At 48.6% G+C, this 121,896-nt stretch overlaps 3 protein-coding genes across 3 annotated transcripts; 2 read left to right on the top strand and 1 right to left on the bottom strand.

Annotated features, from left to right (window-relative positions):
* The first annotated feature begins 2,277 nt into the window (after window positions 1-2,277).
* Window positions 2,278-22,476, top strand: LOC130491220 (claudin-3-like). Its single transcript, XM_056864928.1, has 2 exons — window positions 2,278-2,363; window positions 21,827-22,476. The coding sequence occupies exon 2, from the start codon at window positions 21,829-21,831 to the stop codon at window positions 22,474-22,476; it is 648 nt and encodes a 215-aa protein (XP_056720906.1). The 5' UTR covers window positions 2,278-2,363; window positions 21,827-21,828.
* On the top strand, window positions 11,256-11,956 carry CLDN4 (claudin 4). Its single transcript, XM_056864929.1, has one exon. It carries the CDS (start codon window positions 11,256-11,258, stop codon window positions 11,883-11,885), a length of 630 nt encoding a protein of 209 aa, XP_056720907.1. The 3' UTR covers window positions 11,886-11,956.
* Window positions 22,477-29,765: 7,289 nt separating the features above from the next.
* METTL27 (methyltransferase like 27) lies at window positions 29,766-38,219 on the bottom strand. Its single transcript, XM_056865355.1, has 5 exons — window positions 38,097-38,219; window positions 35,025-35,153; window positions 33,278-33,408; window positions 33,052-33,149; window positions 29,766-29,995 (listed from the first exon to the last, which is right to left on the bottom strand). The coding sequence occupies exons 1-5, from the start codon at window positions 38,217-38,219 to the stop codon at window positions 29,766-29,768; spliced, it is 711 nt and encodes a 236-aa protein (XP_056721333.1).
* Between the last annotated feature and the right edge of the window lie 83,677 nt (window positions 38,220-121,896).

Raw genomic sequence — 121,896 nt, 5'->3', positions numbered from 1 at the left:
GGAGCTTGTCATTTTATTCTCCATACGTGGATCAGGTTTTCCGATCCTACCCAGAGCTTTTTTAGCTCAGCTGGTTTCCCGGTTTCCGGGTGGTGTATGCAAGATCTTCTCAGCACACACCAAACGCTTTGAGGATATACAAGAGTCCATTATGTTATTGGAAACTACGATTGTCTCATTGATCATTCCTTGCTCTTCAGTTTTCACCACTGCGCATGCTCGGTGCAGCGCACTTTTCAACTACTGTGCATGCTTGGAACAGCGTTACTTGGGGACACGCTCCATTCCACCCCGTTTGGAGGATCTTTTCTAGTGTTTAGAGGCATTTTATGGTTCTTGTATACTAACTGTTATGTTTGTAATATCCATGTATGAGTGACAGTGACGGTCACTATAATGACTGAACAATTTCTTGTATGAGTTTTAATACATGCTACAACATCGATAGTACTTGTTTGTTTGTATCACTATTGTGATCTGTGTGCTTGTTATACATTTTCTCAGTTTGCTCAGCTCAATAACAGCGCACGTCTTATTATTAATCCCAGAAAGTAGACAGAAGGGCAGAGCAGGAAATGAAGGCAGCATCTCTCAGAGAAAGTCACTGTCAAGGCGGGGAAAGGGGTATTCATGGAGGAAAGGGGTATTCATGGCTATTAGTTAAAATGGATACTAGTCATGCAGCATACCTATTCTCTCTAATATCAGAGGAGCATGCCTATTATATTAGATACTGTGGAACACAGGCAGGACGGTGCTGCTGCAGTTGTCTTGTTTGTGGCTTCCTAGAGGCACTTGGTTGGCCACTGTGTGAAAAGACTGCTGGTCTTGATGGGCCTGGGTCTGATCCAGCAGGGCCTTTCATATGTTCCTATGTAAACGGAGGGGCCCCACCTGCTTCCCTGAGAAGTCCTCCCTGAGAGCGCCGCAATAAGCAGAAAAAGCTAATCAGGATGATCCCGTCTGCCCTCTTCTGCTCTGGTCAGCATTACGGTTGTACACGTAACTCCTGATGCAGGACGTTTCTCTCCCTTTGCTGCCCAAGCCCTTCCTTCCTGCTTCCTAGAAATGTAACCAGACTTTGAGGCACCGTAGCTGTGATCAAATCAGAAGGGTTCTGGCCGCTCCCAAAAGTCTGGGATGGGGAGCACGGCCAGCGTTTTCCATTCTTTCCAACAGATCATGACTAGTAAACGTCCAACTGTACATCCCTAATCAGTAGGACACCCCCCCTTCTGGCAATAGCTACTAGCCCTAATGCAACCTCCAAAGGGAGGGGCATACCTAGGGTTGCCAACCTCCAGGTACTGCAATGACAAAAACAAAGTATGTGCTGTACTATAGATAATGAGAAGAAAATCACAGCACTGTGGCCATCAAATAACGATGCACTTAATACAGGATGCCAGTCATTTATAGTGCAAAAACATGCTGCTATACTACAAAACTACCCTTAGCAATATCTAAAACATACAGAGTTACAAAAGCTTCGACTCACGGTCCCGGCTGGGACGACTGTCAGCAACTTTGTAATTTTGTGCATCACTTTCGTGCCAGTTGCACATTATGTCCAGTCTTTTGTATGTTTATTGTGGTTTTGTCTATATCTTTTGTAACTCTGTATGTTTTAGATATTGTTAAGGGTAGTTTTGTAGTATAGCAGCATGTTTTTGCACTATAAATTATTGGCATCGTATATTAAGTGCATCGTTATTCCATGGCCACAGTGCTGTGATTTTCTTCTCAACCTCCAGGTACTAGCTGGAGATCTCCTGCTGTTACAACTAATCCTCAGCCAATAGAGATCAGTCCACCTGGAGAAAATGGCCGCTTTGGCAATTGGACTCTATGGCAGTCCACCATGCCCACAGATTTCCACTCAGCTTGCTGCCACAATTGCCTCTCTGCAATGCCTCGGCCGTCTCCTGAAGTCCAAGAGAAAGTCACCGTATTCTTTGCAACAGACATTAAGGGAATTCCTATACACCCAAGCGCACACATACACACTGCAACCCAGAACAGGTGGGGGACACACAGGAGGAGGAGAGGTTGTCCAAAACTATGCACATTCTTCCTTGCACAGTACTGCTGTGTCTTCCGAGACAAAGGCCTGTCGGCTCGCTCCGTCTGGGCACACGCTCCCGCACACCCTCCCGCCACCCTGCCTTGAGCCTTGTGGCTCTCTGCCACGGCTCCCCCGCCTACCCTGGCGACCTGCCTGGCCCAGCCTTCCCTGTCGAGGAACTTGTCCTGCAGCTCCGCTGGGTGCCCAGGGACCCTCGCAGCCAAGGAAGCGGCCCCCTCCCTTTCCCACTGTCTGGGATCGCGCCCCCGCTCTCTGGCAACCACCGAAATCTCAGCAGGTGAGTAAACCTCTCCTCTGTTTGTTTGTCCCCACGGCGTAAACCCCGTCTGCACATCTCCCAGGCCCGGCAAAGAGAGACCCCCAACATTGGCCCAGCTTCAGCTCTCTGACTTGTGTTCGCCACCAGACACTTCTCGGGTTTTGTGCCTATGAATAAGGGAAGCTGGAAACACCAGGATCGGATTCTGCCTTGGAGGGGGAGGCTGGGATTCCTCCAGGAACTGGCTTGTACCCATCGATGTCTAGGATGGTCTCGCTGGTCCCCATCTTGCTGGTTGGGGTCACTCCTAGGGTTGCCAGGTCCCTCTTCGCCACTGGCGGGAGGTTTTTTGGGGCAGAGCCTGAGGAGGGCGGGGTTTGGGGAAGGGAGGGACTTCAATGCCATAGAGTCCAATTGCCAAAGCGGCCATTTTCTCCAGGCGAACTGATCTCTATTGGCTGGAGATAAGTTGTAATAGCGTGAGATCTCCTGCTACTACCTGGAGGTTGGCAACCCTAGGTTGCCAGCTTTAGGTTGGGAAATACCTGGAGATTTGGTGGGTGGAGCCTGGGGAGGGCTGGGTTTGGGGAGGGGAGGGACTTTAATGGGGAATAATGCCATAGAGTCCACCTTCGAAAGTGGCCATTTTCTCCAGGGTAGTGTCGCTAGGAGATCAATTGTAATCCCAGGAGATCTCCAGTGTCCACCTGGAGGCTGGCAACCCTATTTCATTTGTAAAGTGAACGCATGTTGGCTCTTTGTTACAATCAGATGTACATGCAGGGTGTACGTGGGTAGGGCTGCCAACCTCTGGGTAGTGGCTGGAGATCTCCTGGGATTACAACTGATCTCCAGGCAACAGAGATCAGTTCACCTGGAGAAAATGGCTGCTTTGGAAGGTGGATTCTATGACATTACACCCCATTGAAGTCCCTCCCCTCCCCAAATCCCACCCTCCTTAGGCTCCATCACCAAAACCTTCAGGTATTTCCCAACCCGTGGCTGGCAACCTTATACGTGGGTTCACTGTAACACATGATCAGTGTTGACAGTGAGGTTATAGGGTTTAAGGACTGGTGATTAATTGAGAGTTCTTAGGCCTGGTGTCATCAGCTTCCTTAGGTGTGGTAAAAGGACCATCATGGGAAACTCTTAAGCTCCTATCTCCCTTTCTACACCTTGATCTCTCCGTTTTAGGTCAGTTTCACTTTCACTGACCTTTCATCAACCATTTGTCTTGTAAATAAGACAAGCTGCCTTTGAATTGGGTTAACTAGACCCAAATAGTGGGGTGAACCGCTTTGCCCTCATATATTAAATCCGTGGCGCAGAGTGTTAAGCTGCAGTCCTGCAGTCCAAGCTCTCCTCATGACCTGAGTTCGATCCCGACGGAAGTTGGTTTCAGGTAGCCGGCTCAAGGTTGACTCAGCCTTCCATCCTTCCGAGGTTGGTAAATGAGTACCCAGCTTGCTGGGGGTAAAGGGAAGATGAGTGGGGAAGGCACTGGCAAACCACCCCATAAACAAAGTCTGCATAGGAAATGTCGGGATGTGATGTCACCCCATGGGTCAGGAATGACCCGCTGCTTGCACAGGGGACCTTTACCTTAATGAACAAGCAGAGCTGTTTGCAAGACACTTTTTCCATTGGATCGAAAGCAGACTGTTCCTCAAGCTGAGCTAGGGTTGCCAACCTCCAGGTAATCAGCAGCAATCAAAGGAACCGCCAATACTGTACAGTATAAGTCAGCAAAAATACCAGTACTAGGCTCTATAAATTTGATATCTCCTGCTATTACAACTAATCTCCAGCCAATATAGATCAGTTCACCTGGAGAAAATGGCCACTTTGGCAATTGGACTCTATGGCATTGAAGTCCCTCCCCAAACCCTGCCCTCCCTAGGCTCTCCCCCAGACTTCCCACCAGTGGTGAAGAGGGACCTGGCAACCCTAAGATGAGCTATTGGAAAGCCAGCGTGGTGTAGTGGTTAAGAGTGGTGGTTTGGAGCAGTGGAGTCTGATCTGGAGAACCGGGTTTGATTTCCAACTCCTCCACAGCTGAGGGCCGGCGGGCACTGCGGGCATGCGCGCAGACGTGGTGCGCACGTCACTTTTGGGTAAACCCGAAAGTGACAGAGACTCTCTAGCATCCTCAGCTAAAACTCTATGGAAACTCTATGGAAACCATAGAGTTTTGGCCAGGATCGCTAGAGCGTCCCCCTCACTTTCGGGTTAAACCGGAAGTGATGTAGGCACATCATGTGCTAACGCCACAGCCCCACAACGCTCCCACTGATGGAGCTGCGGGGCCTGGCAAGCCTCGTTGCAGTATTGTAGTCAAAACTGCTCACAACCTGAGTTCGATCCTGACAGAAGTCGGTTTCAGGTAGCCGGCTCAAGGTTGACTCAGCCTTCCATCCTTCGAGGTCGGTCAAATGAGTACCCAGCTTGCTGGAGGTAAAGTGTAGACGACTGGGGAAGGCAATGGCAAACCACTCCCCAGACATAGTCTGCCTAGTAAATGTTGGGATGTGACGTCACCCCATGGGCCAGTAATGACCAGGTTGTTGCACCTTTATCTTTACCTTCTGGCTCTTAGTATGATATTGTAACCACTACATGGTTCTGGCTGTCTGCACAAGTGGTGGCGACTATTAGAGTCCCACGTGCCTGGCCTGCTGTCAGGGGAATTCCAGCCTCCTTCATCGAAACATCAATGATGTTTTCTTTAAAATAAAAAGGATCAACCTTTCCCCACTTGAACATGTGGAGGATCGGTGTCTAGGGTTGCCAGGTCCCTCTTTGCAACTGGTGAGAGAAGCAAAAGCACGTTCCCTCCCTTTGTAGGCTTTTCTAGGAAAACTGTGAGTCTCAGATTGGGAGGGGCAGTGGCTCATTGGCAGAGCATCTGCTTGGCATGCAGAAGGTCCCAGGTTCAATCCCAGGCATCTCCAGCTGAGGTAGGTGATGTGAAAGACCTCCAGCTGAGATGCTGGAGAGACTCTGCCCTTTTGAGTAGACAATTCTGACCTCGAAGAACCAATGGTCTGATTCAGTATAAGGCAGCTTCATGACGAGATGGGTCTGAAATGCTAGCTTTTCCTTTGTCGTGGATGATCCCGGCCTGTGTCACTACCCTCTCGAGTAAGCAAATGAATGAGTTAGGCCGTGACTCAACATGCATGTAAACACAACGAAATTGTAATGTCTGTATGCAAAAGGTGCATAAATTGCATAGAATAGTGTGATCGAGAGTGGGATGGGGGGGGGATGGCTGCCTTGCGGGCCGGATAAGAGCTCTCAAGGGGTGGGATCCAGCTCGCAGGCCTTATGTTTGACCCTCATGGTCTCAACAGTGTCTTACTAACACAGTTCTTTATATCTTTGAAAATGGAATTAATTTATGATTACAAAATGCATGCGGAAATGTGAAAGAAAACATTCACATTCGTTTCTATAGCGCCAGCCATGTACGTAACCACAACGCCTCGGGCATTTTGTAAAAGCGGGATGGTGATTCTGTTTTTTAAACCTCCCAAATGTAATAAGCAAAGTGTCTTGTAGCGCCTTAAGGACGGACACGTTGGTTGTGGCAGATGTTTTCAGGAGCCTGCCTTATCATCATAGGTATTTAATATTTTTAAATCATGCTTTTTAGCTGAAAGTGGCTCCCTGGGAGGTTCAGAGGAATAAGAAACCCATCAAAGGACACTCAAGTCCAATGCAGATGTTCTCTCTCTGTGTGTGATTATCTGGAGTTGGAACCTGGTGTGATGTGAAGGTTCCTGTCTGTTGCCTATGCCTCCTTCAATGATAGGGTTGCCAGGTCTGGGCTGGGAAATAGCTGGAGATTTTGGGGGTGGAGCCTGAGGAGAGCAGGGTTTGGAGGGGGAGGGACTTCAGTGCCATAGAGTCCAATTGCCAAAGTAGCCATTTTCTCCAGGGGAACTGATCTCTGTCACCCGAAGATCAGTTGTAATAGCGGGAGATCTCCAGCCTCCACCTGGAGATTGGCAACCCTATTCGATGGTCCGAATGGTTGTTGGAAGCTGGAGGGATGTGAAACCTTACATTAAGTTGTGGGATGTATGTGTATATGTGTGTGTTTGCGCACGCACACACACAAACACACAATACAGAAGGAGAGTGGGTGGGAAGTTATTAGCAAATGAGGGCAGAACACCCAGCATTCCAGGGCAGAGGTGTGCTCCATTATTATGCAGAATGGAAATGAAAACCGGATCCTAGCAAGAGAGCAAATGATCCCATCAGAGAGGGTGTGGAGCACTCTTACCTGGTGCTGAGCTGGCAAAGTCAGGTGCCTTTATTTCCGTATATGCTTTTCTCCCCAATGGGGACCCCAAATGGCTTCCAACATTGTTCTTCCTTCCTCCAGCTGATCCTCACAACGACACCCCTGTGAGGTAGGTTAGGCAGAAGGAAAAAGAGACGGGGGCTGGCTCAAAGTCACCTAGCTAGCTTCCATTGCAGAGTGGGAATTTGAACCTAGCCCCCCGCCCCGGTCTTAGTCTGATACGCTGACCACTACATCAGGCTTCCATTTAAATAATAATAGAATCATAGAGTTGTAAGGGACCACTAGGGTCATCTAGTCCAACCCCCTGCACAATGCATGAAATTCACAACCTCCCCCCATACTCCCAGCGACCCCCTACTCCATGCCTGGAAGATGATGCCCTCCCTCTCATGATCTGCCTAAGGTGGCAACCCCACTCCCTTTAAAATTATTAAGTGGGGAAAATCAGCACTCTAGAAATGGGAGGTACCCTCTGGTCCCACTAGGGTTGCCAACCTCCAGGAACTAGCAGGAGATCTCCTGCTATTACAACTGGTCTCCAACCAATGGAGATCACCTGGAGCTCACCTGGAGAAAATGGCTGCTTTGGCAATTGGACTCTATTGCCTCCCCTCCCCAAACCCCACCCTCCTCAGGCTCTGCCCCCGAAATCTCCTGCTGGTGGCGAAGAGGGATCTGGCAGCCCTAGGCCTCACCTAGGCTCTGAAAAGAAGGACCAACTGCCACAGAGGTCAGCAATCTCCTGTAAACTTGGAAAACAGGATGAGTGAAATGGAGGAGCAAATTTTCAAGTTCTGAAAAAAAAACCAGATGGCAATCTTGTGCTTGTCAGTCAGCAAGGACTTGATTGAGATCTCTGGATACCAGCTGGCTGTGCGAATCCTTATCTGGAGCTCGGCCAGGGGCGTTAAAGGGCTTGCTTTCTCAACCCCAAAGTTACTGGGCCTGCTCTTCACATTCCTGCCCAGGAGTATGATACCTGACAGTATGATACCTGTAAGGCACACTGCAAATATTTTGTGATTTCTACACTCCCTCCAAAGAGGATAGAGCATCTGCTATTACAGATAAATGTCCCAACAGAGGAACCCATTTAGGAGTTGTTTTTGTGAACTTTTTTTCTTTATGGCAGGTCATTTGATTCACAAAATGTTGCAAAATTCAGCCAGGTGGGCAACCAGAATTCAGAACTGACATTAGAAGCATGCATGATTTTGAATGAGGAGCTGGGTGCGTGAGGCCTTGGAACTGGCACCGAAGACTTTGCTGTGCTTTTGAATGGAGGATGAAAAGCATTCCAAAGATATCTGTGATTTAGAACAGGGAACTTTGCACAATTAAGTCATGCCTGCGATTCTGAACAGGGAAACATGCACAGTTAAATCATGCCTGTGATTCTGAACAGGGAACCTTGTACAATTATGTCGTGCCTGCGATTCTGAACAAGGAACCATGCACAGTTAAATCATGCCTGTGATTCTGAACAGGGAACCTTGTACAATTACGTTGTGCCTGCAATTCTGAACAAGGAACCATGCACAGTTAAATCATTCCTGCAATTCTGAACAGAAAATCTTGCACAATTATGTCATGCCTGCGATTCTGAACAGGGAACCATGCACAGTTAAATCATGCCTGTGATTCTGTACAAGGAACCTTGCACAATTATGTCGTGCCTGTGATTCTGAACAGGGAACCTTGCACAATTACGTCGTGCCTGCGATTCTGAACAGGAAACCATGCACAATTAAGTCGTGCCTGCGATTCTGAACAGGGAACCATGCACAATTAAGTCGTGCCTGCGATTCTGAACAGACAACCATGCACAATTATGTTGTGCCTGCGATTCTGAACAAGGAACCATGCACAGTTAAATCATGCCTGTGATTCTGAACAGGGAATCTTGCACAATTACGTCATGCCTGCGATTCTGGAACCATGCACAGTTAAATAATTCCTACGATTCTGAACAGAAAATCTTGCACAATTATGTCGTGCCTGCGATTCTGATCAGAGAACCATGCACAATTAAGTTGTGCCTGCGATTTTGAACAGGGAACCTTGCACAATAACGTCGGGCCTGCGATTCTGAACAAGGAACCATGCACTGTTAAATCATGCCTGTAATTCTGAACAGGGAACCTTGCACAATTAACTCATCTTTTAGGGGAAGTGTGACTCAAACCATGTCATGTTTTAGGGGAAGTGTGACTCAAACCCAACATGGCCTGGACTAACATATTTGTCTCATGAGACTGCCACTCAGTGTATGTTCACGGTGCACCAGGTTCTTCAGCTTGCCACCCTCTGGGTGTTCCTTCCCTAAAGGTTGCCTGCCCAGCATCAACTAGGGCCTGTGCTTTTTCTGTGGTTGCTCCCAATTATTGGAATAGACTCCCCAAGGAAATGAGGGTAGATTGCACTGGAAACTTTCCAGAGGCTATTTTATTTCCTGCATTGTGCAGGGGGTTGGACTAGATGACCCTGGAGGTCCCTTCCAACTCTATGATTCTAGGATTCAGTCATTTGCCAGAGATTTTTTAAAAAGCATAAAAAAGCATAAGCTGCAGGCATTTTATTCAGTTGGGAGTGAACTGGCATTTTATTGTTACTGGAAGTTTTAAATTATGTATTGTAAATTATGTATTGTAATTTGCCTTGAGCCATGGGGACAGGCTGGGTATAAATGTTTTAATAAATAAACAAATGCACATTCTCAGGAAGAATGGAAATCCCTTAAAGTTTTCCCATGCCCATGAAAGTACCCAGTCTTCTGTGACGGGTACGGTTGCCAATTTTTTTGTCTTTTATAGATTATGATAGCCTGTAGTAAGCGTAAATTTACCTGAACCCTTTAAAGAAAGGGGAAAGCTATCTTTCAGCTAATCTCACCAGTGATTAAAATTACGATGTTATATAATCACAATATTTTCATTGATTCTTGTTATAAAATTACAGATTCATACTGTGGGTTTTTCTCTCTCTCATTCTCTCTGGTACATTTTTGAACCTGGAAAGTCAGTGTGGTGTAGTGGGTAAGAGCGGTGGTTAGGAGCAGTGGACTCTAATCTGGAGAACCGGGTTTGATCCCCCACTCCTCCACATGAGTGGCGGACTCTAATCTGCTGAACCAGATTGGGTTCCCCACACCTCCACATGAAGCCAGCTGGGCAACCTTGGGCTAGTCACAGTTTTCTTAGGGCTCTCTCAGCCCCACCTACCTCACAGGGTGTCTGTTGTGGGGGGGGGGGGGAAGGGAAGGTGATTGTAAGCCGATTTAATTCTTCCTTAAGTGGTAGAGAAAGTCGGCATATAAAAACTTCCTCCTCCTCCTCCTCCTCCTCCTTCTTCTTCTTCTTCTTCATTTTTTTTAAAGACACTTCTCAGCATCTCTGGGCTTTTAGTCCTGGGACTTTAAAGAGGAAATCAGCCAATAGAGAGGGGAAGAAAGAAGGATTCTGTGTGCACCAGGAAACATCTGGGCCTTCCCTCCCACTGTTTTCTTCCTTGGCTGTTTGTGGCACCCGGATTTCTTCTTGTGAGGCAACTATCGCTGCTCTGACTGGTTCGGTGCTCTCGATGGCGAGGGATGGGTGTGGTTGGACATCCCATCTTTAGAGGATGAGGTGATTCACTCATGGATGCTGTCAACGGGCTGTGTGGAAATGGAACATCCTGAAGCATCCAGACTGGATCACAAGCGAGAGTGTGGGAAGGGAAACTTTCATGGCACAACAGGACTGTGGAACTCCCTGCCCCAGGATGTGGTGATGGCTGCCAACTTGGAAGGCTTTAGGAGGGGAGTGGACATGTTCATGGAGGAGAGGGCTGTCCATGGCTACTAGTCAAAATGAATACCAGTCATGATGCATACCTATTCTCTCCAGGATCCGAGGAGCATGCTGAATACATTAGGTGCTGTGGAACACAGGCAGGATGCTGCTGCAGTCGTCTTGTTTGGGGGCTTCCTAGAGGCCCCTGGTTGGCCACTGTGTGAACAGACTACTGGATTTGATGGGCCTTGGTCTGACCCAGCATGGCTTTTCTTATGTTCTTAATATCCGTTGTTGGAGACAAGAGCAGTTGCTTTCCGATCCTGATCATGAAATATTTGGCTGTCCACAGTTGGAAGCAGAATGCTGGACTAGACAGATCTTTGGGCTGCCCCAGTAAGTGGATTCATACATTCCTGTCTTCAGATCAGTTTTACCAAACAGCAGAACGGGGCAAAGTTTCACACACCCTTTGCGTGTCTCATCCTAACTCATTCCCTTTTTTTTTGGTCCCGGCTGAGATTTAATTTTACCCAGTTGGGAAAAAGGGAAAAACCAGTCCTCCCAGTCCAGTAGACAGCTTGATCCTTGAAAAGCAAAGATCCCGGCCTGCGATGACAAGGAGGAATCCAGGCGAACTGGTTTGAGCCTCAGCGTCTGTTCAGACTGGATGGGGCTCGGGAGACTCCACCCACCGCCGAGACATATAATTTCCCCAAATTTACCACCCGCAGCTCACTAGCACAGCAGCATCCACAGTCGCTGCAGCTTTCCCGTTTCGGTTCAGCGGCAGGTGCAGGGAGCCGGGAGCGGGGCGCCATGGCGACCATGGGGATACAAGTCTTGGGCATCACCCTCTCGGTCATTGGCTGGCTGGGCAGCATCCTCTGCTGCGGTCTCCCAATGTGGCGGGTGACGGCCTTCATCGGCAACAACATTGTGGTGGCCCAAATCATCTGGGACGGCCTGTGGATGAGCTGCGTGGTCCAGAGCACCGGGCAGATGCAGTGCAAAATCTATGAGTCCATGCTGGCGCTGGCTCAGGACATGCAGGCCGCCCGCGCCCTGGTGGTCATCGCGATCGTCCTGGCGGTGGTGGGGATCTTTTTCGCCATCCTCGGGGGGAAGTGCACCAGCTGCGTGGAGGATGAGGCCACCAAGGCCAAGATCGTCGTCCTGTCCGGCGTCATCTTCATCTTGTCCAGCCTCATGCTCCTCATCCCCCTCTGCTGGACTGCCAACATGATCATCCGGGACTTCTACAACCCCATGGTCACCGACAGCCAGAAGCGGGAGATGGGCGCCTCGTTGTACATCGGCTGGGCCTCCGCCGGCCTGCTCCTCCTCGGAGGGGTGTTACTCTGCTGCAACTGCCCCCCGAAAAATGAGAAACCCTACTCAGCAAAGTATACGGCAACCCGGTCCATGCCGACCAGTAACTACGTCTAAAAATTAGCCCGATTCCCTGCTGTGCGGGTTTGGCGTGGGACTTTCTGCCACCCCCCCAACGGGGGACATCTAAGACTGTGTTTCTTCTATGTTGGACAGACCCGTAACTTAAAAACTTTTTTGCTGTGACCAGAGCTCCTCACCCTGATTCTGAAAGCAGATGTCATTCTCCTGTGTTTGGTCTTTTGAGGAAACATCTCAGGTGCTGAGCGTGAGAAGGAGAATGTGATCGGCTGGCTGGGGTGCCTGCCTCTGTCACCCGCTGGAAGCCCATGGAGGACCAGCTTCTGAGGTGGCTCCTTTGGATGATGGCCAAAAGGTTATCTTCAAGGTCATCCACTGGATTTCAGCTTGCAAAGCTGGACTGGGGAGGCTGAAGGGCTTTCCTCTGTGCTTTTCCGTCAGCATGCCGCCGGAATGGAATGGACAGCAACAATTGTAGAGTGTGGGGTTTGTGTATCGGAGTCTCCAGGGCCACCTCTGGTTGCCTAGCACTTGAAGACTAATCCACGCTGGTATTGCATTGGACTGCGGACTGGGAACCCGAAGACAGAATCAAGAATATTGGTCTGATCTTGTTATTTTGGACCCTGGGGTAGGGTTGCCAGCTCTGGTTTGGGAAATACCTGGAGATTTGGGGGTTGGAGCCTGAGGAGGGTGGGGTTTGGGGAGGGGAGGGAATTCAATGGGGTATAGTGCCATAGAGTCCACCTTCCAAAGCGGCCATTTTCTCCAGGCGAATTGGTCTCTATCGCCTGGAGATCAGTTGAAATAGCAGGAGATCTCCAGCCACCGCCTGGAGGCTGGCAACCCCACCCTGGGATGAGGGCTGGCAAACGGCCGTGAAGGACCGACAAGGTCAAATGGGGGACTGGCTAGTGGGTAGCACATTGCTTGCGGGTTTTTGGTAAGTGTTTAAATGAACAGAGCAATGAAAACTGCGTGTAAGCCTTCCCTCCCTTCCGAAACCCCGAAAGGCGAGAGCCACACCCCGTCTTTGGGCGGGCCGACTCATCCCTGCAAGATTTCACAGTATAATGGGCTTCCTGAGGTCTAAGTTGTTCATCAGAGGCAAACATTCAGGCTGACTTTTCTGATTTTAGAAGGTGAGCTAAAATTTAAATAGGGAAGCACGGTGGTAGCGCCAAAGAGAAGGGCAAGCCTCAGAATCTTAGCAGAACTTAATGCGGAACCGGCCTTAGCTTGGAACCTGCTTCCGTTGCCAAGGCCCTTCTTGTGATGCATGAAAGCAGCTTTTTGTCAGTGCAGTTTGGCCGCAGGGGATCGTGCTCTGACCACGTGCAGAGTGCCTCGCTTACACCACTGAGTCATTGTAACTTAAATTCTCCATTCTGGGATGCGGAAAGAGAACTTCCAGTCCGAAACAAGCGGCTTTGAGGAACTCTTTGAACATCGCAACCTCCTGTTTTAGAAAGTATAGTTTTCATCCACTCTTCCCCACGGCGCCCGCTCTGTACATTTGGAAGTCACGATCCATCAGGAGGGTTCTTGAAAGCTCAGCCTATTTTGAATATCAGGGCCTGGGCCTGTGGCTGATGAAATAGCAAACGATGTGCCTCTGAGCAGGTGCAAAGTGTCTTTCTTACAGTACTGAATAACCTAGGGATGCATCAGGATTGGCCTTTGATGCCAATCCTATTTGCATGGCCAGGGTGGTGTTGTGAGAATGTCCCCCTCTTTCTTGCAGGGTTGGGTATTCTGGTCTGCTCATATCAGGGATCATCAGAACAGAGAAGCTGACTCTTTCGCCGCTCTGTCATCATATATTCCCTCCCCCTCTGTATTTTATTTTATGTCATAATTTTAAATGATGTTTTATCTGAACCATGTTAAAGTTTATGGGAAAGCAGCCTGTAAATGGTTTTGAATACACTGTGTTAAATAAATGTGTGTATATATGAGGAATCAAGGGCTTCTTGCTGGTTTCTCTCGCTGCAGTCTGCCTGCTTAAGCTCTTTGATCACTAAAGCGAAAACGCTTTTCTTTAGAGAAGTGGTGTGGCACAGAGCTGAGAGTCCCCCGTTCGAATCTCACCTGTGGCATGAGCACATTTAGCGGTCTCATGCAAACGGCTCTGTCTCAGCCTCCACGTCTGTAGCATGGGGGTAATTCACCTCCACTAACAGGCAGGGTTGTTATAAGGAGTATGAGGAAATGGCTTGGAAAGCTGGAAAGGTTCTGTTATTTGGTTAGTGACAGTAAAACCGTTGATGACCCCAGTTTTCATGCGTTAAATTTCAGTGTTTTTCGGAGGTTATCTGTGAACAGTTTATCTCAAAGAAGGATTATAGCGTGAAGCAGAACTTTTACTTCGATGTAACCAGCAATATATATGCATATCTTGTTGAAATAAATTATTGAGATGTTATAATTAGTCAGTGCCCTACAGCCGCGTACTTTATACTCAGTGGCCATTCATGCCTGGCTCTTTCCTCACGGTCCCTCCGCCAACGACTACAGGGCTTTGCTTTCATTATGCTTGCATTTTCCAACCGCCAGAGGTTGACTTGCTCTCCCCACATGTCGCCACGCATTTCCCCCACGCTTTCTGGACGCCGGCTAAACACGGATCCAGAAAATGCCGGCAAAACGTGCGGAGACGGTCGGGGAGAGGGAGGCGACCTCCGACGGTCAGAAAACGCAAGCATAACCAGAGCAAAGCCTCGAAGTAACCGGTGGGGGGACCGTGAGGAAACGGCCATGCATAAATGGCCTATCATTTGTATCCGCTTTCGGTGTGGCTTTGCTACTGTGTTTTTGTCAGGCTTTAACCACTACACGACTAGGGTTGCCAGGTCCCTCTTCACCTCCAGTGGGAGGTTTTTGGGGCGGAGCCTGAGGAGGGCAGGGTTTGGGGAGGGGAGGGACTTCGATGCCATAGAGTCCAATGGCCAAAGCGGCCATCTCCAGGCGAACTGATCTCTATCAGCCGGAGATCAGTTGTAATAGCAGGAGATCTCCAGCTAGTACCTGGAGGTTGGCAACCCTATACACCACAGTGGCTCTCTCAACAGTCTCTGGACCCTGGGAAATGCCGGTGATACCTTTTCAGCTTGTGTTCTGTAATGCTCGTCCCCAGCCCCACAGGTAACGTATTCCAGTGACGGGTTGAGAGGCAGGGTAAGGGGCAATTTGGGCTTCCCGTATGGGGTTAGTGATTCCCCCTCCCTCCTCAGGCTCCACCCCCAAAATCTCCAGGTATTTCCCAATCCAGAGCCAGCAACCCTAGTCCTCGTCGGCCTTTTATGCATGGCTGTTTCCCTCGCCGTCACCCTTCCAGCGTCTTTGGGTTTTGATTATGCATGCTGTTTCCGGCTGTCAGAGGTCGCCTCCCTCTCCATCTGGGTTTTGCCCCTGTTTTCAGAGACCTGTTTTATCTCGAATTTGAAAATGCAGGCAAGACATGGAGAAATGCAGGGGGAGAGCGAAGCTATCTCTGATGGTCGGAAACAGCATAGTCAATCAAAACAGAGCCCCAAAGTTGTCGGAGGGGTGACCGCGAAGGAAACAGCCATGCATAAAAGACCATAGATAAGGAAACCATCTCTACCTCCTTTGCAGGTAGGGTTGCCAGGTCCCTCTTCACCACTGGCGGGAGATTTCGTGGGGGAGCCTGAGGAGGGCAGGGTTTGGGGAAGGGAGGGATTTCAACGCCATAAAGTCCAATTGCCAAAGCGGCCACTTTCTCCAGGGGAACTGATCTCTATTGGCTGGAAATCAGTTGTAATAGCAGGAGATCTCCAGCTAGGACCTGGAGGTTCTAACAAAAGCAAATTCACCTATGCTGTACTCAGTAGATGCACTAAAAACAATAGCACTCTGGCTCAAAATAGTAACTTGTAAACTGTTTATACTATACTAAACAAAGTGTTACTAAACAACCAAACTATCAACTATACACCAGTGAAAGAACATATATAACAATCATGCAAACCATATGTACAAAGAAGTCCATCAGTCAAATTTTTCTCTATATACACTATCAAGTCCAACTTGAAAAATATGAGTCCGGCGGACTTGATAGCATATATATAGAAAAATTTGACTGATGGACTTCTTTGTACATACGGTTTGCATGATTGTTATATATGTTTTTTCACTGGTGTATAGTTGATAGTTTGTTTGTTTAGTATCACTTTGTTTAGTGATCTATCAAGTCCAACTTGAAAAATATGAGTCCGGTGGACTTGATAGCATATATATAGAAAAAAATATATATAGAAAAATATATTTCTATATATATATATATATATAGAAAAATATATGCTTGATAGCATATATATATATAGAGAGAGAGGAATTTGACTGATGGACTTCTTTGTACATACGGTTTGCATGATTGTTATATATGTTTCACTGGGTGTATAGTTGATAGTTTGGTTGTAAGATTCGTGTCTTTGTTCACACCCCGTTTGAAGATTGTGTAATGTCCATCACTTTGTTTAGTAGAGTATAAACAGTTTATGTGTTACTATTTTGAGCCAGAGTGCTGCTGTTCTTAGTGCAGGACCTGGAGGTTGACAACCCTATTTGCAGGTGGTGCGCATGCCGGACGTAGTGGCGGCACCGTTGGCTCACAAAAATCTCCATGCTTCAAAAGCTGGGATTGACGGGGGGTGGGGTGGGGTGGGGGCCCGGCTGTGCATGCAGAACATTCTGCTGAGCCAAACACCGTCGCCCCATCCTGGCTGGCGCAGCTGCTGGAAAAACAGGCTCTGGAACCGCCTGCTTGGGTTTGACCATCTTGCAGCCGGATCCTCTGCACGCCCAATGGTAAACTGCACCCACAGCCAGCCAAGCAAACTACGTGCCTTGCCTATCTTGCTTTGGCAGCGCAGCCAAGCAGGGGGAAACGGGAGAGGCGCTTTGCTGAGTCCTGAGTGCCCTCACTGTATGGATTTTGCATTAGAGGAGCTCAATCCGGGATAGGGTTGCCAACCTCCAGGTACTAGCTGGAGATCTCCTGCTATTACTTAAATTTTCATTTTCTATATGCAAAGCTACTTGTTCTCTTAATTGCTCCAAACCAAATTATTGTATTCTCTTGTAATCTGGCTGGTTGTTGGTCATAATAAGCTACATAGTGAAACCATTCACATATTAAGGTAGGGTCTGGATATACCGGGGTGGGGGGTGTTTCTCCAAGTATGCAGGAAAATGCAGCTTTGTAAATTAACCAGAAGAGAGGGTTTGTAAATTAACCAGAAGATCAGAAATAGTCTGAGGACTGAATATATTCTGGGAATAGGGTTGCCAGGTCCCTCTTCACCACCAGCAGGAGGTTTTGGGGAGGGCGGGGTTTGGGGAGGGAAGGGACTTCAATGCCATAGAGCCCTATTGCCAAAGCGGCCATTTTCTGCAGGGGAACTGATCTCTATTGGCTGGAGATTAGTTGTAATAGCAGGAGCTCTCCAGCTAGTACCTGGAGGTTGGCAACCCTATCTGGGAAGCCTAATGGAGAGCAGCTGGGCGTCTCCTGATATTACAACTGATCTCCAGCTGATAGAGATCTGTTCACCTGGAGAAAATGGCCGCTTTGGCAACTGGACACTATGGCACTGAAGTCCTTCCACTCCCCAAACCCCGCCCTCCTCAGAGTCTGCCCCAAAAACCTCCTGCCAGTGGCAAAGAGGGACCTGGCAACCCTAATTCTGGAGCAGATGGCTTTGCAGGCAGATACAGGTTCCATTCCTGACATCTCCAGCTCAAGGGCCGAAGGTGTTGGGAAATACCGCTGAGACCCTGGAGAGCTACAAGGAGACAATACTGGGCTTGGTAAATCGAGAGTCTGAGTCCGTTTTTGTCCCCCCCATAGGGTTGCCAACCTCCAGGTACTAGCTGGAGATCTCCTGCTATTACAACTGATCTCCAGCTGATAGAGATCAGATCATCTGGAGAAAATGGCTGCTTTAGCAGTTGGACTCTATGGCCACTTTTCCATGGTAATTAGCAGCGCATTCCAGGCTGAATTGCCCTGCAGATTTTTTTGAATTTTTCACGCTGAACCGTCATTCCGGAAGTGACTGCAAAGCCGGTGCAGACCTACTTCGCATTACAAAAGAGCCCACTTAACGCTACCTTTTGTGTTAGCTCCGCCACTGCTGCGAAGAATAACCAGAGGGAACCATGCAAAACAACAGCGGCTCGTTATCGATGCACATGCTAATAGTTATGCAAACAAATGAAGAATCAGGCGAGTGGGGGGTGGGGGGAATTTCTCCTTTTGCATCGGGACCGTGAATAGGCATTTTTAAAGTCACATTTTAAAAAAGAGCTTTGAACGAGCATCAAAATTGACCATGCATAAATGGCCTAAGACATTGAAGTCCCTCCCCTCCCCAAACCCTGCCCTCCTCAGGCTCCACCCCAAAAACCTCCCGCCTGTGGCGAAGAGGGACCTGGCAACCCTCCCCCCTCCCCTTGCGCACACTGTTCATAGGATACAGGAGAGTCTACAAGTTGCAAATGCCCCCAGGACAATATCAGCCCTTAATAGATTATGCCTCCCCTGCATTATGTGTCATCTGTGGATCAGAAGCAAGGCTTGCAAAATCGATTTGGGGTGTGGAAACTGATGCATAGGCATCATTGGAATTAGTTTCCGGTTGCAAAATCCACCTGAGCTGTGTTTCTGGGCGCTTATGGCAGCACCGCTTGGCTCATGGCAGCTTCTATAGACCACAACGAAGGCCAGAGGTGCCAACTCTTCAGATACGAGATTCCTACTTCTAGGGCATTTGGCTCTGTCCTCTCTTCCCTTTCTTTGGGTCCGCCTCACCTTCTCAAAGGGGTTCTAAACCTTGCAGTTGGCGCCCAAGGTTTCACAACAACACCTGTTCAGTCAAAGCAAAACACATGATGCAAGGCTGCTTCTCCTCCCCAGCAACGCCCCAACTGCACACTCCTTCCATGGCCTGTGCAGCGTTGTTTGGTCTTTTATGCATGGCTTTTTCATTTGCCGTCACCCCTCCGACGACTTCGGGTCTTTGTGTTGATTTATGCATGCAGTTTCCTACCAGGTCGCCTTGCTCTCCCCTGCCTTTCCCCGGGTTTTGGCCACGTTTTCAAATCTGAGATAAGACAGCTCTTTGAAAATGCAGGCAAAACATGGGGAAAGGCAAGCGGGAGAGCGAGGCAACCTCTGATGGTTGGAAAAGGCATGCATAATCGACACAAAGAAGAAGAAGAAGAAGAAGAAGAAGAGTTCGTTTTTATATGCCGACTTTCTCTGCCACTTAAGTAGGGTTGCCAGGTCCCTCTTCGCCACTGGTGGGAGATTTTTGGGGTAGAGCCTCAGAAGGGCGGGGTTTCGGGAGGGGAGGGGCTTCAATGCCATAGATTCCAATTGCCAAAACAGCCATTTTTCTCCAGGTAATCTGATCTCTATCGGCTGGAGATCAGTTGTATTAGCAGGAGATCTCCTGCTACTACCTGGCAGTTGGCAACCCTACACTTAAGGGAGAATCAAACCGGCTTACAATCACCTTCCCTTCCCCTCCCCACACCAGACACCCTGTGAGGTAGGTGGGGCTGAGAGAGCTCTAAGAGCTGTGACTAGCCCAAGGTCACCCAGCTGGCTTCGTGTGTAGGAGTGGGGAAATCAACCCAGTTCACCAGATTAGCCTCCGCCACTCATGTTGGAGGAGTGGGGAATCAAACCCGGTTCTCCAGATCAGACTCCACCGCTCCAAACCACCGTTCTTAACCACTACACCATGCTGGCTCTCAAAGATACAAATGCTTGCAATCCCTTATTTATTTAGTCTATTTTTTTTAATTCCACCATTTCTCCAAGCAGCTCCGGGCAGCACACGCTGGACTCCCCTCTTTCATTTTACCTGCACAACACCCCTGCGAGGAAGTTTAGGCTGAGGGAGAGTGACTGGTCCAAGGTGGCCCAGCAAGCTTCCCTGGCAGAGTGGGGATTCAAACCCGGGTCTCTCCGATCCCAGTCTATCACTTCAATCACGACACCAGCAGGCTGTTGTTATAAACATTTTTTTTAAAGCCCTTATTTATACATAAAAGAGTTTTTAAAAAGAATCAACACAATAAAGTGCTCTCATGTTGTTTGTCTGTTTATACAAAATATACATGACAAATGGACGAATGAGTAAACTGCATATAGGGTTGCCAGCCTCCAGGTACTAGCTGGAGATCTCCTGCTGTTACAACTGATCTCCAGCCGATAGAGATCAGTTCCCCTGGAGAAAATGGCTAGGGTTGCCAACCTCCAGGTACTAATTATCACAAAAACCCACCTCTGGAGCTGGTATAATTATTGAAAGATAATACAGCATTCTTGCTCAGTTCTATTCTAATAATTTTTTTTTTAAAAAACACAAATTTTGTCTGTAATTTTTCAATATATTCAAAATATAACAGTGTTAATTTCACACTATCAATATTATATACATGTAGATCAAACAAAGCAAAACATAACACAAAATCAAAACTTTTTAGGTTACTGTTCCAATCTGTCCGTTTGATAGTTGAAGTTCCCGTCTGGGAATTCCGCAGTGATAATAGCTTGTCAGTTTCATTCGCTCACAAATTGCAAGCAGCGCGTGTCGATTTCCTTTGTGGATTGCGAACAGTGTACCAGTGCTGATTGCGCTTTATATTCCCAAAGCAAAGGGGATGTAACAGAGTTGCTAACTCTCAGCTGGTTACTCCAAACGATAAATAATAGAAATAAACCTTATCCCGAGGGATACCAGGTGCGATAAGGACGTGTCTTCCGGATATCAAACACGTTTCATTTTGCTTTCCTCAGCTTATTACCCGGTAGTAGAATTCTATTAATATAAATTATAACAATTATAGGACAGAGTTCCTTTTTATTCATTGTATCATTTATACAGAAAAGTATAAACCTAATAATTATTTTAGCCCATACCTTATTTTTAAGGGACCTGGCAACCCTAACTGCATGCCAGGAACCATTCAGGCACGTATTTCACACGGGCTACTTACAGCCTCGCTCCTCTGCTGTTAGGATCCATGTGAGAAAAGCAGGAATGCAGTTTTTAAACGCGTTTGCACCAGGCTTTTACAGAGATTGCAAATCCACCTTCCTCCATAGACATTAATCAACCTCCTTGCATTGGGGTTGTTGGTTTTTTTGCCACCCATATTCCAATGTTTTCCTTTCAAAGAGTTGCAGTCAATCACTCAATCAGTCATTACATTATCTCGATTCTTGGGGTGCAAGGGGGAAACTGAGTACTGCTTTTCACTTTGCAGCTAAAGCTACTCTCGTTTTTTAAAAATATCACAGGGTTGTTTAGGGAGGCCAGGTCCCTCTTTGCCTCTGGCGGGAGGTTTTGGGGCGGAGCCTGAGGAGGACGGGGTTTGGGGAGGGGAGGGACTTCAATGCCATAGAGTCCAATTGCCAAAGCAGCCATTTTCTCCAGGGGAACTGATCTCTGTCACCTGGAGATCACTTGTAATAGCAGGAGATCTCCAGCCACCACCTGGAGGTTGGCAACCCTAGGGTTGTTGTGAGGATAAAATGGAAGAGAGGAGAATGACATAAGCCTCATTCAGTCCTCAATGTGAGGAAAACTGGGGTATACGTGAAGTAAAATTAAAATAAATTATCATTTCGAGGGTGGGGAGCAGAGTATTCACACCCCTGCCCATTGCCTTTGGCAGCCCTATTTGTTTGGGGAGGGGCCGTGGCTCAGTGGTAGAGCCTCTGCTTTGCATGCAGGAGGTCCCAGGTTCAATTCCCGGCATCTCCAGTTCAAGGGACCAGGCAAGTAGGTGATGCGAAAGACCTCTGCCCGAGACCCTGAAGAGCCGCTGCCGGTCTGAGTAGACAATACTGACTTTGATGGACCCAGGGTCTGATTCAGTAGAAGGCAGCTTCATGTGTTCGTGTGTTCCTCCTAACCAACCCCTGTGCTCTTTTCCAGCCATGGCGGCCCTGGCCTTGCAGTTGGCGGGGCTGGCCCTGTCGGTCCTGGGCTGCCTGGGGGCCATCTTGGCCTGCGCCCTTCCCATGTGGAAGATGACGGCCTTCATCGGCTCGAACATCATCGTGGCGCAGGTCTTCTGGGAGGGCCTGTGGATGAGCTGCGTCTACGAGAGCACCGGCCAGATGCAGTGCAAGATCTACGACTCCTTGCTGGACCTCCCGTCCGACCTGCAGGCCGCCCGCGCGCTCGTGGTGGTCTCCATCGCCATGGCCTTCCTGGCCCTCCTCGTCGCCATTGCCGGAGCCGAGTGCACGCGCTGCGTGGAGGACCGGAGCGCCAAGGCCAAAATCTCAGCGGTGGCCGGCACCGTCTTCGTCCTGGCCGGGATGGCGCTTCTCGTCCCGGTCTCTTGGTTGGCCAGCACCATCGTCAGCAATTTCTACAACCCCCTGGTGCCTGAAGCCCTGAAACGAGAACTGGGCGTCGCGCTCTACGTGGGCTGGGCAGCCGGAGCCCTCTTGGTGTTCGGGGGCTCCACCCTCTGCTGCCTCTTCCCTCAAAACAAGGCCCAGAAACCCCACCTGGTGAGATATTGTGCGACAAAACACTCCAACCTGGGCAGCTACGCCCGGAAGGACTATGTGTAACGTCACACATGAACACACATGAAGCTGCCTTATACTGAATCAGACCCTCGGTCCATCAAAGTCAGTATTGTCCACTCGGACCGGCAGCGGCTCTCCAGGGTCTCAGGCAGGGGTCTTTCACATCACCTACTTGCCTAGTCCCTTTAACTGGAGATGCCAGGAATTGAACCTGGGACCTTCTGCATGCCAAGCAGATGCTCTACCACTGAGCCACAGCCCCTCAGCCACTTTAAGCCCACTGTTCCGTTTTTTCCCTTTCCCTCAGAAAGCCTCTCTCCCTCCGTACCTCACGGAGAAGGAAGACAACCTCCCCCTTCTCTGGGACTCTTGACAGGCAAAGGGAGACCACAGAGGCCCGAGGGATGCTCAGCCACTGTTCCCGACCCCTCCAGATAGGGTTGCCAACCTCCAGGTGGTAACTGGAGATCTCCTGGGATTACAACTGATCGCCAGGCATCAGTTCACCGGGAGAAAATGGCTGCTTTGGAAGGTGGACTCTATGGCGTTATACCCCATTGAAGTCCTTCCCCTCCCCAAACCCTGCCCTCCTCAGGCTCCGCTCCCAAATCTCCAGGTATTTCCAAACACAGAGTTGGCAACTCTACCTCCAAACGTCCCTCTCAGAGCTCAAGTGTGGGTGGTGTCATCTGCTGAAGCTGGAGGGTGAGAGATTCAAAACAGATAAAAGGAAGTATTTCTTCACACAACACATAGTTAAATTGTGGAACTCCCTGCCCCAGGATGTGGTGATGGCTGCCAACTTGGAAGGCTTTAAGAGGGGAGTGGACATGTCCATGGAGGAGAGGGGTATCCATGCCTGCTAGTCAAAATGACTAGCAGGCATATGACTAGCAGGGGTATCCATGCCTGCTAGTCATGATGCATACTTATTCTCTCCAGCGTTAGAGGAGCATGCCTATTATATGAGGTGCTGTGGAACACAGGCAGGATGGTGCTGCTGCAGTCGTCTTGCTTGTGGGCTTCCTAGAGGCACCTGGTTGGCCCCTATGTGAACAGACTGCTGGACTTGATGGGCCTTGGTCTGATCCAGCAGGGCCTTTCTTATGTTCTTATGTGAAGGGGCAAGACATTTTTCCCCTCCAAGTTGTTGGCACCCCTAAAGGGAACTGAAGTTTGAAAAGATGCCCCAAAGCTTCTTTTAGAGATCCCTAGCCTAGAGATCCCCCAAGCTCAAGAAATTACCAGCTGCCTAGGAGGGAGTGATTATTAAATACATTTAGGTGGCCTGTGGGTTGTGGAATGGTATAGTATAGCCTGATCTCATCAGATCTCACAAGCTAAGCTGGGTCGGTACTTGGAAGGGAGACCTCCAAGGAAGACTCCATAGAAGAAGGCAATGGCAAACCACCTCTGAAAACCCCATGAGGGGTCGCCAAAAGCCAGCAGCGATTTGATGGCACTTTTCACCACACATACACACACACATACAAAATAAATCGGTATATTTGCATTAAAAACCTGCGGCACTATTCACATGTTTGCACGCATCCAGCCATGCTGTAATCCCCAGAAACATATTCTGAATGTTTATTCTCATACCCTCTGATGGGCGATTGCGCACGCCAGCAATGTTTATGCCACGCGAAAGGAGCATGTGTCCCAGCTGTCCGCAATGCAGCGTTTTAAAACAAACCTTTTAAAAAAAAGTGTGGTCTTGTGAAAGTTTATTTTCATGCCCTCTGACTGGCGATGTGAACGGAGCGTATGTCCTAGCTGTGCGGTATTTGGCATTTCAAAATAAACCTTTAAAAAACCCGCAGTACTATCTGCACGCTTGCCAGTCTTCCGGATTTTTCTGCACTCCTCCAGTTATCCCTGAGACATCTTGTAAAAGTTTATCCGCATGCCCTCTGCCTGCCAGTTGCACGCTCCAGCAATGTTCGTGCTATGCTAAAGGAGAATGCAAAATTCAGCATCTTGAGACACTTAATTCTAAAAGGTGGGAGGCTCACGGAAGGAGTTGCGCGCCATAAACCAAAAATCCATAGTCAGACGCAAAGGAGCTGTGATTGTCTTGACTCAAAGGTGAAGAAACGGATCCTATTAAGCCTCTCTAGCTGGAGCTTTCCTTTAAAGACTAAAAGCAAACTGGCCAAACTTCTGGATTGCAAACCAAGTATCCTGGCAAAGGGGAGGACCCTTAGATCTCGTACTGTATGGCTTTGGGGGCAAATGTCTTGGGCCAGTCCTAGCCGTGCAGTAAGGTGGTTTTTTTTTTGGGGGGGGGGAGGACTAAACCCCCATCTCATCCCCTTGTCTAGGATAAAGAACAGCAAATTATATACAGAGGTTCCCAAACTGTGCTCCAAGGAGTACTTGGTGCTCCGTGAAATGTCTCCTAGTGCTTCATGAAGAGATTGGAAAGAAAAATACTGCTGTCATTCGGTTTAGTATCTAGGTGCTAGGTGAAAATTAGCGCTCCATGACAAATTTCTCTCCTGAAAAGTGCTCCATGACTCAACAAGTTTGGGAAACTCTGTCTTATAACAGTTGTATAGAGCAGAATCCCAGAACTGGAATGTGCCATAAAAAGTCAACTGGATCGCACAGAGGTGTGGAATCGAAAGGCCCTTCCCATCTTGCCTTTCTCTCACTGTGTACTCTGTCGGCCGGGTGTTTTCTCTTCAGGATCTTGTATGAATGTGTGTGTGTGTGTGTCTTTTCTGCTCTTTAAAATTTTATTCGTCTTTTGAAACAGAACAAAACTAATTGACGCTGGTAATAATTAACAGGTTTTCACCACACCAGTCCGTCCGTTGCCACTTAGGAACATTCTGCCTTTCCCACCCTCCTGAAGTCACCTAATATAACATTTAGCAGGGTGATAAAAACATTCAAACACCAGTAGAGCTGTAAACACCCCTCTGCTTATTCCAGGAGGCTCCACTTTCCCTCAAGAGCCAGGGAAAATAAATGGGATCGCATCTAAGCAGTGGTGTACACTGCAATCTACCCCAGTTAGCCTATATTTCCTTTCAAAATTGCTTGCTATTTTCAGTCAAATGCATTTGGGGTACTTCTTCCCTTATATTAAGTCTTTCTTGGTGGGGCTAAAGCCGGTTCTCCCAAACAGCAGAGAAGGGGAGTGTAGACTGCACTGCAGGCTGGAGGCTCGTAAGACGGAATGGTCCATATACTAAAATAATCCCCACATGTAGAAATCTAACATGCCAAGGAAAAAAGGGCCCTGACCTGGATGGCCCAGGATAGCCCAGTCGGCCCTGGTTAGTGCTTGGATGGGAGACCACCCAGCAAGTCCAGGGTTGATCTGCAGAGGCAGGGAACAGCAAACCACCTCTGTTAGTCTCTTGCCTTGAAAAGCCTACATGGTTGCCAGCTGTGACATGACGGCACTTGACACACACACAAAGGAAAAAGGTGCTGACGGTTCTATGTAGGAGGATTTAGACAAGGATTGTGTGAATGTCAGATGTGGTAGAGTCCAGACTGAAAGTGGGCTGGATATTTAACTTGCAGAGAAAGTTCTTAGCAGGCCTCTATCCTGGAGGGCCTCTAGCAGGCAGGAGCAAGCAGCAGAAGAAGAGGAGTTGGTTTTTATACCTCGCTTTTCTCTACTGAAAGGAGTCTCAAAGCGGCTTACTATCACCTTCCCTTCCCCTCCCCAAACCAGACACCTTGCGAGATGAGTGGGGCTGAGAGTTCGGAGAGAACTGTGACTGGCCCAAGGTCACCCAGCAGGCTTCACGTGTAGGAGCAGGGAAACAAACCCAGGCCTCCACTGCTCATGTGGAGTGGGAAATCAAACCCGGTTCTCCAGATTAGAGCCCCCCCCCCCGCTCTTAACCACTACACCATGCTGGCTTTCTTTGCCAGCGCTATGGGGGCCACTCAGGCCTGGCCAACAATGCCAATAGTGGGTGCCAGCTTACCCATTGCCTCCTCTTGCACCGTGGTTGAGCCTTTGCCCTTTGTCGGCATCCATAACCCTGACTGAGCAGAGTGCCCCTTGTAGTTTTTTATTCTTGGGCCATTTTAATGTCCCACTCTGTCCCTGGTCCAGATATCGGTTTTACCCCCTGCTGTGCTGTCTGGCAGAAAAGGGCCCGTAAGAACATACGAAAGGCCATGCTGGATCAGACCCCGGTCCATTAAGTCCAGCAGCCTGTTCATACAGTGGCCAACCAGGTGCCTCTAGGAAGCCCACAAACAAGACGACCGTAGCAGCATTGTCCTGCCTGTGTTCCAAAGCACCTAATATAATAGGCATGCTCCTCTGATCCTGGACAGAATAGGCACACATCAGGACGGGTTTTCATTTTGGCTAGCAGTCATGGATAGCCTTATCCTCCATGAACATGTCCACTCCCCTCCAAGTTGGCAGCCATAAGAAAAGCCCTGCTGGATCAGACCAAGGCCCATCAAGTCCAGCAGTCTGTTCATACAGTGGCCAACCAGATGCCTCTAGGAAGCCCACAAACAAGACGACTGCAGCAGCACCATCCTGCCTGTGCTCCACAGCACCTAATATAATAGGCATGCTCCTCTGATCCTGGAGAGAATAGGTATGCATCATGACTAGTATCCATTTTGACTAGTAGCCATGAATAGCCCTCCATGAACATGTCCACTCCCCTCTAAAAGCCTTCCATTTTGGCAGCCATCACCACATTTTGGGGCAGAGAGTTCCACAATTTAACTTTGCATGGTGTGAAGAAATACTTCCTTTTATCTGTTTTGAATCTCTCACCCTCCAGCTTCAGCAGATGATCCTGCGTTCTAGTATTATGAGGGAGAGAGAGGGAGAAATAGTTCTCCCTGTCCAAAAGACCTTCCATCCAGCATCACATAGAAGGCCACACAACACTGTGCTATTCTTTAGGTCAGTGGTTCCCAACCTTTTTTTGACCAGGGACCACTAGGACTTTTTTGTTCGGTGCAGGGACCCCAAGGTTCAAAATAAAAATTCAGAGAATTTGAAAATAAACTTTAATCATAACTGTTAAACATTACACTTAGAATAATATTTGAATATATATTTTTATAATAGAGAACTTTGAATTGAAAATATTAATTTATTATGGGTTTATAACTTTGTTTCGCGGACCTTAATTTAGTTCTCGCGGACCCCTGGGGGTCCATGGACCCCTGGTTGGGAACCAGTGCTTTAGGTGGATTACATTCAGCCTCCAGGATCTAGTTTAGGGCTTGTCTGCTTGTTATTCAGCTAAGCCACGGTCGAGGGGCTGCTTCCCATCCGTGCCTTTTCTTCCTGCCCACATGTACACCAGCTGAGTCGTAAACTCGCCGGGGGAACCAGTTTGGCGACTCCAATTATGACTGCCCTCCCTCCGCAAGGCAAAGCCTTTGGCAAGGATAGTAATTTTTCTTTTCTTTTTAAAAAGTCTCAGCCACTCATTCTGGCTGCCTTTACAACGTTGGGTTTAACATCCCCACCGTTCTTTTGGTCTTATAAAGTCCATTTTCCAAATTCACTTGCACATAGAATAGACATTTTATTTACACCCCGCCCTCCCCCAAGAATCAAATAGAAATTTTATTTATACCCCGCTTTTTGTGTAGCATGGGCGATACACGACTAGAGAGATGGAGTTCAGGATACAACATCTTTATTGCAAGAAACCATACTGGCGAACTGAGAACAAAGCTCAATCGCCCTACTTTTATGCCCTCAGATAGCCCGCGCTTCCCCCCTCCCGTGCTCTAATTGGTGGGTTCAAACTGCAATCCAATAGGGGCTATCTGTTCAGGGTTTCAAATGTTCCCGCTTAACTATTAAGGTTTATTGCATACATAACACCGCCCTCCCCCAGTAAAACCGGGCTCAGGGCGGCTGACATCATAACTATACACATATAGCAATGCAACATTTAAAATGTAATTTAGAACAACGCTAATTAAATACTTTAAGAGCCCCGTGGAGCAGAGTGGTAAGCTGCAGTACCACAGTTGAAAAAGCTCTGCTCCCGACCTGAGTTCGATCCCGACGGAAGTCGGTTTCAGGTAGCTGGCTCAAGGTTGACTTAGCTTTCCCTCCTTCTGCGGTTGATAAAATGAGTATCCGGCTTGCTGGGGGTAAAGTGTAGATGACTGGGGAAGGCAGTGGCAAACCACCCCTTAAACACAGGGCGAAAACGCATGGTTGCTTTATCCTCCTTTAATCCGTTTCAGCCAGGATTCAGCCTGGATCGAACACATGCGTTTCGCCTAATGTGCGTTCGATCCTGGCTAAAACAGGGATTAAAGGAGGATAAAGCGACCATGCGTTTTCGCCCACGTAAACGCCGGGATGTGACATCACCCCATGGGTCAGTAATGCCCTGGTACTTGCACAGGGGACTATCTCAGTGTGACATGGCTGAATTGGCCATGTGAACAATATCATTAAAATATGTAAAGTAAGACTGTCAGAGATCACCTCGCTCTCCCAATGCATTTTCCCACATTTTGCCAGCGTTTTCAGACACCTGTTTTATCTCAAATTTGAAAACGCGGGGAAACGCAGGGGGAGAGCGAGGCGACCTCTGACGGTCAGAAACGGCATGCAGAATCCAAACAAAGACCTGAAGTCGTTGGAGGGGTGATGGTGAGGGAAACAGCCATGCATAAAAGACCTAGCTTGACTGCAAAAGCTCCTTCCTCCTCCTCTGCTCTCCAAGGCCTTTTATGCTACTTCGGGGCTTTGTTTTGATTATGCATGCCATTTCCAACTTTCAGAGGTCGCCGCGCTCTCCCCGCGCGTTTCCCCCGGGTCTTCTGGATGCTGTTTAGCCAGCCAAAAGAAAAGGCACTCTGCGTATGATCCAAGGGGCATTTTTTGCTTTATTATTACTTCCACATGTTCCAAAACTGAGTCCTGGTAGGAAAAAGCTATAAGGTAAGGTAAAGGTCCCCTGTGCAAGCACCGGGTCATTCCTGACCCATGGGGTGATGTCACATCCCGACGTTTCCAAGGCAGACTTTGTTTGCGGGGTGGTTTGCCAGTGCCTTCCCCACTCATCTTCCCTTTACCCCCAGCAAGCTGGGTACTCATTTCACCGACCTCGGAAGGATGGAAGGCTGAGTCAACTTTCAGCCGGCTTCCTGAAACCGACTTCCGTCGGGATCGAACTCAGGTCGTGAGTAGAGCTTTTGACTGCAGTACTGCAGCTTAACACTCTGCGCCACGGGGCTCCTAGGAAAAAGCTAAGCCCTTCAGAAATGCCAGCTCTTTCTCATTGTCACCTACTGGACCAAAGCTTTCTTGGGGGGGGGGGGTCTTGCAGCAAGCAGAGGGCTAGGGGGCTCCCTCAAAAGCCGACAGTCTGAGCCTTCCTGTACAGATAGACCACCCCAGAAATGTAGTCCGAGCCCTCCATGGCTTCCTGCTCCGACGTCGCCCTCTCCCACCGTTCGACTTCTTGCACCTTGACCTTTTCCCACAGTCCTCGCTGCTCCAGGTCATCCAGCAGCTGCTGCATCTGGCTCTTGTACCGCAAGTTGCTTCGGTTGCTCCGCGTGGTCAGGCACAGAAAGCCCCCTGTTAGGCGAGGAATTCAGAAAACATCACACTTTCCCGTACAGGAATGCAAGTTGGCGGGAGAAGGAGGCTGGCAAGAGGAACCCCGGAGCTGAACCTGGCCCCTTGCAAGTAGATGTTTGGCCTTCTGTACTGCCAAATGTCTCCTTTCCTTGTTTCTTGAGCACTGAGCGAGGGCAGCCGGGAGACTCAAGACTGCAGATCTTCCTGCTTCTCCTCTTGGCCTCTCGTCATCTTTCCGAGGTATTTGCTTGCTTGTGGGGATGGAAAGGGAGGGAGCCAGAGTGAACTGGAAGGGTACCTGTGCGATCTCCCCTCTGGGAGGGAAAGAGTTGGGGGGATGTGGGCTGAAGGCCAGCTGGCTCTTTGTGGGGGGCACTTTGCCTCTGCTCTCCACAGGCCAAACAAACACCCCGAGAGCTATGGGGAAGACGGGAGAGAATCCTGGCTAACCACGATTATTCCCTCAGCAAGACAGACCAGCCAAGGGGTGCCAAATGTAAGGCCCAGAGGCCAGATCCGGCCCCTTGAGAGCTCTTATCCGGCCTGTGAGCCTGCCAAGTAAGCCACACATCCCACTCTCCATTTGGCCTGGCGAGGCATGGCCCGGCCAAGTGACATTTGTGTTGTATCCGGCCCTTGTAACAAATGAGTTTGACACCTTTGGTCTAGCCCAACCTCCACCATTAGGGATGCCAGCTCTGGGTTGGGAAATACCTGGAGATTTGGGGGATGGAACTTAGGGAGGGCAGGGTTTGGGGAGGGGAGGGACCTCAGCAGGGTACAATGCTATACGGTCCACCCTCCAAAGCAGCTGCTTCCTTCAGGGGAACTGATCTTGATCATCTGGAGATCTATTGTAATAGCGGGAGATCTCCAGGTGCCACCTGGAGGGTGGCAACCCTACCCACCATGACCTCAGCATACCCACCCATCCATTCTGGCCCTTGTCCCTTTTCTGTCTTCGTTTCGACTATGCATGCCGTTTGTGACCATCAGAGGTCGCCTCGCTCTCCCCCTGCGTTTCCCCGCATTTCCCCCGCGTTTTCAGGGACTTGTTTTATCTCAAATTTGAAAACGCGGGCCAAACGCGGGGAAAGGCAGGGGGAGAGCGAGGCGACCTCTGCCGGTCGGAAACGGCACGCATAATCCAAACAAAGGCCCGAAACCGTCGGAGGGGTGGCGGCGAGTGGAACGGCCATGCATAAAAGACCAAGGAAAGCTTATCCAAAGAGCCGGGTGCTAACTCAGCCGGTCACCTTCCCACCTCCCAGTCAACAGCCTGCTTAGAAAAGCCTTTCAGGGCTATGGCGCCCTCTAGTGACCGCCGACACCAATTCCCGATTTTCTTGCTGGATCAGACCAAAGTGAACCCATCAAGGACAACATCTGGGTCATTCTCCTGGGCCGTTCTCCTGATCCAGATGTTCCTCCACTATTGGGATTTTGATTACCTTAACAGGATTGATAGGGTTGCCAGACTCCGGGTGGTTGAGCTGAGCTGAGATAAATATGCACAAGTACTAAAATAGTCCGGCTGAGGTAAAGATAGTACAAGGCTCTTAAATGATTGCACAAAATGTATATTGACAAGTACAAAAGTGAAAGTGTAACAAAGGAAACTTATCAGTTCTATATACGGACTCAATACAAAAAAGTAGCAGAAGCTACTCCAATGACAATACAAAAAAGTAGCAGAAGCTACTCCAATGACAACGACAATATGTACAAACACACAAGCCAGCTGTAATGAATGAAGATCAATTCACACGAATTGATCTTCATTCATTACAGCTGGCTTGTGTGTTTGTACATATTGTCGTTGTCATTGGAGTAGCTTCTGCTACTTTTTTGTATTGAGTCCGTATATAGAACTGATAAGTTTCCTTTGTTACACGTCAGCACTTTCACTTTTGTACTTGTCAATATACGTTTTGTGCAATCATTTAAGAGCCTTGTACTATCTTTACCTCAGACTCCAGGTGGTGGCTGGAGATTTCCCACTAATACAACAGATCTCCAGGCGACAGAAATCAGAGTGAATAATGTTATGATGACTATTTGAATAGTTTAATAAATTGACACGGTTGAGTATCATTGAGAAGTTGAGCCAGCGTGCTGTTTGTTTGTTTGTAACACTGTTATTCCAGCATAGGTTTACATTATTACATGGACTCCAGGTGCTGGCTGGAGATTTCCCACTATTACAACTGATCTCCAGGAGACAGAACAGTACACCTGGAGAAAATGGCTGCTTTGGAAGGTGGACTCTACGGCATTGTACCCCACTGAAGTCCGTCCCTCCCCAAACCCCGTCCTCCTTAAGCTCCGCCCCCAAAATCTCCAGATATTTCCCAGCCTGGGGCTGGCAACCCTAAGGATCGACCCTCCAGTGTAGGCTGTCAACCCCGAGGAACAGCTCTCCCTTTCTGCAGCTCAGTTCAGCGATTTGACGGCCCTTCCCGTGGTCTGCAGATCAGCCATTCGACCTGATCCAACTCCTCTTCTTCTCAAGGTGAGAGAAATGGGAAAGCAGGAAAAGGGAATTGCTCCCTGCTTTGCTTTCTGTACTTAAGGAGCACAGAGTCTTTCAGGATGTCGGGTGTAGTGTTACCCTTCCAAGAGCTACAGAAGAGAATGTACCATCTTCGACCAGTCTGGAATGGAGCCTCTGTGATCAGTGGCAGTCTACCTCAGATCACCAGCAGCTGGAGACAAACCATCTTCAACCAGTCTGGAATGCAGCCTCTGTGGTCAGAGGCAGTCTACCTCAGATCACCAGCTGCTGGAAACAAACCACCTTTAACCAGTCAGGAATGGAGCCTCTGTGGTCAGAGGCAGTCTACCTCAGAACATCAGCTGCCAGAGACAAACCACAGGCCTGGCTGACTCATGCCCTGATTGCATCTTTCTACCACTGGCCAGAGTAGGGGTTCAGTGTTGGGCAGGACGGATTTTCGGCCCACCCCAGCTCTGCCAATTGTGCCAGCAAATCCCGGTCCTCCCCTGGTCCACCCCCCCTCCAGCAATTGAGCTTGTCCTGTCAAAGCCCCTACCTGGTTTGGCGACACGAAGCAGCTCTGGGACGACACTGGTGGGCACCTGCCCTTCGCTGAGAGCCCCCACGATCAGAACGGCATCGTAGAAGCCTGAGGTGGAAGGAACGATGGTTAGCTGTGGGAGGCGGGGAGACAGTGACGGGAAGCGACCCCGAGAGAGAGCTCCCTGTCCGCTCCAGCCTCTCCCCCCACGCCCAGCTCCTTCCTGGCTGTGTTACCTGAGGATGCGGGCAAGGCTTCCTGGCCCAGCACGCACTGCTTCAGCTCCTGGTACAGCCCCTTCCGGCGTGCGCTTTCCAACATCCCTTGGCTTCCATCCAGGCCGTGGAAGCGGCAGAAGCCCTTGGCCTGCAGCTGAGAACGGGGTGCGAGTCACGTCATCCTGGCCTTGAACCATACCATCCAGCTGGCTGCCAATCCAGATGTCACATGCTGGATTAGGCACATTAGATACCCAGGAGCCAGGGGGGAGGGAGACACTGTGCCAAACAGATTGGCAGGACCAGTGGGGAGGGATCCCCACAGATAGTGGCAACAAAGCCACTGTCACTCCCAGCTTTTGCATAGCTGCAGCATTCGTTCATTCGACACTTTACACACTTTACACACACATTCAGGCTTCCTCGGGAGGTGGTGAGCTCTCCTTCCCTGGAGATTTTTAAGCAGAGGCTAGATGGCCATCTGTCAGCAATGCTGATCCTATGACCTTAGGCAGTTCATGAGAGGGGAGGGCATCTTGGCCATCTTCTGGGAATGGAGCAGGGGTCACTGGGGGTGTGAGGGGGAGGTAGTTGTGAATTTCCTGCAATGTGCAGGGGGTTGGACTAGATGACCCTGGTGGTCCCTTCCAACTCTATGATTCTATATGTATATAGACTGGCCAGGCTAGCCCAATCTCATCATATCTTGGAAGCTATGGGGTCAGCTCTGGTTAGTACTCAGATGGGAGACCACCAAGGAATACCAGGGGGGTGACGTGGAGGCAAGCAGGGGCAAACCACCTCTGAATGTCTCTTGCCTTGAAAACCCTACGGGATCGCCATTTGTCAGCTGTGACTTGACGGTACTTTCCACCACCACCAATCCAAGGACAACCATACTAGGAAGTCCTTCTTCTCTGACCCACAGAGTCAAAGAGATAGGAGAGCACGTTCAGGCATGATCAGACCACCGTGTACACATGAACACATGAAGCTGCCTTCTCCTGAATCAGACCCTTGGCCCATCAAAGTCAGTATTGTCTACTCAGACCGGCAGCAGCTCTCCAGGGTCTCAGGCAGGGGTCTTTCACATCACCTACTCTCCTGGTCCCTTTAACTAGAGATGACGGGGATTGAACCTGGGTGGGACCTTCTGCATGCTGAGCAGATGCTCTACCACTGAGCCACAGCTCCTCCCCAAGAGGGGAGCTCCTCCTTACAGTCAGTGGCTTCAAATTATAGGGAAACTAATCTCAGTGTTATAGCTAATGAGTTCATTTAAAGAACATCAATTAGAACAAACACATTCAGTGTCATAGAATCATAGAGTTGGAAGGGACCACCAGGGTCATCTAGTCCAACCCCCTGCACAATGCAGGAAATTCACAACTACCTCCCCCCAACATCCCCAGTGACCCCTAATCCATGCCCAGATAAAAGTTAAAGTTGTATTTCAGCTGTCTGATCAATCACTTGTTGAAGCCCCCCTACATTTCTGGGGAGCCCCTCCCTAAATCCCCCATGGTCCTGCCTCCATAGATAGAGGCCCCTCCCTGTGATGTCACTGGCTTCTCCCTATGATGTCATAGTAATGCCTCTGGTCCAGCTCCAGCCCCCCCCTGGGAAATTGGAAAGTCTACGCCACAGCCCCTCCCCGACTTTCGTCTGCCAAATGAGGAACGTATCAAATCGACCGTCCACACCCAGGCCTGACCAGCAGCCCAGACTAAAATGCAACCCCAGGTGAGGCTGGGCCGGGAGCCCCATTACCTCCTGGGCCACAAGCCCTGTGCCACAAGCGACATCGAGTACCAGAGCATCTGCGAGGGGTCCCTGGATCGCAGAGGCCAGACAGGAAGCCGCCAACCTGGGGGCTTGGTAGTGCAATATGGTCACGTCCTACAGGAGAAAAGCATCAGGCAATTATTTGAGCCGGAGAATTCACAACAAGCATTTTTTTTAAAGCTACTATGCTGTACGCTTAATCATGATAGTAGTTTGAGATTCAGCTCAAGGCCACCAACAGAGGTTTATGGCTATGCAGGGACATGGACTTTGCTTCCAAACTGAGCAGTCTGCATTCTTTATCATATTGCAAGTCCCAGAGCAAAGTCCGAGATCAGAAAACAGATGTTGGGCCTGTGCATCTTGGCTGAGATTGAGGCACGGTAACACCCCCCGCCCAGGTACCCAAGCAGGAAAGCCCCAGCAGCTGCCGGCACAGGGGAAAATGGGAGGACGGGAGATAAGAAGGTGAATGTTTCAAAGGATCGATGTCAGACAGGATCAAGTCACCACTGCCAGCGTGGTGTAGTGGTTAAGAGCCTGGAGATCAGTTTTAATAGCGGGAGATCTCCAGGCACCACCTGGAGGTTAAACCCAAATGTGTGTGTGTGTAAAGTGCCATCAAGTCGCAGCTGACTTATGATGACCCCTTTTGGGGTTTTCACGGCAAGAGACTAACAGAGGGGATTTGCCAGTGCCTTCTTCTGCACAGCAACCCTGGTATTCCTTGGTGGTCTCCCATCCAAATACTAACCAGGGCCGACCCTGCTTAGCTTCTGAGATCTGACGAGATCAGGCTAGCCTGGGCCATCCAGGTCAGGGCTAAACCCAAATACACACAGACAATCAATAAAATAGAAAAGCCCAATATATAATAGGAATCAAAATACAATTGTACCATATAATCAACATTAATTCTCCCAAAAATACAATCATACATATCAACAACGGTAAGTACATAAAGGTGAGTAAATACAAATCCAATCAAAAGTTCCAATACTGATATTATTGTCTTATGTTTTGTCTTATTACAGGATCAACACTCCTGGCCAGGAACCACTGTAATTCACATGAAACTAGGCTGTTTAGGCAGGAGAACTAGTATCTACCTAATGGGAGACTGTACCAACTAAGATGCTGCAGGGCATAGATGAAACACTGAGAATGACTATATGTATTTGGAGAGGAACTGATGAAGATATAAGAACAGAAATGGCCGTCTTCCTCTTCAGCCTGACAATGTGTTGAAAACAAGGAGTGTACTACTAAGTACACTGAAGTGTCCATTTTGATACGACCTGGAGGTTGGCAACCCAGAGTCCACCTTTCAAAAATGATCATTTTCTCCAGGTGAACTGATCTTTGTCGCCTGGAGATCAGTTGTAATAGTGGGAGATCTCCAGCCACCACCTGGAGGCTGGCAACCCTATATGAAGGTGATGGTTACTCCCTGTTGCGTACCCCTGGAGCATTGAGCGGTAGACTGTCTCCGAGCACAGAGGTTCCATTTAGCGCTTTATGGCCATTTATGACCGGGAGGTTTTGCCTTGGATTTGCCGCTCTCTAGATGCACATTTTCCCCATCCGAATTCTCAAAACGCTGCATGGGGGCTTAGGCCATTTATGCTTGGGAGGTTTTGCCTTGGATTTGCCACTCTTCAGATGCACGTTTCCCCAATCCAAATTCTCAAAACTCAACAATAAGCCCCGAGGCAGAGTTTTGAGAATTCGGATGAGGAAAATGTGCATTTAGAGAGAGGCAAATCCAAGGCAAAACCCACCGTGCGTATAGGGTTGCCAGGTCCCTCTTCGCCACCGGCAGGAGGTTTTTGGGGCGGAGCTTGAGGAGGGCGGAATTTGGAGGAGGGGAGGGATTTCAGTGCCATAGAGTCCAACTGCGAAAGAGGCCATTTTCTCCAGGTGAACTGATCGGCTAGAGATCAGTTGTAATAGCAGGAGATCTCCAGCTAGTACCTGGAGGTTAGTCAACCATATGCAGTCACTATGGCTAAACAGTAACATAAATCAATAACACCAATTTGAAAATAAATTCAATTAATATATAATATAATCATTTGTTACTTCACAAAGATCATATAATTCATACTTTTTCTTAATTGCAGCTTCAAAATACAAAAATCATAAAGGACTATAGAAAACAAGCAAGACAGGGATCCGGTAAAATGTCCTGTTGAAGCTGCAATTAAGAAAAAGTATGAATTATATGATCTTTGTGAAGTAACAAATGATTATATTATATATTAATTGAATTTATTTTCAAATTGGTGTTATTGATTTATGTTACTGTTTAGCCATAGTGACTGCATATGGTTGACTAACCTCCAGGTACTAGCTGGAGATCTCCTGCTATTACAACTGATCTCCAGCCGATCAGTTCACCTGGAGAAAATGGCCTCTTTCGCAATTGGACTCTATGGCACTGAAATCCCTCCCCTCCTCCAAATATATATATAATAGTTCCAAATCATAAGAAAATAATTCTTCTGCTCATCTGAGTATCTTTGTTTTCTTTTGCAGGTTTCTGTTGTCCACGCTGCACTTTTATTGACGATTCTCAGCACTCTGTGCATCCCTTCGTTGCAATACAGTAGCAGCAACTGAACGTCTACTATATTCTCAAGCTGGATCCAGCATAATGTTTCTGAAACATTGATTGTAAAGCATATGCTAGGATCTACGTAAGACGTGACTAAGAAGTCGAAAATTAGATTTATTGCAATGAAGGAATACACAGAGCGCTGAGAATCTTCAATAAACGTGCAACCTGGAGGTTGGCAACCGTGCATAAATTGTTGAGTTTTGAGAATTTGGATGGGGGAAACGTGCATCTAGAGACCGGCAAATCTAAAGCGAAACCTCCCGCGCATAAATGGCCATCGTCGATAGCTAAATACGAGACATCCCCTAGCCTAGACAAACCTCCCAAAGCTTTTTTTTTAAAAGCCAGCAGAATTGGCAGGCAGGATGGGAAAGGCACTCTGCACATGCTCTTAGCTACCGCTTCCAGGGGGCGCAGGGAGAAGCGGGGGAGGGCACCTGCTCGTACTCCGGGGCCCAGCCGTCGTAAAAGCGGAGTTGCTGCTCCGGGTCGGTTCCGCGATGCACGCCGGAGACGCGGCGCTGCACCTCGGCGAAGCTCCGGCTGCTGGAGGCGGCCATGGCGGCGGGGGACGGTCCGCTCCTGCCCCCAGCGGCCGCCCCCGGCACGGCACGGCCCTCCCGGGGAAGGCGGCTCCCTTTCCCCCGGCCTCCGCTGCGCCCGACGGATCGTCTTCCCGGGCGGGGGTTGAACGCAGACAGGGCTCGGCTTCATGGCGACCCTATGAATGAAAGTCCCCCAAAATGCCCTGTCTTTGACAGCCTTGCTCAGATCCTGCAAATTGAGGGCCGTAGCTTCCTTTGTTGAGTCCGTCCATCTCTTGTTGGGTCTTCCTCTTTCCCCCAATTTGTGTGTGTGTGTGTGTGTTAAGTGCCGTCAAGTCGCTTCCAACTCATGGCGACCCTATGAACGAAAGTCCTCCAAAATGCCCTATCTTTGACAGCCTTGCTCAGAGATCTTGCTCAGAGATGTGCGTGTGTTAAGTGCCATCAAGTCGCTTCCGACTCATGGCAACCCTATGAATGAAAGTCCTCCAAAATGCCCTATCTTTGACATCCTTGCTCAGATCCTGCAAATTGAGGGCCGTGGCTTCCTTTGTTGAGTCCGTCCATCTGTTGTTGGGTCTTCCTCTTTCCCCCAATTTGTGTGTGTGTGTGTGTGTGTGTGTTAAGTGCCGTCAAGTCGCTTCCGACTCATGGCGACTCTATGAATGAAAGTCCTCCAAAATGCCCTATCTTTGACAACCTTGTTCAGATCCTGCAAATTGAGGGCCGTGGCTTCCTTTATTGAGTCCATCCATCTCTTGTTGGGTCTTCCTCTTTCCCCCAATTTGTGTGTGTGTGTTAAGTGCCGTCAAGTCGCTTCCAACTCATGGCAACCCTATGAATGAAAGTCCTCCAAAATGCCCTATCTTTGACAGCCTTTGGTTCTTGTAGGTTATCCGGGCTGTGTAACCGTGGTCTTGGTATTTTCTTTCCATCCTTACACTTCAGAATCTTTTCTAGCTCCTTCATGGCTGCCCTTCCCAGTCTCAATCGCCTCCTGATTTCTACTGATGAAGTGGGGGCCCCTTAAACATTAGACAATACTTTAAAAATGTTAATGACCTTTTACTAGCTCGAAAATATAGTAGAAGTTCAATTGCTGTTACTGTATGCAATTAAAATTTCAATTGCACCTTTCCCCCCACTTAGGTATTTTTTGAAGATTTTATTTATTTCTTATAAAAATCAAATGATAGCCTTGTAGTTGTGGGTGGGCCCCTTTGTCTTCTGGCAACCAATATTTTTAGGCCCAGTCCGCCACTGTTCGGTCCCATCCGTTCAGTGTGAAATAAGAATATAAGAGTGCTTTGTTTTTCTGCCTTGATTCCTCTCGGCTGGAGGCGAGAGCCTGTCACTTTTTAAAAAGATGACGCTTGGCTATTTTATAGCGTTAAACACTAGGGTTGCCAACCTCCAGGTACTAATGAAGACCCTATGCTGTAAGATAACTAGTTCAATTAAAGAGACAGCACACTGCTCAAATTCAAGAAATCGTATAAATGAAACCCTATAAGTGAAACAAGACAAGCAGTCCAAATGCACAAATATGCAATACAAAAATAGCAAGACAATGGCGTTCAATAAGGAGCGCTCACGGATCCTGTGGAGACTCATGGACACTCCTGGGCTTTGCGTTTGCCCTCGTCTTGCTATTTTCGTATTGCATATTTGTGTATACGGACTGCTTGTATTGTTTCATTTATATTGTTTCATTTATATGATTTATTGAATTTGAGCCGCGTGCTGTCTCTTTAATGGAGCCTTCAGGTACTAGCTGGAGATCTCCTGCTATGTCAACTGAGCTCCAGCCAATAGAGATCAGTTCACCTGGAGAAAATGGCCACTTTGTCAATTGGACTCTATGGCATTAAAGTCCCTCCCCATCCCAAACTCGGCCCTCCTCCGTCTCCGCCCCCAAAACCTCCCGCAGGTGGCGAAGAGGGACCTGACAATCCTATTAATCACCGGCTTTCAGTTTAAAATTGACACACCTATCCCCGCCCATTAGCTTAAAGTCAGAGTCTCTTTTAATATTAAAATCCTCTTGTTAAACAAATGCATGCACAATCTTTGGGAGTTTTCAGGGCCGCCCAAAGCATGTTTTGGACAAAGGGCGGGATCTTTTAATTAAAGAAATTAATCGCATGCAACCCTCTGCATAGTCACTCCGGTCTAAGCACATTGATTTCAATGGACCTAAAATGAGAATAACTTTGCAAAGGATTGCAAGGTAATTTGCAAAAGATACAAGCCACCCCCAAGCATTAGGAAGGCGAGGCTTTAGATGAGGTTGATATGGGGGAGGGGGGGCAGGATTGAGTTTGGGCATGAAGTAGGGCTTGCCACAAGCGTCTCCAACCTCTTCCCCACTTTCCAGGACGGCGCTCCATTTTTGGCCTAATTTAAACGCTGCACAACAGGCGGCGGCTCATCTGAGCATCTTGGGAAGCCGGGATAATGGCACTGTTTCTGTTCCCATGGCAACCGGGGCGACAGGTACCAATCTCCACGGCAACGGGACAAAGGCAGAGTTTGCAGGAGAAGGAGGAGGCAGGTGCGGGTGCGTCTGCGGCCTGGGGAGGTGCCTCATAGTCGGTTGTGACGTCAGACGCTTCCTCTTCAGTGACGTCACAAAGAGGCCTGGGTCATGGAAGCTGGCCGGGCATTTCCTGCTGTGCTTGAAGGTTGCAAGCCCTGACATCGCTAGCTCTCCATAACATCCCATAAACCCACTTTCTTTGAAATTTCCCAGAGCTGGTTGGGCTCTTTAGTTGGTGACTACTAGATGCCTGGACAAAGAGGCCCTTTCCGTTCCCACCCTTTCGCAAAGGGGTAAGTGCTCTAAGAAACCTATACTGCGCCTAACACAAGGTGTGTAGCCTTCTCAATCTGAATTTTATCCTGTCTTTCCATGGTGAGATATGATAGATTCAAAAAGAGGCCCAAGCTCACCCTAAACGTGGGCTGGGATGAGGGAAAGGCAACCTGATACAATCAGAGAAGAAGAAGAAGAGTTGGTTTTTATTTGCTGACTTTCTCTGCCACTTAAGGGAGACTCAAACTGGCTTCCAATCACCTTCCCTTCCCCTGCCCACAACAGACACCCTGTGAGGTAGGTGAGGCTGAGAGAGCTCTAAGAGAGCTGTGACTAGCCCGAGGTCGCCCAGCTGGCTTCATGTGGAGGAGTAGGGAAACAAGCCCGGTTCCCCAGATTAGAGTTCACTCCAAACCACCACTCTTAACCACTATACCATGTTTAGCTCAGTAGTGTGACTGGCAGCTGCTGTGCAAGATCTCCTGGCCGGAATCTTTTCCACCCTTGGTGACATTGGCCTTTTATGTAAGGACGTTTCCCTGCTGCAGTCACCCCAGCTGACTGCTTTGGGGCTTCCTTTGGATTATGCATTACTTTTCCACCTGTCAGAGGTCGCCTCGCTCTCCCCATGCATTTTGCCCACATTTTCCAGATGCTGTTTTAGCCAGAATCTGGAAAATGTGGGGGGAAATGCGCGGGGAGAGCAAGAGGACCTCTGACAGGCAGAAAAGGCATGCAAAATCAAAAGGAAGCCCCAAAGTAGGGGACTGTGTTCAAGCAAAGTGGGTGCTTTACTACTGAGCTGCAGCTTTCCCCAAAGATGCTCACTATTCAGAAAGCACAGTAATTTCATGGAGAAATCAAGATGTGGTGGGAAGGAGCTGTGCTTCAGTGGAAGAGCCTCTGCTTTGCATGCAGAGGATCCCAGGTTCAATCCCCAGCATCTCCAAAGTAAAAAGAACAGGTTGTAGGTGATGAAAGACCTCAGCCTGAGATTGGAGAGCCGCTGCCACTCTGAGCAGACAGTACTGACCGTGATGGATTGATGGTCTGACTCAGTAGTAGAAGAAGAAGAGCCAAAGTAGGGGGAGAAGTAAGAGTAAAAGTAGGAGTATTAGAGATGGCTTGTAATGTTAGACATTAGAGCTTTGATTAATCAGAAGACTGGTAGAATAAAAGACTAAAAGGCTGATATGATTTATATACAATTTAGAATAGTTAATTATTAAGTAGAATGGATGGTATAATTCAGTATACTTGATCACTTATTGGTTTACTCATAATTGTTCACCCATCTCCTTGGAAGAAGTTTTAATCTGTAAGTGTATGTGTGTGTGTGTGTGTGTGTGTGTGCGTGTGCGTGTGTGTGTGTAAGAGAGAGAGAGAGTGAATCTGTTCTTCCTTTATTCACAGATCTCTGCAAAGGTCTCTCTGTTTCCTGGCAGTGCTGTTCCAACCCTCTCCAGGCAAGCCTTAATTCCCGATGGAGCCTGTAGCCAGTCAAGCCCTCCTAGACAACCCAGCTCCTCCTGACAAGGATCCTGATCTGGCCCCCCAGCCTCCAGCGGGTGTAGTCAGCACCCGTCGTGGGGCAGTGCAAGGCAAGCCGAGCGCCCTCTACTTGAAGCTCCTCTCCTTGCGAGTTGGGCTGGTGGGCTGGTTCTTCTGCCTCAAGAAGGTCCAGTGGGACCTGTTGCGATGGGCCCACATCTCCTTGGAGCTGGCCGCCGACGTCTTCTTCAGCTGGGTGCAGAACGCCCTCTTGGCTTCCATGATGCTTCTGCTGCTGGCTTGGAAGGTGCACAGCGGGGCCAGACTGCATGGCTGGAGGACGCTGCTGTGGAGCTTGGTGAGTGGAGGCGGAGAAGGCCTCCCCGGGCAAAGGGGAGAGGGGAGAGTGAGTGCCGGATCCAGAAGTCTTTGCTTTTGCTCCAGCCTGCTAATCGATTGAGGGAAAAGGGGTGGACAAATGTTAATCTGCTATTAAGACCTCTGTTCCCTGCCCTGGTTAAGAACATCTGGTTAAGGCCACAACAGCTCGGGTTGTCAGGTCCGTCTTTGCCACCGGCAGGAGTTTTTTTTTGGCTGGAGCCTGAGGAGGGCGGGGTTTGGAGAGGGGAGGGACTTCATAGGGTCCAATTGCCCAATTGGCCATTTTCTCCAGGTGAACTGATCTCTATCGGCTGGAGGTCAGTTGTAATAGCAGGCGATCTCCAGCAGGTACCTGGAGGTTGGCAACCCTAACACCAGCCATCCTAAGCATGCATAGTCCCAGTTTTGCTAAACCTTTCCCGTGTTGCCTCTTGCAAAGCTGTTGGTCATATTCAATCTTCCATTGTTTCTCCCAGACGGGCCAGGTCAGACATTTCCAAAGGCCCTCCCTGCTTTCCTAGATGAGTTACTGTACCTAAAAACCCTGTAAAGATACCGTGAGTAAAGTTGCCATCCTGCAGGTGGCACCTGGGGATCTACTGCTATTATAGTTGATCTCCAGGTGACCGAGATCAGTTCCCCTGGAGAAAATTTGGAGGGTGAACTCTGTGGCATTATACCTAGGCTTACCAGGTCCTGTTGGTCCATGGGCAGGAGGTTTCTTGGAGTGTGCAGTTCATGCACACGCCTAGCATGATGCGCTCGCGTGCCCGCACGCCTGCATCACGTCCGGTTTACTTGGAAGTAATGTGGACGCTCTATCAATCTTGGCCGAAACTCTATGGAAACCATAGAGTTTTGGCTGAAGTTGCTAGAGCGTCCACGTAGGCTCGTTGTGCGTGCGCGCGTGCTGGTCGGTGGGAAGGCTGGTGGATTGGCGGGATTTTACCCGCCACCACCGGGCACTTGGCAACCCTAATTATACCCTCCCCAAACCCTGCCCTCTCCAGGCTCCACCCCCAAAATCTCCAGGTATTTCCCAACCCAGAGCTAGCAACCCTAACCACATTTGGAGAATGGGCCTGGAAAGGAGGGACTTTGTTGACCACTTCCCAGTCAAAGTTGCCATCTTGCTCCTTGTGTGGATAGCCTAAATAATCCTTGTTGATCGACTGGCGTTGACATCAACTATTTTTGAGCCTGGAAACCTCATCCTGGGAATAGAACCAAGCCCTTGAAAAAAAGCCATCTTGTTCAAATGCGGGGACTGTACTTACGGGATAACCTGAGGCCAAAATTGGACCGAACTGATACATCTCACTCTGTTGCTCTCTTGGATGAAGAGCCCAAGTATACACAGGAAAACAATTGCATGAAATAGCACAAGATCACTGAAGGACCAAACAGTTTTAAAGCAAAAAAAAAAAAAAAAAAGTCATCAGAGGGGAAAATTAGGAAGAATGGAAGAAGGCAGCTTAGGCTGTTAATACACAACTCAAAAATATCCAATACACAAACTCAAAATATCCAAAACAACACATCTCCCCATCAGAAACCCATAAGCGTTAATAACAACCAGATTGTGTAATCAAATCAAAGGCAGCGATTCTTGCCTAATAATTCTCGTGAGATTTGATCACATTCCGGTAAACAATAACAGGAGACCGTAGCTTTCTAAACTATTTGGTGGAATGTCTCTCCCCTTTCCCAAAGATGTTTATACGAAGTGCACTTACTCATTAACAACGCATTGGAAACCCCGCGCAACCAAAGACAAATGGAAGTTCAACAATCCTGCTTCCAAGACTTCGCAACTCAAGCCCTAGCCAAAACAGAGAGATTCGTTATCGTACCAACGTTCACTTTGCTCACTGACCCCCTTAAATAGCCCCAGAGGAGTACTGGACCGCCATGAATCGAATCACCAATCAATCTTCCTATTATCCGATGTACATTTTTTCAGTAAGCCGGAACGTTTGCGCATTGCCCGTTCCAGGAACAAACGTACATCCGCGGCTGAACACGTTTCTGTTGACCAACCTTTCTCTTCTTCGCACAGCAACCCTTTATATGTTGTTTAGAACGTTCCCTCTCGAACTTACATCGATAAACTCATGCTCTCTTTTCATCTCTACCTCCCGGGGAGTCAGAGAAACGGATCTGAAGGTTTCGCACCCGCGTGGTGGTTCTCTGTCCGATCTACACCTACAATCCTGTCTCGGTCTTAGACATAAGATCCTGTTGAGTTGGAGGTCTGACAAGCATTTGTTTGAAATCTGTTGGCTATCTGAAAACATTACAGGAATGTTAAAACGTGTCAAATACAGCTCTCTCTTGGTACGTACTGCAGGCTTGGAATGTTGTCTGGATAAAAAAAAAATTATTTTCCTGCCTGACTTCCCTAAGTAAATTCAAAACCAACAATCCTAGGACAATTACTCCTTATCCAGGGATCAAAATGACCTAACTTGTGAGCAATCCTACAATTTGGACTGAAAATAATTGAGGTCAGCAGGGAACTCTAGGAGCCAGCTTTTGTCCCGAAATTTATCCCACACTTTTCGTAGAGTGGTTTGAATCAGGTTATTTCTCGTGGCAAGAGGGCCTTTTCTTTTTAACTACATCCATGTTGCAAGGATCACATTTACTCCCAGCTGTTCCCCTAAGCAACGAGAATTCACCCGGCCTAAAAAGAGCAGTCAAAAGTACATCATATTTAACAGTTCTGGCTAATCTCCGTATACCTTTGGTAGTTGTAATAGTTTGTTCATGGTTATATATGAATTGTCTCACCACACTGAATTATATTTAAAATTAAACAACGTTAATAAGAAGGCGATAATGTTAAATTTTATTTATTTACTTCGTTTATCATCAGCCTTTCTCACTGAGACTAACTTACTTCATTTATTATACTTCAAACTAATATACTTCATTTATTGTAGGAACTCCCAATTCTTAGGGTTGCCAACCTCCAGGTACTAGCTGGAAATCTCCTGCTATTACAATTGGTCTCCAGCCAATAGAGATCAGTTCACCTGGAGAAAATGACCGCTTTGGCCATTGGACTCTATGGCATTGAAGTCCCACCCCTCCCCAAACTCCACCCTCCTCAGGCACCGCCCCCAAAACCTCCCACCGATAGTGAAGAGGGGCCTGGCAACCCTACCAATTCTGGACAGGATAGAGTAAATATAGTTTCCTAATCTAGTCTAACCAACGAGGATGGAGGGAGATACAGGACTTGTAGGTTATCCGGGCTGTGTAACCGTGGTCTTGGTACAGCCCGGATAACCTACAAGAACCAATGAACTCTGACTGTGAAAGCCTTCGACAATATTGAGATACAGGACCTGCGTCCCGCCCTCATGGTGGCAAGGTGTAGAAGAATGTGTGTGCATGTAGAGGAGGTGGGAAAGCAGGAAGGAAGGATGTTTCCTTGAGATTAGCAACCTACCCATTGAAGGGATAGTGTTAGAGCAGTAGAGAAAGGATGCCCAGTGCCTTGACCCCTCTATCTCTTTGACTCTCTAGTCATGTCCCCCTATGAAGTCTGGGGTAAGAAATAGGGCAAAGTCCTTCACTTCTAACACTCTGAAATTTCTTGCCTAGAAAATCCTACAGGAGGGTTGCTGGCTGTGACTTGGCAGCTCTTTCTATCCCCACTGACCTTTATAACGTTCCTGCAGAATTCAGTTTTTCCACATGAACTTTAATGCTAAATTCGAGAAAATATTAGAAAAAGAAATATGAACCTTGACAATACATTATTTTTTTTATAATGTAAATTCTTTCTAGTCAAGACAATTTTAGACCATCAGAGACAGCGTCACTTGACGAGACTCCCCAAATATTGCATATCCTTAGAGTGCCATCATGTTGATCCAAACATTTATCATGGATTGAGCAGGGGCATTTACATCCCGCACTCCTAACCAAGCCGGGGGCACAAGGTATCCTACGAGAGAAATAAAAAACATAGCTGATCACAAGATTGTTGGCAGGATCTCAAAGGAGGAAATGGCCAGGCTGCCAGCAAAACCTAAATGCCTAAAACATTTCAAACAGGAAGTTCTGGACACAAAACGTAGAATAAGGGCAGGGGCTCTTGGGTTGCCAACCTCAGGGTGGTAGCTGGAGATCTCCTGCTATTACAACCGATCTCCAGGCAACGGAGATTAGTTCCCCTGCTGGAAATGGCCCCTTTGAAAGGCGGACTCTATGGCCTTATACCCCGTTGAAGTCCCTCCTCTCCCTAAACCCCGCCCTCCTCAGGCTCCACCCCCAAATCTCCAGGTATTTTCCAGCCTGGAGCTGGTAACCCTAGTGTTTAACCCTTTCCCTCCTACGCTGCTTCTCAGCTTCAAATTTTCCCTTCAAACTCTCTTCCCCCACCGCGGTTTCCAGGTTCCTCTTTGCCACCAGCGGGATGGTTTGGGGGTGGAGTCTGAGGAGGGTGGGGTTTGGGGAGGGACTTCAATGCCATGAAGTCCCATTTTCTCCAGGTGAACTGATCTCTATCGGCTGGAGATCAGTTGTAATAGCAGGAGATCGCCAGCTAGTACCTGAAGGTTGACATCCCTACCCCCCACCGACCCCACCTTTGTGCTTTCAACTTTCTCTTGCCAGGCCGCAGAGCTGCAGCACGCCTGGAGCCAATCTCTGCTGAGGGCCTGTGTCTGCAACCTGAAGAACTTTGCGGTGCGAGCGGTCTGGGCTCCGGTCTGCTGTTTCACCTGGATCACCTGCTACCTGGCCCGGGCTCTGGAAGTCGTCTTCAGGCAAGCTATGATGATGGCTGGAGAGGAGAAAGAGGAAGAAGCGGTGGCGGAAGCCTTGTCCAGATCTCTGTCTGCTCTTGTCCTTCCGTGTGAGGCACAAGATTCAAGCGGCAGTCAATAAACCATATCTTGGCTATGGCTTTTGTGTTCCTGGAGCTCAGCAGGGCTTTGAAGAGCAAGGGGGAAGGGGCTGGTTCAGAGTGGTGCCTGTTTCTCCCCCCACCTTTTGTCTCTGCCCAACCTCTAACCTCTGCCAAGGTTCACAAAGGCCCCGTCGATTCTCCATCCTTGAGAGGCAGCCTTAACCTGATGTGCTAAATGATGCAGAAGTTCACAAAATCACACAAGGTTGGAAGAGACCACAAGGGCCATCCAGTCCAACCCCCTGCCATGCAGGATCCCACAATCAAAGTGCTCCCAACAGATGGCCATCCAACCTCTGCTTAAAGACCTCCAAAGACGGGGACTCCACCCCCCCCCCCGAGGCAGTGCATTCCACCGTCGAACAGCCCTCACCGTCAGAAAGTTCTTCCTAATGTTTCGGTGGAATCGCTTTTCTCTTCGTTTAAATCCATTACTCCGTGTCCTAGTCTCTGAAGCAACAGAGAACAAGCTAGTTCCCTCATCAACATGACATCCCTTAAAATATTTAAACATGGCTATCATGTCACCCTTTAACCTTCTCTTCTCCTGACTAAACAAACCCAGCTCCTTAAGTCTCTCCTCATAGGGCATGGATTCCACACCTTTGACCACTCTGGTCGCCCTCCTCTGGACCCGCTCCAATTTGTCAACATCCTTCTTAAATTGTGGAGCCCAAAACTGGACACAGTATTCCAAGTGAGGTCTGACCAATGCAGAATACAGTGGTAGTATTACTTCCCTTGATCTAGACACAATACTCCTATTGATGCAGCCCAGAATTGCATTGGCCTTCTTAGCCGCCATAGCAAGTAACGTAGTAGGAACCCATAGCAACAGTCAGTACATGTTATACACAATAGTACAGCTCACAGTCCCTATACCTTTACCAAAGCATCTTTCTAAACCCTTTTGTTATTGAGTGGGTGCAGAGGAGAGCGACGAGGATGATCAGGGGCCTGGAGACCAAGCCCTACAAGGAAAGGCTGAGGGAGTTAGGAATGTTCAGTCTGGAGGAGAGGAAGTTGAGGGGAGACATGATTGCTCTCTTTAAGTATTTGAAGGGCTGTCACTTAGAGGAGGGCAGGGAGCTGTTCCTGTTGGCAGCAGAGAATAAAGGTAAAGGTAAAGGTTCCCTGTGCAAGCACCGGGTCATTCCTGACCCATGGGGTGACGTCACATTCCAACGTTTACTAGGCATGCTTTGTTTACGGGGTGGTTTGCCAGTGCCTTCCCCAGTCATCTTCCCTTTACCCCCAGCAAGCTGGGTCCTCATTTGACCGACCTCGGAAGGATGGAAGGCTGAGTCAACCTTGAGCCGGCTACACGGGGCTCCATCACAGAGGATAGGACTTGCAATAATGGAGATAAATTACGGGCGGAAAGGTACCAGTTGGGCATTAGAAAGATTTTTTTTTTACAGTACGAGTAATTCAGCAGTGGAATCGGCTGCCTAGGGAGGTGGTGAGCTCCTCCTCTCAGGCAGGAGCTCCCCCTCTCTGGCAGTCTTCAAGCAGCGGCTGATGAACACTTGTCAGGGATGCTCTAGGCTGATCCTGCCTTGAGCAGGAGGTTGGACTAGATGGCCTGTATGGCCCCTTCCAGCTCCGTGATTCTATGAGTGCAGCCCTCTTCCCTGTGTGAAAAAGCCCTCCTGAAAAATTCAGTTTTGCATAGTTTTCAAAGAGACAGGAGAGAGAGCCCTCCTGACCTCTCAGGCGGGCCATTTGATAAGGTGGGGGTCACAACACAAAATGCACATCTATGGGCAGTTCTTGCCTGTTTGTGGGGGGCGGGTGTCATGGCACCTCCAGAAGGCCCTGCTCTGGTGGATAGGGTTTAGATCTTTGACCACGGTCTCAGATCTTTGTATGTAGGGTTTAGGAGGTTGAGAAACACTAGCTGTAGAATAGTATTGAATAGGGTTGCCGGATCCCTCTTCGCCACTGGCGGGAGGTTTTCGGGGCAGAGCCTGAGGAGGACGGGGTTTGGGGAGGGGAGGGACTTCAATGCCATAGAGCCCAATTGCCAAAGCGGCCATTTTCTCCAGGCGAACTGATCTCTATTGGCTGGAGATCAGTTGTAATAGCAGATCTCCAGCTAGTACCTGGAGTTTGGCAACCCTAGCATTGAACCCAGCGAGGGGATGGTGGAATCCACAAGCCCCTCAGGGGTCTGCCCGAACTGACTTTTAAACTTTCAGTCTCAATTCCCCACCCCAAGATGCAGAATGTGTGCATAATTCAGTTTGAATCTCTCAAATCCCTGTCTGTCAAAGAGGGCGGCAGTCTGCCCGTCCAGCACAAGAGGGCGTCCCCTACCCACCATTTATGATCAAGCTCTGCCACGGAAAGGCCTGTTCTAGCTGCTCAACCACTTACGTTTTGAAGGTTGGCGTTCCTCTGTGCCTCCGAGGGTGTCCCCCACCCCCATTTCCCCATCTTGTCTGTCAAAACCTGCAAATGAACTCCGTGCAAGGCATTCCAAGGTGGATTTATTTAAAAATACTGATATTGCACCTTGTCTCTTTAAACTTAAGGAGGCTAACACCACAACGACAAGTTGCAAGGATAACTCAAATGTAAGAATACATCGGGGAAATACAAACGACGCACACACAACCCCCCCCCCCAGCCAGATATGCCAAAACGGTGTTCCTTCCAGTAAAAAAAGGATAAAGGTAAAGGTCCCCAGTGCAAGCACCGGGTCATTCCTGACCCATGGGGTGACGTCACATCCCGACGTTTACTAGGCAGACTTTTTTTGTTTACGGGGTGGTTTGCCAGTGCCTTCCCCAGTCATCTTCCCTTTACCCCCAGCAAGCTGAGTACTCATTTTACCGACCTCGGAAGGATGGAAGGCTGAGTCAACCTTGAGCCGGCTGCCTGAAGCCAACTTCCGTCGGGATCAAACTCAGGTCTTGAGCAGAGCTTCAACTGCAGTACTGCAGCTTACCACTCTGCGCCAAGGGGCTCCTCCTTCCATAAAAAGCCCCCTGAAATAGTACTGCTTTGCACACCTCCAAGAACCCATGAGCCCCCAAGCAGCAGCAGAAGAAGAGTTGGTTTTTATACTCCAATTTTATTTACCTTTAAGGAGACTCAAATAGGTTACAATCTCCTTCCCTTCCTCTCCCTACAACAGACACCTTGTGAGGTAGGTGAGGCTGAGAGAGCTCTAAGAGAGCTGTGACTAGCCCAAGGTCACCCAGCTGGCTTCATGTGTAGGAGTCGGGAAACCAACCAAGTTCACCAGATCAGAGTCCGCCGCTCATGTGGAGGAGTGGGGAATCAAACCCGGTTCTCCAGCTCAGAGTCCACCACTCTTAACCACTACACCACGCTGGCTTTAGGGTTTTAGAATTTCGAAAGGCCCATACGGGTCTTCCGCTCTCCAGCCAGGTTCCCCTGAAAGTGGCACTAGCCCGGTGGAGCCAGAGCCACAAAGCTTTTGCCTGGTGGAACCAGCAAGGCTGTCTTCCCAGTAGGCTGGGAAGTAAAGGGCCCCAGTTGCACTGCCTGCAGGAGCAGGGCTGCGCTGTGCCCTGGCCAGGATCCTGTGAGAAAGTATCACTCTCAGAACACTGCTCTAGATCCTCGGCGGGGTTGTGCACAGCCAGTCTGGCCTTCTGCTGCTCGGCGGTATTGCGCACTGGCCTTCTGCTGCTGCTGTTCCTGCAGAGTGGGAGCAGGTCCTAGGGGGCTATGGGCCTGGGTTTGAGTCCTGCCCAGTGGAGGCCTGGTGGCTATCTCAGGGGCCGGTGGAGTGGCTTCTCTTGCGGGTTCTGGCAGGGCAGTCTCTGGTGCTACTGGCACACTGTCCGCAGGTGCCGTTCCAGTGCTGGTCCCTCCCTGGTCCCTCTGGTCCTCTTTAGCCATCAACCTTGTCTCCTTGGGGTCTTCCCCTGAGGACACCAAGTCAGAGTCACTGAGCTGGTCAGAGGGGGTCATGACAATAAGACTCCAGGAAACCCATAGTCCTCCAAGAAACCTATACTCACTGTTGGAGTGAGTGACTCAGCATGCTTGGACATTGGGGGGCACTAACTCCTAAGAACATAAGAAAGGCCCTGCTGGATCAGACCAAGGCCCATTAAGTCCAGCAGTCTGCTCACACAGTGGCCAACCAGGGGCCTCTAGAAAGGCCACAAACATTCTCATTCTAAGTGTAGAAGGAGTAGGAGTAGGAGTTGGCTTTTATACCCCACTTTTCTCTACCTTTAAGGAGTCTCAAAACAGCTTACAATTGCCTTCCCTTCCCTACAACAGACATCCTGTGAGGTAGGTGGGGCTGAGAGAGTACGGAGAGAACTGTGACTTGCCCAAAATCGCCCAGTTTCATGTACACCCGAACACATGAAACTGCCTTATACTGGATCAGACACTTGGTCCATCGAAGTCAGTATTGTCTACTCAGACTGGTAGTGGCTCTCCAGGGTCTCAGGCGGAGGTCTTTCACATCACCTACCTGCCTAGTCCCTTTAACTGGAGATGCTGGGGATTGAACCTGGGACCTTATGCATGCCAAGCAGAGGCTCTACCACTGAGCCACGGCCCCTCCCCTGTATTTCAGGTTGGGTAATAAAGTACATTGGAGGGAAGGCAGCATGGTACAGCCTGATCTCGTCAGATCAAAGAAGCTAAGCAGGGTCAGCCCTGGTTAGTATTTGGATGGGAGACCACCAAGGAATACCAGAGTTGCTATGCAGAGGAAGGCAGTGGCAAACCACCTCTGTTAGTCTCATGCCATGAAAACCCCATAAGGGGTCGCCATAGGTTGGCTATGACTTGACGGCACTTTACACACACACACAATAAAGTACATTAAGATAAACCAGTAGGATCTTGAATCCATGTCTTCCATCTTGTCACCAAGTTTGATGTCCAAAGACAAATGTTACACAAACATTTTTGTTTTGAAATTTGCCCAAGTCTCAACATTTGGATTTCAGTGTCAAAAAACAGACCCCCAAATTTGCTGTGATCAGATATTAAAAAGTCTGTTTTGGCTGGCAAAGGGAATGAATGAAATTAATCCAGTATTGACTATTGCAAGTTGGGTCTCTGATACCATCACCCGACAGCTCTGCGAAACCTTTGCATCAAATTTTGATGCTTTAATACCAACCATTCACCAAACACATCCACTTCCTGAGAACACCTGGAGCGCATTTGCCATCAAAGGGCTCCAAGGAGGAGAATTTGGGGTGACGGGTTTGTTCCAGCACAGTTAACACGAGCCAAAAGAAACACATCTTCAAGAAAACAGACACTGCCCCCTGGTGACTGGTGCGTGCACATTTCAAGGCGTGGGACTCATGCTCTGTGCAAAAAGAACATAGCTGTGCGCCGTAGATTTTGGAGCATGGGAGCGCAATGGAGCTGGAGTTTATGGCAGGCGGCAGGCTCCCCCCCTAACACCACGAAGGTCTGGCAGGAGGATAAAAAGGCCCTGTCCCCCCCACACACCAGGGGTCAGGCCCAGCTCCGGTTTCGGGCCTGGATTGAAGAGCAGCCATCCTTCACGGCTGTCAAAGCCTCTTGCGCGCACATGTACCCCGGCGGTGCGCTAAAACCATTACTTTAATAGCCTGTTTCACACGTGTGACTTTGTTTCCACTGCTAATTGAGTCCCAGGGTCCTCTTACAAGATCAACACAGCCGAGAAAGCGCCATCCAGCTCTGCTCCCTCCTTCGCCTCCCCCCACTCGCTGGACAGCCCGGGCTCCTGGCTCGGCTCACAGACTGACATTCCAGGGCCGGTCCCTCCGACAGGCCGGGCCTTTGCTGAGAAATTCTCAAATTAGCTGGCGCTCGCCTAGACATCATGTTCCCGGGGCTGGAGCTCGGCTCGGGCAGCCACAGCTGTGCAAACAGCTTCATTTGGCTGCCTTGGGCCAGCTGGACGGGGACTCGGTTAAGCTTGGGGGGGGGGCTTGGAAGGAAAGCCAGGGCTTACGTCCCAGATGCCCCGGCGAGGTGCCGGCGGGCTCTCTTGTCCTGTCCAGCGGCACCTGCAAAGTCTGGCTCTCGCCATGGTCAGGTAGAGAACGGCAAAAGGGATTGTCGCCGGAGAAGCGGGGATGCTTTCCCCTCCCCGGCGAGGTCACCGGGGACCGCCGGAGAGACAAGATGTTGGGGGGAATGAGCTTGGCTCTCAATCAGAGGTCTTTTTTTGGTGATGGGTAGGGTTGCCAGCCTCCAGGTACTGCTGTAACAATGTAGCCAAAGTGTAACAAGTGTGAAAATCATACATATAATATACAAGTGTATACATTCAATCCAAGGTAGATATCTTGAAAGAAGAATAAGTGGAAAAGGGATAAGATCGTTTCAAGTCTTCCTCAGTCCCGTTCCTGTATATATAAAAAAATTCATTTTACATTGACTAATAAGCCTAATAATAATGAGACATGTTAACCCTATTTACATGGTATACTTACAATTAAGATTTTAGTATGTACATTTATTTCAGTTGAAGCTTCTAGAGCCGGTAATTTCAATCTCCCACAACGATCATTATGGATATCTACCTTGGATTATATGTATGATTTTCATACTTATTACACTTTGGCTACATTGTTACAGCATTGCCTATTTTCTGTACTTTTTTTCTAATCTGTGATATTAGTACAGAGGTGTTAATTTTTGATTGCCAGCCTCCAGGTACTAGCTGGAAATCTCCTGCTATTACAACATATCTCCAGCCGATAGAGATCAGTTCACCTGGAGAAAACGGCCACTTTGGCCATTGGACTCTGTGGCGTTGAAGTCCCTCCCCTCTCCAAACCCCACCCTCCTCAGGCTCCACCCCAAAAGCCTCCCGCCAGTGGCGAAGAAGGACCTGTCTACCCTAGTGATGGGTGACGGGGCACAGGGTTGGCACAAAAGGATCACCTGGTTGGGCCTTTGTTTTAGCCACTGCAGCACAAGCAGCATTCAATGTTAGCAATGGGAGGGGTGCTTGCCCGGCGGGGGGGGGAGGTAAAGGAAGTCCCCTGTGCAAGCACCGGGTCATTCTTGACCCACGGGGTGATGTCACATCCCGACGTTTACTAGGCAGACTATGGGCCAAAACACATGGTCGCTTTATCCTCCTTTAATCCCTGTTTTAGCCAGGATCGAATGCACATTAGGCGAAACACGTGCGTTCGATCCTGATTGAATCCTGGCTGAAACAGGGATTAAAGGAGGATAAAATGACCATGCGTTTTTGCCCTATGTCTATGTGGTGGTTTGCCATTGCCTTCCCCAGTCGTCTACACTTTACCCCCAGCAAGCTGGGTACTCGTTTGACCGTCCTCGGAAGGATGGAAGGCTGAGTCAACCTTGAGCCGGCTACCTGGAACCGACTTTTCCCGGGACTGAACTCAGGTCGTGAGCAGAGCTTTTGACTGCAGTACTGCAGCTTACCACTCTGCGCCAGGGAAACCGGGGTGCAGATCACTTGGACCACAGCGGTCCCCAATCCCGGGGACTCCTGGGTACTGACGCCATGGCCAGGACTCCTTGTCTCGGCTGAATTCTCTATTCCCTTGGTCCTTGGAGGGAGGACTCTCCCCAGGTTGTCTGGCAGGAAATGTCTGCCCTTGTTTGATTATGTACTCCATGGATGGCGCGTCTTATATGGACGATAGGCCAGCGAATACCAAATCTGTTTGGGGGTGCAGAAAGGGAGGGGAATATACTGCATCAGATTTTGCTCTCTATGTGTGTGTATACGATGCCAAGTTACAGCTGACCTACAGTGACCCCATAGGGTTCCCAAGGCAAGAGATGGCTTGCCATTGCCTGTCTCCGTGTCATGATCCTTGGCCTTTCCAAAAACGGGTCCGGTCAGAGGTGACAGCAAAGCGAAGCGACTTCTTTACTGCCAAAAGCAGACCCCTCTCTCGATTTGCTTAGGAATTAAACCCTAATTGGTCTCTGGTATATTTTTAACCTGCCTTTCCTCTGAGGCCCTTAGCAGTGCATAGTTCTCCCATCCCTATTCTGTTCTCTTAACAACCCTGCAAGGTAGTTGATGCCGAGAGAGTGAGAGCGAATGCTCCATGGCCACCTGGTGAACGTCAGACCACGCAAAGTGATGGTATTGCTTTACTCTGTTCTGGTTAGACCTCACCTAGAGTATTGTGTTCAGTTTTGGGCACCGCAATTTAAGAAGGATGTAGACAAGCTGGAATGTGTTCAGAGGAGAGCAACAAAGATGGTGAGGGGTCTGGAGACCAAGTCCTAAGAGGAAAGGTTGAAGGAGCTGGATATGTTTAGCCTGAAGAGGAGAAGACTGAGAGGTGATACGACAACCATCTTCAAGTACCTGAAGGATTGTCATATAGAGGATGGTACCGAGTTGTTTTCTTTTGCCCCAGAAGGTCAGACCAGAATCAATGGGTTGAAATTAAAGAGTTTCCATCTAGACATTAGGAAGAATTTTCTAACAGTTACAGTGGTTCCTCAGTGGAACAGGCTTCCTCGGGAGGTGTTAAGCTCTCCTTCCCTGGAGGTTTTTAAGCAGAGGCTAGATGGCCATCTGTCAGCAATGCTGATTCTATGAACTTAGGCAGTTCACGAGAGGGAGGGGATCTTGGCCATCTTCTAGGCATGGAGTAGGGGTCACTGGGGGTGTGAGGGGGAGGTAGTTGTGAATTTCCTGCATTGTGCAGGGGGCTGGACTAGATGACCCTGGTGGTCCCTTCCAACTCTATGATTCTATGATTCATGCCACCATGTGGATTTGGAGCCGGGTCTCCTAGATCCTGGTCGGACCCAGTGAACACGACACCACCATGGCTTGCCGTGGCCCAGGAAAGCTTGCGCTGTCAGAAGTGCGCTCATCCTTACAGTACCGCCAGCCTCTCTGCTGTCTTAAGACGACCGGCTGTCTCCAGGCTCCATGTTCATTTGGGGACACTGAGGGGCTGACTCATCCCATTACCATCCAACATGGCTTCACTAGGCTAACAGTGGGTCCTCTGGGGAGCTGTAATCCAAACGGCACATCCAGGCCTTGGCGTGAAAGGGTGTTTATTGCCCCAAAGAGACTTTTATAGGGCAGCAAAATACCAAGAGATCTGGCTTTGCAACTCCGGGGAAGAAGGATGAGCTCATGTCCCTGCAGTTTCCAAAATAACTCCCATCTGCATTGCAAGAGTATTATCAGGCATCAGGCTCATCCGATGCCCAAAAGGCAACGTGTGACTCGGAGGATTAAAGGGGAGGGTTTTTGTGTGTGTTTTAAGACATTGAAGTTCCATCCGGAGTGCCTGCTGCTCTGGCGCCATTGAAATATATGGAAGCTGCAGTCAGACTCTGGGACTGAAGAAGAGTTCTGCTGGGTCAGACCAAAGTGAATCCGGCATGCTGTATCCAACCACAGCCCGACAGATGCCCCAATGGTAAGCTCACCAGCAGGACATGGGGACAACAGCTCTCCACTGTAGTTTGTCACAGGGACCCGGCATTCAGAGGTATACTGCTTCTGAACATGGAGGTTCTCAGGACTAAGAAGCACATATGAGCGAAAATAATAAGCGCAAAACCCCAGGTTAGGTCATTCAGTTGTGTTCTCAGAGATTAGCTGGGCTGTTAAATCTGTTCATCCCTGGCCCTTTGCGCTGAGGTCTGTTAAGCATGGCAGTCTTCACCACCACCCCCGGGACTAGCTCAATCTGTTTAGCCATCCCCTGGGCCCTCTTCTGGTATAGGGTCCAAGATGGGCTGCAGAGAACATACGTGCCATTTATGCATGGGAGGTTTTGCCTTGCATTTGCCTCTCTCTAGATCAGGGATGGGGAACCTCAGGCCCGGGGGCCGTATGCGGCCCCCGAGGACATTTTTTGTGGCCCTCGGGAGCTCCGGGGCCCTGCCGCAGAGGCAGGGCACAGGGCAGCCCTCCCCGAAGGCATTCCTGGGGCTGCGGCTTACAGGGGTGCTGCGGCGCCCTTTGGACCTCCTCTTGCCGACTGTCGGCTGTTGGTCGGCAAGAGGAGAGGGGGAGGGATGCTTCCCTCAAGGCTGCCCCCTACAGCTACGGTGTGCAGGAACACCACGGCACATTGTAAGCCCCTCTCGCTGCCTGTCGGTTGTTGAGCAGCGAGGTGGGAGGAGAGGCCGGCGGCTTCCGGCGGCAGAGCATGCATGCAGGAGCCGATCGAGCTTCGGGGGGGGGGCTTTTGTGGACTCTGGGGGAAGAGGGTATGGAGACTGGGGCCCGGTCGCACGGGGCTCTGTGCTCCGCTGTGGGTGTGTTGGGGTGGGGAGGCTGGGGCCTGGTCACACGGGGCCGGCGTGTGCAGGTGTGTGTGTGGGAAGGCTTTTCTCTCTTTTCTTCCTCTTTTTCTGTCACTCTTTCTCCTTTCTCTCCCTTTTTCTCTTTCTTTGTCTCCCTCCGTCCTTTTCTTTCTTTCTTTCTCCCCCTCTCTCCATTTCTTTCTCCCTTTCTCCCTCCCTCCCTTTTCCTCTTTCTCTGTTTTCCTTCCTCCCTTGCCGATCAACTGTGGGCTGCGCCCCCCTGGCGCCTCGTTTGCTTGGGCCCACCACTGGCTGCCCTCCCGCCTGGGAGGGGGGGAGCGGGGGCACCCTGCAGGCCTTCTCTGTGTGGCCTCCCCTGAGGTTGCCAACCTCCAGGTGGTGGCTGGAGACCTGGCAACCCTAGCCTCTCCCCCCACCAGGAGATCTACACCTGGTATGGCCCCTGAATGATGTCATAAATGTGCAAATGGCCCTTGGCAGGAAAAAGGTTCCCCACCCCTGCTCTAGATGCACAATTTCCCCATCCAAATCCTCAAAACTCAACAATAAGCCCCCATGCAGAGTTTTGAAATATCAGACCCTCGGTCCATCAAAGTCAGTATTGTCTACTCAGACTGGCAGCGGCTCTCCAGGCTCTCAGCCAGAGGTCTTTCACATCACCTAGAAGAAGAAGAGTTGGTTTTTATATGCAGACTTTCTCTACCACTTAAGGCCAAATCAAACCGGCTTACAATCACCTTCCCTTCCTCTTCCCACAACAGACACCCTGTGAGGTAGGAGGGGCTGACAGAGTTTGGAGAGAGCTGTGACTAGCCCAAGGTCACCCACCCAGCTGGCTTCATGTGGAGAAGTGGGGAAAACCAGCCCGGTTCACCAGATTAGTGTCTGCCACTCATGTGGAGGAGTGGGGAATCAAACCCGGTTCTCCAGATTAGAGTCCACCTTACCAAACCACCGCTCTTAACCACTATACCACACTGGCTCTCCTGTGTCCCAGGTATTAGAGTCTCTAGTGCAGGAGGTAACACTAGATCCGAGCCACATGTAACATTTTCTCTCATGCTTGAGCAGCGGACTGCCTCATTTGCCCTATTCCTTAGGGTGAGATGCGTTAGTTGCTGGGCATGCAAATAGGTCTGTGATGAAGATTGGACTAACAGCTGCCACTGTCACAAAAGCACAGACACCTCCCTAAACAAAGAATAGCAGAGCTGTTCCCACATGCAATTCTTTGGAGAATTTACACTGTGAATTCTTAAATAAGTACTTTCCTCCTAGTTTTCTGGCACAGGAGCTGATTAAGAAACTTGGTCGAACGGGAATGGCAGGATAGCTCAGATTTCATGCTGGCTGTACAACCGAGACAGGACCAGCCTTCCCCTGCGGGCTCTCTTTTCCTGCTCTTAATCTCATTGAAAAAACGAGCTTCAGTCCAGAGTAAGTGGATAGCAAGTTGGCTTTTGTGCTTCAGGTGCAAACATGCCTAAGATTGGCTCTGGCTAAGCTCTCTCCCACCTCGTTCCATCAAGCAAGAAGGGGAAAACTGCCCCAGTTCCATTCTTTGATGGCTTCAGAATTCCATCTCACATGAACACATGAAGCTGCCTTAAACTGGATTAAACCCTGGGTCCATCAGAGTCAGGATTGTCTACTCAGACCGGCAGCGGCTCTAAAGGGTCTCAGGCAGGGGTCTTTCACATCACCTACCTCCCGATCCTTTTACTGGAGATGCTGGGGATCGAACTGGGGACCTTCTGCATGCCCCGCCCCATCTCTGCACCGTGTCTCACTTCTCTTTCATTCTCGTTTAACCCGGAACGTTATTATTGATTTATTTCATTGATTGTCCGATATTCTCACTGAGACTCAAGGCCGATTACACAGCTGAAAACCACGCAAGGAGAACAGTATAATTCATACTAAGAAACAATGCATTAAAAGTAATCCCAGAATAGTATGAGCAGCTTGCAGTAGTTCTCTGTTCCCTTGGTTCATGGACATCTTTTTTGCCCTCTGTGGCCTTTTACGCATGGCTGTTTCCCTTGCAGTCACCCCTCCGACGACTTTGGGTCTTTGTTCTGATTATGCATGCTGTTTCTGACCATCAGAGGTCGCCTCGCTCTCCCCTTGCATTTCCCCACGTTTTGCTGATGTTTTGAAATTCGAGATAAAACAGGTCTCTCAAAACTTGGGGAAAACGCAGGGGGAGAGCGAGGCGACCTCTGACAGTCGGAAACAGCATGCATAATCCAAACAAAGACTCGAAGTTGTCGGACGGGTGACAGCGAGGGAAACAGCCATGCATAAAAGGCCTGTGTTTCCAAGCTGCCCCTGCCTGTTGGCAAAGCTATGCAAAAACCACACTTGATGCGGTTGTGTGTATGACTACATCGAGATTCTTTTTGTGCAAGGCATTACAAAATTGTGAGGTTTTACAGAGGCACAGGAGGGCACGGGCCCATCAGTAAAACACTGCAAAAAAGAATCTCAGCACAGTCATGCATGCAGCCACATCAACATTTGTCTTCTGCAGCATGTTCTCCATGAGCAGGTCAGTAATATGGGGGGTGGGAATACACGTGAAGAGAAGGGACTGAAAGATGTGGCAAACTGTGCACACCCAAGACTTTGCACAAAACTTGGAAATAAAAACTGGAGCGACGACCGATTCCTATTGCGTCAGTTCTGTTAAATCAGGTAATTAAGAACTTTAAAAAAGTCTGGGGAGAAATTTGGATGAGGACAATTTTGGACACATCTCTGCTGCACAATGATCTTAAGTTATCTTGTGTGCGAGCTGGTGTCTTAATTGCTTGCAGAGGAACTGAGCTGCCTTGCAAAATGTTTTTCTTTGGTTTAACAAAGGAAGTAATAGAGAGGTAACAGAAGGAAAACAGACCAGATCAAAGGCAGAACCTGGAGACTACATTTCAAAGCAAAGTGGAGAGATGGGGAGTATGCCTAAAAATGGGGGTCACAGGCAAGGGTTGGCCAGTTTGAACATACTGGGGTGTGTGGCATGCTGGTCAGAAGAAGAAGAAGAAGAAGAGTTGGTTTTTATATGCCGACTTACCACTTAAGGGAGACTCAAACCGGTTTACAATCACCTCCCCTTCCCCTCCCCACAACAGACACCCTGTGAGGTGGGTGGGGCTGACGAAGCTCTAACAGAGCTGTAACTTGCCCAAGGTCACCCAGCTGACTTCGTGCGTAGGAGCGGGGAAACCAATCCAGTTCACCAGATTAGCCTCTGCTGCTCATGTGGAGAAGCGGGGAATCAAACCCGGTTCTCCAGATCAGACACCACCGCTCCAAACCACTGCGTATATGAGAGACATATACTAACCGGTATTACAACTAGAACCAATCTGACCAGATGGTTGAGTAGCTGGTAATAGATTTTACAACCTATACACATGCCTGGTTGGGTTTGAACGGTTTGTATAAGTATTTATTTATTTATTTCTGTAAATGTGTGTAGGCTTAACATGTGTTTTAATTAACCACTGATGAAGGCCAAATAGGCCAAAACGCGTTTGGTATGTGGTTACAGAGATCAACCCTAGGAAATGCCATTGTGTTATTTTAATGTTTTTTAATATTTGTAACCTTTACTTAGCGCTTCTAATGAATTATATTTTTAGTATTTATATACATATATATATATTTTCTTTCTACCCAACCTTGGGTACCCAGCTCGAATCCCCACTCTGCCATGGAAACCTGCTGGGTAACCTTGGGCTAGTCGCCCACTCTCAGCCTCGACCCTGGCAAGTATTTGGATGGGAGACCTCTAAGGAATACCAGGGGCGTGACGTGGAGGCAGGCAATAGCAAACCACCTCTGAATGTCTCTTGCCTGGAAAACTCTATGGGATCGCCATAACACAGCTATAGTTTGATGGCAAAAAAGGAATAGGCTTTATTGAGCAAGGAGAGGCTGAGTTCTTCAGCACCTAGGAGAGCTCCAAGACAAGTCAGACGTTGCTCTGACAGTGGTCTCAGCTCACCTGACCACCTAAATAGCCAAGCAAACCTGCTGAGTGATCAAGACCTGCCCCTTAGCTGACAGCTAGGGGGAATTAAAAGGGCTTGGGAGCCAGTGTAGTAGTCGTTAGGGTGTTGGATGAGGACTGGGTAGGTCTAGGCTCAAAATGTGCTCAGTCGGGAAGTTTGTTGGGTCACCTTGGGGCCAGTCGTTCTCTTTTGCTCAGACTAACATCTCGCAGGGTCATTGTGAGGATAAAATAGAGGAGAGGAGAAAGATGCACCGCATGCTCCCCTGAGCTCTTTGGTGGAAGAGCGCCCTAAAACTATAATAGATCTTTTCAGTAAAGAACCAAAAATTTAGGCAATTCCGAAATTACTTTGTGCACAAAAAGTCCCAGGTTCAATACCTTGGGAATAGCTGATCTAGAAACTTCCACTAACACCATGGATGAATCCTTGCATACTTAGGGTTGCCAGACATAGCTGGCAAACCCTGGCAGGAATTGTGGGGGCAGGGACAGGCACACTGGCATTGTAGTGTGTGCGATGTCACTTCTGGTGAAAAGCCAGAAGCGATGACATTAAGTTCTAGGATTTTTCCAAAACTATGGCTCATTCATGTAGTTTTGGGTAAATTCAAAAGTGTGATGACATCACTTCCAGTTTGTCACTGGCAGTGACATTGTGTGCCAGCACTCCCTTTCCTCCTATTTTCCCCTCCCTGCTGCCCTTGCTTCCCCAGGGAGAGCCAGCGTGGTGTAGTGGTTAAGAGCGGTGGTTAAGAGTGGTGAACTCTGATCCGGAGAACCGGGTTTGATTCCCCACTCCTCCACATGAGTGGCGGAGGCTAATCTGGTGAACTGGATTTGTTGCCCCACTCCAACACATGAAGCCAACTGGGTGACCTTGGGCGAGTCACACTCTCTCAGCCCCACCTACCTCACAGGGTGTCTGTTGTGGGGAGGGGAAGGGAAGCTGATTGTAAGCCGGTTTGATTCTTCCTTAAGTGGTAGAGAAAGTCAGCATATAAAAAACCCAATTCTTCTCCTTCTCCTTCTCCTTCTCCTTCTCCTTCTCCTTCTCCTTCTCCTTCTCCTTCTCCTTCTCCTTCTCCTTCTCCTTCTCCTTCTCCTTCTCCTTCTCCTCCTCCTCCTTGGAAGAGCTGGTGGGGGGGGACACAGGTAAACAGTAGGAGGTCTGTCACTGTCGTGGAAGACCTAGCCTCCCTACACAGCATAGAGATGTTGGTGATCACGACAGCCATCCTAAGCACCTGCATGGCCTCTGCCCCTACAGGCAGGTGGAATGTTTCAACGGGGCTTTTTGAGGCTTCTCTAGCTGGCTAAGGGGAAGCCATAAATCGGAACGCTCCCCCAGGGAGCGCCTTGCATTTCATCCCGGATTGGGATCAGCCTGCTGGAGAAGACAGAGCAGTCGAGGCCGCGCTTGCGATTGGCTGCAGAGCCGGCCTGCTCTGGGTTGATTTATGCCTCGCTTGCTACCTGGTTGACAGCCATGGGGGCTCGCAGGGCCGGCGCAAATGCCTTAGTGACAGCTCAGCTGGCTGTGAGCTGGGGCGGGAATGTCTGGATTTATGAGCTGGGAAGCTGGGCAGCAGCCCAGGCGGCATCTCCAGGGGGTTGTGGCGCTGAGTGGAACTGCTGGGCGCCAAAGGGCTGGCTCGTCCTGCCTCTGCTGAGCTGGCAGTGGTGGGCTCCATGGGCCGTGGACCTCAGTTTCAAGTAGCCGTCCCGATGTCCTCCTTCCTGCCCAGCCAACTCTATCCAGGGCCTGGAGAGATCCCTAAAAGTCGTGGTGTGTGGACAACGATCGCTTCAAACGGTTTGGTCCTTTGGAGCCGGTCCTTTCCTTCTCCCAGGGATCCAAAGCCAGGGCCAAAAGCTATCGAGGAAGATTTAATAGCAGGATTAAGAGCATCGGGTGATGACAGGTGAGGCTGGCCCATCACACGCTCGATGACACATGACTGACGTCACGCTCTGACCAAGGGAGGTGGTTGAAGCTGTTGACATTTTGGACTCGGCGCTGCTCGCGCCCTGTGGGAAACGGAGGGAGGAGGCCCTTCTCTGAGCACGAAGGGTGTGACCAAGCTTGCCCCGACGTCTCCATGCCAGTTGTCGTAGATTTGCCAATGCAGCTTCCATTCGGCCGGCGACTGTGTTGGTCTGCGGGCTGGAAAACATGGCTCTGGAGATAGTCGGCTTTGGCCGGCTGCTCTTCTGAGGGGGATCTGCAGAAGCATTGCAGAACGCTCGAAAAAGCAAGCTTCGGGGAAATATGTTTGCAAAGAAAGTGTGCAGGGATACATCCAACCACATGCTTCCTGTGAAAGGACATTTCCGTTTGCAGAAGAGGGGGTAGCGATTTCTGGCAGCTCCTACCCCACAGCGATCACTTGGCCCTCTATGCAGTTCCTGACTCCCAGGAACCAAATTTCAGGGGGTTTAGTGGGCTACAACGGGAGGAGTAGTGGAAAAGTCCTGCTCTTGATGCATGCTGTAGTCTTAGGGTTGCCAAGCTCCGGGTGGTGGCTGGAAGTCTCCTGGGATTACAACTGATCTCCAGGCGACAGAGATCAGTTGTAATCCCAGGAGGCTTCCAGCCACCACCTGGAGCTTGGCAACCCTAACACCACAGCATGCATTCATATAATGACATAGAGTCCTTCTTCCAAAACAGCCTTCTTTTCCAGGTGAACTGATCTCCAGGTGACAGAGATCAGTTCGCCTGGAGAAGATGGCTGTTTTGCAAGGTAGACTCTATGTCATTATACCCCATTCAAGTCCATCCCCTCAACCTACCTTCCTCAGCCTTCACTCCCAAAATTTCCAGGTATTTCCCAACCTGGAGCTGGCAACCCTACATCTTTCTCCAGATTTGAACTTTCTTTTCACAGCATTTGGATGCATGGGTCCTTCTGCAGGCTATTGGTCCATCTAGCCTTGCAATTCCCCAGATGGCCACAAGGAGTAATTTTATTTCAGTCCCTAAAGACTGCTGATATTCGGAACACCTATTCACACAAGAAGATGCCCACTGTACCTCTGCATGATTCTCACTGTGCCCACCTTGCCTCTTTCCAATACTCTCTCAGCTTTGGGCAGGATTCGATATATTAAATTACTTCTGATGCAGAGACAGAGTGGAATGAGCAGCCCTCACTCGAGGTTGCCTGTCGCATCTCTGCATGAGTCTCTGCAGCCTTCAAATCAGAAAGCACACCCCGAACAGAACTGAACTTGATCAGAAATACAGGGAATGCACTCCTCTAAAGGCAGATAGGTCTCTCTCTCTCTCTCTCTCTCTCTCTCTCTCTCTCTCTCTCTCTCTCTCTCTCTCTCTCTCTCTCTCTGTGTGTGTGTGTGTGTGTGTCATTCACACATGCTCTTCTAGTCATGGGGGTGAAATACGTCCTGTCAGTGTCTCAACTCTCAGGATTTTTAGAAATGCTGGCCAATTCTGATGGTGGTTTTCAGAGATCTCAGACAGGCGTGAGATCCTCTTACATGGAGACGGTGGGTGTTGAACCCAGGGCTTTCTACGTACCAAGCCGTGTGTTCTGCCCCCCGAGCCAAACTCCCTTTCTGTTGGAGGGTCACGGCAGTGCTTGCCCCCAAACAACTTGCTGGGTTAGGCCACACCTTCTCAATACCTGCCAAACATTCAGACCTAGGGTTGCCAGGTCCCTCTTCGCCACCGGCGGGAGGTTTTTGGGGCGGAGCCTGAGGAGGGCAGGGTTTGGGGAAGGGAGGGACTTCAATGCCACAGAATCCAATTGCCAAAGTGGCCATTTTCCCCAGGGGAATTGATCTCTACCTGCTGGAGATCAGTTGTAATAGCAGGAAATCTCTAGCTAGTACCTGGAGGTTGGCAACCCTATCTAGGCTATATCACACACACACACACACACACACACTCCTCTGTTTGACGTTCATTTGACCCATCTCCAGTAAACATTCTTGCTGTTTGCAGTTTGTGTTTGACCCAACGTAACCAAGGGCGCATCCAGATGTTCATTCGTCTCACTCTTTGAATTGGCACGGGTCTCGGAAGATAACAGATAGGCTGTGTGCAGATAAAAAGCAGCAAAACCCACTTCCCATCTGGCTGGAAAGGCCAGCGGGGACAGAGAGTGCAAGAGGATACAGTTCAGGGATTCGTAATGGGGAGCACCCAGGGAATTTTTTTTTTTTTTTGTCTTTTAGAGGGGGGAACCGGGGACAGGCATGCCGGGCCCTGGAGACCAGAGACTCGTAACGCGAGCGCCGCTGGCCAAGACCGAGCCTCATGTCTGGTTCTTGGCCTGGGGGCGCTCCTCGGCTCTCCAGCCAGGTATGTAACTATTCCAATCATTTCCTGCTGTACTGAACAGCAAAGAAAAAAGGTTGGCTATAAATATCCCCTGGAGTCGCGGGAAGAGCATTGCAGACGGATTGCGTCCGTGGCAGCGCCAGCCAGCACCCCGCTCATTTCAGCCTCTGGCAGCGGCGGTGGCCGGCGGTGCCACGGCAACAGCCCAAAGGCAAAATCCCAGGCCGGCTGGGTCCCATGTTTGCCGGTGATTTATTGACAGCTTCCCCCCCCCCCCACCGTCCCCTCCCCAGCCTTGGTGTTTGGGCCAAGTCTGCCGATCATGTGAACAGAGTGCAGACAGAGGGGGGTTGGGAGTAGGGTTTCCAGGTCCCTCTTGGACACCGGCGGGAGGTTTTTAGGGCGGAGCCTGAGGAGGGCGGGGTTTTGGGAGGGGAGGGACTTCAATGCCATAGGGTCCAATTGCCCAAACGGCCATTTTCTCCAGGTGAACTGATCTCTATCGGCTGGAGATCAGTTGTAATAGCAGGAGATCTCCAGCTAGTACACTTGAACACATGAAGCTGCCTTCTGCTGAATCAGACCCTTGGTCCATCAAAGTCAGTATTGTCTACTCAGACCGGCAGCGGCTCTCCAGGGTCTCAGGCAGGGGTCTTTCACATCACCTACTTGCCTAGTCCCTTTAACTGGAGATGAACACATGAATCTTCCTTCTACTGAATCAGACCCTCGGTCCATCAAAGTCAGTATTGTCTACTCAGACCGGCAGCTGCTCTCCAGGGTCTCAGGCAGGAGTCTTTCACATCACCTACTAGCCTAGTCCCTTTAACTGAAGATGCCGGGGATTGAACCTGGGACCTTCTGCATGCCAAGCAGAGGCTCTACCACTGAGCCATGGCCCCTCCCCTAGGATGGCAACCCTAATTGGGAGTGAGCACCTGAACAGATCAGCCGTTGAAGTTTGCACTTTACTGGTTAGGGTTGCCAACCTCCAGGTAACAGCTGGAGATCTCCTGCTAGTACAACTGATCTCCAGCAGATAGAAATCAGTTCACCTGGAGAAAATGGCCGCTTTGGCCATTGGACTCTATGGCATTGAAGTCCCTCCCTCCCCAAACCCCGCCCTCCTCAGGCTCCGCCCCAAAAACCTCTCGCTGGTGGTGAAGAGGGACCTGGCCACCCTATCACTGGTGCTCCATGGATGGACATCAGTGGGTAAATCAAAGGGAGCTGTCAGATACGGAGGGATGGGGTGAGATTTGGTGTGTGTGGGGGGGTGATTGTCGCCATAAACTGGAAGATTTAAACATTTTATTTGTTTTAAAAATAAGCATTTTTCCCCCTCACTGTTTTGCCCTGATTCAGACCCTAGGGTCCATCCACCTGATGAGGGTCTGCTCTGAATGGCAGTGGCTCTCACCTCCGGTAGAGGAGGGTCTTTCTCAAGGCCTGTTATCTGGCAGCCTTTAACTGCAAGTGCTGGCGAGTGAACCTGGTCTCCCCCTATGCATAGGAGAACTTGGGGGTCATAACTGACCCCATGATCAATGTATTTTTTCTTCTTCCCCAGTGCCAAGGTTCTGGATGCAAGGTCGGTTTTCACGTTGAGTGTTGTTCACCCTGACAGATGAGATCATCACAATGGCCTTCCAGGATTAAAGTTAGGATAATCAAGCCTAGTGTTGTTTCCAGCAGAGGACAGCCAAATGTCTCTGGAAGTTCACATGAAGGCAATGCCCTGTTGTTTGACTCTGGCGTTTGCAACTCAAAGGCAGACTGGCTCCATGCGTGGGTTCCATTTAGCCATCGTGCGCTGGTACACAAACGTGCGCATTTGTGCATAAGAGACAAAGAGGAAGCAAAATCTGCTGGACTCTTGCGTTGGTTCAACTAACACTTTCTATTTATTGCAATTTTCATAAATAGGGATGCTGTTTGATTTTTTTTTTAAAACCCAGGATGTAGCAGCTGAATAAAGAACATGACCCAGTCAGTGTTCCTGAACACCAGAATGCCTGCACGCAAATTGGGGTTGCCAGGCCCCTCTTTGCTACCAGCAGGACGTTTTTGGGGCGGAGCCTGAGGAGGGCGGAGTTTGGGGAGGGGAGGGACTTCAATGGCATACAGACCAATTGCCAAAGCGGCCATTTTCTCCAGGCGAACTGATCTCTATCGGCTGGAGATCAGTGTAATTGCAGGAGATCTCCAGCTAGTACATGGAGGTTGCTATAAATACACAGTACTCGCTCAGTTATGAAAATTTCTTATACATTTATAAACATAATAGTGTGTAGTGCAAAAATTATATACAAACACGAGTGGTGAATTCCTATAAGCCTAAACATACATATACAGAACTATATACAAATCTGCTTATCCCGAACACGGGAAATATTTTCAACAAAGACAATGCTTGGTGAATAGCAAAGGGAGATGTTACAAAGAGTCTTAAAGTCTCTCAAACAGCTGTATAGCTTCCATGCTCCAAGTTGCTGGCAATGGATGCCTCCCAGTTCTAGAGCGTTTTCACCAATAAAATTGGCATCAGCCTTCACAAAGAACTTGTTAATTACAGGAAATTTGAACGGCATCACGAACAACTGCCCTGGTTTCCTAAAGACAGTTTCCTATGAGCAGGAGAAGAATTGGGGTGTGTAGGGGAGAGGGGGGTCAGCATGTGCAGGTGTGCGCACAGGGAGCTGGATGGAAACAAGGGAAGGATTACCCACTCAGATTACTTCTTCAACTTTGTCAGGAAATCTCCTTATTTCACCCCTTTCCATACACACCGGGCGGATTTCTAGCGTCGCATTTCGAAATGTTCATTCATGGATTCAGAAGCAAATGAGATACGGGTTATTCATGCGATGCGCCAAGCCAAACCACGTGCTGCAAGCCAGCCGATCACACCGAAGGGTGGTGTGGTGGAGATCCCTTCCCAAATTGGAATCCCAGCCTCTCTCAGAAAGGAAGTCTTAGCAGGGCACATGTCCACTGCGTTCAACATCTTGTGCCGAATGTACTCAATTACTTCACAGCGGTGTCCTCAGCTCGGGAGAGGATCTTCCCTGGCCTCGCCTCTGGCCAGGCCTATTGATGGAGCAGGCGTTTGGTCTGAGTGCCCATAATGCAAAACAGATGCTTCGAGGTCATAGCTGGGGCTCTCAGCCAGGAGGCTTGCTGATGAAGAAAATGTGCTGGGCTCCCGCGCAGGGCTTGCAAGAGCAGTTCCTTCGAGTCCAGAAATGTTCTCAGCTCGTATTATTTGTGCCTGGTTCCCCAAGCAAAAGCATGCAGTTGACTTAACGGTGCAATCCTTTGCAGACTTGTGTGGGTTAAATGCCATCAAGTCGTTTCCAACTCACGGTGACCCTATGAATCAATGTCCTCCAAAGTGTCCTATCGTTAACAGCCTTGCTCAGATCTTGCAAATTGAGGGCCGTGGCTTCCTTTATAGAGTCAATCCATCTCTTGTTGGGTCTTCCTCTTTTCCTGCTGCCTTCAACTTTTCCTAGCATGATGTCTTTTCCAGTGATTCTTGTCTTCTCATAATATGTCCAAAGTACGACAGCCTCAGTTTAGTCATTTTAGCTTCTAGGGTCAGTTCAGGCTTGATTTGATCTAAAACCCACTGATTTGTTTTTTTGGCAGTCCACGGTATCCGTAACACTCTCCTCCAACACCACATGTCAAAGGAATCTACTTTCTTCCTATCAGCTTTCTTCATTGTCCAGCTCTCACACCCATACATAGTAATAGGGAATACGATGGCATGAATTAACCTGATCTTGGTTGCCAGTGACACATCCTTACACTTCAGAATCTTTTCTAGCTCCTTCATGCTTACTCCAGTCTAAATCCATTGAGGTCAGTTGCCAGAAGAGTCCAATGGCCAAAGCGGCCATTTTCTCCAGGGGAACTGATCTCTATCGGCTGGTGATCAGTTGTAATAGCAGGAGATCTCCAGCTAGTCCCTGGAGGTTGGAAACTCTAGTGGGCTTAGAGCAGAGCAACTCCGTAACAGTGAAATGTCGACAATGGGGTTACACTGTGAGAGTAAGACCCTCGCACCAATCTTTTATTAATTTTTATGAGCACATACATGCGAGGTCACTCTAATGGACGGAAAACTCATGCATAACTCCAAAGAACAACCGAGACAGACTGGGGACAAATGTGAGTGAAAGTGTGTGTGTGTTAAGTGCTGTCAAGTCGCTTCCGACTCATGGCGACCCTATGAATGAAAGTCCTCCAAAAGGTCCTATCTTCGACAGCCCTGCTCAGATCTTGCTCAGAGATCTTGCTCAGAGATATGTGTGTGTGTTAAGTGCCGTCAAGTCGCTTCCAACTCATGGCGACCCTGTGAATGAAAGTCCTCCAAAATGTCCTATCTTTGACAGACTTGCTCATCTTGCAAATTGAGGGCTGTGGCTTCCTTTATTGAGTCAGTCCCGTAGGGGAACCCTAAATTCTCATGTAATCTGACTAGCCGGTCGATGGCAGATAAGATGTAAATGTTACTACCCATAGGGAGTTCATGAAAAGTAGACTATTAAGAAATAATACCAACGGAACTTTGAAGGTGTCAGACGAGGAACTGAAGAAGAACTGAAACGATCTTCTTCCTCTTCTGCCTGACATCTGGAAGAAAACAAATGATATATTTAAGATCATAACTCTGTTCGATATTGTTTGTTATAATATACTTACCTGTCATAGGAATTAGTAGTTTTCCACTATTGTTGGTGTTTTTTACATGTTTTTTCTACGTGTTTGGAAATTGTATCAATATAGTTGTCACCTTGAATATTGGGGTTTATTTCTAAATTTGACTCTGTGTTTCTTTGGATTGTAACTACATTGTACACAGAAGCGTCTACATTTGCTCACCACCTGGAGGTTGGCAACCCTATGGTGGACTGACTGACTTGGTCTCCTCTCTCAAAGGATCTGAGCTGCTACTCAGAGGGGACAGAGTTTGGTACATAAGAACACAAGAAGAGCCTTGCTGGATCTGACCAGTAGTCCATCTAGTCTAGCATCTTGTCTCATAGAATGGCCAACCAGTTGCTCTGTACGCGAACAGAGGACTGAGGGTTAAAATTAAATCAAAAGAGTTTCCATCTAGACATTAGGAAGAATTTTCTAACAGTCAGAGCAGTTCCTCAGTGGAACAGGCTTCCTCAGGAGGTTCCTTCCTGGAACAGGCTCCTTCCCTGGAGGTTTTTAAGCAGAGGCTTGTTGATATTGCAAGGCTGTCAGATCAGTTTGACAGGTTGCACCTAGTTCAGAATGATGCAACAAGCCTGGAAACTCCCTGGAGAGCCAGAGGGAGCTGGCTAGAGCAGGTTATGGCCAGTAGGCTGATGCAATGTGTTAGCAAATCAGGATGACAAGGCATCTGCTCTGATTGGTTCTTGAGACTGCTATGTATATATAATGGAGAGAAACTGAAGCTCATGTGTGGGGATGCTGTGAGTGGAGAGGAGTGTAAGGAATTTGTAATATATCTGTACACTGTAAAATAAATGAGCACTTTTTCCAGTAGCAAGGAGTTCTGGTGGTGTTTCCTGGATTGACTGCATAATCCACTGGCACCCGCATCAAGGCTAGATGGCCATCTGTCAGCAATGCTGATTCTATGAACTTAGGCAGTTCATGAGAGGGAGGGCATCTTGGCCATGGGAAGGAGTCACTGGGTGTGTGTGGAGGGAGGCAGTTTGGAACTGCGGCAGCACCATCCTGCCTGTGTTTCACAGCACCTGATATATTCGGCATGCTCCTCTGATCCTGGAGAGAATAGGTATGCATCATGACTGAGGTTGCATCATGATTAAGGTTGCTGAGAACTCCACAGCGAACCTGTCCAGGAGGCAAACGCACCACGTTCAACAGCCACGATCACTTGCGAGCCGAGCCTCAGATCTCCGTGTATCACTCTCTGGCTCGAGAAGCGTGCCAAATAGCTTTGCCAATGTGCAGAAGCCGTGCTGGTGGAGTTCCCTTTCCATTCTCCCTGGTATTTGCTTTCGCACCTGTACAATGAATGAAATCGACTCCCCCCCCACCCGGGGTCCTGGACAGTTGCATCTGGTGATTAAAGAACGCCGGCGGGAACTGCAACTTCAGAAAAGCTGTGCAAAAAAGGTGCGTGCACGATCGCAGATGAATGGTAAGCCCCCCTTTTTTTTAAGCACAGTGTTTATTTATAAATAACCGACTGACTGGTTTGCTCACCCTTTATTTAAACAACTGTCTGCCGAGCAGTAGGCTGTGATGACAGGTCTTTGTGTGCAGGGGGAAATGAGGACTCCCAAAGGGCTGTATGAGGATTTGCGTGTGTGAAATGCTGCCAATTGCACTGTTTGAACATGCAGAAAGTAACTGCTTGGGTACAGCCAAACTGCCCGATAAAATATCGGCTTCTTGCTCACAAACGGTGAGCAAAATGTAAGCTGTATCCGTGAGTGCCTGGGCATTAGGGTTGCCAGGGGTCCCTCTCCGCCTCCAGTGGGAGGTTTTGGGGGTGGAGCCTGAGTAGGGTGGGTTTGGGGAGGGGAGGGGCTTCAATGCCATAGAGTCCAATTGCCAAAGCGGCCATTTTCTCCAGGTGAACTGATCCCTATCGGCTGGAAATCAGTTGTAATAGCAGGAGATCTCCAGCTGGTACCTGGAGGTTTAGGAAACAGACCTGTGCTGAGTAAGTATAGGCTGTGGAAAGAGGCAGCACGAGGCTCAAAGACGTAACCAAATAATAGAAGACAAAGCTATAATAAATAATAACCATTTACTAGTTCAAAAGGGAGCAACATAAAAGCAACAAGAATTACAACATTCATTCAGGTGCCTTGCAGGGCTTAATGCAAAAAAAAAATTTGTGTGTGAATACCACGTCAAAATGCCTCGCAAGGCTTGAACAAAAACCTATCAAAGAAAACCTATAAGAAAACCTATAGTAGCCTACTAAGGCTTATATGTACACAAATGCCTCACAGGGCTTTGAGCAAAACATATATCTTAGTTGTTGATATTTTTTGCTCAAAGCCCTGTGAGACATTTGTGTACATATAAGCCTTAGTAGGCTACTAAAGGTTTTCTTATAGGTTTTCTTCAATTATCTGGAGGTTGGCAACCCTAGTTGCCAGATCCGGGTTGGGAAAAACCTGGAAATTTTGGGGGCGCAGTTTGATGAGGGCAGGGTTTGGGGAGGGAAGGGACTTCAATGCCATAGAGTCCAATTCCAAAGCGTCCATTTTCTCCACTTAAACTGACCTCTGTTGGCTGGAGATCAGTTGTAATAGCAGCAGATCTCCAGCTAGTACGTGGAGGTTGACAACCCTAATGAGCATTCCTACCTTAGATACATGCTTCATAGAATGGAGGTCCAGATGATTTTAATCTATGTAGTAGGACCTTAATAGATTATGGCTGAAGACTGGAGGAAGAAAAGTAATGGTGGGAAATATTTTTGGAGAGATCTCTCTACCTCTTGCCATGCCTTGGAATCATCCCAGCTCTTCCTTCATTGTTCCAGGATGGGATTTGTACCTCTGCGATCTGTGGACCAAAGCCCTTTAACTTGGTGGAGCCTGGGGAGGGCGGGGTTTGGCGATGGGAAGGACTTCAATGCCATAGAGTCCAATGGCCAAAGCGGCCACTTTCTCCAGCTGATCTGATCTCTATCGGCTGGAGCTCAGTTATGAAAGCAGGAGATCTCCAGTTAGTACCTGGAGGTTGGCAACCCTGGCAGCAGGTTCTTGTCGCTCAGAGCCTCCGGATTCCCTGCGCCTGCTTTCCCACCCCTGCGCTCTCTTCCCGAGCTGGCTGGCCCAGCTCTGCGGGCAGGGGCCCAGCTTGGCTCCCGGCCCTTTGCTTCCCACAGAAGCAGGCAAGCGGTAGCAGCTGCCATTTTATGGTTATTGAGTGCGACCCCTCATCGTGCGGGGAAACGGTTGCTCATCCCACCAGAGTGGCTGGAGCCAGCAGCGACTCGGGGGTTGCCTTGGCCGGGGCCCAAACCCGCCACTGGAAACGAGCCCCCATTAAAACCCGCGGCCACGGATCAGACGAACGAGGCCCGGGCGTGCGCTCATGAATCTTCCGAGCAGCTGACATCACCTGCCCTCGGAGCCGCTCAGGAAACGGGGAGGCGGCGTGTTTGCAGGAGCCGTGCCGTACACCTGGCTGCGGGGGAGACCCCGGTGGCCTCCAGGAAGCCTCGCCTCTCTGCCGCTGGCTCTGGCCCAGGCCAAGAGATGTCAGCCTGGTTGGCATCGCGCCCAGGAGAAATGGGGGCAATTCCAGACCGGCAGGGTGTCTGCGAGCTTGGTTTCTGGAGCGGAGGGATGGGCAGCCGCGGGCCAAAGGTCTGTTGCCCGGGCAAGAGCCGGCCGCCAGGTTCCCAGTGTACTGAAGCCAGGCCTGTGCAAAGCCAGAGGGCTCATCCTTCCTATCAATGGCAGGATCTGATGTAGCATTTTTTGTTCTGTGCCAAGAAGCCTTGGAAGCCAAAATACGTGCGCGGTCCCAGGGTGTGCACAAGGTCCAGTCCCAGCCGCAGACCCTGGGACCCCAGCTATGGAAATTCAGGTTACCTTTTTCATCTGGCAGGCTCCGCAGTGGTCCTTTCTACAGCTCCAGCGTTCACCGCTCCCTCCCCCCCAAAAAACCTTCCCATATTATTCTCCTCGTAAAAACTGTCCTGCTGGATCAGACCAAACCATCATTCCTTCATTGATGGTCAGCCAGTAGCCTTTTAGAAGCTCGTAAAGGGAATGTCTGCCCTCCCCCTTGTTCTCAGCATCTGGTGTCCAGAATATATAGTGCCCCTGTATGTGGAGGTTCCGCCGCAGCACACAGGAGTTTCCCTTTCCGTCACAATACAATTGCCTGTTTTTTAAAATTTCCCTCAGCTGAGGATGCTCATGGGGCTTTTGACGGTCTCATTTCCCCCCAGTTGCTAGCATGCCTAGCTTCCCTGTGAGTCACATTCCCTCCTGTCTTGCACCATCTTTATACACTCTTGATATTGGCCTATGATAAATCCCCCCTCTCACTCCCCTCTGGTACTGCCAAAGATTTCCCCAGGGGTGGATTTAGGTTTGATGAGGCCCTAAGCTATTGAAGGTAATGGGGGCCCTTTATTTGTCCAGCTGTCCTTTGTCAACAACAAATTGTCGCTGTTTTTTGTGTTGAATATATGCTATATGGTTAGTATTTGGATGGGAGACCACCAAGGAATACCAGGGTTGCTGTGCGGAGGAAGGCACTGGCAAACCACCTCTGTTAGTCTCTTGCCATGAAAACCCCAAAAAGGGGTCGCCATAAGTCGGCTGCGACTTGAAGGTACTTTACACACACAATTTGTATACCTAATGAGCAAACCAGTGATATTTTAGGGAGCAGGCTAGCAGGCGGGTTTCATTTCTTACATCATAGAAGCCTACACAACACAAAACACTGTTGCTGTATGCAGGTTTTATTTTATTTGTTCTTTATCTTATATTTTGGAAATGTACATCCAGGTTTTTTTCCTTTAAATTTTTTGGGGGGCCCCAAGAGAGTGGGGCCCTAAGCTATAGCTTGTTTAGCTTATACGTAAATCCGGCACTGGATTTCACTCATACAGAGTTCTTGTGAATCACTTGCCAAGGCTCCCCCTCACCCCTTGCCTGTCATCCACCTTGCAAAAGATGTGCCTTCCTGCAACTCTTGGATGGACCCTGACCTTGCTTTGCTTGGACAGGTCCGTGGCTGCCTTGGTCCTGTGGGAGCTCTTGGGTCTTTCTTGGAGGTGAGTTCTGAGAAGCGGGAGCTGGGAATAGCTCCCCGGAGCCTTCTTGGATGCCAGAGCAAGAGTCGGTATGCAGCCTTGGTGCCATTCAGCAGACGAGCCAGCTCTCTGATCAGGAAAAATATGGAGAGAAAGAGAGACAGAAATATCTCACGAGAGATAAGGGGCAAGCTGAGGATGCTGGGGCATTGCCAAGGGGAGGTCCCACAGATGATGAAGAAGAGTTGGTTTTTATACCCTGCTTTTCTTGTCCTCTCTAGAGCCCCAAATTTTAAATGTCAGCCGAGCATTAAATATGTGGTTGCCCCGGCAGCCTATTTAACTAAACCAGAATTCAACAACAGCAGAAGGGCATTTACCTTGGTAAGGCATGCGGCACTTCCTTCTGCCGTGCTGGTAGGGAGATTCAAAAAGATCCCATGCGCAGAAAGATTATGTTTATGCTCGATGGGGGAAGTGGAAACTACGGAGCCCCTGCTTCTGAGATGTCTATATTACAAGGAGGCCAATAAAAATATCTCCAGCCAGTATTAGTTGGGCTTCTTGATGAATCCGATGCGGCCAAACTGGAATATCTGTTGTCTGATAGAAACCACTGGGTATCCAGACAAGTAGCTAGATTCTGTCTTGGGATATGTAAGACACGGGGAAACGATATTAAAGCTGATGCAGAGTTCTAAACTAGCTCAAATTTGACTAGCTCAAATGTTCATGTAGCTATTTTTCTGTTATATTGAACTATTGTTGCTTTAATGATGTTTTAACTTTGTAATACTGGTCAAGGATCGCAATAAATTATACTACTACCCTGCTTTTCTTTAACTTTTTAAGAAGTCGCAAAGCGGCTTACAATCACCTTCCCTTCCTAACAACCTTGTGAGGTAGGTGGGGCTGAGAGAGTTCGGGGAGAATTGTGACTCGCCCAAGGTCACCCAGCAGGCTTCATGTGGAGGAGTGGGGAAACCAACCCCGTTCTCCAGATTAGAGTCCACTGCTCATGTGGAGGAATGGGGAATCAAACCCGGTTCTCCAGATTAGAGTCTGCTGCTCTTAACGCTGGCTGAGAATGGAGGGGACCACGCTGCTTGTCTGCGGCTCAATGGAAGACCTTCATCTTTGTATGCAAAAGGTCCCGGGTTCAATCCCCAGCATCTCCAGTTAAAAAGATCAGGTAGTAGGTGATGTGAAAGACCTCTGCCTGAGACCCCTGGAGAGCTGCTGCCAGTCTGAGTAGACAATACCGACCTTGATGGACCTCTTGGCAAGCAGCAAAAATTCTCCCCATGCCTACACTTTCTCTTCTCCTGGAAGAACTTATTTTCTGCCTGTACAAGCCTTGGTCGCTTTTGCATTGTTGGGAAAAGAGACCAGTCCATTTGTGGAGCCCATAACTCGTTGTGGTGAGTGTACCATGCGGAGCCACCATGTTTTCGTTGGTTGTTTCAGCTAGCCGGTTTGCAAAGCAATTAGGTAGGCAGAGGCTTTTTGACACTGACCGCCAAAATTAGCTTGTGAGCTCTCTGGCGTTTTTGGCCCCAATCAGCAACAGATATACCTTTCATCCCTGGAAACAAACAATCAAAGAAGGGCTTTTTCTTTAGCTGGAAATTCTTCCCTACCCTAGAAGCCAGATTTAAGAGATTACCAGAATGGGGTGTCCCCGTAAATCAGGTGAAGTCGAGTCTATTGCGCACGTTTTTTTCCCCAGGTGCTCTTTCTATGAGGAAGTAAGATTTAAGCTAATTTCCCCTCTCCTCAATCTAACAAAGGACAGCTCTGAGGAAGGGAGGTTGAGGAATCTCCTTTGGGAAGGGTCAGCCCAGACGAGGGAACAAGTAGCTAAATTCTGTGCTGCAATATACAAGATCAATCAGACAAAGCGGGGGCTTGGCAATCTAACCTAAAACGGAAAGTGCTATCGTAACCTGAGGTTTTTAGCTACCGTAATTTGTTTAATTTATTTAAGAATTATATATCCCATAGTTTCTAGATATTATATCTTTTAATTCTACCTTGTAATTGATATGAATATTTTAATGGCTTTGCCGTATTAATAATAAATCTGAAACAGTTAACCGGTTTAAAACATCCCTCTCTACTAAAAAAGGCGTCCCCACCTCTGTTAGTCTGTTGCCTTGAAAACCCCATAAGGGGTCGCCATAAGTCGGCTGCAACTTGGCGGCACTTTACACACACAACTAATGAGGCAGCAGATTTCCAACACCCAAAGTTCATTATTTTTAATATAAGTTCTTCTAAATACTGCAGATGGCAAATGTCATTTCAGAAGAGGCATTCCTTCAGAGAGTGAGCAGGCGGAATGCCTCTTCTGGCAACATTAAAACAATGGAAGCGTGCTTCTCCCACTTTAGAACAGTTGTTTTATCCGCAAAGTAAAATTCAAAGGTAAACCAGCTAAGATTTCGTTAGCTGGTTGAACAATATTAATACAATTTCTTGGTAAACAAGAAGAGAGATCCTGTATAGCGGACCAAAGTATCAGGTTGCCAGTGGGAAGGAGGATTCTCACCACATCAGCAACAGATGTTCAGTAAAGCAGTCAAGCGTAGATTGAATCTAGACATAATATTTTATCACACTACACAATATCAGAAATTTGGGGAAGCAGAAGGGTGAAAATTCTTTGGGACACCTCGCAGGATGTTTAGGAAAGATTTCAGACTTCCCATCCCAACCGTTCCAATCTCAAAATGCCTTTTTCAATGTTACCTCATGCAAACTGAACTTATGATTCTTGAATGTCATGCTTGCTTGCACGGGCCAGTTTTTCTTTCTTTAAAAAATATGCATTTTTCAATGTTGCTTTGACATCACTACGCCAGCATTTTACACTCACTCACACACACACACACACACATACACACACACACACACACACAAATGTCATAGGGGGTATATAAAAATACCATATAAAATCGATACCATATAAAAAACCATACAACATACAAACACAAGCTAAACCTACAAAGCGAATGATGGAAGTGGAGACCTGACCCTGTTGACCAAAATTTCAACAGATATAAAAACAAATAGGGAACATCTGCTCTTTCTTAAATGTTACGGGTGATCAGTTCACAGTCTGTTAATCTGTAGGGTTGTCAGTTCCCTCTTCGCCACCGGTGGGAAGTTTTGGGGGTGGAGCCTGAGGAGGGTGGGGCTTGGGGAGGGGTGGGACTTCAATGCCATAGAGTCCAATTGCCAAAGCGGCCGTTTTCTCCAGGTGAACTGATCTCTATCGGCTGGAGATGAGTTCTAATAGCAGGACATCTCCTGCTAGTGCCTGGAGGTTAGCAACCCTATTAATCTGGGTCCATGATCACTCCAATGAATAACACTTGGTAAGGTATCACTTGGTAGTAGGGTTGCCAACCTCCAGGTAATAGCTGGAGATCTCCCGCTGTTACAACTGATCTCCAGCTGTTTCTACCATTTGCTTGATTCGGCTGTTTCTACCATTAGCTGATATTCTTGATGTCAGGGAGTACTAGAGTGAATCTTCTCGAATGGGGGGGGGGATTACAGACATACAGAGGTGCAATGAACAGGAGATGAAACAGATTCATGATGATAAGGAAACTGAACCGCCTGTGCAGACGAGAAAATAGAGAGGGCAAAGGATTTCTTACAAGGAATATCCATTGATGTGTGGATCCTCTACTGTAATTGTGCACACAGCTAATGCTGGAACAGCAATGACCACCGTGAGATCTTCACAGAGTTTCAGATTAGGAAATTCCTGGAGATTAGGGGGTGGAGCCTGGGAGGGCAGGGTTTGGGGAAGAGAGGTAGCTAAGCTGGGTATTGTATTGCCACTGGTATTGCCCAGTGGTGGCGGGCAAAATCCCACCAATCCACCGGGCTGCCTGCCGAGCACCTGAGGGCCAGCGGGCAACCCGTGCACGTGCGCCCACGCGATGCGCCCACGTCACTTCCGGTTTTATCCGGAAGCGACGCGGATGCTCTAGCAACCTCCGCCGAAACTCTATGGAAACCATAGAGTTTCGGCAGAGATTGATGGAGCGTCCGCGTTGCTTCTGAGTAAACCCGGAAGTGACATGGGCACGTGGCACGGGTCGCGCGAGGCAGTTGTGTGCATTGCGTGCTGCTGAAGAGCTACCGCCGGTGGAGCAAAGAGACCTGGTAAGCCTAGCTTGGTACAATGCCATAGAGTCCACCTTCCAAAGCCACAATTTTCTCCGGGGGAACTGACCTCTGGAGTCTGGAGGTCAGTTGTAATTCCAGACCCCACCTGCAGGTTAGCAACCCTAGATCTTGAGATTAGGACAGGCCACAGTTGCCCAGGCCTTAAAATGACCGAGACCTGACACAAATCTTCATAGTGAAGCAAAAAATTGCTGGTGTGGGGTCATGGTGCATGAACAGTGCTGCCCTTTCTCCTTGCCCTTTGCAGCTTTTGTGAGACAGCACTTCTGACATTCAAAGCTAAGTAGATAGCCTATCTATTCCTTTCACCCTGGAACAACACCACATGCCATATAGACCAAGAAATACTTTGCCAAAGAATTTCTGATAGAGTTGTCATTTGCCAGACTGAGGGCTAAGAAACTCCTGGCAAGCAGCAGGGGGGAAATGCAGGGGCCAGAATGGCATCCTACAATGTCATGATGTCATTTCCACTGGTATAACTGGAGGTAATGTCACTGCCTCACTGGATGCTCAAGCATTCACCCCAAACTCTATGATTTTATCATAAGAATTTCAAGTGAATGCTTTAACATCTGGTGATGTGGTGACGTCACTTCCCATTACACAGCCAGAAATGACACCATGGCCATTTTTGCATGGTAATTAGCAGCGCGTTCCAGGCTGAATTGCCCCGCATATTTTTTTGAATTTTGCACACTGAACCATCATTTGGAAGTGACTGTGAAGCTGGCGCTTACCTGCTTCACATTACAAAAGAGCTTATTTAACGCGACCTTTGGTGTTTGCCGCGAAGAATCCCTCTCAATGAACAATGCAAAACAACAGAGGCACATTAGCTATGCACATGCTATGCAAACAGGAACAAAGGAGCACGCGAGTGAGGGGGTGGAACTTCTCCTTTTGTGTCGAGACCATAAATAGGCATTTTTAAAGTTGCATTTTAAAAAAGAGTTTTGAGCAAGCATTAAAATTGACCATGCAAAAATGGCCCATGTGTTGTGGGCTGCTACTAAAGTGAGCCTCCACTGTCCAAAGTTACTTCTCCCCTGCGAGTATGGGAGGGACGGTACGGAGGCTGAGAGCATGTGACTCGCCCAAGGTTACACTGATTCACGTATTGCAGGGTGTGACTTGAACCCACATCCAACACAGAAGGATTTTTGGAGCTCCCCCCCCCCCCCACATCATTGTCCTCAAAGTGCCTTTGAAGGGATTGCTCTCTTCCTCTCTCTCGTTTCATTGCTTTTCCAGCCGTTGGATACAGAGAGCTGGGCTTGTTCCAGGCTCTGATTTGGAGCCCTGGTTGCCGACGTCTCGGCCACGGCCAGGATTCTTGAAGAGCGCCTGCCATCTGAGCCTCGGCACCAGCCGAGGCCTCCTGCCCCTGGCCAAGAGCTTTCTCGCTGCTTTGGCCTGATTGATCCGTGGATGCCAGAGCCCATCATCCAAAAGCCTTTCACTCATCAGATGCCTCCCTCCATCACAGTCTTGGGCTGCTTGTTTTTGCCCAGCACAGGCAGTCTCTGCAGCGTCTCTTCCCTCCCCACTGTCATCAGAACAGTCCTTGGGATTATGGCTGAACGTGACCCCTCCTCAGCGGCCAAACGTAAAGCTGCCTTCTATGGAGTCAGTCCTTTGGGTCTGAGAGCCAGCGTGGTGTGGTGGATAAGAGCAGCATTTAGGAGTGGCGGACGCTAATCTGGAGAACCAGGTTGGTTTCCCCACTCCTACACATGAATCTATCATTCAGGGGTTTGTCCTTTTAAAAAGACACACCACCAAAACCGTGTCTGCCACATCTTGTGGCAGTGAGCAAGGAAGGTGCTCCAACCCCATGGTCATTTGCATTTTTTCGGCATCTTTCCCAGCTAGGGTTGCCAAGACGAGGTTGGGAAATTCATGGAGATTTGGGGATGGAGCCTGGGGAAAGCAGAGCTCGGCAAGGGGAGGGACTTCAGCAGGGATGTGATGCCATAGAGTCTACCCTCTAAGGCCAGGTCCCTCTTCACCACTGGCGTTTTTGGGGCAAAGCCTGAGGATAACGGGGTTTGGGGAGGGGAGGGACTTCAATGCCATAGAGTCCAATTGCCAAAGCGGCCGTTTTCTCCAGGTGCACTGATCTCTATCGGCTGGAGATCAGTTGTAATAGCAGGATATTTCCAGCTTAGGGTTGCCAGGTCCCTCTTCGCTACCAGCAGGAGTTTTTTTGGGCGGAGCCTGAGGAGGGCAGGGTTTGGGGAGGGGAGGGACTTCAATGCCATAGCGTCCAATTGCCGAAGTGGCCATTTTCTCCAGGTGAACTTATCTCTGTTGGCTGGAGATCAGTTGTAATAGCAGGAAATCTCCAGCTAGTACCTGGAGGTTGGCAACCCTATCCCAGCTAGTACCTGGAGGTTGGAAACCCAACCTCCAAAGCAGCCATTTTTCTCCAGCTAAACTAGAGATCAGTTGAGAATCTGGGAGATCTCCAGCCCCCACCGGGATGTCGGCAATCCTATAAATTCCCAGCTGTACAATACCCCTTTGGAGACAGGATGTCCAGAAGTGGATGCAGTATTCCGAATGATGCTTCACCACAGAGTGTTACCATACAGGCTGTTTTATTTTCCATCCAAACAGTCCCGAACAACTTTGCCTTTCCCCCCCTCCCTCGCAGCTGCCCATCGAGTCCATGTTTTCAGTGACCTGTCCTCCTCCCGCACGCAGAAAGAACGGAAAACAAGGACCTCCGCCAGCAATGCTAATCCATTCTTGTGGCCTGGAGGAGTTATTTTGTCTGCCGCGGATCGGCAACTCTGCATTAAGTACTGTCATTTCATTGCTATTTATAATCCCCACTTGCACAAAAGCTTGGAAATTCTGAGCGGCTGACCCCCACCCGGAGGGCCTACAGAGCAACCTGGGAGTGTTTGGGGGCAGGTCCCTCCCTGCATCTCCTGCCTGGGCCCTGTATTATTCTGTATAGTTTGGGGAGAGTGAGCTCTTGTGTAAAGTTTATTTTTTAAAGAGGGGGGGGGGAGCGAGCTGGCAGGATTTCTAAAGCCCTATTTCCCTGTTTGCTGCCGTCTGTTTCCTGCTGGCCTCTGGAGCTGGATTCCTCAAACCAGACACAACAGAGCCCTGGGCAGTGACTAATTTTCCCGGGCAGCGGGTAGTTGCAAGACCACCACCCTATTCCCTGTTTAGCCCACGAGCAAATAAAGTAACCTATACTTTCTCCAAGAGCCCCGTGGCGCAGAGTGGCAAACTGCAGTACTGCAGTCAAAAGCTCTGCTCACGACCTGAGTTCGATCCCGACGGAAGATGGTTTCAGGTAGCCGGCTCAAGGTTGACTCAGCCTTCCATCCTTCCGAGGTCGGTCAAATGAGGACCCAGCTTGCCGGGGGATAAAGGGAAGATGACTGGGGGTGGCACTGGCAAACCACCTCGTAAACAAAGTCTGCCTAGGAAACGTCGGGATGTGACGTCACCCCATGGGTCAGGAATGACCCGCTGCTTGCACAGGGGACCTTTACCTTTATACTTTCTCCATATCTGTTATCTTTAGCTTAGTGTGGTGGGGGAGGCATGAGGAGTTATTTGTAGGGTTGCCAGGTCCCTCTTAGCCACCGGCAGGAGGTTTTTGGGGTGGAGCCTGAGTGGGGCGGGGTTTGGGGAGGGACTTCAATGCCATAGAGTCCAATTGCCAAAGCAGCCATTTTCTCCAGGTGAACTGATCTCTATTGGCTGAAGATCAGTTGTAATAGCAGGAGATCTCCTGCTACCACCTGGAGGTTGGCAACCCTATTCTGGGGTACGACTGCCAATGTCTTGGTGAGGACTGAAGGTCCTCCAGAATTACAACAGATCTCAAGATGACAGAGATCGGTTTCCCCTGGAGAAAATGGCTGATTAGAAAGGTGGGATCTATGGCAGTGTATCTCACTGAGGTCCTTCCCATCCCCATGGGGGAGGACAGCATCCTATAACGTTGAGACATTATTTTTGGCTGTGTTACCAGAAGTGGTGTCACTATGTCTCAGTCATGCTAGGCCTCCCACAAAACTATTGTTTTTACCATAAAGTTTTGGGGAAATCCTAGAGCATCCTGAAAAAATTGCTAGGACAGAAGTTTCTGGATGGTTTTTGGGGGTCCTAGACCAACGTTGTAGTGATGCCTAGCTGGTTACTTCTCACCTGCTCCACCTGTAAAAAGGGTTACTGTAGAAAAAGAACAACAACACAGATCTCCAGCACAGTTTCTCTCTATTTATCAGGAAACTGCCCTTGTAAAAGCTGCCTTGGAACTAAGGTTGTCAACTCCAGCTTGGGAAAGTCCTGGCAATTTGGGGGCAGAGCCATTGGAGGGTGGAGTTAGGGTAGGGGATAGAAAGCTCAGTATGGATGTGATTCCAGAGAAACTACCCCCCCCCCAAAGAGGCCATTTCCTCCGGGGAATGTCTATAGCCTGAAGATCAGTTGTAATTTCAGAACTCAAGGTACCACCTGGAGGATGGCAACCCTACAAGTTGGAACTTGTAGCAGCAAACTATGTAATAGGGTGCAACTCCCTGCTATCTAATTTCCTAGCTGAGGCTTTCTTGCAATCCCAGAAGAAGTGGGGTAAACACTAGGGTTGCCAACCACCAGGTACTAGCTGGAGATCTCCTGCTATTACAACCGATCTCCAACTGATAGAGATCAGTTCACCTGGAGATAATGGCCGCTTTGGCAATTGGATTCTATGGCATTGTAGTCCCTCCCCTCCCCAAACCCCTCCCTCCTCAGGCTCCACCCTTAAAATCTCCCACCGGTGGCGAAGAGGGACCCGGCAACCCTAGTAAATACTCCAGGGTCTTTTATGCATGGCTGTTTCACTTGCTGTCACCCCTCCGTCGACTTCGGGTCTTTGGATTAAGCATGCCCTTTCCAACCGTCAGAGGTCGCCTCGCACTCCCCGTGTGTTTCCTTGGGTTTTGCCCATGCTTTCAGGGACCTGTTTTATCTCGATTTTGAAAACACGGACAAAACGCGGGGAAACGCAGGGGCAGAGCAAGGCGACCTCAGACAGTCGGAAACGGCATGCATTGCCCATGCAGCATGCATAACCCAAACAAAGAACCAAACTCGTCGGAGGGTTGACCGCGAGGGAAACAGGCATGCATCAAGGGCCGAGATCCAGTTCTCACGTGGGGGAAGCTGTCTCGAACACGATGAAGTCTCAGGAAAGGAACCACCTTTTCACACACAAAATCCGTATTCAAGAATGCGAAACATCTCTCGTTTTAAGTGACCCCTAGGCTTATGACTTGACTAAGCTTCATGGCTCGGTCCGTACAGCTCCCACCCCACCCCCAGGCCCTGGCCTGGCCTCCCAGAGACAAACCCAGGCAAATGTGTTAATGATGTCGAAGGGAGCCAGGGGTTAGGCCCTGTTTGTGCGGATTCTTTTTCAAGTGTGTAATTTAAGCCTAACAGGGAGCGGAAAGAGCGAGCCGATGGCGGCCCGATAAAGCACCCCGTCTGAGAAAGCGAGAGGCACGTTCGTTCGTGGCACGGCAGTTCTTCCACCGCTCTCCCTCCGCACACACATTCTTTGGCTCGAGCCAGCAAGCACAACACAAGCCTGGAGGGCAGCCATGGGCCAGGCCCCCCCACGGTGCCACTCTCCTGACCGGCTGTTTGTGGAAGAAGAGAGCCAGCCATCCGTCTTCCTGAGAGGAGAGGGGAAAAGGGAGCTGAAGGATGCGAGCTGGCAGGGTGTGTGTTTGTGACCCGAGCGGGGTGCCGAGGAGCCACGCTTCAGCCAGAGGCATGCTGCGGGGAGAGAACTAGAAGGAAGGGACCGGAAGGCCTCGGAATCCGGCATAGGTACAGCGGCTGGGAAAGAGACAAGGCAGAAGATCAATGCCGAAAAGGGTTGGCATTGCCAGGTTGGAGGGTAGCCATTGGCGGGGTATGGAGGGTAGGGTTGCCATCTCCAGGTTGGGAAACTCCTGGAGAATTTGGGGTGGAGCCTGGGTAGGGTTGCCAGCCTCCAGGTACTAAGTATACAATACCAGGAGTGGTATCTGGAGCTAGGGTTGCCAACCTCCTGGTACTAGCTGGAGATCTCCTGCGATTACAACAGATCTCCAGCCGATAGAGATCAGTTCCCCTGGAGAAAATGGCCACTTTGGCCATTGGACTCTATGACACTGAAGTCCCTCCCCTCTCCAAACCCTGCCCTCCTCAGGCTCCACCCCAAAAACCTCCGACCGGTGGCGAAGGGGGAAAACGCATGGTCGCTTTAGCCTCCGTTATTCTTTGTTTTAGCCAGGATCGAACGCACGTTCGGCAAAATGCATGCGTTCGATCCTGGCTGAATCCTGGCTGAAACGGAGTAAAGGGGGCTAAAGCGACCGTGCGTTTTCCCCAAAGAGGGACCTAGCAACCCTACCTGGAACACACATATACATAAAGTACCACTGATGCACTGAATATAATGGTTTATGTAATTTCAAAAACGTGATTTCCAACAAACTATTCAAGTTATGCAACAAAACAATCTATACAAGTAGCAGCAAAACAATCTATGCAAGTGTACAAGGTTTCGCGAATCTTATCTTTGTTTCGCTAATTGCATTAGCTTCATCAGAAGTCTGTTGCTACTGTACAGGACTTGACTTTCTGATTGTGTTCCTGTTGCTTGAAAACAGAATTTCCAGCAAAAATTACACACATGAACACATTAATCCCTTATAACTTAACATCCATCCATATAGTTTTATTGTAAAGCAATTTTAACTTACCCAAGCTGTTTAATTATATTTATATCGGCAGGTCCGGGGGGCACCACAGTGACAAAATTTTCAGTATTCTAATGGCCAGTCCACAAAATTCCTTCGTTTCCTTCATCCCACCAAGAATCAGAATCCATGGTAGAGGACATGCAGATGAAGGGTGGGGCTATACCAGTGAAGATGGGTTCCAGCAGTTAGGGTTGCCAGGCCTTCTGCTGTGGTAGGACACCCTCCTGCTGATCTTTTCTTTTGCCCACCGCCACACAGAGGGACAGCGGGAGAAAAATAATGAAAAAAATCATTCCCGGCCTCTGCGCTGGTAAATCGCTTCTGGGTACAGCTTGTGAAACCTGGTACTATAAAGTCTCTTATTATGGCTTGGATCCTTAGTCAGCTGTTTGCATGCTACACCTAGGGTTGCCAACCTCGAGGTAGTTGCAAAAAATCAGCACACGGCCAACAATTTGGAAGCTGTCATACTATCTAGTTGGTTAGAATTGTGTCCCCCTCGAGGGTTGTATGTATATACGTTTCCACGTTTATGTCTTGCTTGTTTGCACATATCCACAATTGTACATTTGATTTTTCACCGTTGTAAATTTCACCTTGTTTAATTGTTATGATGTTTTGTAATTAATGAAACAAACAATTGATTGTTGGCCGTGTACTGATTTTTTGTAGCAATCAACTTTGCAGTACTGGTGTTATTTTCTAGTAACCTCCACGTAGTAGCTGGAGATCTCCTGCTATTACAACGGATCTCCAGTCGACAGAGATCAGTTCACCTGGACGAAATGGCCGCTTTGGCCATTGGACTCTATGGCGCTGAAGTCTCTCCCCTCTCCAAACCCCGCCCTCCTCAGGCTCCGCCCCAAAACCTCCCACCGGTGGCGAAGAGGGACCTGGCAACCCTAGCTACACCCTATATCCCTACCCCCCCTCTAGATGGCTTGATGTCATGTACTATTCTCATTTCTTTTTTATACTGTACTAAAAAGTGTTTAAGAGAAAAACATTTGAATGAATAATAGGTAGATGACTACTATATATGGATTTATTTCCTAATGTCTAGAAATTATTTTAAGATATTTATGCTTAGATTCATTATTATGGTAATTGCCACTCAATGTTTACCAATATATCACCATTTATCCTTCAATATTATTATTATCATTTATTGTTCAACATACGATATGTATTTTTCTTTCTTTTTCTTTTGATGAAACTGTTTTGTTTTTATTTTCTATTCTTTTTCTTTCTGTTAACAAAAATAAAACCTTATTAAAATCTAAAAATATAATAAAATAGATGGCTTGCCTTCTTCACCATGTGCTGTGTACACTAGGGTTGCCAGGTCCCTCTTCGCCACTGGCGGGAGGTTTTTGGGGCGGAGCCTGAAGAGGGCGAGGTTTGGGGAGGGGAGGGACTTCAATTCCATAGAGTCCAATTGCCAAAGCAGCCATTGTCTGCAGGGGAACTGATCTCTATCGGCTGGAGCTCAGTTGTAATAGCAGGAGATCTCCAACTACTACCTGGAGGTTGGCAGCCCTAGTGTACACTGATGCAAGAGAGCCAGCGTGGTGTAGTGGTTAAGAGCAGTGGTTTGGAGCGGTTGAGTCTGATCTGCAGAACCGGGTTGGATTCCCCACTCCTCCACATGAGTGGCGGAGGCTAATCTGGTAAACTGGATTTGTTTCCCCTCTCCTACACACGAAGCCAGCTGGGTGACCTTGGGCTAGTCACACACTCTCAGCCCCACCTACCTCACAGGGTGTCTGTTGTGGGGAGGGGAAGGGAAGGTGATTGTAAGCCAGTTTGAGTCTCCCTTAAGTGGTAGAGAAAGTCGGCCTATAAAAACCAACTCTTCTTCTTCTTCTTCTACATAAAATGTAAAGAAAAGAAAGTAGGAAACAGACCATTAAATGACTGTGGTGAAAAAACAATCACAGGAGCGTGACATCACATTTCAATCAGTCCCCCCACCCCTACAAACTGGCACGGCTTTTCAACATTTCCCCTCCCCTTGACGTGCAACATGCTTGATGAATGACCCCAGTAGCTAAGAAACAATTGAGAGAAAGGAAGAGGAAAAGCCCTCTTTGACAGCAAGCAGATTTCCCGCGTCGTTATCCCACCGCCTCCACCAGCCCAGCCCTGTGTCTCTGGCTGGAAGCAAACTGCAGTGCGGTCGCTGACCCAGGAAGAGCTGAATCGGCTTGCTCAGCCTGAAGCACGGCTTGGCCGACGGCCTCTGACCCAGTGAAGGTGCAGCCGCACTTTTTTCCATGATTCACTTGCCCCTGGGAAAGTCCTTTTGTGAAATTCAGCACAATGAAGGCAAGTGGAGGGATGATGAGTACCCAAGGCAGGTGCAAAGTCATCAGGGAACATCCAGGACTTGGCATGCTGGCTTCTTACTCGCCGAATATTTTCATCTGCAGTAACAAATCTGCAGGGAACAGGGAAATGGAACATTTGGGGAGGAAGAACGTGGGTTTTGTTGGGGCTTCTCTTCTTCTCTCCATCATAGAATCATAGAGTTGGAAGGGACCTCTGGGTCATCTAGTCCAACCCCTTGCACAATGCAGGAAATTCACAACTACCTCCCCCACACACCCCCAGTGACCCCTACTCCAGGCCCAGAAGATGGTCAAGGTGCCCTCCCTCTCGTGAACTGCCTAAGGTCATAGAATCAGCATGGCTGACAGATGGACATCTAACCTCTGCTTAAAAACCTCCAGGGAAGGAGCACTTACCATCTCCCGAGGAAGCCTGTTCCACTGAGGAACCGCTATAACTGTTAGAAAACATCCTAATGTTATACATTTTAAAAAATAAAAAATAAGGATTGTGGGAATCTTCACTGCATCGATGGTATTTTTATCCTGCCCAGTCTTCTCTTACTCGCACAATACCCCTGCAAGTTGCTTAGGCTGAGAGAGTGATCGGCCCAAGGTCACTGTGGGAGCTTTGTGGCGCTGTGGGAATTTGAATCCAGATCTCCTCAGTCCAGTCTGACGCTCTAACCACTACACCACCCTGGCACAATATATTATTGTAGAAAGTGTTCTCTGACCAGAATATCTTTTTTGGCCTCTCGTCTTTATCAACAGCTACTACAACAACAACAATCTCCGTTATTGGCATAAAATCGAAACATGGGGTGTCTGCACAGTAACATAAAATTAGTGCAGTTGAACATTTCTGACAAGGATAAAACATAATAGATAAAAGAATGGCGGAATTAATAAAAGCCCTTTACTTAACTTGCTGACGAACATTCATAGTAAGTCTCAGAAATTGTGCTACGATCTCCAGTATAGCAGGAGAGTGATTATTCAGCAAAAAAAAGAGCTTTAAAACAATCAGGAAAGTTTGACTTTTTTTTGTCAAAATAGGGCCTAAAAAATTGCTGCGAATTTCTGTATAAAATTGCAATGGAATAAGACATGTACAATTGATTCAGTGCAATTATTACCACAGGGGCAAAGTCTCTCTGAGAGGGGGATTTTACGAAATCTTCCTTCCAAAATCGCAGATGGCATGACATTGAATCTGGCCAGGGAGAGGGCTCTGCGTTGCTGAGGTCATAAAGGTGGTACAAATACAGTGTCGGCTCATATATATTAAAGGGAATCCCTAGACTTAATGGGGAGCAACAGCTAGATTCGAGTCCGATAGCCCCTCGGAGACCAACAAGATTTTCAGGGCATGAGCTTTCGACGGCTCATACTCCGAAAATCTTGTTGGTCTTCAAGGTTTTACCAGACTCAGATCGAGCTGTTCTGTTGCAGACCAAGAAGACGGCAACCCTCTGAAATGATCGTCTTTATCAAGGGACCGAGAGTTTCATGTGTGTGTTAGTGACCTTTTATAGAGCCAGTTTCCTTGTGCGGCTTTAGTGATAAATGGCTTGTTTACAAAAGTTCAGCTGGAGCAGATGGGAAGCAGGTGTGTATAGGCAGAAAGTTGGGTGCCAGAACCCCTACTGCGCTTGCAGAAGAATTCAAGTTTCAACCCTCGGTGTCTCCAGACCCATCATTTCTGCATTCCCAAGCTTTTCACCTGTTTATAACAAATAACAACTTCCTAAAATGTCCACTTTAATCGCCCTGCCATGTTCTTAAACATAGCAGAGCTGTAGGAGAGATTTTCCCCCAGAATAATTTACGGGTGAGAGTGATCACAATCTTGAATTATTCCCTCCTGAATCACAGGCAACCGGGACCGGGCGGGTCAGACAGATGGTGTTGGGAGCATCCCGGCTTTGGGAAGGGGGCATTATTAAGGATGCCAACTTTCAGGCAGTGGCTGGAGATCTCCTGCTAGTATAGGGTTGCCAACCTCCAGGTACTAGCTGGAGATCTCCTGCTATTACAACTGATATCCAGTTCATCTGGAGAAAAATGGTTGCTTTGGACATTGGACTCGATGGCATTGAGGTCCCTCCCCTCCCCAAACCCCGCCCTACTCAGGCTCTGCCCCAAAAACCTCCCACTGGTGGCAAAGAGGGACCTGGCAACCCTACACTATTGCAACTGATTTCCAAATGATACAGATCAGTTCACCTGCAGAAAATGGCCGCTTTGGAAGATGGACTAAGGCATTATACCCCTGCCCAAACCCTACCCTCCTCAGGGATACGGCCGTTTCAAATTTCTTCAATTCAATTCTTCATCAGTCCCCAAACGTCAAGAAAACTTGATTCAAATAATTTTTGACTGCAGTTAATGATACAGGATAGTCACCACGTTCCACTTAGGATACAGCCAGTGCTGTATCCCCGTGTCATCTCTGAAAGCAATGTTTCTTCTGCTTTATTACCTTCAAGATACTTACATCAGTGACTATTGGACTTTGTAGACATTGGTTCACATTGTATATGTTTGTTTTTGTAATGATGTTTCTCACTATTTGTAGCTTTTCCAAATAGATTTTTTTGCACTTTGTAATGTTGTGTCCCTCCTGTGCTAATTTCCTAACCTCCAGGTCCTAGCTGGAGATCTCCTGCTATCACAACTGATCTCCAGCCAATAGAGATCAGATCCCCTGGAGAAAATGGCCGCTTTGGCAATTGGACTCTATGGCATTGAAGTCCCTCCCCTCTCCAAACCCCGCCCTCCTCAGGCTCCACCCCAAAAACCTCCCACTGGTGGTGAAGAGGCACCCGGCAACCCTAGAGAACAGGGAGGCCAGCACTGATTGAAAAAAAACGTAGCCGTCCTGAACCGTGGGCCTGGCGGAATAGCTCCGTCTTACAAGCCCTGGTGGAACATTTTCAAGTCCCTCAGGGCCCTGATCTCATTTGGGAGGCTATTCTTTTTTTAAAAAAATTTTTTATTGCTTTTTGTAATCAAACACACACAAAAAAGAAAAAATATAAATATAAAACAAAATTAAAATCATAATTCAATACAAAAACATAGATTATACAGAGCACTATTACATCCGTTGCTAATACATTGTTTACTATCCTTTGTAAAATACATAGTGCCCGAACCTCCACCACCCATCATTTGGGAGGCTATTCCACCAGGCAGGGGCCAGGGCAGGAAAAGACCTGGCCCTGGTCGAGGACAGCTGGACACTCTCGGGTTGGCAACTTCTGGGTGGGACTTGGAGTCCGCTCTGCCTGGAATTACAACATCTCCAAACTTCAGGGATCAGTTCCCCTAGAGCAGTGGTTCCCAAAGTGGGCAGTACCACCCCCTGGGGGGGCGGTGGTATTACCGAGGGGGGCACTAAGTGGCAAGAGGGCAGCAGGGGGGCGCTAGAGGTGGGGCCCTTCGACTGTGTTGTTCACTAATTTACAATAGATCAAGCGATGGCACCATGCTGGCAAATTTGGTGGAAACTATCCGAATTTTTTTCCAGACTTTGAAGAGCTGGTACCACTGGATCAAGTTCATCAGTTTTGTTGAATCCATTTCAACTAAAAAGTTTTAATTTGATTTTGAATAGATGTGCAATTGATTGTTACTGTTATTGTCATTATCTTCTTTAGTGAGTCATGCAGACCCCTATTTTGAATAATGATTTTTATAGGGTAGGGGGCTCTGGGGTTGAGTTTGTGGAACCATGGGAGCGGTGGCCCAAAAGGTTTGGGATCCACTGCCCTAGAGGAAATGGCAGTCTCAGAAGGCATATTCTATGGCATTACATCCTCATTGAGATCTCTCCACTCCACAGGCTCTGCCCTCCCCAGGAACTGCCCCAAGATCTCCAAGAATTTCCCGTGCCAGAACTGCCTGACCTTCCTGCCTTATAGCTGTAACCAATTAACTGATTATATTCAAATCACTTTGCACATAAAAGAAACCTTTTTGCTGAAGGAAGCACAAGAGCTGGAGGGGCGCTTTGTATAAAAGTAATATGGTTCTCGTTTTCGTTGCGTGTGAAAAATTTGGGTAGTTTTCTGTTTCTTCCTCCTACCACACTGTTTATGGGATATATTCTACTGTTTTTATTTCATGGCTCACTAATTGTAAAATCCAGTTTATTGGATCATGGTCCTCTAATTATGAAATCTGGTTTATGGGGAAAATGACTGTTTCTATTTCATTGTTCTTTTATTGTGTAATCCAGTCTTTATGGCATTGTTCATTGTATGCCTTATACCGATCTTTCTTGCATTGTACTTATAACCCTGCAATCAGCCTGAACTCTCAACAAGAAAGATGGCCTATAAATGAAATAAATAAAAATAAGAGAACCCACAGTTTAATAAACCAAAGCTACCTCTCCTTGCATGACATAAAGAGTTAAAAGACGTTCATCTTTTTCCCCTCTTACAGAAACCAGGCACCAGAACCCAGGAGCGATTTGAAAAATAAATAAATGGCTGCCTATAATTCACAGCTCCATCAGTTTGTAGTAGGATTGCCAGGTCCCTCTTTGGCACCGGCAGGAGGTTTTGGGGGCGGAACCTGAGGAGGGAGGGGTTTGTGGAGAGACTTCAATGCCAAAGAGTCCAATGGCCAAAGGGGCCATTTTTCCCCAGGGGAACTGATCTCTATCGGCTGGAGATCGGTTGTCATAGCAGGAGATTCCCAGCCACCACCTGGAGGTTGGCAACCTTAATCCAACACTACAGGTTAACGCTGTGTAGGAGAGGACAGCATGATCTATAGGGTTGCTAGGTCCCACTTCACAACTGGCAGGAGGTGTTTGTGGCGGAGCCTGAGGAGGGCGGGGTTTGGGGAGGGGAGGGACATCAATACCATAGAGTCCAATGGCCAAAGGTGGCCATTTTCTCCAGGGGAACTGATCTCTGTCGCCTGGAGATCAGTTGTAATAACAGGAGATCTCCTGCTATTACCTGGAGGTTGGCAACCCAAATGATCTACCGCCACCACTTTAAAGATGGAAAATGGTGTTAGCAGACGTGAGGCTTTGTATCCAAGCCCTGGCATCTAACAGATTTAAAAGCTATAATTATTTGATGTGTTTACATGATTCAAATCGTGTCCAATTTAACTGGAAGGACACGAAGAAAGGCCCCTTCCCCCAGTTGTGGCTCCCTTCTCCATTTCGGCTCCTCCAGCTTCAGGGCTGCTTTGCAATTTCGGATCAACGTGGTTTAGGGTTGCCAAGTGCCCAGTGGCGGCGGGTAAAATCCCGCCAATCCACCAGGCTTCCCACCGACCAGCTGAGGGCCGGCAGACAATGCGTGCATGTGCACGTGCACGCGGCGCATGCGTCACTTTTGGGTTTATCCGGAAACGACACGGACGCTCTGGCAACCTTGGCTAAAACTCTGTGGAAACCATAGAGTTTCGGCAGAGATCGCTAGAGCGTCCACGTCGCTTCCGGGTAAACCCAGAAGCGACGTAGGCATGTTGAGCGGGGTGTGCAAGCGTGCGGCACCAGGCACACACGTGCATTGCACACCGTGGCCGCGGCCCCGCAAAGCTCCCGCCGGTGGAGCTACGGGGCCTGGCGTCCACATGGTTCCCTCTAGTCTAGCACCCTGTTTCTGTTCAGGGAGCTCATCAGATGGGCACAAAGGGGACAGTCACTTTCTGCCGTTTAGCCCCAGCGTCCGTCGCTCCGAGGTATACTGCCTCTGAGCAAGGAGGTTCCACTTAGCCTCTCTGTTTTGTTGCTGTTGCTAGGCTGCAGATGGCTTCTGGCTGCCCGCCTGCCTGCCTTCTTCCAGATTCTCATCAGGCCAGCCCTGTGTCCCATGGGACCCTAGGAGGCACAGCTGGTCTGTGGTGCACAGGCACATCTGGAGGAGTTCAGCCCCAAGCGTAGCAGCACGGGTATAGGAAGCGGGAACGGCGGCACGAGTCGACCCGGCCTTGTTTAAGAGGTGGGGCCGCCTGTCTGGTGCATGGGGTCACGCAGACAGCTGGGTTGCGTTTGGGGCCTGTGCTCCAGGGCGGAGACGCCGAGGCCCCCCAAAAGCTGCTGAGCTGTGCAACCACACGCCACCCATCCTTGGCCTCTCCCTGCTGCGTTTTTCTGCATCTCTTCAAGCCAAATGAGGACGACTCAGGTTTCTCTCTCAGAAAGTCTCCGATGCTCACGTCCAGTGCCTGGCCCGATGCAAAAGGGAAGAGAGATTTTGATTAGCGTGCTGACCGTCCATCAGGGAGTATGGAGGGTTGCAAGGCCCCTCTTTGCAACCGGCGGGATATTTTGGGGGTGGAGCCTGAGGAGGGCGGGGTTTGGGCAGGGGAGGGACTGAAATGCCATACACGCCAATTGCCAAAGCAGCCATTTTCTCCACCCGAACTGATCTCTATCGCCTGCAGATCAGTTGTAACAGCAGGAGATCTCCAGCTAGTACCTGGAGGTTACAAAGTGAAAAACAGCACACAGCTCAGTTCTAATAATTTCAAAATTTGTAATCAGTGTATAGAAACAGAACAAGCAAGTGCAATAACATACAACAGATAAAAAGAAAGCAAATACATAGAGTCGAAAAAACAGGAACTCCAAGAAATCTGGTTCCAATAATATTAAACCAAGTCTAAATAGACTTCCACAAGGTTACTCGCAGTAGGGGGAGACTGTGCAAGCCCCAAAGTTCAAGCAATTGAAAGACGGTGGTAACAGGTTGTAAACAGGGGGGAGTACAACCCTCTGTTCTGCAGAAATAACGAGATGGAAAACGCCTTCCGGAATTACAACGTTTTTCGCAATTAATTTGCTTCTTCAGCCTTTGGGTCAGAAGAACGTGGTCCTGGGTGTCGTGACATGGGACAAGGCTTTCTTCGGGAGACCCCCTTCTCCCTTTCCTCCCCCTGTTCCCTTACTCCGCTTTTCTGCCAGCAGATCGGAGCCGTGCCAAGCCCTTCTTGAGACTGTACCGCGTACTAAATTTGTTCAACAGAGCTCTCCTCATTCATTGCAACGCCATGGAAAACCACTCTGCCTAATCCTGATGCATATGGATCCTTTTTCTACTCTGTGTATTTGCTTGCTTTCTACCTGTTGTATGTTATTGCACTTGCTTGCTTTGTTTCTACACACTGATTACAAATTTTTGAAACTATTAGAATTGAGCTGTGTGCTGTTTTTCACTTTGTAAATTCCTTACAGTACAGGTGATTTTGTAGTACCTGGAGGCTGGCAACCCTAGGAGTATGCCATTCTTGGAAAGAAATGAGCAAGGCGCGGAGAAAGAAGGCAGATCTTCGGGGAGGGGGGGACCAGCTTGCGTATTTATCTCCCCACCCAAACCCCGAGTCAGAATTAAAAAAGAAAACCAAGGGTTATTCCAGACTGCAGGCTTGGAAACCTCCCTTGCCATTACCCATAAGGACTGTGGCTAGGGTTGCCAACCTCCAGGTAATAGATGGAGATCTCCTGCTATTACAACTGATCTCCAGCTGATAGAGATCAGTTCACTTGGAGAAGATGGCCGCTTTGGCCATTGGACTCTGTGGCATTGAAGTCCCTCCCCAAACCCCGCCCTCCTCAGGCTTCGCCCAAAAAACCTCCCGCAACCCTAGTTGTGATTGGCAACGTATACAGGCTGAGCATCCGTTATCCAGATTGCTTGGGACCAGAAGTAGCCCGTATTTCGGATCTTTCTGTATTTTGGAATATTTTGGAATTTTTTGCATATATATAATGAGATATCTGGGGGATGGGACCCAAGTCTAAACATGAAAGTCATTTATGTTTAATACCTATTTTATATATAGTCTGTACACATAGCCTGAATGTGATTTTAAACAATATTTTTAATGATTATGTATACATCGAACCATCAATGGCGTTGCTGAGGGCCTGTGAGTAATGCCTGTATGCCGGCTCTAATGGTCCGGTTTTCGGATCAGTCTGGATATCGGGTGTCCGGGTAAGGGATACTCAACCTGTAATTGCCCTGGATAAGTGGTAACCATCAATAAAAAAGAAAATTAGTCTCTGCATTCACTTGGGTCATAACCCTAGATCCATACCCACAGTGAGACTAGCACACAAAATCGCCTTCACCAAAACACATGTCCCGTGGTCGGTGGCGAGACTGTGGGTTGCCTCCGGATCCCACTCTTGGCTTCCGCCCAAAGCTCAGATCGCACACAGGCCGGCCAGCTTGGCATGCCTCCGGGCTCCCCAGCTCCATCGCGAGGCCTGCGAGCCCGGGTTTTGTGGTCGAGGCTAAATTATGCGTCCCAAACCATCGCCCGGTTTCATCTGGGATTCTTGGCTAACGCCTCGGACGTGATTGCTCTAAAGGCAGACGTGGGCAAATGAGGACTCTGGGGGGATGCGCGTGGAGGAGTGCCCCCCCCCCCAATCAGAGATGCCTGGTGGGGCAGTCGAACGTCGAGAAATGGACAAACCCACATTCTAAGGTTTCCACCGTCTGTTTAGGGCATTATTTCCACACCTCACTGAAAGCGAGCCCAGACTTGCAATCAGTGCAATTTGAACCTGGGCCTCTGCCATTCTCGCTCTGCTGAGCCGCAGAGGGTCACGGCCGTTTGGAAAAAGAAAGTTTCCTGGAGTTTTTTGAGCTTAGGAAGGGGGGAGATTTCATAAGCACGACAGCCTTTGCAAAATGATGATGAACTAGGCTGCTGGGTTATTAACCAAGGGCATAGGGTTGCCAGTTCTGGGTTGGAAAATACCTGGAGATTTTGGGGGCGCGGCCTGAGGAGGGCGGGGTTTGGGGAGGGGAGGGAGTTCAATGCCATAGAGTCCCATTGCCAAAGCGGCCATTTTCTCCAGGGGAACTGATCTCTATTGGCTGGAGATCAGTTGTAATAGCAGGAGATCTCCAGCTACTACCTGGAGGTTATGTCAAAATAGACACTTCTGTGTACTGACTAGTTAAACCCAAAAACACACAGAAAATCACTCTCATGAAATTAACCCAAAATATAATGGGAAACAAATTACAAAATACAAAAGTACCATAGATTCAACGTCAAAATTCCAAAGATGGTGTTTCAGCGCATGTTACAGTCATATACATTAACAAGGTAAGTTTACATTCAATCATAATTCTTGTGCTAATAGCATTAAACAACTTTTATCTTTTTTTACGAGAACAACATTCCTTGCTTTCAACATGTGTCGGGTCGAAGAGGAAGACGGCCGTTTATGTTCTTATATCTTCATCCTTTCCTCTTCAATTCCATATATTCTTAGTGTATGATCAATGGCCTGCAGCCTATGGTTTGGTACAATCTCCTATTAGGTAGGTATTGATCCTACTGCCTGAACAGACTAGTTTCCTGGAATACACAGCTTACTGGTTCCTAGCTAGGATACCTGTAGCTTACCTGGAGGTTGGCAACCCTACAGGGACAAGGGGAGAGGAAGTGTGGGAAGGATGGGATTTCAAATTGCTTGTGGTTGCCAACCTCCAGGTGGGGTCTGGAGATCTCCCGGAATTACAATTGGAGTCCAGTAGGGTTGCCAGCCTCCAGGTAGTAGCTGGAGATCTCCTGCTATTACAACTGATCTCCAGCCTATAGAAACAGTCCACCTGGAGAAAATGGCTGCTTTGGCAATTGGACTCTATGGCATTGAACTCCCTCCCCTCTCCAAACCCCGCCCTCCTCAGGTTCCGCCCCAAAAACCTCCCACCGGTGGCGAAGAGGGACCTGGCAACCCTAGTCACCAGACTACAAGAACAGGATTCCCGGAGTCCCTATTGGGGAGAAAAGCAGGGTATAAATGCAGTAGATAAATAAACGCATAAACTATCAGCAACCACGTGCAACTGGATTTTCCTTTGTGGACAAGGCAATTTAGTTGTGCAATATCCCAAGATGTGTGTGGGCAGCATTTGTCTCTCCTTGTTTGCTCACTCTGCTCCTGTTTGGCACCATCCATTTTCTTCTAATCACCACTACGTCTTTCTTCTTTAATCTTTAATTCTTTAAGCCCAGCCAACCAGGGGTCATATGGTGAACGGGATGAGTCCATGACGTTATGCAGCCAATCGTATATGGCTACGTAACAGCATCAGTGAGGGCAAATGAAGCCACCTGAGAGTGATGGCACAGACCGTTTTTGAAGCAACCACCCCACAAGAAAAATAAAAGGGCTTTTTTTTTTGATGCTGTCAGAATCGTACATGGCATACAGCAAGTATTTCTGGCTCAACCCTTACAGACGATCCAGCATGCCCCAATTTTGTTTCTTTTTACAAGCACTGTTTTTTTTTTCAGTCAAAGGTTTTGATAGGGCTGTGCTTTTCCCTGCCATAAATTTTGCAAATTTATTTAGATTGCATATGGTTTTTATACAGAATTTATACAATATTTATATTTGCATATCATATGTATGTGTAATGGGATGTATAATGCTGATTTATTGATGCAGGGACAATGTGGAAAAATGCTTGCCGTTTAGAGGAGAAACCTGATGCGAGGAAATGGAAAATGGCACAAAATAAAAACTCGTAGGTTGAATTAGCACAGGGAGAAGTGGAATCGAAATGGGAATTCTGGAGTCAAAAGAGCCAGGGTGAGAAATTTGAACTCGCTCCTCCTGCAGACCCCGCTGTCAACAGGCATCTGTGCAGATATACGAGGGCTGGCAGGGTGTGCACCAATGCGCTGGGTGCCTATTGTAGCTTATTGTATCTCACACAGGCACAATTTTCAGAGGCCAAGAAGGATATCCAAGTGTCAAGAAGATAAACGCAGAGACCCAAAGGTGTCTCTTGTGGGCAGGGCTTGAGTGCTGAGTGACCACAATCTGTACACATTGAGGGGTTTCGAAAAGGACGTGCGGGGGGATTTAGAAGATGTGCGGTGTGGATTTATGGTGTGCGTCTGGCAGCCAGCTTGATGAGTCTGGCTCCCATGGAGCGGGAACATAAATGCCTCTGGCATGTGTCGGAGTGTGTGAGCATTCGCCGCACATGATGCAGTGGGATCTTGACAGGTCATACAGATAGGCTGTGGAGTCACAGATTTGTACCTCTCTGTCTCGCAGTAGCCCTCGCCAGCACAGTCATCCATCAGTTAAGGATTCAGACGCTCCAGTTGTCCAGGGGAGGGGCCGTGGCTCAGAGTGGTAGAGCATCTGCTCAGCATGCAGAAGGTCCCAGGTTCAATCCCCGGCATCTCCAGTTGAAAGGGGCAGGTGGTGTGAAAGACCTTCACCTGAGACCCTGGAGAGCCGCTGCCAGTCTGAGTAGACGATACTGACTTTGGTGGACTGAGGGTCTGATTCAGTATCAGGCAGCTTCCCGTGTTTGTGTGAGAGTCAGGGTTTTCTGTGATGGCTCTTGTGCACATGCGCATGAAAACATGAACATTTGTTGACATTTTCGTTAACTTGGAGGGCTTTAAGAGGGGAGTGGACATATTCATGGAGGAAAGGGGTATTCAGGCTATTAGTTAGAATGGATACTAGTCGTGCGGCATACTTATTCTCTAGTATCAGAGGAGCATGCCTATTATTTTGGGTGCGGTGGAACACAGGCAGGATGGTGCTGCTGCACTCGTCTTGTTAGTGGCTTCCTAGAGGCACCTGGTTGGCCACTGTGTGAACAGACTGCTGGCCTTGATGGGCCTTGGTCTGATCCAGCAGGGCCTTTCTTATGTTCTTATGTACTTATGACTTTCACACATCCTGAATAATGCACTTTCAATCCACTTTAATGACGGTTTGCAAGTGGATTTTGCCCTTTCACACAGTAAAATCCAGCTGCAAAGTGCATTGAAAGTGGATTGAAAGTGTAATATTCAGGGTGTGTGAAAGGGCCCATTATTATGTTTTATATTGGATACAGCACATTTATATTAGAAGCTATTTGGAACGGAAGAAGTCCGATGACAAAATGGATTGCTTCTAGAAGACTGTCTTCTTCTGTTTGGCGTTTTCTGTGGTGTGCTCTTCGTCGTATTCCACAACGTGCTTTAAGCGACAGGACTACATAACATCGCTTTCATTTTGGAACACTATTCCTTTTGATGTTTTCGTGATGTGTTGGTTGTGATTGGATCGTGTTTATTTATTTTTGCTTTGAAACACGATATTTCGATCTTGTGAATCTTTATTTGGTCTTTTCAGCATTCATTACAGTATTCACTGCAATTATTATTTATTTATTCAGATATTATTTATTATTCAGATATTGTTAATTATTGGATGGTGGTCTGCCTATGTTATTTTATAGTGTAAAATAGAGTAAGACATACAATAATCAATGCAGTAAGACTGGTTAGGGTTGCCAGGTACACTAGGGTTGCCAACCCCCAGGTACTAGCTGGAGACCTGCTATTACAACTGATCTCCAGCCGACAGAGATCAGTTCATCTGGAGAAAATGGCTGCTTTGGCAATTGGACTCTATGGCATTGAAGTCCCTCCCCTCCCCAAACCCTGCCCTCCTCAGGCTCTGCCCCCAAACCTCCCTCTGTTAGCAAACAGGGACCTGGCAACTCTAAGGCCTGGAACCCCCAGGGTGGGGCATAGAGATAAAAGAATGTGGACATTTCAGTATCACTTCCAGCTAAAATCCGGAAGTGACATCACTGGCAAGCTAGAATTTCACCGATCTCGATGGTAAAACCATCGAGATCAGTGGAATCTTACAGCATTAGTGACATCACTTCTGGGTATGAGCTGAAAGTGATGTCAATGCATTGATGATGTCTTCCCCCCCCCTTTCCTCCTGCTGCCCATTTGATTTGTGGGCTTCCTAGAGGCACCTGGTTGGCCACCGTGTGAAAATGCTGCTGGACTTGATGGGCCTGGGTCTGATCCAGCAGGGCTCTTATTGTATTCTTATGTTCTAATGAACAAAATGGGAAAGGACAATGCCATGCTGAGGGGGAGGGTAGAATAAAAATGCATTTGAGAGAACAAAGAGTGGGCATTGTGGTGCAAGATGAGGGATGGGAAAGCTCAATCCCAGTCTGTTCTACCCCCCTCCCCAAATATCAATTGTTTTCCTTGTGGAGATCAACACCAAACGGTGTGCAGGCACTTACGTGACTCGTTGGCAGTCCACATGGAGAGCCAGCATGGTGTCGTGGATAAGAGCGGTGGTTTGGAGCGGTGATCTGGAGAACCGGGTTCGATTCCCCACTCCTCCACATGAGTGGTGGAGGCGAATCTGGTGAATTGGATTTGTTTCCCCACTCCTACACAGGAAGCCAGCTGGGTGGCCTTGGGCTAGTCACACTCTCTCAGCCCCACCTGCCTCACAGGGTGTCTGTTGTGGGGAGGGGAAGGTGGTTGTAAGCCGGTTTGATTCTCCCTTAAGAGGCAGAGAAAGTTGGCATATAAAAACCAACTCCAACTCCTCCTCCTCCTCCTCTTCCTCCTCTTCTTCTTCTCCTCCTCCTCCTCCTCCTCATGGGGTGAGGGAGGCAGCAGGTGAAGAAGACATAGAAATTGCATTGCTAGAACCTTGTCCCCTGCTGGGAGCTCCTTGGCAAAAGGGTGGGTTTAAAAGGCAAGGCTCATTTGCATAGCCACACCCTTATCACCTGCAAAGCCCTTCACCTGCAGAGATTGGCTCCTGTTTCCATCAGGAGAGACGCCCTATGCTCACTGCCAGGTTCTCTGTTTTCACATGCCGCTCCTCCTTCCCGAGTAACTAAGATGATTTCACACCAGAAATCTCTTTTGAACCGGTCCCAACTGTGTCCGATCGGTGCGTTCTTGAAAGCTCAGAAACCCAAGAACATTCTGTTCCTGCTGGTATTTAAACTAAAGATGCACAGATCCTTGTTTTCATCACTGGCACGACTGTCTACTCCGTTACAGACGATTAGTTTTAATTTAATTCACTCGACTTGACGGCCCAACCCTCCTCGAAGACTCGGGATGGGTAGCGATCAAATTCATGAAAAATTATAACTATATGGCTGGGGGGCAGGGGAATCTCTTTGCCAGTATAAATCCAGCCTTCCAAAGCTATCCCAGGTGCAAAGACTTTATGGGACTTTGGGAAGACACTTGGGATTGAAATTTGACTAACTTTTAGCACAACGGAGCTCGCTACCTGAACATGGGGGTTTGTGGGTGGCTTAAGAGAGCCAGCGTGGTGTGGTGGTTAAGAGCGGAGGTTTGGAGTGGTGGAGTCTGATCTGGAGAACCGGGTTTGATTCCCCACTCCTCCACATGAGCGGCGGAGGCTAATCTGGTGAACTGGATTTATTTCCCCACTCCTACACACGAAGCCAGCTGGGTGACCTTGGGCAAGTTACAGTTCTATTAAGAGCTCTCTCAGCCCCACCTACCTCACAGGGTGTTTGTTGTGAGTAGGGGAAGGCAAAGTGATTGTAAGCTGGTTTGAGTCTTCCTTAAGTGGTAGAGAAAATCGGCATATAAAAACCAACTCTTCTTCTAAGAGAGCCAGCGTGGTGTAGTGGGTAAGAGCGGTGGAGAACCTGGAGAACAGGGTTTGATTCCCCGCTCCACATGAGTGGCAGGCTCTAATCTGGCGAACTGGGTTGGTTTCCCCACTCCTACACCTGAAGCTAGCCGGGTGACCTTGGGCTAGTCGCTGTTCTCTGAACTCTCTTAGCCTCACCTACCTCACAGGGTGTCTGTCATGGGGAGAGGAAGGGAAGGAGATTGTAAACTGTTTGATTCTCCTTAAAAGTTAGAGAAAATCAGCATATAAAAACCAATGCTTCTTCTTCTTTTTTTTTTTTAAAGTAGGTTGCCAGTCCTCATGGTTGCCAAGCTAAACCTGAACTTTTTAAAGAGGGTTTTTCTGCACAGGTAATAGGGTTGCACTGTACAAATAGAGTCACAAACTTACATGGACATATGGTTGGGACTGCGGTCTGTACTGCTGTATATAGCTGATTTCAGTAGGATCCCATTTATGTAATATCTGTAGTGCCTAATGTGTCATGTAATGTGTCATGTAAGCTATGCTTCAGTTCTTTCTGGTAGTTCCAGACCTCTAAAATCCTAACACACTGGTTATTGAAGGTCCCATTTTGTCGATCGCACTGCCTCACTATGTGTAATCCTCCTTGAGTCCAAAAGGCAGACTATAAATAACATAAGAACATAAGAAAGGCCCTGCTGGATCAGACCAAGGCCCATCAAGTCCAGCAGTCTGTTCACACAGTGGCCAACCAGGTGCCTCTAGGAAGCCAACAAACAAGACGACTGCAGCAGCACCGTCCTGCCTGTGTTCCACAGCACCTAATATAATAGGCATGCTCCTCTGATACTAGAGAGAAATAGGTATGCAGCATGACTAGTATCCATTCTAACTAATAGCCATTAATACCCCTCTCCTCCATGAATATGTCCACTCCCTCTTAAAGCCTTCCAAGTTGGCAGCCATCACCACATCCTGGGGCAGGGAGTTCCACAATTTAACTATGCGTTGTGTGAAAAAATACTTCCTTTTATCTGTTTTGAATCTGTCACCCTCCAGTTTCAACAGATGACCTCGCATTCTAGTATTATGGGAGAGGGAGAAAAACCTCTCCCTGTCCACTCTCTCCAAACCATGCATAATTTTATAGACCTCTATCATGTCTCCCCTTAGCTTCTTTCCAAGCTAAATATTCTTTCCAAACATAAATAAATAAATAAATAGTACTTTGCAGACAGAAGGTCCCTGCTTCAGTTCAAACATTTGCAGCTGAAGGATTTCCTAGGCCATTTTTGCATGGTTCCAGGCTGAATTGCCCCGCATATTTTTAAAATTTTTGCATGCTGAACTGTCATTCTGGAAATGACTGCGAAGCTGGCACATACCTGCTTCGCATTACTAAAGCGCCCATTTAACATGACCTTTGGAGTTTGCCACAAATAATCTCCCTCAAGGAACCATGCAAAACAACAGAGGCGTGTTAGCTATGCATATGCTTTTAGCTATACAAACTGGAACAAAGGAGCAGGCGAGTGGGGGGAGTGGAACTTCTCCTTTTGCACTGGGACTGTGAAAAGGCATTTTTAAAGTCGCATTTTAAAAAAGAGCTTTGAGCGAGCATCAAAACTGACCATGCAAAAATGGCCCCAGACTTCAGTTCTTAGGGAAACCTTTCTCTGCCCAAGAACTTGGAGAATCCCAGTAGACAATTCTGAGGCAGAACAATGGTCTGACTCAGTATAATCAGTATGAAATTAACAATAGATCAACTGGTACACAACCTCTGGTATAAAATTATTTCCAACACTCACAATAATATATTCATAAATATATTTGTATGTACATGAATATCCATGCTGAGAATTTCGCAACGAATATGCTTGCCAGGCACGTGTACCTAATTCGGGCTCCCCCAGTTACGCACGATGTTCCCTGCCGAAGTTTGTTGCAAGCACAAGTACCATGCTAAGCAGCTTGATGCCTGCACTGTAGGTAGTTGGTTGTCCCAGCATGCAGCTGCTTTCCCCAATACACAAACAAAATCAGCTTATTTACTGAAAAGTCAGTATCCCCTCTAGTCATGGTCATTTGGGTCATTAAACTGACGGACTTGTAAAAACCATGAAATAACTTGCAGTTCATCTCCTCTATGTGCCTGTGCAGTAGGAGGGCATCATTTGAATGACCAACAGTGAATGTATTACACTGCCTGCTTTTTGCACCTCTTTAGTTAGTGGCATCTATTCCAAATGTGATTGCAAGAACTGATTATCTGAGTATGTGGGCAGACACCAAAGGCACATCGGAGTAGTAAGTCCCGCTTCAAAAATCTCAAACTTTTATTTTTTTACAATATGTCTTTTAAAATTAAAAGCAGTCACTTCAGATGAGTGTCAAGAGGGGCGTTGCTGTAAGAAAGCCATTTAATTACAGTGTAGTTACACAAACACATTCAGCTCATTCGGATGCTATCATGATGCATACCTATTCTCTCCAGGATCAGAGGAGCATGCCTGTTATCTGAGGTGCTGTGGAACACAGGCAGGATGGTGCTGCTGCAGTCGTCTTGTTTGGGGGCTTCCTAGAGGCACCTGGTTGGCCACTGTGTGGACAGACTGCTGGACTTGATGGGCCTTGGTCTGATCCAGCAGGGCTTTTCTTATGTTCTTATGATCTTAGAGATGGCCCAACCCACAATTGTGCCTGTAACACCAGTTTGATGGTACACAACCCTGCCGGCGAAGCCTTTCACAAGGCTCGTTTTTTTGTGACGGTACAGGCACAGGAACAAGAGCTGGCTAAAAAGCTGGCGCTCCTGCCTAGAACATATTGTCGAGAATCCAAATTGTCGGGTTGGACTGGCTTGTTAGGGGAAGGTATGGCCAGATCAATGGACATCTGGCTGTTGCAAGCACCTGGAATGTGAGTAACACCTTCTCTGCCAGGACGAGGAGGTCAGAACAAGTTTTTCTTGGCAGAGTGTGTTCAAAGAGGGTGGGATGTGGCGGTTTGGATATAGATGAGAGTGAGAGAGAGAGAGAGAATTTGGAGCGTGGTGAATTGGGATTGATGCTGCGTTGGCGCTCCTGGTTTGTTGAAAGCCTGCAAAGAACGTGATCGTGACAAAAGACACGGTCAACCTCGGTGGCTTTTTGTGTGGAAGAAGAAGAAGAAGAGTTGGTTTTTATATGCCAACTTTCTCTACGACTTAAGGGAGAATCAAACCAGCTTACAATCGCCTTCCCCTCCCTACAACAGACACCCTTTGAGGTAGGTGAGACTGAGAGAGTGTGACTAGCCCAAGGTCACCCAGCTGGCTTCCTGTGTAGGAGTGGGGAAACCAAGCCGGCTCACCAGATTAGCATCTGCTGGGTCAGACCAAGGCCCATCAAGTCCAGCAGTCTGTTCACATAGGGGCCAACCAGGTGCCTCTAGGAAGCCCACAAACAAGACGACTGCAGCAGCACCATCCTGCCTGTGTTACACAGCACCTAAAATAATAGGCACCCTCCTCTGATCCTGGAGAGAATAGGTACGCATCATGACTAGTATCCATTTTTACTAGTAGCCATGAATAGCCTTCTCCTCCATGAACCCATCCACTCCTCCTTTAAAGCTTTCCGAGTTGGCAGCCATCACCACATCCTGGGGCAGGGAGTTCCACAGTTTAACTATGCGTTGTGTGAAGAAATACTTCCTTTTATCTGTTTTAAATCTCTCACCCAGCAGATGACCCCGCGTTCTAGTATTATGGGAGAGGGAGAAAAACGTCTCCCTGTCCACTCTCTCCAACCGTGCATAATTTTATAGATCTCTATCATGTCTCCCCTTAACCGCCTTCTTTCCAAGCTAAACAGCCGTAAGCGTTTTAACTGCTCCTCATAGGGCAGTTGCTCCGGCCCCCTTGGACCACTCTGCAAAGCAGCCATTTTTTCCAGGGGAACTGATCTCTGCAGTCTGGAGATCAGTTGTAATTCTGGGAGATCTCCAGGCCCCACCTGGAGGTTGGCAGCCCTACAGCAACCCCACGGCAGAGGCCAGCCCTGCAAGAGTGTGGAGCGGGGAAAGGGAATAGAAGCACTCTTGCTTGGAAGCCAGCTGTTCCAGTGGCCAGCCAAGGATGCTCTGGGGGTCTGCACAAGAGCGCATACTTCTGTGCAATGCTGGCCACAGACACGCCGAGGGAAACAAGAAAAGCGGGAGAGCGAGGCAGCGAGAAGAATGGAAGAGAGAACTCTGAAGCGACTCGGCAGCTGAAACCAAACATGATGTCAGCCACTGTCCTGGGGATGGAGCCCTTCCAGCGGGCCCGGCCCCCTCCCGAGCCTCCCTTGGGGCTGCCTCAGACCCCCAGATCAAGAGACGGCCAGCGGCGGCCAGAAAAACCATCTTTGCGAAATGGAGGTGTTCCAAAACCGCATGTACAATCACTGTCAACGATAATTTTTAAAAACCTCCTTGGATGTACTGCTTTCTTTACAATGTAACCTAAGCAGGGGGTGGCCGTAACCGGATCAGACCAAAGGACCGTCTGATTTGGGACTGTTTCCCCCATGTTAACCAGGCAAATATTTCCACGAATTTGTAAGAGCATGAAGACAAGAGTCCCCTCCCCTTGTATGTACCCAGAATTAGGGCTGCAGAGACCAAGATTCAAAATCCCACTCAGGGTGGCTGAGGGTGTCTCCAGATAGCAGCTGGAGATCTCTCGGAATTGCCTGAGGTGTGAGTAGGGTTGCCAACCTCCAGGTAATTGCAGAAGATCTCCTGCTTACAACTGATCTCCAGCCGATAGAGATCAGTTCACCTGGAGAAAATGGCCGCTTTGGCCATTGGACTCTATGGCATTTAAGTCCCTCCCCTCCTCAAGCCCCACCCTCCTCAGGCTCCACCCCCAAAATCTCCCACCGATAGCGAAGAGGGACCTGGCAACCCTAGGTGTGAGGAGGGTGGGGCCTGGGAAAAGGAGGGACTTCAATGGAGTATAATACCATAAAGTCCACCTTCCAAAGCGGCCCTTTTCTCCAGGGGAACTGATCTGTATCGCCTGGAAATCAGTTGTAGTAGCGGGAGATAGATTTAATAATAAGAATTTCAAAAAGAACGGACTTCAAGCAATATTATAAGTGCAACAGAAATTTATTGCAACGCGGGACAATAACCTGCAAAGAAAGAAAAAACAGTACAATCATCATTTATGAACTGTGGGACAATATATATACACCAACTGAAGAAATAGACTGTGAAACAGGATACTTACCGGACTCCTGTCTTGGTTGTATATAGTCCTGATTCATTACTTTTTATTATATATGATTTTTATTATTATTTTTGTTGCCATTAAAAAGTGTTAAAAAATATATGGTTTCTGTGAGGTAACAGAACCAGGCTATACACTAAAAAATTATTTTATACTTGAGAAAAAAATTGTGTTGTTGAAATTTTTGTGTACACACATAACAATCTTAAGCCATAGTGATTGCATATGTTTGATTAACCACCTGGAGGTTGGCAACCCTATCAAGAGACCGGAAACGAAAGAGAAAACCAGTGGCTTTCCAAATGGTTCTGTAATGACATTGGTTGCATTTGATTAGAAATGTTTGGGGGGAAGGGAGGAGAAAGAGGCTGGGTCACCTAATCATCCGCATTCTGCCTTCTCTCTGAGTCGAGCAGATTCATTTCTTTTTCCTAAAAATTTCCAAATTCTTACATTGATTTCCCCATAAGCCTAGGGTTGCCAGGTGCCCGCTGCTGGCGGGCAAACCCCCGGCAATTGACCCCTCTGCCCGCTGACCACCTGAGGGTCGGCGGGCAAACTTGCACCCGCATGTGCATACCGCTCGCGCCACTTCTGGTTTAGAACTGGAAGTTCCGCCTTGCAAGGGGCCTTATACCTCTTAGTTTGAATGGTAAAGCGGCCCTTGAGTGGTAAAGTGCACACACGCACTTACATGAAAGAGCCTCCTGCCGGAGGAGAGGAGGGACCTGGCAACCCTACATCCAACATACATACACCCCCATACCTTCAATTCTGGATTTATTGACAGCCAACAAGCATACCCATTGCTAGAGTGACTGTATTTAGTCTGGATATATAAAAATTTGGATCATAAAATGTGGAATTCTTCAGACTATACATTATGCAGCATGTATTATTCCTTCACTGTGTTATTCCTTCCTAAACTGTGATCTCGGCCAAAAGAGATGGAGGAGGCTCATGAGGACTAAGCACTTAAGATCACTTTCGCAAAATAAATATGCCCGGGTACTATTTCTCCTTAGTTTGCATCATTTATTCTGCTGGTTATGGGGAACAGCAAAGGAGCTGCGAAGGGCACTGAGCCCACTGTGATCCCTACTGAGTCTTCCTTTGGAGGTTTTGCTGTGCATTGGCAAGTTTAGCTTGGCAACCATGAGGACTAGTAAAAGGTAAAGGTAGTCCCCTGTGCAAGCACCGGGTCATTCCTGACCAATGGGGTGACGTCACATCCCGACGTTTCCTAGGCAGACTTTGTTTGTGGGGTGGTTTGCCAGTGCCTTCCCCAGTCATCTTCCCTTTACCCCCAGCGAGCTGGGTCCTCATTTTACCGACCTCGGAAGAATGGAAGGCGGAGTTAACCTTGAGCTTGCTATCTGAAACCAACTTCCGTTGGGATCAAACTCAGGCCGTGAGCAGAGGTTGGACTGCAGTACTGCAGCTTACCACTCTGCGCCACGGGGCTCCTATGAGGACTAATAACCTATTTTAAAAAGGAGGAGGAGGAGAAAGAGAGTTGGTTTTTATATGCTGATTTTCTCTACCTTTTAAGGAGAATCAAACTGGTGTACAATCTTCTTCTTTTCCTCTCCCCACAACAGACACCCTGTGAGGTAGGTGGGGCTGAGAGAGTGTGACTAGCCCGAGCTCACCCATCTGACTTCATGTGTAGGAGTGGGGAAACCAACCCAGTGCACCAGATTAGAGTCCGCCACTCATGTGGAGGAGTGGGGAATCAAACCCGGTTCTCCAGATTAGAGTCCGCTGCTCTTAACCACTACGCCACGCTGAGCTGAGGTTCTCATGATGTCAAATACTTTGCCCCCAACCAATCTTTGCTTAGATAGATAAAGAAAGAGAGAGGGGGGGGGGGACGGAGGGAGAGAGGGATGGCAGGATGGAGGGATGGATTGTCAGCCCTGGATATGTGAGATCTCTTGGATGCTGCACTATGGTGGCAGTAAATAGCAGAGAGTCACCTGTGTGCTTGCTATACAGGATGGGTCACACTGACAGCCACCCTTAAGGAAGGATCCCTTCTGGCTTCTTGTTCTGCCCAGCCAAAAAAGCAGAGGGTTTCTCTTCAAAAGGTGCCAGGGAAAAATTCCATTTGAGTAGAATTGTTTTTTAACCCTCAAAATCCCTACAGATGTTTTGCCTGAGGAGAATTGCACTTTTGGCAAAATTCCATTACATCAAGGTGTGTCCCCCCCCCCCCCATAGAAAAATGATCCAGATTTTAGGAAAATTGAACTGACAGCCTGGAATGCTGGAAGGAAAGGCTTGGAAGGGAAGATCTGGCGAACTCGACGCTTGTTGCATTCGGGAGCCTTCCCTGAAGTGGAATTTTTTTTTGCATACATCAAGTCAAATAAATTTCCATACATATTCCAAATCTGGTGGAATAAATTCCCAATCATATTCTACATCTGGTAGAATAAATTTCCATACATATCCCACATCTGGTGGAATAAATATGCATAAGTATTCCACATCTAGCAGAATAACAGTGCCGTCCTAAGAAGAGTTACTCCAGTCTAACCCCATTCATTTCAATGGGTTTTGACTGGAGTTCCTCTCTTTAGGATTATACTGTAAATCTCAATACATATTCCACATCTGGTGGAATAAATTTCCATACATATTCCACGTCTGGTGGAATACCCATACATATTTCACATCTGGTGGAATAAATTCCCATACATTCCACAGGGCCTGTAAGACGGAGCTATTCTGCCAGGCTTATGGTTGAGGCCAGCAACAGTTCATAGAATCATAGAATCGTAGAGTTGGAAGGGACCAACTAGTCCAGAGTCATCTAGTCCAACCCCCTGCACAATGCAGGAAATTCCAAATGATCTCCCCCCCATACCCCTAGTGACCCCTACTCCATGCCCAGAAGATGGCCAAGGTGCCCTCCCTCTCATCATCTGCCTAAGGTCATAGAATCAGCATTGCTGGCAGATGGCCATCTAGCCTTTGCTTTAAAACTTCCAGGGAAGGAGAGCTCACCACCTCCTGAGGAAGCCTGTTCCACTGAGGAACCGCTCTAACTGTTAGAAAATTCTTCCTAATGTCTAGACCCGTGTTGGCAAACCTGTGGCACGCGTGCCGACTCCAGTACGCGTAGCCCTCTCTGCCGGCACGCGTTGTTCTCACTCCCTTCCCTTCAAAGCTCCCACCCCCTTCCCTGCACTCCCCGCCGCCCAGCTGGGCGGCAGGGGCTTTGAACCGCTCCGCGCTGCCTACAGGCAGCGTGGAGCAGTTCAAAGCTCCTGCCCCCTTCCCTGCGCAAAGTGTTGGCACTTTGCAATAAATAAGTGGGTTTTGGGTTGCAGTTTGGGCACTCAGTCTGTAAAAGGTTTGCCATCACTGGTCTAGACGGAACCTCTTTTGATTTAATTTCAACCTGTTGGTTCTGGTCCAACTTTCTGGAGCAACAGAAAACAACTCGGCACCCTCCTCTAGATGATATAGTGCTCCCTATATATATTGGCCTCCCTAGTCCTTCTCCCCTTCCCGCTGTTGAGCCCTTTCCCCCCATCTAGCGGGGAGGTCAGCTCCATCTATCTTGCTGCAGACAACTATTTGTGATTTTAGCACCATCGGGGGGAGTATTACTTCTTATCTGTTGTATGATTTGGGCTATTTTAAACATATTTAAATTAGATTTTAAGGTTTTATTGATTTTATTGTTCTGAATTTGTAAGCCGCCCTGAGCCTGGCCTTTGGGCCAGGGAGAGAGTTGGTAAAAGTGTAATAAAATACATACATACATATATACATACATACATATTTCACATCTAGAAGAATAACTTTCCATGCCTATTCCACAACTGGTGCAATTTTGAACTCTGGATTGAACACACGAAGCTGCCTTATATTGAATCAGACCCTTGCTCCATCAAAGCCAGTATTGTCCCCTCAGACCGGCAGCGACTCTCCAGGGCCTCAGGCAGAGGCCTTTCACACCACCTACTTGCCTAGTCCCTTTAACTGGAGATGCAGGGGATTGAAGGTCGGACCAGAACCAACGGGTTAAAATGAAATCAGAAGAGTTTCCATCTAGGCATTAGGAAGAATTTTCTAACAGTTAGAGCAGTTGCTCAGTGGAACAGGCTTCCTCGGGAGGTGGTAAGCGCTCCTTCCCTGGAGGTTTTTAAGCAGAGGCTAGATGGCCATCTGTCAGCAATGCTGATTCTATGAACTTAGGCAGTTCACGAGAGGGAGGGCATCTTGGCCATCTTCTGGGCATGGAGTAGGGGACACTGGGGATGTGTGGGGGAGGAACAAGTTACTCTGTCTCATTGGGCAGGGGGTTGGACTAGATGGCCCTGGTGGTCCCTTCCAACTCTATGATTCTATGATTCTATGAACCTGGGACCTTGTGTATGTCAAGCAGATGCTCTACCCCTGAGCCAAGGCTTCTCCCATTCACACTGTAGAATTCTGCACCTTTTCAGCTTCGGAAACAACAGCTTCTTTAAACACACCTTTCGACCTTACCTCTTGCTGAGAACAGATTACGGCCATCGAGTATCACCCCATCAAATCCACAGCTCCAACACCTCGTTTTAATGGGCTCGAATCAAACGGGACCCAGAACGGATATCTCGCGAGGACGGCATCCCAATCACACCCCGTGTGAGTTTTAATTTTGTGCGTCCGAGACAATGGAAAACGCAAGAATCTGCAGGATAACTTTTGCCCCCAAACTGATACTCTCTCCAGCCTTGGAACCCTGCCTGGGGAATGACAGCTCTGTCTGTTACACACTCCAGAATGTCACGCAGACGTATCCAACACATTGCAAGGCAAACCCTACCCGCTAAAGGCCATCCATCTTCCCGTTGCTCGAAGGGTTATGTGTGTGTGAATGTGTGTGTGTTTGTGGAGGAAACAATACCATAAAGTCTTCCTGCTCTGAGACCGTAATGGATGATTATGCCTGGAACGGGGCCATCCCACCCCCTCACAATGTTAGTCATGCATCGATATGAAATTTTATCATTAAGAATGGAGATAATTTTGCCGTCTAATTGCTCACACACAGACTTGGGGAGTTTCGAGTCCCTGTGCCAAAGGAACTTTTAAAGGAAGCGATTGTTTTGCTCAAAAGATCCCAGGGAAATTGGCTTTGGATGACTTTTTATCTCCCCACCTCCCTCCAAAGACCAGGATGGTGTGCTCCCCTGCCCGTTTGAGCTTCACAACAACCCTGTGATTTAGGCTAGGAAGAGATATTTCTGAGCCACCCAGCGAGCTTCACGGCCGAGAATTTGAACTCAGGTCTCCCCAGTCTGAGCCCAAGACACTATACAGAGGGGAGGTGTGCCAGCACTGAAGTCTTTCTTGGCGCGAATCCTTGCAGCTTTGGGTTTCAAATCATCCACTGCGGTTCTGCTTTTTGTCCATCTGCCATCTCGGCACTCGCTTCCCTTCGAAGGGACTTGGAGACTCCAATCAGGGAGGCTTCCAGATTTCTTCTGCAGAACCGCCTGCAAATCTTCCTCTGTCAGCCCGGCTCTCCAGGCCTCAAAGTGTTCGTGTCGCAATTAAAAATAGAACGACGGGGTTTGAAGTTGTCAAAAGGTCTTCTAGTCCAACCCTCTGTAAGAATACTCCCTGACTCCACCCGTGATCCACCAATGCAAACCAGACAAGAGTATGCCTAGGGGTTGCCAGGTCCCTCTTTGCCACTGGCGGGAGGTTTTTGGGGCGGAGCCTGAGGAGGGTGGGGTTTGTGGAGGGGAGGGACTTCAATGCCATAGAGTCCAATTGCCAAAGCGGCCATTTTCTCCAGGGGAACTGATCTCTATTGTCTGGAGATCAGTTGTAATAGGGCGCTCACTTGGGGATGTGATACCATGGAGCCTGCCCTCCGAAGCTGAATTTCCTCCAGGGGAGCTGATCTCTGTAGTCTGGAGACCAATTGTAATTCCAGGAGAACTCTAGGCTGCAGCTGGAGGCTGGTAATTTATTGATTGATTTGATTTGTACTCCGCCCTCCCCTGGTACGGCCAGGCTACCCTAAGTCTACAGAACATTTTGTAAATGAAACAGAGCTGTGGGGACAGAGTAACTTGTTCCAACTGCAAATGCGCATGAGAAATGTATGAAGCATGAGTGGGGAAAAAATGACTGGCAGGTAGGGTTGCCAGGTCCCTTTTTACCACCGGCGGGAGGTTTTTGGGGAGGGGAGGGACTTCAATGCCATAGAGTCCAATTGCCAAAGCGGCCTTTTTCTCCAGTTGAACTGATCTCTATCGGCTGGAGATCAGTTGTAATAGCAGCAGATCTCCAGCCACTACCTGGAGGTTGGCCACCCTACTGGTGGGTGAATGTAGCCGGCCAATGCCCAAGAAGCCCGGGCGCTCTATGACTTCTGGCACAGTCGCCCAGCCGCTTCCCTAGACAGCTGACAAGAAGTATCCAGGGAGGGGGGATTCGTCAAGGGAGGGGTTTGCGAAACAGGCCTGCAAACGGAGATAAGCTTCCGTTCCAGAAACCCAGGCGAGGGAAAGCCAGGGCAGGGAGAGCCGGCTTCCTGGCAGCCGGGATCCTGGCCAAGCTGCCCGGTGCTTACTAAACCTAGGGTTGCCAGCTTCCAAGTCGTAGTTGGAGATCTGCTATTACAACTGATCTCCAGCCGACAGAGATCAGTTCACCTGGAGAAAGTGGCCGCTTGGGCAATTGGCTGGCTGTGATGTCGAAGTCTGTTTCTCTCCCCTGCCATCTTTTCAGGCAAGCAGCCCGGCTGTAATTGACACCAACTCAATCAATCTCCGGTGCAAAAGTTTCTTTCTCTCCTGGAAGTCAGGGAACCTGTTAAAAAACAGGTGTTAATGGAAGGCAAGTTCCTCCGAGGTCAATAGTCAAAGGTCAATCGTTGAAGGGCCAGCCAATTGCCAAAGCGGCCACTTTCTCCCCGGCCTGGTGGAATAGCCTTCCTGGTGACATCAAGGTCCTGTGGGATCTTAAGGAGTTCCGCAGGGGCTGTAAAACGGAGCTATTCCGCCAGACCTATAACAGAGGCGAGACGCAAGAAAATCCATCATTACTGGTCTCCCCATCCCGCCCCCCACTCTTGAAATCGGGGGGGGGGGCTGAACTGCTGCTATTCTATTACACTGTGGCACCTGGGTACATTTTTGGCCATCTGCGTATGTTGTACTGAAATTATGGTTTTAACGATGTTGATGATTTTATGTATTTTATATATTTTATGTTCTTCATCGTTGTTACCCGCCCTGAGCCTGGCTTGCTGGGGACGAGGGCAGGCTATAAATTTGAAAAACAAACAAGCAAACAAACAAATCTTTCCTATCCCGTAGCTAAACCCCATCCCAGTGTCCCCTCCAAAGCACCAGATCTCTCTTCCTTGTGCCCGATTCTGCCTCGTCGATACAGCTGCCAACCTCCAGGTATTACAACCGATCTCCAGACGACAGAGATCAGTTCCCCTGGAGAAAAAACGGCCGCTTTGGCAATTGGACTCTATGGCATTGAAGTCCCTCCCCTCTCCAAACCCAGCCCTCCTCAGACCCCTCCCCCAAAATCTCCAGGTATTTCCCAACTCGGAGTTGACACAACCCTAGGGGGTACGCATCATAGAGCCCCATTTCAAGGGAGACGCATTGGCTTGGAGATACAGTTAAGTCGGACTTAGTGCAAGCAGCTACCGCGGTCTTTTTTCTGGCGTTTCCGCTTGTGCAAGAGCTTCGGCACCAGCTGAAATTCCATGCTGGATCTAGCCCCTTCGCAAGTTTTTCTCTTAGCAATCCTGATTGATGCACGTACCAAACTGCAGCTAATTGGTAGGGAAGTACTCTCAACCGTTTTTACACTCCTCTCTGCTTGAGTGAGTCGGTTCTCAAGAGTTCTTTTTTATATACCACGTGGAGGCATCCCTGTCTTGGCAGGCAGCATTTTTCAAAGAGGCTTTTACTAGCAACTGGAGACCGCTGGGAGAGGCAGTTCTGCGAATTTGCCGCTGGTGCTTTGTGAAAAGGGCCTTCTGCCTCGCAGGTGTCTTTCTCGGCACCTCGTCGACTGCCCCCAAATTGCCCATTCAAGCAATCATCGGGTCCTCGGAGGCTTTCCAGTCGCAGCCTGATCAACAAACAGAGGCCATGGTAACCAAGATGAAAATTAAGACCAGGTGAAATCTCCAAGGGAAGGATGATGAGGCCAGCTTGTTATGTAAGCAAAACCAAAGACATTTCCCGGCTAAATCCCTTGCAAGCCCTCTCTGTTCTCTCCTTGTAGGGGAGGAGAGAGAGAGAGAGAGAGAGAGAGAGAGAGAGAGAGAGAAAAGAAAGAAAGAAAGAAAGAAAGAAAGAAAGAAAGAAAGAAAGAAAGAAAGAAAGAAAGAGACTCCAACACCATCCAGATAGAAACAAGGGCCTTTTATGCATGGCTGTTTCCCTTGCGGTCACCCCGCCGGCGACTTCAGGTCTTTGCTTTGATTATGCATGCCATTTCTGACCGGCAGAGGTCGCCTCGCTCTCCCCTAGGGTTGCCAGGTCCCTCTTCGCCACCGGCACAAGGTTTTTGAGGCGGAGCCTGAGGAGGGCGGGGTTTGGGGAAGGGAGGGACTTCAATGCCATAGAGTCCAATTGCCAAAGCGGCCATTTTTCTCCAGGTGAACTGGAGATCAGTTGTAATAGCAGGAAATCTCCAGCTAGTACCTGGAGGCTGGCAACCATACCCTCCCCCTGCCTTTCCCTAATCTGGTGAACTGGATTTGTTTCCTCGCTCCTCCACACAAAGCCAGCTGGGTGACCTTGGGCAAGTTACAGCTCTGTTAGAGCTCTCCCAGCCCCACCTACCTCACAGGGTGTCTGTTGTGGGAAGGGGAAGGGAAGAAGATTGTAAGCCGGTTTGAGTCTCCCTTAAGTGGTAGAGAAAGTCAGCATATAAAATCCAACTCTTCTTCTTCTTCTTCCTCAGACTCCCTTTCAAACACTTTGCGCGCACTCACCACAACGTCATGAAGAGGGACTGAAGCTGAAGAGTGATCACGATCTTGAAAGATCCACCCTGAGCCAGAGGAACCGTGGCTGGGAGGGTCAGACAGATGGAGTTTGAATCATCCCCACTTCTTGGGTGGGGGGGCAGCATTCACTGTAACCGGGTTTTTTTTAAACCAGACATGTTAACTGTTCTGAAAATAAGCCCTCATTCTGTAAACAGAAACATCGTGTCCCAAATTTAAAAGTCTGTTGTTATTAAAACACACACACACACACACACACACACACACTCCGATGGGAAAATCAATGCTCTGACCTTGGTGGTGTATTCTCTCTCTCCCGCCTCCCCCCCCCCCAACTAAAGGCTTAAGTCCTTCTTCCAGCATTCTCCTTGCAAAATTATTTTGGGGGGACAGGCCATTTCAATGCACCTGCACCGGCACCTAGGGTTGCCAGGTCCCTCTTCACCGCCGGCAGGAGGTTTTGGGCATCGGAGCCCAAGGAGGACGGGCCTTGGAGAGGGGAGGGACTTCAGTGCCATAGAGTCCAATGGCCAAAGCGGCCATTTTCTCCAGGGGAACTGGTCTCTATTGGCTGGAGATCAGTTCTGATAGCAGGAGATCTCCAGCTAGGACCTGGAGGTTGGCAACCCTACCGGCACCCCTAATTACAGACAGCAGTGCGCACACGTTTTGCCGTGCGACCCTCCAATAAGTTTGCTAACCCAAAGTATGAATTGGCCCGCGGGCTGTGCTCGCTCTGGGACACCCCCCCCCCCCATACACACACAGTTAAACAACCCCAAATGTTTTGATTGCTAATGTTCTGTTCCTTACTGTTTCCATGCAACGTGCTCGGCAAGCCTCGCTCATTGTATCCTCTTTGCCGTCCAGGGCTGGAAGGAGAAGCGGCTGCTAGCGCAATTATTATTAGCATAATTATTTTTTTAAACCGCCACCAAACCACGTTTCGCATATTTGTCTACACCGTTGATTCATAGACTGGCAAAATGCCTCTCGATATGAAATGAAGGTCAGCCTTATGTGCGGATATAGGGGAAAGGGCTTAAATGTGGTAGGGAACCTTGCCCTTTAACTATTGGCCTCGGAGGAACTTGCCTCCCATGAACACCTGTTTTTAACAGGTCCCATGGATCCCAGGAGAGAAAGAAACGTTTGTATTGGAGATAGTTTGAGTTAGAATCATAGAATCATAAAGTTGGAAGGGACCACCAGGGTTATCTAGTCCAACCCCCTGCACAATGCAGGAAATTCACAACTACCTCTCCCCCCCCCCAACATCTCCAGTGACCCCTACTCCATGCCCAGAATATGGCCAAGATGCCTGCCCTCCCCTCTCATCATCTGCCTAAGGTTATAGAATCAGCGTTGCTGACAGGTGGCCATCTAGCCTCTGCTTAAAAACCTCCAGGGAAGGAGCGCTTACCACCTCTCGAGGAAGTCTGTTCCACTGAGGAACCGCTCTGTCTGTTAGAAAACTGTTAGAGTTGTTGTCAATCAGAGCCGGGCTGCTCGTCTGAAAAGGTGGCAGAGGAGAGAATCAGAGAGAGAGGATTAATTTATAATGGAGAAAACCCCACTAATGCGTGGGGTTGCCAGGTCCCTCTTCGCCACTGGTGGGGTTTTTTTTGGGTGGAGCCTGAGGAGGGCGGGGTTTGGGGAGGGAAAGGTCGTCAATGCCATAGAGTCCAATTGCCAAAGTGGCCATTTTCTCCAGGTGAACTGATCTCTATCTGCTGGAGATGTTGTTATAGCAGGAGATCTCCAGCTTGTACCTGGAGGTAGGCAACCCTACTAATGCATTGGATCTCCTCCAGCACGTACACAAGAGAGTGAACAGAGAGATGGAAGCGAGAGTGGTCAGCTAAGGTTGCCAACTATGGGTTGGGAATTTCCTGGAGGTTTGGGGGTGGAGCCTGGGGGAAATGAAACTCCGGAAAGAGAGGAAGATCAGCAGGGTGGGATGCCATACAGTCTGCCCTCCAAAGCAGCCTTTTTCTCCAGGTCATCTCTGTAGTCTGGAGATCAGTTCTAATTCTGGGAGATCTCCAGGCCCCACCTGGAAGTTGACAACCCTAGAGTCAGCCAGGGTTGGGGACCCAACTGGCCAACAGACATCCAACACCTGCTCCTTATGCTTTTCTTCTGAACAGCCACAATTAAAAAAAATTAAAAGAGTACAGCAAAGAGAGAAGCTCTTTACAAAAGGGGGCCAAAGGGGTCTCCACAGAAGGGCATTTCAAAGTTTGGGTGCTGCTCCTTAAAAAGTCTCTGTCGCCATATCTGCTCACACAACACACCTTAGACCAGTGGTTCCCAACCTTTTTCGAGTCGCGACCCCCTTTTACAATTGCCAAGTAACCTGCGACCCCCGCCACATTTGCATAAAGCCATAAAATGACATTTTCAATAGGATAAAGAAAATACATTAAAAATAGATTTTTCAGAATATAATTCCAACATAATATTTAATTAACTAATTTCATTAAATAATTAATTAATATTTAATGCAATGGTTGTGCTTGCATCTGGGTAACCAGCTTCAAAATTCATGGCTGAGTGTTTGTTAAAGCCAACCTCATTTTGTATTTGCTCCGCCCCGCATCGAAGCATTTACTGAAGGAACCATGAAAAATCACAGCCGTGGCTTAGCTATGCAAATGACCATTGCTAACGGCTATGCAAAGGAAGGAGCAGGCGAGCGGGGTGGTGGTGGTGGAATTTGTTTGACTTTCTCCTCTTGCATCAGGACCCTGAATAGCGAGCGTCAAAACCGACCCTGCATAGATGGCCCGCCCTGAGATCTGCCCCAGTCGGGCAAAAAACCCGCCCATGTGTCAAACTGCAGCAAAGGGACCACTAGTTCAAATTACTTGGGTGACTGCCGAAGCCGGGCCCCCTGCTCCCTTCCACGCGAAACGGCGCGTCTACGTCACCGGAGGACACGAGGGAGCGCGCCTTTCCCCGCGACCCACAGGTTGGGAACCACTGCCTTAGACGGACATGATACATGCAATCGATGTAAAAAGGGTTTATCGAGGGTTTTGTGAATTTTTTAAAAAAGCAATGAAACAGTAAAAAATACATTTTTGAAGATTTTTTGACAACTGCCTTATAGACTAAAATGAAGAAAACTATCTACTAAAGGGAAAGAATGTGTTAATGTGTCACAGTCATGCCAAATATAGCAACTAGAAAAAGAATTGGTTTTATATGCCGACTTTCGCTACCTTTTAAGGAGAATCAAACTGGCTTACAATTGCCTTCCCTTCCTCTCCCCACAACAGACACCTTGTGAGGGGGGTGGGGCTGAGAGAGTTCAGAGAGAACTGTGACTAGCCCAAGGTCACCCAGTATGGAGCCAGCATGGTGTAGTGGTTAAGAGTAGTGGATTCTAATCTGGAGAACCGGGTTTGATTCCCCACTCTTCCACATTAGCGGCAGACGCTAATCTGGTGAACCGGGCTGGTTTCCCCACTCCTACATATGAAGCAAGTGGGTCACCAGCTGGGGGACCTTGGGCTAGTCACAGCTTTCTTAGAGCTCTTCCAACCCCACCTACCTCACAGGGTGTCTGTTGTGGGGAGGGAAGGTGATTGTAAGCCAGTTTGATTCTTTTTTAAGCGGTAGAGAAAGTCAGCATATAAAAACTAACTCTTCTTCTTCTTCATGTGTAGGAGTGGAAAAACCAACCTGGTTCTCCAGATTAGAGTCTGCCGCTCATGTGTAGGAGTGGGAAATC

Source organism: Euleptes europaea, chromosome 19, assembly GCF_029931775.1.
Source record: "Euleptes europaea isolate rEulEur1 chromosome 19, rEulEur1.hap1, whole genome shotgun sequence".
Classification (NCBI taxonomy): domain Eukaryota; kingdom Metazoa; phylum Chordata; class Lepidosauria; order Squamata; family Sphaerodactylidae; genus Euleptes; species Euleptes europaea.
This window is presented reverse-complemented; position numbering and strand designations above follow the sequence as displayed.

Coding starts and splice junctions, on each gene's coding strand:
- LOC130491220 (XM_056864928.1), top strand. CDS start 21,829: ATGGCGGCCCTGGCCTTGCAGTTGGCGGGGCTGGCCCTGTCGGTCCTG.
- CLDN4 (XM_056864929.1), top strand. CDS start 11,256: ATGGCGACCATGGGGATACAAGTCTTGGGCATCACCCTCTCGGTCATT.
- METTL27 (XM_056865355.1), bottom strand. CDS start 38,219: ATGGCCGCCTCCAGCAGCCGGAGCTTCGCCGAGGTGCAGCGCCGCGTC. Junction 35,154..38,096: donor GGGCCCCGGAGTACGAGCAG/GTGCCCTCCCCC, acceptor TTTCTCCTGTAG/GACGTGACCATATTGCACTA. Junction 33,150..33,277: donor CAGGAAGCCTTGCCCGCATC/CTCAGGTAACAC, acceptor CGTTCCTTCCAC/CTCAGGCTTCTACGATGCCG.